This window comes from Lissotriton helveticus, chromosome 1_1 (assembly GCF_964261635.1).
Source record: "Lissotriton helveticus chromosome 1_1, aLisHel1.1, whole genome shotgun sequence".
Taxonomy (NCBI): Eukaryota; Metazoa; Chordata; class Amphibia; order Caudata; family Salamandridae; genus Lissotriton; species Lissotriton helveticus.
In genome coordinates this window covers 1,058,925,722-1,059,069,900 of record NC_136057.1, presented here as the reverse complement: position 1 = coordinate 1,059,069,900, position 144,179 = coordinate 1,058,925,722, and the positions used below count along the sequence as shown (strand labels likewise).

The 144,179-nt window shown below is 45.2% G+C and overlaps 1 protein-coding gene across 1 annotated transcript; it reads left to right on the top strand.

Annotated features, from left to right (window-relative positions):
- The first annotated feature begins 44,727 nt into the window (after positions 1–44,727).
- LOC144772070 (vomeronasal type-2 receptor 26-like) lies at positions 44,728–106,413 on the top strand. Its single transcript, XM_078656258.1, has 4 exons — positions 44,728–44,969; positions 56,755–56,982; positions 75,255–75,378; positions 105,495–106,413. The coding sequence occupies exon 4, from the start codon at positions 105,497–105,499 to the stop codon at positions 106,409–106,411; it is 915 nt and encodes a 304-aa protein (XP_078512384.1). The 5' UTR covers positions 44,728–44,969; positions 56,755–56,982; positions 75,255–75,378; positions 105,495–105,496; the 3' UTR covers positions 106,412–106,413.
- The last annotated feature ends 37,766 nt before the right edge of the window (positions 106,414–144,179 follow it).

Here is a 144,179-nt window from a genome sequence, read left to right as displayed (position 1 = left end):
CCTCAAATGAAGGGGAATCTAGATGTTGGAGCCATCCTTTTCTGTATCCTTATTCTGGAACTGGTTATTCTCTGCATGTTGCACCACCTTAACTTCACTCATAAGTGCACAATGATGGACTTTGGCTGAGACCGACGGAGGTTGATGGTGCAGCAAGAACAGCAGTGAACGGAGGAGTGAGTATCAATAGGGATGCGTCGTGTGTTAGATGGTGGGAGTGTGTTGATTGTATGATGTCTTGCTGAGTTTGTGTGAAAATCAAATGAATGTGGTTTCGGGAAGGCCGTTGTCCAAGTGTTTTCTTTTGAGTTTCAGGCTCCAAGATAGCCTACAATCCCAGGATATATTTTGTGCTGTAGAAAACACTGATTTGTTGTGATTGTCTGACCATTGCTTTGAAGGGTTGTCATGAGATATCATCGGGAACTTTGTGTGGGTGGATGTGTTAGGACAATATGGTAAACCTTGTGTACAGGGGTGGAATATATTGATTCAGGTCACCAGTGCAGGTCGAGGATCGATGTGTATGAATGTTCTTGAGTGATTGAATTCTATTCATTCTTTAGTAAGGCAGACAAATACAGAGTTGTGATTGCATGAGTGAATGGGAACAGTGCAATTGTGAAGGAGGGAGAACCGCTGGAGGAGCAAAGGGTGCCGTGCTGCAATAGGTACCTTGGTGAAATGCCATGCTGAGATTGATTGGTGGTGGTGGTAAATCTAGGGGGTTATACCCAAATAAGTCACTGGGGACCTAGGTGCTATGCGATATAAAAAAGAGGGGGTCCCAGTGAAACATTATATATTTATCAAATTTATTCACAGTACCATTTAACACATAATTTTATCAGAGCACACTGCTATTTAATCACAATGAGCTGGCTTCTCTATACATTGAAGATAATAATAACAACATATTCATCATAGTGCCCCAAAGCGGGTAGGGAAATAGTAGCGTGATATAGTGAAAAAGAGAAAGAAATGTGCAAGAATAAATAGTTAGTGCAATCACAAATTATTTCGAAATTGACATACAAAAATAAATTGGCTTCAGATCCCTGAGCCAAACATTGGAATAATTAATCTCCAAAATGTCAATCAAATATCATGTGTATGATGCCGGTACTCAATATCCAAGATAGGGGTGGCGTCAACTGATGTAGAAGAAAGTAGCCGTCGACGTTTCGACCCCAAGACTACAACTGTAGGCGTAGTTAACACCTTACACAGGGGTCTTCATCTGGACATAAAAGTGTAACCCAGGGGTACACTGGTTCTTCTATAAAAGTGAATTGAATAACAGATTAGTATTCTCACAACTGAATTCGGAGAGAATAATACAACATAACGTCAGTATCGATAAACTCAAAGGGAAATTACCATGGTGGGTGGGATAAACAATTGCCACAGGATAGTGGACCAAAGCATAAGGTCAATCAATCCGACCGCTTCGTTGTCACACAGACACTTCACGGATTATCTGAAAGAATGGAGTCCCAGTCAGGACAAATAAATACCACATCTTTTGACATTGTCAAAATAAGATAGCCAAATATATGAATCTTCAAAAATAGGCTAAACCTTCAAAAATATAGATATTTCTAAAAACAACACAGGACAGTCGGTGAACCAAAATTCTATCAACACAGCGAGATGGAAACATATCACTCCTGGCATAATGGTACATTTCAAAAGTTAACGTACCTCAGTCATTTTGGAATCAAATGTGGCATTTGTAGCGTTCAATTATCATTAGTAGTCTGTCAATAACACCAAAATCTAGTAGTCATAGTAAGAGCACACTTTACAGGGTATGTAAACTGTAGTGGCGCAGTCATACTGCACACAGTGTGTATATTATTACATAAATCCTGATTGTGAGGTCGCATTCCAAAAGTAGGCAAGTCAAGAAACATGTTCGGAATATTGTAACGTTCATACCTTCAGATTGTCAAAGTGTTCTTAAATCAGTTGAGAAAAGTCCCAGTTACCAGTACCACCTCGGGACCTTTGAGAGTAAAAATGAATACGAGTAAGTAATTAATTAACTAAAAAGGCTTATAGTCTATCACGACCTATATATAATCGCATACCATCCCAACACGTACCTAATCCCGAGGAGGTCTTTTAATAAATCAGGCAAAGGTGTGGGCAGCTGTCAATCAGTCCGCAATAATCTCCTATGGAGAAAAGGTCGTATTAGCCAAATGATTACTCAGGGGCCTGAAAAAAACTGGAAAACCTGATAACATTATTTAGTTGGCTGTCCTACCGTAGTCGAGGGATAAGTCTCAGTCCATTCTGTCCACTAGTGCACCAAACGTTTCCGGGTCAATCACCGGAATAGCGCAACGGTAGTTTAGGGCCACTAATATGGAAAGAGGACTAGTCTATGGCTATGGATATCGATGAAAGACTAAGTAAAGGCCGGAGAGTTACTAACATAAAGATAGGCTATATAACGCATCTTGCTTGATAGAGATTATTTTTTTAAATTATTATTTTTAAAAAACAAAAAAAGAAATTATTTTAAACAAATTGTAAACAAAATAGGATGAGGTGGAACAGTGTAAGATGAAACTGTGTCATCATAAACGAGTAATAACGATTTAGCAACAACCAATTAATATCCTGGAAAAGATCTTGTGATATATCATATTCTATTACATTTTTAAGGTCAAACCACATATTCAGCATCAGAAATACAGTGTCTGTAGATTGTCACAGGGAAAGGCATGTTTAGCCCAACTAGACCTAATAGGGGGCAATAAAACGTCATGCCTCCAGGTAAGCCACACACCTCTCACACAGGAGGGTGAAGCAGCATTCCTCACTATGTACAGCGAAATGTCTTAATGATCATATTTTTTCGACCAAGTGAGACGCACCTCTCACACAGGAGGGTGAAAGCCACACAACAGAAAACAGAAAGTTATGACCAAAGGTATTAACGCCCAAACCTAGCCAGTTGCGCATAGCCGGGTCTGGTGGCTCACTGGACTAATGCGTCTACTGCAGGGGCCTGTGTTCGACCTCATGGTCACAGGTTCAAATCCCGGCGGGTCCACTCAGCCTTTCATCCATTTGGGGTCGATATAATGAGTACCATTGAGTTGGGTAACAACAAACATCTGTTATTTCAGCGCCAAGATGCCCGCAGTGGTGAACGTGCGCTTTACAAATACTCATGTTATGTGTTATGTTATAGCTGCTGTCAGCTTCATTTAAACCATTCTGGATGGTATCCAGAATAGCCATCCATTTGGATTCTCAGAGTGTCAGAATGTGTGCAATATCACCACCCTTCGGGCCTGGAACTATTTTCTCTAGCACGAGCCATTCTAGGACATCAGGAGTGTGACCATGTCTGGTACAGTGGTCTACCAAGGGGGCCCCCCGGACGTTACACCTGATTCTGCTGCCGTGTTGTAGGATCAGAGCCTTTACTTTTTGTTGGGTTTGCCCCACATACACTAAATCACACGGACATTTGATCAAATATATTACATTTGCCGTGTTGCAGTTAGTATGTGATCTTAAAATGATGGAACGGCCTCTGTATGAAAACTCTTTCGTCTGAATTGTTGTTACACATGCAGCACATGGCCCACATCTAGTATGACCAGTGATGGGCGGGAGATTCCACAAAGTTAAAATTGTAGGATGTTGCGGTATGCTTAAAAAAGATTAGACTACTTCATCCTTGATATTACGTGCTCTTTTGAAGGAGTGTAAAGGGAGGGCTTTTCGTTCAATGTCATCCGCCACTAAACCCCAATGTTTGTTTATGATTCTTTTGATGTCATTACTCCGGGTTGAAAATGTAGTCACACAAATTAAACGTTCAAGGGTTGCGTCTTGTTTAGCCTCCCGTAACAACAATACCTCACATGGATTATACCACGCCCTCTTTCGTGCACGCTTCACCAAACGTGACGGGTACCCCCGTTCCAGAAGACGATTCGAAAGTTCTTGTGACTCACTCATATAATTCTCTTTGTCAGAACAATTTCTGCGAATTCGCAAAAACTGACCCACAGGTAGGTTATCTTTCAGACCTCTCGGATGATAGCTACTGTATTCTAAAAGAGAAATCCGTTCTGTTGGTTTCCGGAACAGTGTAGTTTGTAAAAGACTTGTTTCTTTATCAACATAGATCATAATGTCTAAAAAAGGGATTTTCTCATTGCTAGATTCCAAAGTAAACTGGATATCAGTGCTGTTGCCATTCAGCCAAGTATGGAATAATGTGAGGTCGGGTTGTGTCCCATTCCAAGATTGATTGGTGGTCATCAGGAAGTTGAAGTGAGGAAATCTTGCCAGTTGAAAGGAAAATTTAGATTTAACCATGCAATGCTTTAAGGTATTACAGGATCTCTGCAGGGGAGACAGGGGAGTGGTAACTCGAGTGGTAGGGAAGCACCACCCGAGGATATCTCAGCGCATTATATGGCAAAGAATATAGGGCTCCATACTATAGTTTGACTTCTAAATTGACACAAAATCACTGAAAAAGAGGGAGATTTGGCTTTTCCATGTTATGGTTCATTTTGATGGGAGGTGTTGTATCAGTTGAGGGGAGTGATGTCTTCACTACGGCCACCACCCAGGCCAATGTAGTATGAAGCATTAGATGCGTAGGTGTGAGCAGTCCAGGCGAAGAATAGGGAAATATTTCAGGGGAAAATGAGAAAGGCAATGAAAGCATATAAGGATGTGTGATGGGTTGCAGAATTAAAGAAATGGAGAGTAGACACCATTGAAGGAGAGAGATTGTACCCATTGCTGGTGAGCGAGGGGGATACTCAGAATAGGAATGGAGGAGGAGATGGAAATGATAGGAGCACCACCGATGATAGCTTGTTAGACAGACTCTCAGCAGAGCGTCCACCACCTTACAATCCCCATTCAAAGGAAGGAAGGAAAGAACTGGCAAATGCATCGAGTAAGGAGAGACTGGTAGCAGCACAGACATGCCCTAGTGCAGGGATACTGGGGAAGATGTCAACAGGAGTGGAAGGAACATGGATACCAGTATTAGGAGGTACAGTGTTGAGTGGAGTTAATGCTGCTATACGGTTACCGGAAGCCCTTACAGTACCGGTCCCCATCAGACCTGTAGTCTCTGTGTATGACCCGAGTTTGGTGAAAAATGCTAGTCAGCAACAGCCAGGGTTGGGAGAAAGGGTCAGCTCATAGGGAAATGTGACAATGAATGGGAACAACCCATTCCTGGTGCCTATGGAAGCTACTACCCCTTTGCCAGCAACTGTAGATCTTCAAGAGGATGTGTTAGGTCTTGTAACATATGATCTATGTCGTTAGCTAACTCAAATTCAGATTTGAGAATTTCGGAAGATCCAGTTAGGGGACTAATGGGAAAGATACCAGAAGTATGTACATATCAGGGAGCTTCTGAAAACCAGCATGTCTTGCAGACCCCAACTTCAGGGAATTAGCAGAGAAGTCGGAGCAGAGATAGAGAATGACAAAGTAGCGTGTCGAGTCAGTGCACAATTAAGCTGCAGTAAAGGTGACATTGCTTGATGTAGTGAAACTAAAAGCTGAGGCGCATGAAATAATCAGTGGGAATTTGCTCTTGGAAATGATAGAGCTGTATAAACAGAATGAACTATTGTTTGTGGCGAAGGATGTCACTCGTAAAGCGAGGTGAGCACATGAGAAATTGATAGAATTGACCCAAAAATATGATGTAAACTTGTCTAAAACAAAAATGTTACAGGTAAATCACAGGTTAAACTACAGTGATCAGGAACTAGAAGAGGAAAGATTCACAGGTTTGAAAACACACATTCAGAAGCTGATCACAGGGATACGCGCATGGAGCATGCTTGAAAAATGGGAGGAAAGATGATCACAGAAAATTAATATTAGGAAAGTGACTGGACATACACCTTCTCCAGGAGGGGGGATACCAGTAGTTGAGGCTTACCCATTGCAAGAGGTACGTGGCGGAAGGTATGTGCCTTGGAGGAGGGGTGATTTGGCAGCGTTCACAAATGGTTTTTCTCGGCTGAGGGAGAAACCTGCTAAATGATATAAGCAAGTCGATCGCTTTATAAAGATTTCAAAGGTGTTGTGGATTGACCTGAACACATTATTTGACATTGTGGTTCCTAGTGATTTATGGTCTGCTTGTAAAATTGCTATTTATTGGCCTTCTACCGAGCCAGAAAGGGATCCTATAACTCATGGTACTTTACCTTTGGTTATGAAAATGTTTGAACAGGTCATTACATGGCTGCAGTCTAAAATAGCTTCACAAGATATCGATTGGTTTAAGATAGATCGAACAAAGCAGGAGCCCTAGGAATCAGAACATGCTTACCATGAACAGCTGCTACAAGCCTTCCTGCAGTTCAGTGGGTTAGATACTCTTGTTCTGAAAGATATGGGACAGTTTTTTCCAAATTTGTGCTAGTACTGAGACCAGAGATTAGTGTCATGATCCAACAACGTTTAATCTGCTGGCAAAACAAAACAGTGGATCAGATCTTACGGTATGCCTGATATTTTAGTGATGAGATGGACTCCAAGCACAGGAGAATCAAGGACAAGCTCCTATTGGTTCAGATTAGGAATGCGAATAGAATGGATCAGGCGCAGATGAATGAGGGAACTTTAGGTCGGAATCAGGGAAACAGCCAAGGAGGGATTCAGAATGTGCCAAACATTGTCGGACAGGGAAAAGGGAAGGATACAGACACCAAGCCAGGGGTAAACATCAATACGCTAAAGAAAAACACTGCTTGTCATTATTGTCACAAAATCGGGCTTTGGAAGTGCAAGTGTTGAGCAACTCCGGCTATTCAGTTGCCGGAAGGAAAGATGGCACAGGTGCCTGATGTTATAAACACTGTGACAAGACCCTGATTCTTTAATGGGGGAGGTCAAAATCAGCTAGTGCAGGTACCTCAACCTCTGAGAATTCCACAGAGTAATCGAGCGTATCACCAAATGCCCTTTATGAAAACTCTGGACTGATTTGATCTGGATCTGTCACAATGACGGTGCCTGAGGGAAAAGGAAGACTGTACCCTTGGAGCAGCCATGGAGGTAGACCAGAGCAGACCGTATGTGAAGGCAGATGTAGATAGTCATCCCATTAAATGTTTTATTATACTGACGCTACCCGTTCTGCTGTGAGATCTTCAGTAGTTCCAAATGTACCCCTCTCAGGACAATAGATCCAAGCTGCAGGAGTTGCCAATAGAAGAATGGCAAACCCATTGATTCTAAGGGTGGGCGTAAAATCCGTTTCGCAGGCGAATTTGCGGATTTTCCGCAATTTCGCGATCCGCGAATCTCGCGAAATCGCGGTAAAATCCGCGAATCAGCGGGGACGAATTTTCAGCCAAGCAAGGGTTACAGCAGCAGGTGCAAAAGTTGAACCTAATTTCTTTGTAACCTTTTACAAAAGGGTTACAAAGAAATTAACTTCAACTTGGGCACCTGCTGCTAAGTGCTTCCTGGCGCCTCGTTGCCTACTTGCAACTATTCTCTGACCCTGCTCTGACCCTTGAAGCAGGGTTAGAGAATAGTTACAAGTAGGCAACAAGGCACCTGTCCCAGTAATTAAACCTCATCAGGAAGCACTTACAGATATAAAAAAAACAGGAAGAAGGGAGAGGATGGCAAATACACCCATTTTGAGTTGTCAGGAGGGGTTAAACTAAAAGAGACCTTTACAGCACAATTTTCATATGCATTTTGCTAAAAATAAAAAGCTGTATGTTCTGTAGGGGCAACTCAGGAATCTGGCCCTTCAGAGATCCGGCCTCTCTTACTTTCTCTCGTTCTCTCTCTCCCTCTCTTTCTCTCTCTTTCTCTCTATCTATCTCTCTCTTCCCCTCCTTTCTTGCTCTATTTATCTCTTTCTCTCTCTCTTTCAAGTTCTTCCTCTTTCTCTGCTTATCTCTTTCTTTCTCCGTTGTTCTCTCTCTCTTTCTCTCTATCTCCCTCTCTTTCTTTCTCTCTCTCACATCCTCTCTTTCTCGCTCTCTCTTTCTCTCTCTTTCTTTCTCTCTCACTCTCCCTCTTTCTTTCTCTCTTTCTCTTTCTCTCTCTCATCCTCTCTCTCTCTCTCCCCCTCTCTGTGTGTCTTTCTCTCTTTCTCTCTCTCTTTCAATGTCTCTCTCTCTCTATCTCTCTCTCTTTTACTTTCTTGCTCTTTCTCTGTCTCTTTCTTTCTTTCTCTCTCGTTCTCTCTTTCTCTCTCCCTCTCTCCTCTTCTCTCTCCCTCTCTTTCTCTCCCTTTCTCTCTCTCACATCCTCTCTTTCTCGCTCTCTGTTTCTCTCTCTTTCTTTCTCTCTCACTCTCCCTCTTTCTCTCTTTCTCTTTCTCTCTCTCATCCTCTCTCTCTCTCTCCCTCTCTGTGTGTCTTTCTCTCTTTCTCTCTCTCTTTCCATGTCTCTCTCTCTTTGTCTCTCTCTTTCACTTTCTTGCTCTTTCGCTGTCTCTCTCTTTCTTTCTCTCTCATTCTCTCTCTCCCTGTTTCTTTCTTTCTTTCTTTCTTTCTTTCTTTCTTTCTTTCTTTCTTTCTTTCTTTCTTTCTTTCTTTCTTTCTTTCTTTCTTTCTCTCTTCTCTCTCTCTTACTCTCTCTTTCTCTTTCTCTCCCTCTCTTTCCCACTCTCCCTTTCACTTTCACTTTCTTGCTCTTTCTCTGTCTGTCTCTGTCTTTCTTTCTTTCTCTCTCTCTTTTCTTTCTTTTTTCTTTCTTTCTTTCGTTCTTTCTTTCTTTCTTTCACTCTCTCTCTCGCTCCCTCTCTCTCTCTATCTCTCTATCTTTCTCTTTTTTGAAACATTGCAAAGATCTCGTAGGTGACAAAGTACAAACAAGCATTTGCAATCAAATAGGTCTCGCATGTTTTGTATTTACGTGACTTAGCTGTATTGATATTACAAATTACAATGGCTTTTAATTTTTAAATAATTAATACTTAAATAAAAGTGATTTTAATGTATAATGGCAATAGCTTAAACTTTTGTAAATAACTTTTGTGAAGATTATGTTCAGTGTATTTTTTTTTTTTGTTCACAAAATTTTTTATTGAGAGAGATAAAGCGAGCAGTACAATAATGAGCATTTATCAGGCATGGTTCAAGTATCAACAAAAACATAGTATAAAGGGAACAGAGGGGGGATAAATTAAATACATACAATAAGGAAAATTAGGCATTGCATCAGTACAATTTCAAGTGTCACAACAACAAGAGGTGCTATATAATCATACATCTTAGTGAGGTCGGTATCTTGGACAAAGAGGCAATACGTACAATGACAAAGTGTAGATCAACAGTTAAGCTGGTAGGTATTGAAAGGGTTCTATCGAGAAAGGTGCATGTGGGCATCAGATAATCATGGCGGTTTGAACAGGTCGAAGTGAGCGTCGAACGTGGACCATAGTTTCCTATGTGGGGGACGCCAAGGTGTAGAGGCAAGCGCTATATTGTCGGCTCCTCTAAGATTCGAAACCCAGTTGAGCCAGTGGGGAAAAGAGGCTTTGCCTGTGTCCTTCCAGTTGTTCAATATGATTTTAACCGCCGCTGTCAAGAGTAGGTCAAGTAGGGCTTTGTCATTTTCATTGAGGGTGACAGCTTTGGTAAAACCCAAGACTAAGGTTGCAAATTCTCTCGGGAGCGAAATATGTAGCACTTTGGTAATGAACTCGAAGATTCTATCCCAGTAGTCGGAGACACAAGGGCATTTGAATATTAGATGTTCAAGGTCCCCACCTTCCGCCATACAGTTCCAGCAGGAGTCATCTTCTTTGATGTTGTGCAAGAAGAGTCTACTGGGAGTCCAGAAGGCTTTATGGAGAAGCCAGAATTTAGTTTGGGATAACGTAGGGCTAATTTTGTGTCGTGTGGTAGACTCCCATATTCTGGCCCACTCTGCTTCCGAAGTAGGTGTGGAAGAGTATGAATCCCAGAAGGACTGTGTGGATGTTGTCAGGTTGGAGCTCTGTGGGCGGATCAATTTGTACATTCTGGACACCTGATGACCAAGTCTATTAAGTGTGTGTAGGTAGCCAGGGAGGGAGGGGGTGATGTCGTTCAGATCTGCTTTGGAGAGTGCCACTTTGAGGTGCAAGAAGAAACAGAAATCTATGTGCTGAAGTTGAAACCTATTTTGTAGCTCGCAGAAAGTGAGTGGGGACGAACCTTCGAATAGTTGATGAGGGAAGTGTATACCCTTCTCTATCCAAGTAAGATTATTCAGTGGTTTCCCTTTGTATAACAATTTGTTATTGTGCCACAGCGATTCCCACTTTGATTTACGGAATTGGTGGGGTAAAAATTTGCTTACATGAAGGAGGGCAGCCTTCGTGTGTCTGAAGATGGTACCTGAGGTTACAGTGGGTTGTGGTTTGGTAGTGAGGAGGGCGGAGGGGTTAAGGCCCCGAAGAAGGGATTTTTCCACCGACAGCCACACCGGGGTGTAGTCTGTGTGTGGAGTTAGCCAGAATGACCCCTGTCTGGCTAAAAATGCAGTTTGATAGAGCTTAAAGTCAGCCAGATTGACGCCTCCTAAGGATTTATCAAGACGTAATTTTTTCAGGCTAATTCTGGCCTTTTTCCCTTGCCAAAGGAAAGAGGAAATCAGTTTATCAAGTTTGGAGAGGAATTCTTTGGAGAAGGTGAGGGGTAGCATAGTGCTCAGGTAGTTGATTAGTGGCGATATCATCATTTTTATAGTTTCAACCCTTCCCCACCAAGTGATAAAGCGTGGGGACCAGCCATCAAGGATTCTTTTAACTTTTGTCAGTGTCATCGTCTCGTTGTGTTTGATTGTGCTCAGTAATTTATCGGTAAATTCTACCCCTAGGTATTTTATAACTTCTGTTTGCCAAGCTAGACCCGAGTTACCAAGAACTTCTTTGGTGGTGAAGATGTTTAGTGGTGTAACTTTGGATTTGTCTTTGTTTAGCTTGTATCCAGACAGGTTCGAGTATTTGCTGATTGAGGTCATAAGTCCCTCGATTGATTTGGCTGGATTTTCTGTCGCAATCAATATATCGTCAGCATATGCTGCTAATTTTATCTGAGTATCTCCAAAGGAGACTCCCTGAATGTCTTTATTCCGTTTGATGTCAGTTAGAAGGGGTTCAAGGGCCAGAAGGAAGAGTGCCGGTGAAAGTGGGCAACCCTGTCTGGTGCCTTGGTAGAGGCGAAATGGGTTGGAAAGGGTGCCATTGAGTGCTATTCGAGCTGATGGGGAGGAGTAAAGGGCCATCACCATTGTAATGAAAGAGTGACCGAGGTTGAATGAACGCATACAGTGTTGAAGAAAAGACCATGAAACCTTATCAAAGGCCTTTTTAGCGTCCAGGGTGATCGCGACCATCGGAGATTGGCAGTTGTTAGCTTTCTCTAGTATATGGGACAGAAGTCTGGTGTTGTCATTTGACATCCTGTGTTTCAGGAAGCCAACTTGCGATGGGCTTATCAGATTGGGAAGAACAGCGTTTAAGCGGTTTGCCAAGATCTTGGCATATATCTTGCAATCAAGATTTATTAGAGAGATGGGGCGGTAGTTTTTGGTGTGGAGAGGGTCTTTCCCCTCTTTAGGGATTACGATTATTGTAGCCTCACTCATTGAAGGTGAGATACATCCATTGGATGCCGTAGAGTTGAGAATAGTGTGGAGCGTAGGTGTAAGTTGTTTTTCAAAGGCTTTATAGAAAGACGCAGTGAAGCCATCTGGGCCGGGGGCTTTGTTGTTTTTTAGAGATTTGATGGCCGCTGAGATCTCTGTTTTACTGATGGTGGATCCTAACCGTAGATTGTCATCTTCTGATAGTTTAGGAAGGTCGAGGGATTCAAGGTAGTCGGTGCAAGCTGCTATGTCCAGCGGCTTGTCATTCTTGTAAAGCTCTTCATAGAAGGTTTTAAATGTATCTAGGATTTTGGTCTGATTGGTGTGGGTATTATTTGCGGAGTCTTTTATTGATGAGATGGTTGACAGCTTTTGTTTATGTTTGAGATATGAAGCTAGCAGTTTACCTGCTTTATTCCCTTCGCACAGCTTTAGGGCTTTGAAACGGTTGATCCAAACGCCCGCTCTTTTACTAGTTATGGTATTGTATTCATATTTCTTTTTAGTGAGGAGGTCGAGGGGTGTGTGATCTTGGGGGTTGGTTCTGTGCTGGGCTTCTAGGGTTCTGATATCTAGTTCCAGTTGTTCCAGGTCTTTGTTTAATGTTTTATTGGTTTTAGCCCTAATATTTATAATGACTCCACGGATTGTGGCCTTAAGAGCATCCCATAGAGTGTTAGGCATGGTATTTGCGGAATTGTTTAGCAGTAAGTATTCCTCAATGGCGTTCGCTATCCTGAGCTTGTGTTCAGGATTGGTTAGAATTTCTTCATTAAAGCGCCATCTTCTAGGTGGGCGGATCGAGCGGGAGCCGGCAAGTTTGGTATGGATACATGCATGGTCAGAAACCAGTTTGGGGGCAATGCCAGTTTCTTCAATCAGGTGTGCGAATGAGGTGGATAACAGGATAAAATCAATACGTGAATAGGAATTATGCGGAGCAGAATAAAAGGTGTAGTCTCTCCCATCGGGGTTCTGGAGCCGCCAAGAATCCTTAAGGCAGTAGCGCTCACAGAGGCGTAGAAGGGCTTCATGCAACCGTGAGGGGTGGAATGAGCATTTGGACTGTCTGTCTAGTATGGGGTCTAGGGGCAGGTTAAAATCGCCCCCCACTATTAGCAGGTCGTCTTGAGGGATATGTTCGATAGACCGAGAGACTGAGTCCCAGAACGCGGGATCATCGGAATTAGGGCCATAGATATTCACTACGTGAATGGGATCATCCTCTCTGCGCAGATGAGTCACTAATAATCTGCCTTCTGTGTCGTGAGTGTGTGATAGCAGTGTCAGATTAGCTTTTTTCGATAACAGTGTGATTACTCCACCCTTCTTGTGTGGTGCAGGAGAGGACAAGACATGGGACGACCAATGGATGTTAAGGAATCGCAAGTCATCTTCAGATAGCTTAGTTTCCTGCAGAAGGACGATGTCCCTTTTTGTTTTTGCCAGATAATCAAACACTTTCCGCCTTTTCACCGGGTGGTTAAGTCCTTTGACATTTAGGGAGATTATGTTAAGATCGTCTTTTATTGAGTTGGTGTTAGCCATTGGTGTTATATTTTACCGCTAGATGGAAAGCTGGCGGCGAGATGTGAGAAAAGCGAGTTGTTGTGACAAATTTGTGCACCTTATTCTGGCAGTATTGGTTAAGTTTCAATGTGACATCTGCTAATAAGACGTAAACGTTGCAGAGTTGAGATGCGTGCCTACAGCAAGGGGTGGTGAAACAATAAGGGATCAAGCGGACTTGGCGTGGTGGGTTGTGCGTGGTGTCTCTGCGAAAATTAAACATCATAAAAAACAGAATACGATACAAAATGAGGTGGAAACTTCTTAAACTCTGACAAGTGTCTGCTCCTATATACTCTCTCTTTTCCCCTTCCCCTAGGTGAACCCCCCCTCACCCCCCCAAATACGTACGTAGGGAGTACGACGACAGTACCATGCTACGCAAAACAGGAGTAACAATAACAGTAGTGAGTACATATTATCAATCCCAAAGATGAACGTAGATGGCTAGTATAACGAACAAGTAAGTGTCTCAGAGTAAACTTTTAGCAAAAATACGAGTAAACAGGTCATAAGTAGGCATTGACCTAGTATAGAACAAGTAGGCAAAGAACTATTTTTAAGATTATGGAGCTACATAGTAAACACGCCCATGGTGTACCAGTTGGGATAACCTACCCCCATCAAGTGTGAAGTTCGTGGAGTATTAGATCCAAGTTTGAAGGCGCTACCTGGAAATGAGTAATTTGTACTAATTGTACTCATTGTACTAATTGTAACAATCTGCGCAATGCAAGAATCATTCAGAAACGCAAGCACTCTTACATTACAAGAAGTCACTGTGTTGGCCTAAGAGGCCAAGGCTATAAACTCACGGTACTGAGGATTCGGTAAGACTGGAAGACAGTATCTAGGGCCGGATGCCAAGAGCCGAATAAAGTTCTACGGTGAAGGAGCATCATGAGGCATCTGCCGCGGTTCCTCTGGGGGAGTAACAAAAAGCAGTGGAAATAACTGGCTATGTCTTGTTGGCTCGGACAAGTGGTCTTCCTTTTGTTGGAAAGGCCAATTGATTGGTCCATTTCTTGAGTTGGGCATTCGTCGAGATGGCGTGCCAGGTCTCTCGGGTCCGTGAAGAATCTTGGACGACCATTTATCATGATTCTGAACTTGGCGGGTCCTGCGAAAGAGAAGGGGATGTTCTTGGATCTAAGTTTGGGTCGGAGGTCCAGGAAGCCCTTGCGTACATCCATCGTATCTTTGGAGAAGTCCTGCGTGAAGATGATCTTGTGGCCTTCCCAGATAATGGAGTGATTTTTCCTTGCAAATTGGAGAATCAATTCAGCGTGTTGAAATCTAAGCGGTTTGCAAATCATTGGCCTGGGACATTTAGCATGATTGCTCGTGAAGGTAGGGATCCAATGCTCCCTGTCCAGTTCGAGGCCATGTTGGAACTCAGTCTTGGTAATCATGGGCATCCATGATTCTAGGAAAGCCACCCAAGAATCAGCATCTTTTTCTGCGTTTTCTGGTATGCCGAAAATTCTAACGTTTCCCCGTCTGTTACGGTCCTCCAACTCCGCATTATGGCGTCTGAGGGCGTCGGTGGTGTTTTCCAGGCGCTGGTTTCTGGATGTCGATTGACGCGACAGATCTTCCACTTCGCTAATCCGTTGCTCTGCGGCTCCCAGGCCTGAGTTTAAAGCGCTCATATCGGCCCTAATCGCAGTCAATTCGAAATGCATTGAGTCAGTGTTAGCTTTGGTTGATTTGGAGATATCCGTAAGGTCTGACAGTTTCTTCAAGATCATTTCCATCGTAGCCGCCATGTCCGCTTTGCTTTTAATGGGTGAGTCGGAAATCAGAGGTTCTGGTTTCACCTTCTTTGGGTTGTTTCTGTCTTCTCTGTTTGCCATTGTGGTAGGGTAGGCTGGCCCTAGTAGCTCCACTGATTATGTAGAAGGAGCTTGATTCAAAAGGCCCAGATGGTGAGCGCGAGTAAACAGTGGTCAGTGTCCAGTGCGTGGGCAAGAGTTGGTGGTCAGGATACCAAGGTCTCAAGGATGCGAGGGTGGTACGTGTCAGTCACCAGAAGCACAGGAACGTGGGCAGATTATCACTTTCGTTTGCGTTGGGTTTGTGTTGGTTAGTGCCCTCAATAGACAAGGATAGAGCTAATATAACTCACTTGTAGGAGACCGCCTCCACGTGGCAATAGTAGCAACACCCCAGCGCACATTCCTCATGTTGGCAGTGATGAAAGCAATTGCTGGTCTGAGGGCATATGCTGGACGAGGTTTCTGCCTCCTGACTTGATTTCCGCCGACTTGGTAAAGGTACAAGGGCTAATGATGGCTCTCTCTCTGATCTCCCTGTTCTTAGTTGTGTGGGATCGTGGTGGGTAGAGATTCCCTCTACTGGTGATAGCAGTGGGACAATAGCCCAGTAGAAATCCTGGCTAAGCGCTGGTTAGAGTGCTTCATATAATGCTAGGAAGAACTGGTTGATGCACTTTTCCTCCGTTTGCTTGGTCTTTAGACGCTTGGAGAAGGCGCTCGCGTAACTGGAGGAGCCGCCATTTTGGGGTCAGGCAGGACGTGCCGATCAGACTAACGTTGCGGGCGATTTAGGTGGAGATCCTCACCTTAAAAGGAGATCTGCAGAGGCTTTGAAGAGGTGCATGTTCCTCCGGTTACTTCGGTCACGATCGGCGGTAGTGGGGCGCGAAACCACTGCGAAGCCGTCATGACAGTGAGGCGCCCTTTTAGCTGACACAGATATCGGCGCGTGGAAGAGTGAAAATCCTGCTTAAATCCACAAATAAGGGTCAGCCGAACCCGTTCATGAATCCGGAGGGTGCCACATATCTTTAGGCAACGAAGTCCACGAACACCAGTTGATGCGCGTCTCGATTACGGTGGGAAAGGGATCGAGGTCGCTCTCCTGTAATGCGGAGCTCCAGGTTAGGCGGCCATTCCCACTGCCGTCCAAGCCACGCCCCCATGTTCAGTGTATTTTATTGTGACAAAAATCCAAGAACAGAAGTGAAATATTAACATCTTTTTGTGACATTTGTAACAAAGTTTGAAACATTGAGAGAACATATTTGAACCAGTTGTTGTTGAATGGTTGCGCAGATTGATGATGGGGTGGTGCTGAGTGGTGCTGTGGTGGTGCTGAGTGGTGCTGTGGTGATGCTGAGTGGTGCTGTGGTGGTGCTGAGTGATACTGGTATGGTGCTGAGTGATGCTGGGGTGGTGCTAAGTGGTGCTGTGGTGGTGTTGAGTGATGCTGTGGTGGTGCTGAGTGATGCTGTGGTGGTGCTGAGCGGTGCTGTGGTGGTGCTGAGTGATAATGTGGTGGTGCTGAGTGATGCTGTGGTGGTGCTGAGTGATTCTGTGGTGGCACTGAGTGGTGCTGTGGTGGTGCTGATTGGTGCTGTGGTGGTGCTGAGTGATGCTGTGGTAGTGCTGAGTGATGCTGTGGTGGTGCTGAGTGGTGCTGTGGTGGTGCTGAGTGATAATGTGGTGGCGCTGAGTGATGCTGTGGTGGCGCTGAGTGATGCTGTGGTGGCGCTGAGTGGTGCTGTGGTGGTGCTGAGCGGTGCTGTGGTGGTGCTGAGTGATGCTGTGGTGGTGCTGAGTGGTGCTGTGGCGGTGCGGTGGTGCTGAGTGATGCTGTGGTGGTGCTGAGTGATGATGTGGTGGTGCTGAGTGATGCTGTGGTGGTGCTGAGTGGTGCTGTGGTGGTGCTGAGTGTTAATGTGGTGGTGCTGAGTGATAATGTGGTGGAGCTGAGTGATGCTGGGGTAGCGCTGAGTGATGTTGTGGTGATGCAGAGGGCAGAAAGGCACAAAAAGCAGTCTAACAAAGGGCAGAAGGGCAGAAAAACAAGGGAAAAACGAGTCTAACAGAGGGCAGAAGGGCACAAATACCCAGCACCATGGCGCATCTTTTGTGCTGCCGCTGCGTCACAAAAGGACTCGGTAGAGGGTGGCAGTGGTGAACCAGAAGGTGGCAGTGATGAACCAGAGGGTGACAGTGATGAACCAGAGGGTGGCAGGTGTAAACCAGAGGGTGACAATGCTGAACCAGAGGTTGCTAGTGCTGAACCAGAGGGTGGCAGGGGTGAACCAGAGGGTGGCAGGGGCGAATTAGAGGGTGACAGTGCTGAACCAGAGGGTGGCAGTGCTGAACCAGAGGATGGCAGGGGTGAACCAGAGGGTGGCAGGGGTGAACCAGAGGGTGGCAGTGATGAGCCAATGGTGGCAGGGGTGAACCAGAGGGTGGCATGGGTGAACCAGAGGGTGGCAGTGGTGAAACAGAGAGTGGCTGTGGTGAACCGGAGGGTGTCAGTTGTGAACCAGAGGGTGGCAGTGGTGAACCAGAGGGTGACAGTGCTGAACCAGAGATTGGCAGAGGTGAACCAGAGAGTGCTGTGATGAACCGGAGGGTAGCAGTGGTGAACCAGAGGGTGGCAGGGGTGAACCAGAGGGTGGCAGGGGTGAACCAGAGGGTGGCAGTGGGGAACCAGAGGGTGGCATGGGTGAACCAGAGGGTGGCAGTGGTGAACCAGAGAATGGCAGTGGTGAACCAGAGGGTGGCAGTGCTGAACCAGAGGGTGGCAGGTGTAAACCAGAGGGTGACAATGCTGAACCAGAGGTTGGTAGTGCTGAACCAGAGGGTGGCAGGGGTGAACCAGAGGGTGGCAGGGGCGAATTAGAGGGTGACAGTGCTGAACCAGAAGGTGGCAGTGCTGAACCAGAGGATGGCAGGGGTGAACCAGAGGGTGGCAGGGGTGAACCAGAGGGTGGCAGTGATGAGCCAATGGTGGCAGGGGTGAACCAGAGGGTGGCATGGGTGAACCAGAGTGTGGCAGTGGTGAACCAGGGGTGCTGTGATGAACCAGAGGGTGGCAGTTGTGAACCAGAGGGTGGCAGTTGTGAACCAGAGGGTGGCAGTGGTGAACCAGAGGGTGACAGTGCTGAACCAGAGATTGGCAGAGGTGAACCAGAGGGTGCTGTGATGAACCAGAGGGTAGCAGTGGTGAACCAGAGGGTGGCAGGGGTGAACCAGAGGGTGGCAGGGGTGAACCAGAGGGTGGCAGTGGGGAACCAGAGGGTGGCATGGGTGAACCAGAGGGTGGCAGTGGTGAACCAGAGAATGGCAGTGGTGAACCAGAGGGTGGCAGTGCTGAACCAGAGGGTGATAGTGGTGAACCAGAGGGTGGCAGTGCTGAACCAGAGGGTGACAGTGGTTAACCAGAGGGTGGCAGTGGTGAACCAGAGGTGTTGTGATGAACCAGAGGGTGGCAGTCGTGAACCAGAGGGTGGCAATGGTGAACCAGAGGGTGACAGTGCTGAACCAGAGGGTGGCTGTGGTGAACCAGAGGATGGCAGGGGTGAATCAGAGAGTGGCAGTGGTGAACCAGAGGGTGGCAGTGCTGAACCAGAGATTGGCAGAGGTGAACCAGAGGGTGCTGTGATGAACCAGAGGGTGGCAGTGGTGAACCAGAGGGTGGCAGGGGTGAACCAGAGGGTGGCAGGGGTGAACCAGAGGGTGGCAGTGGGGAACCAGAGGGTGGCATGGGTGAACCAGAGGGTGGCAGTGGTGAACCAGAGAATGGCAGTGGTGAACCAGAGGGTGGCAGTGCTGAACCAGAGGGTGATAGTGGTGAACCAGAGGGTGGCAGTGCTGAACCAGAGGGTGGCAGGGGTGAACCAGAGGGTGGCATGGGTGAACCAGAGGGTGGCAGTGGTGAAACAGAGAGTGGCTGTGGTGAACCGGAGGGTGTCAGTTGTGAACCAGAGGGTGGCAGTGGTGAACCAGAGGGTGACAGTGCTGAACCAGAGATTGGCAGAGGTGAACCAGAGAGTGCTGTGATGAACCGGAGGGTAGCAGTGGTGAACCAGAGGGTGGCAGGGGTGAACCAGAGGGTGGCAGGGGTGAACCAGAGGGTGGCAGTGGGGAACCAGAGGGTGGCATGGGTGAACCAGAGGGTGGCAGTGGTGAACCAGAGAATGGCAGTGGTGAACCAGAGGGTGGCAGTGCTGAACCAGAGGGTGGCAGGTGTAAACCAGAGGGTGACAATGCTGAACCAGAGGTTGGTAGTGCTGAACCAGAGGGTGGCAGGGGTGAACCAGAGGGTGGCAGGGGCGAATTAGAGGGTGACAGTGCTGAACCAGAAGGTGGCAGTGCTGAACCAGAGGATGGCAGGGGTGAACCAGAGGGTGGCAGGGGTGAACCAGAGGGTGGCAGTGATGAGCCAATGGTGGCAGGGGTGAACCAGAGGGTGGCATGGGTGAACCAGAGTGTGGCAGTGGTGAACCAGGGGTGCTGTGATGAACCAGAGGGTGGCAGTTGTGAACCAGAGGGTGGCAGTGGTGAACCAGAGGGTGACAGTGCTGAACCAGAGATTGGCAGAGGTGAACCAGAGGGTGCTGTGATGAACCAGAGGGTAGCAGTGGTGAACCAGAGGGTGGCAGGGGTGAACCAGAGGGTGGCAGGGGTGAACCAGAGGGTGGCAGTGGGGAACCAGAGGGTGGCATGGGTGAACCAGAGGGTGGCAGTGGTGAACCAGAGAATGGCAGTGGTGAACCAGAGGGTGGCAGTGCTGAACCAGAGGGTGATAGTGGTGAACCAGAGGGTGGCAGTGCTGAACCAGAGGGTGACAGTGGTTAACCAGAGGGTGGCAGTGGTGAACCAGAGGTGTTGTGATGAACCAGAGGGTGGCAGTCGTGAACCAGAGGGTGGCAATGGTGAACCAGAGGGTGACAGTGCTGAACCAGAGGGTGGCTGTGGTGAACCAGAGGATGGCAGGGGTGAATCAGAGAGTGGCAGTGGTGAACCAGAGGGTGGCAGTGCTGAACCAGAGATTGGCAGAGGTGAACCAGAGGGTGCTGTGATGAACCAGAGGGTGGCAGTGGTGAACCAGAGGGTGGCAGGGGTGAACCAGAGGGTGGCAGGGGTGAACCAGAGGGTGGCAGTGGGGAACCAGAGGGTGGCATGGGTGAACCAGAGGGTGGCAGTGGTGAACCAGAGAATGGCAGTGGTGAACCAGAGGGTGGCAGTGCTGAACCAGAGGGTGATAGTGGTGAACCAGAGGGTGGCAGTGCTGAACCAGAGGGTGCCAGTGGTTAACCAGAGGGTGGCAGTGGTGAACCTGAGGTGTTGTGATGAACCAGAGGGTGGCAGTCGTGAACCAGAGGGTGGCAGGGGTGAACCAGAGGGTGCTGTGATGAACCAGAGGGTGGCTGTGGTGAACCAGAGGATGGCAGGGGTGAATCAGAGGGTGGCAGTGGTGAACCAGAGGGTGGCAGTGCTGAACCAGAGGGTGACGGTGGTTAACCAGAGGGTGGCAGTGGTGAACCAGAGGTGCTGTGATGAACCAGAGGGTGACAGTGCTGAACCAGAGGGTGGCAGGGGTGAACCAGAGAGTGGCAGTGCTGAACCAGAGGGTGGCAGTGGTGAACCAGAGGGTGGCAGGGGTGAACCAGAGGGTGGCAGGGGTGAATCAGAGGGTGGCAGTGGTGAACCAGAGGGTGGCAGTGCTGAACCAGAGGGTGGCAGTGGTGAACCAGAGGGTGGCAGGGGTGAACCAGAGGGTGGCAGTGGTGAACCAGAGGGTCGCAGTGCTGAACCAGAGGGTGACAGTGTTGAACCAGAGGGTGGCAGGGTTGAACCAGAGAGTGGCAGTGCTGAACCAGAGGGTGGCAGTGGTGAACCAGAGGGTGGCAGGGGTGAACCAGAGGGTGGCAGGGGTGAACCAGAGGGTGGCAGTGGTGAACCAGAGGGTGGCAGGGATGAACCAGAGGGTGGCAGGGGTGAACCAGAGGGTGGCAGTGGTGAACCAGAGGGTGGCAGTGATGAACCAGAGGGTGGCAGTGGTGAACCAGAGGGTGCTGTGCCCATACACGACTGCATGGGTAACTTTGCCATGCAAACGGCCCGCAAACATGCAAAAAGCCCCGCGAACACGCAAAAAACCCGCGAACGCGGAAAAAAACAAAAATACGCAAATTCGCACGAATTCGCGGATTTTGCGGATTGCAAATTCGTTTTCGCGCGAATTTGCAGAACGCGAATTCGCAAATTTCACCCATACCTAATTGATTCCACTGCAGAGACTTGATGGCCCTGATTCTCATTGACCTATCTGCAGCATTCAACACTGTATCCCACCTCACACTCATCAAGAGACTTCACGAAATCGGGATGTGGGTCGGGCGCAAAACTCAGCTACGCCTGTGGAATTTGCGGAATTTAGGCACTCCTCAGAGTTCCTGATTTCGAGTCGACCTTCCTGGGCGTGAAGCACATTTTTTTTCAGTTCGTGTGCAGGAGATTTGTTGTGGCGCTTGCGAGAAAGCTCCAAAATACTCTTGGGCCGCTAGCGAGCTTCTGCGAGACTTCATGATTGTGTGCACGGCTTCTGGCCATGATGAATGAATTCTTGGTTCCCCTTTCCTTCTTGCACTGTGTTGTTGTTGACCGTGTGGCACTGGCTTGCAGCCATTTTGGGCATCCAGCCAGTATACCTTTGCTATAGGCTTGCATCGAAGGATGAGATATCAGTTAAATTATATGCTTGAGGGCAATTCCACTTATTGTAAAAAAAAAGTTACTTTTCTTGTTTGTTATTATTGTTATTTTATTTTTTCAATTATCATTTTTTTCTTAAATGTACATTTTATTTAATATGACAAAATTACATTTAAATGTACTTTTTTATTGTAAATTATTTGTTCCCATTTTGCCGTTGTCGATCCCTCATCCATCCATCCATCGTAGGTGCAAAGCAGGGTGACAGCATTCAGTTTTTTAGGTATACAATTCAAATTTCTCCTGGACACCCCGGCTATGGTACACTTTAGAGTAGACATTAGCTTCATTCATTTGTATTATGATGATGATGATTATTCCATTTCCCCTGGACCACATTGCCTGACATAGACGCATACTAACGTCTATTTTCTAAAAGATTACAATTCCATTTAGCCATTTTGTTCCCTGAGTGCCACATGGGGTCTCCTTTAGAATATATGAACGTAAATGAAAGAGCTCTATCATTCTGTATATTGTGTGTTATTGTGATGGGGATCACTTACAGTACTGCCAAACAGAAGGCCTGTGCAGTCACACGTCAGTCCTCCAATCACTTCCACTTGTGCAGCTTGGTGCAACTGCCATTTGCGAGCTTTAAGATGGCTCCAAAGAAAGATGCTTCCAAAAAAGTGGCCAGTCAGAAAAAGCAGCTTCCCACCAGTGGCATGTCGCCCCAAACCTTTTCTGGACCACTACATCATGTTCCTGCCACATCGGTATCCAGGGAGCAAGCTGAGAACAGCACTTGTGCATCAATAGCACTACAGCAACCTGAGCCCAGGACCATGTCTGCCAGTGAGGCAGCCTCTGCAATCATCTTGACATTGACAAATAGTGATGTAATATTGGATTTGTCCCTTTCGCAAAGTAGCACACAATCATTTCAGGAAACAGAGCAAAGTGGACAGCAGCTACAGCCAGCAATAGTACATTTCCCTGATGTTGGAGGAGAACAGGAGGTTGAGCTTCCTTGTGAGCAAGAGCCTCATCTTTTATAGTCGTTGGCTCCAGATCTCCAATAAGGAAAAGGAAGGGTACTACTCCACCATCTTCTTCAAGCACCACTTCTGATGATGATGATGATAGGGACATGGAGTGGAGCCCAGCAGAGTCCAGAAGACAATAGGAGAGGCCAGGGAAAATAAAAGTTCCTGAAATACTTAGACTTATGGAAGGGATGATGAGGAGGATGACAATGACGAGTCAGTCATTGTGGAAGGTGACACAGAGGAGTCTGACATTGCTATTCAACCTGGTCCAAGGGATGTGGCACAGGCAGCACTGCCAACTACCATATTTAAAAAGCTCCTGATGGGACCTGCACCAACCCCTACATCAGAATAAGCAGAAAGGCAATTAATGAAACACCCACCTACCTCCAATTCTTCTTTAGGCATTGCCAGTGACACAGTAAAAAAGCACTCCTCTCCAGTTTGGGACTTTTTTACGGTCAGCAAAAAGGGAGAGCACATTGCAATATGCACCATTTCCCACACAAATGTTCATTGAGATAAGCCTGGTACACATTATAGTACTGGAGGCCCAACAACCCATATATAAAAAAATCACACAATCAAGTGGGAGGAGCACCTTAAAAAATTGCTCAATGTGGTTGTGGTGGTGAGGGGAGCAGGAGAACAGCTGCAGCAAGTCCAATCATGGTGGTAGGGGATGATGAGGAAGAAGAGGGTGACATCTTCATAGAAGGCAGCCAATTCCACAGCAGTGTGCCAGCAGAATCACCCACCTCTGTAACTTTACAACAGCAGAAATTTCAGAGTGAGCTTTAGATACCACGGCATGCAGTGACTGCCCCACCAGGAGTTACATTGAGTCCACCACACCATCTACTTCTCAAAAGATGCATGCGTCAGTGGACCCAGAAAATAAGAAATTCCAGGCTACTATTAAGGTCATGTTTAGGCAAGAGAGGCCCTACGTATGGAAACACCCAACTACATGTTTTTACAATGGGAAGCTGGCAAAAAAGTTAGCGCTGAACCATCTCTCTTTTTCTTTTGTTGAAGGAGTGGGATTCTTAGAATTTATGTCTCCATTCTGCCCTAAATGGAAGGTACCAATTTGGACCTAATTTGCCAGGGTTGCTGTTCCAGCGCTGCATCATGATGTGCTGCAGTTGGTTGGACAAGCTTTGCAGCAAGGTATTGTACGCACTAGTCACCTGATGACAGGGGTATGGACCAGTTGTCAAGTGACTGATTACATGTGCAGCACTGCACACTGGATCTCTTTTGTGAGGGTACAGCAAGAGATATTTGCAGGTCTTGGCCCTGGAGAACGTTTTAAGAGCATTCAGCAGCATGCAACAGTGGCCATGTTTGCTATGGAGAAATTACAAACAACTGTAAACATCTTGGGTGAATTTAACCGCAAGGTGTATGAATAGCTTTGAACCAGAGGTCTCAGATTTGGATTTGTTGCCATGGACAATGGCAGTAACATACTTAAGAGCATGTCAGACAGAGGCTATTACAGGATCCTGTGTTCGGCCCAAAGACTTTCTTTTTTAAAAGAAGACATAGTCAGCAACATACTGACCACATGCAGAAAAACCTCCACTCATTTCAGCAATTCTTTTGAAGTTTGGAAGCAGTTTCAAATTATTCCGCGTGCTAATAGACTACCAGTTAAAGCCCTGATACCATGTTGGAACTCAACCTATTACATGTTGCAAAGTCTGTTCGAGCACTACAAACAGATCCATGACTATGTCATTCAAAGAGGTGGGAATGCATTTGGGGGAGCTATGACTTTAGATGCGGACAAATAGGGCCTAGTCAAATGCTTGACACATATGCTACTCGCTTTTGAGATTTTCATACAGGAAGTTAGCAAGGAGGAGAGTATGATGGGCCAAGCTATCCCTTTGTTGCATCTTCTGCAAGACCAGGTAAAGAAGGTGTCTGAAAGGTTTGTCCCCGCAGGTGTGAATGAAAACACAGAAGCGTATGCATTCACTGAGAGCTTAATCCCTAACTTGCCTTGTAATGCAAGGCTGTAACATGACATCATCGTATCCAAAGAATACATCTGTGCCACACTACTTGATGTCTTGTACAAAAAATATTCTAACCACCTTTATTCCTTTTTCAGAGGGATGTTTCAAAACACAAGAGGTGGGTTGTAGAGCAAGCTTGAAGAACAACGGCTATTTTGGAGTGAAATCTTCAACTTCCAGAGAGGGCATTCTTGTCTTATGGCAGCCAACAAAATCATCAACCAGAACACTTTCAAGAAAAAACAACAGAAGGACGGACCCAACCTCTGCCTTGTATTGGTTTTAATCTGCAGGGCTTAAGTCCAGGGCAGAGGCGATGCAAAGTGGTTGAACAAGTGGTAGTACCAATGACCATCCACAGTATGTTCCAGGAGTATCTGGATGATCCAAAAGAGGTCTATGTGGATCAAAGTCCAATGATGCAGTGATATGGGTACATGCGCCAATGGCCAAAGCTCAACAAGCGGGCAATAACGTATCTGGCTTGCCCTGTAGCCAGCGTGTCTGCTCAGCATGTGTTTAGTGCAGCTGATGCAGTTGTCATAGTGAGAAGGAAACAAACCAACATTTAATACCACACAATTACACCATTCCTGAAACAGCACAGGAGGAGGAGGATGATTGGTCAGAATCAAGTATGATAGCTAACCAACTTCTGGGTGAAAGACCTGAGTGTGAGGACAAACTCTACTTCCAAGCCTAAGTATGCCAGTGCCCCCCTTAGAACGTTTTAATTATTTCTCGTTGAACTTCTCTCTTTGCGATAAAAAAAAGTAGCTAGCGAAACATTATTGTTATTGTGTCAGATTTATGGTGCCCTACCATTTTTTAGTAATATAGATTGCCAGGTTGCAGTTGGACCAGTGTGCATTGATGAAGCCTCCACAATTCCTTCATGATTTTGAAGTCAATGCCTGCCCCCCCTCGCATGACTATTGCCTATCCCTTTTGGCATCACTTAGCACTAGATGGTCTGCACCAGAATATTGTTGATTTACAAGTGTGCCAATACCAAATTCCAAAGTGTGGCCTGCATCGAAGATTAATACCTAATACCTAAACTACCTTTGCTTGGGGTGGAAGAGGTAACTACAACTATTACAACAGTGAGGGAGTGATTGTATGAGTGATGATGATTGATGATTCATGTAGTGAAAGACAGTGTGGGAGGGTGTTGAACTGTAATTTGAGAACGTGATTGATTTGCAATGTTTGGGGCCTGAATGATGGGCAATTTTTTCCCCTGAAGGTGATTGGCCATTATAAACTTAGGTTGCGAAAATGAATGAGCCTGTACGGTTCCCTCCTATGATACTTGTTTTTTTTAATCATCTTGGATGGCTTCCGGGTTCCTCAGACAATCATTTGATTGACAAGACTTCCAGACTCCAATCTGTTACCTGCATCAGAGGAGACCTAGCGTACTTACCACCGTGCTTGGATTGGAAAAGGTAACCATTGCACCAATGAGTTATCTGATTATCTGATTGATTCATGTGGTGGCAGACAGTGAGGAAGGGTGTTGAACTGTAATTTGAGAACTTGCCTGAGATGATTGATTTGCAATGTTTGGGCCTAAGTGATGAGCAACCACTTTTCCCAGATGCTGATTACCCCTTTTACACTTAGCCAGATTTACTTGCAGGGTCCTCCTTTTTTCTGGTTCTTCAGAGACCAGAACAGTCACTTTAGTTATCAAACAAAAGCCTATGCAAAATACTGCATTTCTGTTTCTCCAATTGTTCTTCAACAGCAGTGTACTACACACCTTCTTGCTCAGGTCATGATAAATGGTCTGAGATGGAGTTACTCGGATTGAAAAAGGAGGATTGAAGAACTCAGGGTGGGAGCTGCTGCACTACCTCATCAACAGCTAGAAGCAAAACGTTATCAACTTCAGTTCAGAAAGATAAACCAAGAGTCTGGGGTCTAGTACTCAGCTATGTGGAATGGACAGAGGTGCGTTTATTTGTGAAATGTTGCTATGTGTGTGTTGCACTTGTGGAAAATGTAGAACTCTGAGCCTCTTGTTGTTTTTGATCTGCCTCTGTGTCTTCTTGATACACTCCTCATAAAGCTTACCTTCCTCTTGCCCTTCTCTTTTTTTTAGAACTTTATTTGCCATTTTCAAATTGCAAACATAACAGCATACCACGCTTTTTAATATCTACGTGGGTCCCCTGGCAGCACTAATAAGATCGTATGGGCTCCAGCTAACCTCGTATGTGGACGATACACAAATTGTGTTGTCCGTACAGCGAGGCAAGGAATCGGACACTGGCGTAAGATGTTGTGAATGCATGAAAGCCATCGCCGGTTGGATGTCCTCAAACTGCCTCAAACTTAATGCAGGCAAGACAGAGGTCATCATCTTTGGCAATAATCCCAACATCTGGACCCCTGACTGGTGGCTTGAAGAAATGGGAGTTCCCTCAGGAAAACTAAGAAGTTAGGGGTGATTATGGACAACAAACTAACCTTTGGGGAACAGGTTAGTGGAGTTGTCTCAATAAGTTACCTTCTCAAAGTTTTGAGGAAAATAAAATTCTTTCTGCCAAAGGAAGGTTTTAGGACAGCAGTTACTGCGCTTATTTTGTCCCGGCTGGATTGTTGTATTAGTCTGTATGTAAATATTCAGAAGAAGCATCTATACAGACTCCAGCTGGTGCAAAATGCGGCAGCCAGGCTGAATACCAGCACGCCTAGATTTGTCTCTGTTAGGAAGGAAATAAAGCAGCTCCACTGGCTACCCGTGATACAGCACGCTCAATTCAAAGCACTGTGCACGGTGTTTAAATCTCTGACGGGCATGGGCCCTGATTATTTGAGGAAACGTTTTCAATGGTATGTCCCCAGGAGATCACTGCTATCAGCTGAGGCAAAATATGTGGTTGTTCCTCGAGTCTAAAGAGCCACCTGGGGTGGCAGAAGTTTTATTGTGGGTGCTGCTAAAGCATGGAAAAATCTGCCATCATATCTCAGGAACAACACAGAGCTACTTGCTTTCAGGAGGGGGCTCAAAACGTGGTTGTTTTCCCAACAACCGTTGAAGTATAGCTTTTTTTGTTACCACTTAGGCGTCGGTTAGCGACAGGACACCTTTGGGTATAAGTGCGCTTTATAAGCTTTTTAACGTAGCATAACAGTTCCAGGTTCTTAGCAATAAATATTGATAATTGTCGTATACATAAAGCGGCTATTCAACTACATGTGGACTCACTGCAATGTTTACACTTTGAACACACAAAAATACATTTACCACATGCACTGCATCCCTGAGTGCCATCCCAATACCTTACTCAGCGCATCTATCAGTGCCTTATGTCATGAACAGTTATATTCATAATATCACAAAATAAATATTCAAGCTTATCGTGAGGATTGTACATGGTTAGCCTATACCGGCTGGTTTCAGGCCAGCTTCCAGTTGTGTGTCAGGAGCAACCTGCGTTGTTGCTGTGATTGCTTGAATGGGCCCCAGATGGCACGTGGGCGGGATGTTCTGAGCAGTGTGGAGGCATATTAATCATAGTACAAATTACAGTATGCCATGCTACTCAACCAGTTCTTACTTGTCGATGCCACCCTCCTTCCCCACCTCAGTGCTATTTCCCTTTTCGCCAAGAGCAACCCAATAGCGATGAACTTCCAAACTGCTTTCGAGATATTTTTCACATAACCCAATAGGGCCACTTCCGGTATCGGGGATAATACTAAGCCCAACATTTCACCAAGCAAGTGATGTATGTCATTCCAATATGAGCTAATTTTGCTGCAGGTCCATGTTAGGTGAGCAAAGTCTGCCTGTGGGGTTTTGCATTTTAGGCAGCAGTGGGATCTGTCGGGGTCTAGCTTGTGTGCCATCACGTGAGTGATGTAGATGCGGCATAGGAATTTAAAATGAATGAGTTTGTGGTGGCTATTTAGCAATAGCTTCCCATTTTGTAAACAGCATTCAGCCCATTGGTCGTCAGTGATTGGGTGACCTAGATCCGCCTCCCATGCGGCCCGTACTTTGGTATCTCGCACCGGAGCTGCCTCCATACAGGATTTGTATAGTTTAGAAATAAAATGTTCCCCAGTGTCGCTGTCTAGGACTATGGTTAAGGGGGGTAACGTGTCAGGCTCCACCAGGGAACCGGGGAATTTGGCCCTAGCTGCTGCACTCAGTCGCGTAAGTATAAATTTGTCCATAAACAAAGCCCCCACAAATTTGTCTCCGTCAGAGATAGAGAAGGTTTGTCCATCTACATAAAGGTCCCCAATGGTCATTATTTTGAATCGTGTAAGTGTACGCTGCACTATTCTTTCCCCCGTGATGGAAAAACATTGTGGGTTCGGGAGTGGAAGTTTCGGGGAGTATAATGGCGGGGAGCCTAACAGTCAGACCAATTTCAGCCAGACCGTTTGACTGTCGAGTGGGCCCCGCGGAAAGCCTAGGGGCAAGATCATTTGTAGTGTGTCTGGTAGGACTAGATCTGCCTCACGGCATAAATAGGGAATCCGGGCGTCTGGGTGGAACCAAGTGTGAGCATAGCTGCATTGTGCAACCAAATAATACATCTGAAAATTGGAGACACTGAACCCACCCCTGTGTATGGGAGTGTCATGATTTCCCAACAACTCCGGGGTGTTTGCCCCCCCCCCATGTCAGCCTAATAAGATGAGTGCGGATAGTGTCAAAAAAATGGTTAGGCAATGGGAGGGGAATGTTATTAAATAAGCACAAAAATTTAGGGATCACCACCATCTTTATCAGAGCGATTCATCCCGCAATTGAGAGTGGCAATCTGTTCCACCTGTCCACTTGCTTTTCCAGAGTGTGTATTGCTGTACCATAGTTTGATAATATTATTTTGTTGGTGTGTAAATGAATGTTTATGCCCAAATACCTAACAGAGTCCGAGCACCAGGTCAGAGGGTATTCACTGTCCCATTGGGTCGCACCGGAAGTGAGGGGGAACATTACCGACTTGTTCCAATTGATACCCAGGCCAGAAAAGCTGCCAAATCTGATGATTTCCCAAACTAGGGGGTCTAAGTCATCTTGTGGCTTCTGGATGTATAAGATGATATCATCCGCATATAGAGACGGAAGCAGTGGCCCTGTGTTAAACTGGAGACCGCTGTGAAGGTGTCGCTTCTGGAAGTGTCGTATAAGGGGTCAATTGCTAGAATAAAAAGCAGCAGGGGCAGGGGGCAGCCCTGTCTCGTACCACGGGAGAGGGCAAAGGGACGGGAAAGTGTGCCATTTAAGTGCAATCTTGCTGTGGGGGCTGAATATAACAGCATTGTAAGACTGACAAACCCAAATGGCCTGCCCAGTCTGTGCATGAACGTCCATAGTAAAAGCCATTCTAAGGAATCAAACGCCTTTTCAGCATCCTATAACACTGCTGCTGCTGGAGTGGCCGGGTTGAGAGAAGTAGACCTGCGAGGGACAAACATCGACTGAACAGGGGATATCATTTTTTCCAATAATAAGGCAAGGCGCATCGAGATAGTTTTCTCTAATATTTTATAGTCAAAGTTCAGGAGGGATAGTGGTCTGTACGACCCGCAAAGCAAGGGATCTTTGCCAGGTTTGGGAAGCAAGACTATCGCTGCTTCTCGCAGGATGGGCGGAAGTTGTTTTCTTTCCAAAGATTCATGGTATCGTTTTGAAGCTAGGGTATCCTTATATTGCTTATAAAAATCACCAGTGAGGCCATCAAGGCCAGGGGCAGATGTGGCATTTAGCGTGTTAATGGCATCTGTTATTTCATCTTTAAAAATGGTTCTGAGAGAAAATTTCTCCAGGTAGACCAACGCGATTTCTTCAAAGTACTTCTCGCATTCTGAGGAGGTATGTATCGATTCGGAAGTGTACAAGCATTCATAATAGTCTAATAAAGTGTCCCTGATGTCCGATGTATCTGTCAGTACCATCCCATCGTTAGAACAGAGTTCTGGAATGCAGGCCTTGCAATATGGAGGCCATAACAGTTGTGCCAGAGTGTGCCTTGGGCATTTGCCCTCGCCATTTCTTCGGGCCACTGCGTATTTACTGAGGAAGTGTATTTCCCATTCCGCTGCTTCTCAAAAGTCCACCAGAAGGCTCAATCTGCGCCAGTCATCTTCAGCGGAATAGGGAGAACTGCATATAGTGGCTTCAGCAGCTAGGAGCTGCCGCTCGATATTAGCTAATGTCTTCCACAAATCTCTCAGGACGCCAGCATGCTTAGCAATTACCACTCCACGAATATACATAGGCCTTAAGTCATCCCAGAGAGTCGCCCATGTGTCCAACGACCCCGTCTGGGAACCTCCACTGCCATTTATGGCCCTCTGGTCTAGGGAGGCAAAGCTTAAGTACGACCGGGGCATGATCTGAGTAAGTGCGCAGGAGTATAGCCATTGTATTGTACCAAGTAGAAGGAGAGGGGGAAAGCAACCAAAAGTCTAATCTAGTCCAGGTGTTGTGTTGAGCCGAGTAGTGCGTGTACGCTGGGCTCACAGGGTTGTGTGATCTACAGGTATCTGAAAGTAGGAATTCCGCATAGATGTCCAGTAAGACTTGCCGTGCCCATGGTTTGTGGGCTGCAACTGTTGGTGAGCTATCAATAGAGCTGTGTAGGAGCAGATTGGAATTCCCACCCAGAAGCAATCCACCCGTGCTCACCCTGGTCAGCTTAGCATCTAGATCATGAAAAAAATCCAGGATGTCAACATTGGGGGCATAAACACACACCAAAATGACCATGTGGCCCATAGGCCTGCCAACCACAATAGTGTAACGTCCCTCATGGTCAGTCAAGCAGCATGTCAAAGAAAAAGGGAGACGTTTGTGAATGAGGATTGTGGTGCACCTGGCATAATTACAATAATTAGAAAAAAATCGGTGCGCCCCCAACCCCTTGCAAAGTGCTTAGCGCCCATTTGGGCAGGTGTGTCTCCTGTAAAAAGGCTATGTAAAAATTATGTTGCTGCAAATAATGGACGTGTTTACATTTGTTAGGGTGATTTAGCCCACGCACATTCCAGGTGATAAGCGAGAGTATTGAATGATCAGATATTTTAGGGACAATGACCATGTACGTCTATCAGAAAGCAAAAGGAGAGTGTCGTAGTGGCCAATAATGGGATACTGTCAAGTTTGAACCGGAACCATAAGAACTGCGAATGTTGTAGGAAATATCCCCACCCACCACCCCCCACCCAACCTCGTGACCCAATTCACAAGGCAAAGAACCCTACAACCATACATCTAATGCATCCTGTAAACAACCCATGTGTATAGACAAAAACCAACACTGATGCATTCCAATCTATTAGAATAACAATAGGCTACGCACCTAGGCAGGAGGCATCGCTTCGATGGTGCCCAGCTAATTACAGGTTAAGAATGCTACGCTATGTGTGATGCCCCTATTATTGTAGTAGCAGAAGATCGAGCCATAATATAGACTTATTATGCAGCTAATACTGACCCTTATTACCACAGTTACTGTCTGCAAATCATTCCACCGAAAAGAGTTCCACACTGGCTACAGATCCACTGTGTGGGGGTAAAGGGGCATGTACAACCTCCCTACGTGGGCCATCAGATGTCTTATAGGCCTACAGAAAGGTTGCGCAGCAGAAGGATTGTCGAAGATTCTAGAGCGTCCATTGACATCCACCCTCAAGCGGGCCGGATATAGCATTCCGTATCTAAGGCCTAGGTTTTGGAGCATTGCCTAAACTCCAGCGGGCCTCCTGAGCCATGAGGGTGAAGTCTGGGTACAAGGAGATCGATGACCCCTGCCACTGCAGCGTACCCTGCTCCCTGGCAAGCCACAGCGCAGTGTCCCATTCTCGAAAGTTCATTGTACTGGCTATTATAGGCCTGGGGGGACAGCTAGGGTTGTGTCAAGGACCACAAATCCGAGGGTGAACCCTTCCCTCCCAAATAGGTCAACTAGCAAAGGTTCCACAAACACATCCATTCTCCCGGTGTTCGTCGATTCCGAAACACAAGTAATGTAGAGGTTATTGCGACAACTGCGTGCCTCCAAGTCCTCATTCTTGATGGCAATGTCCTTCAGGATTTTCTCCACCCTCTCAAACCTCTTCGTGGACTGCGCAGAGCCGTCCTCTAGATCCGATATCTGTCCCTCCACTGTATGTCGTGAATGTCTATTTTGGCTCCCATAGTGTCTAAGCGACTCTCCAGCTTATCAAACCTATTGTCCAACACCTTGAACCCGTCTGTAAGCTCTGCCAATAGATCGGGATTTGACATCGTTGAGACCATGGGTGCAGTTGAGGCCTGACCGCCCTCAGCCATGTCAGCGATGTGATCCTGCACGAGATCCGCAGCTGTCAGGAACAAGAGAATTCTCTGCTTTGGGTCTTTCTTACCCATAACTATGGGGCCCTGGTGTGGGGAAGATTGAGCCACTCGCAGTGGCAGCTGTTGCATTTCACAACAAGGGTCCAATGTGACAGAGGTGATAGAGAGCTGGTGAGGGAGTCACGGGCAGCCACGTAGTGGGCAAGTTTAGCTGATTGCGGCCAGTAGTTTAGATGTTAGTGTGCAGGGAGTGTTGCGACAGGCCCGGGTCTCAGGAGGCCAATAGTTATTAGTCGCTTCCCTTCGCAGCACCACAGCAGAGATCCCAACGGGGCCAACTCATAGACCAGGAGCCACAAAGAAGTCACTTGAGGAGGGGGCCGGCCCTGATGAAGGGCAAGGCTGTAGACCCAAGGAGGGGATGAGATGTTTGTCCGGGCAGCGTCTTCCAGGAGGAGGAAGCAGTGTCAGGTGTGGCAGTAACCAGGCTGATCAAGTGCTGCTGACCCACTGTGTTTCAAAGGATCTGCACCCCACTCGCTCGTGATTGCGGCTGGGCAGCCGCCTCCCTGGGGCTGTCCAGGCCCCTGCCGCCTATGAGTCCCATGGGAGCGCCGCTGGTGGATTTCGAGGCCTCCCACTATGGACTAGGTGGGGGGCATGCAGCGGATGCTGGAAGCAGGTAGGGAGTGGAGGGGAGGGCACACACTCACCGCCTCAGAAGCCGTGCCCAGGCTGTAGTGCTCTGCCTTAGCGGCTGGGCGAGGGTGCAATGTTGGCACTCGAGCGCCGATGCTGCAGTAGGCCACACTGGAGGACGGCAGCCGCTCCTCCCCTTCAAGGCCCAGAGCACTGGTCAGGCTGGATGCAGATGGCCTGTGGGCCCGAAATAGGTCCACGGGTGCTCCGATGTGGGCAGAGCTAGCGCCAGGCATTTTGGTGGGTCAACGGGTCGCTGGGTTGGAGTCAGTCAGAATCTTACAAGGCGACCGTCAGGAGCTTCAGTGCCGCGCGGCTATCTAGGTCAGCGGCCGGCCACACCCCTCTTGTCCTTCTCCTTAACTCTAAAATACAGTTCATGTTTTACAATCCGCAGGCCTTCTGGTCTCCTGCCTGAGCAAAAGGCAAAAGGTGAACTCAACACTCCTGCATACCTACCGGACCAATCAAGACAGGCACCCAAAAGTGATGGACTTTCCCAAGGAGATGCACCACCTAATTTTGCAATACAGTATAATTTTTTCTTTTCAAAATAATATTTGGAGAACTGGGTGGGTTCACACCAAACCTAGAAGACAGAGCATTTAGGTTTCTGATAACTTGAGTCTCTGGGGCAGAAAGGTTGTTTGCAATGCATTTAAACCATTCCGTGCTCGCGTCAGCCAACGGCAGAATGTCCGCCGTGGTAAACGTGTTAACTGTACTGCGTCATACTCATTCCTTCCACAACAGATTGATGACCAATGATGTGTTGCTCATTGCCCATATGAATGTTTTACTTGTGTAGTGATTGTCTTTGTCAAACCTTTCCCCAACTCCGCTTTCCTATCCATTCATTAAACCCCTAATCCTCTTTCCCCAGGCTGTATGATTTATTGAGATGTGGCTTAATTTACCTCATCAATGGATCACACACTTGGTGGAGCGGATGTCATGAAAGCAACACCACCTCACTGCAGGATCTTCTGAGCAGTAGTCCACACTGGCCCCATTTACCCATCGCATATAAAAAGTGATCCATATTTGAGATATAGAATGAAGAACCTCAGTCATCAATATAAACATTAAGGCCTTGAGTTGGGTAACCATAAACACCTAAGCTTGTCCACTCCAGACTTGAGGTCCAATTTTTATTACTTGAGGATTTTGTAAGTTACTAGTAGCTCCCCATTAACCAACTTACTAAAATTTTTATTTTTCGGTATTTTATCACTATCGGGAATTCTTGTTGTGTCATCATGTAGTAGTCAGGTGTCAATTCTTTGTAAAGCTTTGCTATAGCCCAGTAATTCAGTGTTTTTATTTCTATTTAGTTAACTGCGATGGATAATCCTTTCAATTAATCCTACTGTTGGAGTTCACCTGGATGGAAGTGGAACATTGCTTCTAAAGATATGATGCCTTTCCTGTTATTGCTTTATCTATATTCAGGTCAGACAACTATAGAGTAACGTGAACTAGTTCAGTTTGTAAGTAAGTAACTAACTGCTTCTACAAGTAATCATTTATCTAGGTTGTTGTAGACAATATAGGTCATGGCAGCATACCCCAAAAGATCAAGATAGTTAGAGAGGTATAACTCTATAACTAAGTGGTACACTCTCTTTTACTTTTACAGGCACATACACAGGCTGCATACAAACTAAAGGCAGGAGTACAAAGTAAAATGAAAACAAACTACTTCAGGCATACATTTTGATATAAATATAGTTTCCCTTTTATCTTTACAAATAAATCTACCTTCTCCAACCACACAACCTGCTCACCCCTCTCCCCAAACAAACTAACCCAAGCACAAATGTCCCAAAATCTGAAATGTACAAAGCAATCCAGTTCCAATTTCCTTCCCACCCTCTCCACCCAGCGACAGAAAGTCCCTCCCATCAAAACAAAATAATTTAAAAAGGCTAAAAGAAGGCAGTCTGTATTTGGGGCTGGAGCTGGACCAGACTCTGCTCCAATGTGGTGAGCTGACTCACTATGGAGTTCAGCCACAGCAGGATGTGCTAAAGCAATGGCCTTCTGTTGTCAGTGTGGGAGGGGTTTGCAGCAGTTGCTGTGAGCTATCGGCAGCACTGGCGATGGGATGGCCGGGAGGCTGGAGGCTGAGGTGGACTGGCTGCACTGGAGCCCGACTGAGAGGCATTTATTTCCTTCTCCTCCACTTTCAGCACCACCTGCCTCTGCTGCTGCAGACGGGCCGCTATCTCCTGCCTGTTGGGTCCTATGGGTGGACCAGCAGGAGTAGGTGTATTGAGAAAAACAAAAAAAAAGAAAGATAATTTGTAAATAGTACTATGTGAAAACAATTGTTTCAAATTAGTGGGTGGCACAGTAGCATTACATTGCTGGTCCCCTAGAGGCCATTGGTATTTGATGTAATTATGATTAGGAGAGTCACAAGGCCAATTTTGTTTTACCTTCACATGCCTTGCATAAAAAGCACCGACTGTGTGGCAGAACAGAATTAAGGCAGAATAAAACCGGATTAAAAAAACACAGTGATTTGATTTTTTCTTCTAAAGGCTTTTAAAGTAACTATAAACAGGCACTCTGAGTGGAAAAATAATTTACCTCTCATTAATGAGTACGACATTATGCACTATGGAGTACAAGTTGCATGTTGTGCTAAAATAATGGAGCCATTATCATTGCTAGCCAGCGCGTTGGGTATTTTCCTACTGTCTGCAGCTGACGAAACAGTAGTTGACAATTATCTATTTTTTATTCCAATGGCCCTGCTCTTCTCCAAATGCCTTTCTCGTTCTACCCTGACTCCAAAGAGTCAGATGAATAAGGAATAAGACATGATGTAACACACCTCATGTATGCAATGCGAATATTATCATGTTCGGTTTCCAGTGGGTTGAAAACTTTGTATATGGCGCATTAACTGAAGCAGACGTACATTGTACAACAGCCAACACTGCAGTCATGACAAATTGAACCATACAGCACTTTGGTTACTGATAGCAAAATGCCATGGGTGGGGAAGGAGGGTCATGAGTGGTGGATAGGTTACATCTGGCTCCCTTAACAAATATAGTGAGTCAAGGGTGTAGAACAAAAAATAAACAAGCATTTCCAATGCAATAGGTCTCGCATTTACACGAGTTTGAGCAATTGGCATTGTAAATGACAATGCTTTTTATTTATGTTTTGGTTTTTTTTAAAGTAAGAGGCATTGTCATTTACAATGCCAGTAGCTTAAACTCACTTCTGGGATAAACAGGACTACAAGCAGTTGGAGTAGGGAACATAAATCTACAAAGTACTCAATGAGCTGATTAGCTTTTATTTTCCAAAGCTTCTCATTATGGGTCCATTTAATTTCTTTGCACTGCGCTGTTGTGTTTTTGTACTGACATTTGGCTGCTCTGCCTAACAAAATTGTTTGGTTATGAGAGGGTGGAGGTGAGAAAACACACTGAGCTGCTTACATCACAGGAGGCAATGGGTCGGGTCTGACTTTCTCACAGGCAATAGAAATGTGGGCAATTAGAGACATAAAAACATCGAGCGATGGGTGGGTGGCACTGGGGTGGTACACAGAGGGTGGGTGGTGGTGATGGGGGGCGGAACAATGGTGAGGACGATGACACAGACGTGCATCAAGCACTGCCACAAGCATGAAGCAATGCAATAAACAAAAACAGAGTTCACAAAATAACAGTTATGCTGTCTAAGCGTAACAGACCTGTGTTTGGTTGGTGCTGCATGGGGAAAAAAACTGAAGTGACGTTGGTTTCCTAAACCAATTACACGGTAGCAAAGAAGACCGACACTGCCCTGAACAAATAGTAAGTAGCAGGCGGGAGCTACCTCAATTTACTGTATACTACAGGTCTTGCAGACAGCTCATATGTGCTGCCTAGGCTCGACCTAAAAAAGAAGTTCTAATTCTACCATTCAGGTTTGTATGCAGCTGTTTGATGACAGTTCATAGGTCACTGTCCTATGTTAGGATGGTAACTTCTGAACTGCAAGTAAAAAAAGGCCTTCTGTAACAAAGGCAGTAACCCACTGAGCTATCCACATAAACTACATTTATCTGCATTTCAAAACTACAGACAAAATATTGCTCTCCAGCAGGATCATTAATCACCAGAGTTATCTGGACATTTTAATAGTTGTCTTGCATCAGTGGCAGAGCCAATCATGATAATGATACAAACGATTTAAATTAAATATACACTGCATACATGAAGTATGAGTCTTGCTGGACCCTCAACGATTTAAAAAATATTAACAAATAGCCATTCATTTTCCAAGTATACATGAAGTATGTATCTTGCTGGGCCTTCGCAGATTTAAAAAAAAACAGAACAATATCCACATATTCTCTTACCTGCTCCATTGGAACTCAGTTTGACAGCCCGATCTGATAAGCAGCTGAAGGGGTCAGGAAAGGTAAATCAGGATAATGAAACTCCTTTTCTCCAGCGATGAAAAGAAGGAAATATCCATGCAGCAGGACGGTACACAAATCTAGTGCCAAAGAAAGGATTTGTCCCCTTCGCCATGCCCCTATTGTACCTGCACCAGTGGGTGTGGACACACCCCTCCTTTCTAAAAGGAAATGCTTGATTGATGGTACATGTGAGAAAGAGCCCAGACCCAATCACGCAACTCTGAGAAAAAGAGGAAAAATAATGTTCAGAGTAACGTTTAAAATTGCAGTGGCCTTTTTCTGTTGGCCTTCCTGATGTCACTGAGAGGGCAAGGTTCATGTTTGGATGGGCCAGGCGTATGTTTGAGTGGGCCTGGCCCACCCGGCCCACCAGCTAGAACCGGGCCTGCTCCAGATCCGTACAGGAACGTGTTTACATCGACAACTCTGGTGTGCACAGTGCGAGGAGCTAAAAAAAATCTGTTTCATTGCTCCAGAATCACTTAGACTGTTCATTCTCCAAACCAGGAAATATTTCGGGAAGGGATCGGGCCCAATGGCCAGAGCTGCCAACTTTAAAAGTGAGAAAAGCACATCCGAGTACTGGCGCCAGTACTTCTGCCTGTGATTCTGTGCAAATCACTTCATTTTCTCATGTCTTAAAAAAAGGATATTCTATGCTTGCCTAAAGTAATTTGGTGTCCCTTGGACCAAGTTCATGATATATAGAACTGCAAACATATAATTGTAAAAACATGTTTTATATCGCCGAAAGCAAACGCCTCAACTTACCTACCTGAATCTCGATGGGCATGTTCACTAATTCACAGAGCCGGTCACTGCGTCCTCCCAGGGAATAGTTCTGAATTCATAGAAGAAAACAAAAAACCTCTGTTGTGTACAGCTTACTCGCCCAACCTGCCAGTTGCCTCACACCCAGGGCAGATTCCTGTGTGCCTGGAAACTGCGCAACACCTTTCATTGTCTAGTACAGCTCATGGGCTCACTGAGCCTTTTCACTACGGAAGGCTCGCCAAGCATGTCACGGTCTCCAACCCAGTGGATAACACTGTATACCGGGAACAATCGGGCACTTGTTCTCTAAAATAATGCCCTAAAGGTACTCACATGACACTGCCTCGCACCTAGTCAATCTTTATTCAACTGACACAAACTGGGTCTCCTTCACATCTTGTGACTCAGTGAGCCTGCTCACTGCCTAAAACCGAGTTTATACCCTTCACACATTCCCTGAAAATAGCCGCCAAGTTGAGTTCAGGGTGTAAAACTGTGAGATTCGCTCTTTGAATTTCACTGGGTGTAAGGTACTGCTTGAATCCTATTCAATTGTATTCACTGTCAGGATGTCACTTATCAGCCCCAGTGACTCAGAGTCACTCAGTCATTCTTAGTCCCAGGAACTGACTAACTCAATTTTACTGCAAAAAACACGGACGCCTATGCCACTGCATGAAACTCGATATGTCTCCTATTATCACACTGAATCTGCCTAACTGGATGAAACTCGCTGAATAGGCACATTATTTCTCCGAATCTCAATGGGCGTATTTGAACGCCCAGAAATCGACAAATCTCTTTAATTGATTTGAACTCACTAAATTGGTTTCACTGTTCTAAATTCACCGGGAGCCTCTCCTTGACAGTAGCGCCCTTAATGCTTCTGAAGTCGCTGTGATATTTCTGATGGGGGGGCATGAACTTTAATTTGGTTACTGCTCAAGGCTGATTAAACTATTCTCTGTATGTTTTGCTAAAAGTACAGCTGTGTGACCGCCTATCTAAAGGCTACTGTGACACACCAAAGAACAGCCCTCTCCAGGTACCAGTGTGCACTGCACTAACCTACCTTCACCAGGAAAATCAGGAAAACCTGCAAAGGGAATATCAACTCCTGGAGCATAGGTGTGGGGGCATTGTGGACGGGGGGTATTGAATGCGAGGGGGTAAGCAAAGGAGCCAAGCAGATAGCGTTATCGGATGAGGTGAGGTCTGGGTTCATCAGCAAGATTTATTGTATGGGTTTTCTCTGAGGGGAGGGGAGTAGCAATTTTTTCACGGTACATACATGAGAGGGCATCGCAGAAGATTCGTTAGTACATCAGATAGGTGTATGGTGGCTTTAGTGGGTATGTGACTTCGTACTCTGCACTGAGGCAAGGTGACCAAGGTAGATGCCACATCTATCACACAGTGTCTCTCCTGTCTCTTCTGCCACCCTCAGAACCCTCACACCTCTCTCCACAGTGGCACACACATTGACGCGTCCACTTGCAGAATGTTAAGACTCCCCCTTCCCTCGAGTCTCCCATACCTCACATACATGCATTGGTCTTGGGCTGAATGGGATCCCTCTGAAGGGTTGAGAACTTGCATTACGCCCCAGTCTATCAATGTATCCCTGTCTGGCCACATCGCTTTAAGTCACTGTCCCGCTACCAGCCCCTCCTATACTCTCTCTCGCTCTTTCAACTGCACTCTGACGTTCTCTCTTCACCCCCTCATTTTCTTTCCTCTTCCCGCTCTCTGCACAGCTCACCCGTCCGTCCTCTAATCTCTCCTCTCACTCTCCACTACCCACAAAAGCTTAATTTTGGAATTTCCCCTTAGCGAGGATCCATATGGCCACAAGCACAGGGCCAAGAGAATACAGCCTGCCATTACATCTCCAGAGGGGTCAACTACACCTCTTAATATCCATCGAAAATATTATAAACAAGCAATAAACGTCCTTGATAAATTGAATTCGAGACATCAGAATTCACTTTCTGCTCTTTAAAAGTGATTGAATCTGCTGGCAGCCTGTTATTAGCTCCGGCTGCTGCTTTTTCAATGTATGTTCACTCTAGCAAGCATGCAGTGAGAGAAGTCACGAACTGCGGGAGGGGGCGGGGGGAGACAGGAAAGAAAATAGTGTTTGGAGTAAAGGGGCCAGTAGCCATGGAAGGATACAAATGACGACACGGCCATCATGAGCAGGGACTAACAAGTCTAAAACCGGAAGGCAGCATTTAGGACATAAGCCAATGAAAAAGGTGGGCAGAGCTTCCACGAAGCTTCCACGCTATACTGAATATTGCATGACTCGCAAAGCGGGGAGCGCATGAGCTGCAATGCTAGGCTCGACCTAAATATGACCACCACTTTGAACCATAGCTTTCATAACCCTATATAAACAAAGTAAGTGAAGTAGGCGAGTATCATGCCCCTCTTAATGATAAGAGCTGCCTTCCTTAGTCATCCCATCATTCCAAATATTCATTCACCTTTCCATTCTAATTCATCCATAGCCACCATGATTAAGCTTTACTTTCTCTCATCCAGTTGTTCATCAAAAGTTCCAATCCATTATCCATCCATTCAATATCTACCCTTTCGCCATCTATCCCTTTGACCCACCCACGCACCCTTCCACCCACTGACCTTTTTCATTCATATACCATATCCTTTCCTTTATCCCTCCATTCTTTCACGTTTCCCTCTGGCGATCAATGCTCATTATGTGTGCTTTTGGTGGGTTGCAGATAAAAGGCCATAATAACTTAACCACCACTGCAGCTGGTAAAGCTGAGGGTTCATGGTCGCGAGATGATGATGCCAATAAGCAAGTGATAATGTTACTTACCAGTGGTGAGCACTGCTGTATCTTCTAAAATAAATATTGCTCTGGACATTTGGTTTGTTCACAATGTTAGACAAGTCAGGGTGTAATAATGGTCAATGAAAGACATATGTTGTTGGCTGGCAAATGCACTTGGGAGTGGGACCTCATTACTCTTTCAAGCCATGCTGCACTGTCATGGAAAACTGCTGACATACTTTATACATGAATGACACAGCACACAAAAGTGGCGGGGTGTCCGTGAACTCCATTGTTAGAGCATGAACAGCAAAAAGAAAGTCTTCTCAACAGACATAAATAGTGAATACTGTTTATAATACTAGCTTAATTGGGCCTGCAATCTTCAAAGTAGACAGTAGAGTTTCAAAACATGTTAATCTTAGTCTTACTCTTATAGTACCATAACAAGATATACAGGAAAGAGGGAAAGATTACCAACAAAGCAGAAGATAAGTGAACTAGAGACTAGCGACCAGAAAAAGTCAGCTACCAAAAAAGAAAACCATGTCATATAAGGGAAAATAAAGGTAATGTAGGGATAACAGGAATGAAACAACAATTGAACCCATTGTGCTTTGCACAAATGAGTTTGTATCCCATCCTCATTGCCACGTGGAAGGAAGATAGCAGGTAAGGGTGTCAGAGAAACTTTCTTTCTCAACAGCAACACTAGCATCCAGACAGCAACTCCCATCCTGGAAACCAGCACCAACATTTCAATACCCCAAGATTCTACCCCAAGCCTTCAACAATCATAAAATCCACCATTAGGGAAATAATAATAATAACCCTCTACAACGTCCCTCTTCTTGTCCTTGGATGTTGATGTAAGCAAATGAAGAAGATAAAAACAAACAGATTAATGATTCAATTAATCTCTACAAAATGATTATGACAGGCAAAAGCAGTCACATAATTTAACTTCTCATATTTTAACCTTCTTGACGGACAAACTCATTCTCACTTTTTTGCAGTGCATCGATCCATAATACACATCGCTGTGAAATAGCTTGTAACTGTACGAGCTATATAAACAAAGTGATAGAGAAATGTGCTACTCACTAATATCACTGATTCACTATTTTGACAGGCGGACAGTCTGCAATGGCTTCTTAACTAATCAGCTAAAGTGAGCATCAAAGATCACTGGCCCTTTCCAGTGCTGGCTCATGGAGTGGTATATAGGATCGGAACCACTTACTTTTTCCTTGTTCTGTGGGCTTGCCCCTAGGGCATTTTTCGGCACTGAGAATGGTTTTAGTTTTGCCTTTGGTTTTGGCAGGATGCTCGGTTTTCCTGGCTCACTGTCCTCTTTCCTTCTAAGTGGGTGTGGGTACCCTGGTTATAGATATTTTTCACAAGTATGCCCCCAAGCTAGGCAGTGGTTACTTTCACTTTGCACCTTGTCCGCCATGTCTGGTGTGCTCCAGATGACGTTTGTGGAGTCTCTCAGTTGCCCATGGTTTATGTTTACAAATTTAACATTTTGATGTTGGCAGCGGTTACCCCGGCTGGATCTGGAATCTGTCTTAGCAGCCTTAAGATGTTGCCTCGAATGAGGATATTGTTGTTTTCTGATGAGCAGTAAAGTGGGTGAGCACTATGATCCCTTGTATCAGCGATCTTACAGGGTATGCTATTGGGCGGCAGTTGGGTATTAGTATGGACAGTGAGTCCTTTGTGCTTTTGTGCTGCCAAGAGTCCCACTGATTTCAATGGTTCTCTACAGGCCCAAGCTGTTTTTTTCAGGGTTTCAGGGGTAGATTTGAGAAGACTGTATGTCTATGGGGGGCAGTCCAATGGTCATTTCAACCTGAATTTATTTATCTAAGTTTACTGGCATGTTTAATGGGTGGAATTTAACCCATTTATTGGACTGGAGTGCCACTCTGCATTGTGATTGGAGTTAACAGCTCATGAGTATTATCGTTTACATTTTCTTCAACTTGGTTGACTGGCAGGAGATTGGTAAGTGGGAAGAGGCCCTTTTCTTGTACCTTGGGCCCCAGACAGGGGCCAGCCTTCAGCTGTCAAACTTCTTGCGTTGAAGGAGATTTGTCCTCAGTTGTGTCAGCTGTTCTCCCCCTTTCCTCATTAGAAGAATTGGCCACATTCTTTTCTGTCATCGGAGCTACTTTTACAAGGATGGCATAATTCCTCAACCAGTTGGTTTAAGGGAAGTTTTTATTCCTTTGCTTCCTTCTTTGTCATATTTTTTCTGTCCTTCGCCTCCAAATGCTTCGATTGGGATTGTCAGTGATGTGTTTTGGGGCAAACTACTAGGGCCAGGCTGGCTTGGGTCTACCCTACTGCTGGGTTGGGTAATCATGGCGGCAGCGAGGGAGCTGCTGTAGCGCTCCCGTGACCAGGTGCCTTCTCCGAGTGTCTGCCAGTGGTAGAGATATCGCTGTAATGTATTTTTTCCCCTAAACGTCGTGGGAAAACGGTTACTTACCCCCGTGGTCTTTCTGTTGGATTTTGCTCTTCGGTGGCGGTTTTGGCCGGGCCTGCGGATTCTGCTGGACTCTGCCGGCGCTGGGTTTCGGGGCTTCGGGGGAGCAGTTGAGGGGGGGGCCTTGACCCTCGGGTCACGGTGTTGCTGGGTGCTGTCTTGCAGCCTGCCGCCTGCCGTCTGCTGAGGGCTTCGTGAGCGGCGGACCTCTGGCGAGCAGACGCGGGGGCTTTGTTGCTGTAGGGTACGCATATGAGTCGTATGAGGCACTGTTCGAGCATTCCTGGTCGGCATAGCGGAGCCCAGGGAACCCGGGGGGACTTTGGACTGGGGACTGTGTGTTGTGTGCTGTTGGAGCTGAGCAGGCTGGGAGGAGTCACAAGACGCAGCGAGGCTGCAATACACCTTAGAAGAGGTTTTTTTCCCTTTCTCTCGGCAATCGGCTGCTGTCCTAGGCATTCATGTGCTGGTCGGAGGATTCACAGCTGGATTTGGCGGACTTGGCAGTTTTTCTTAGACCTCTGCTTGTCCTTCCAATACCGCAGCACGGTCTCTTGCACTGGTATTCAGCCGCCCTGGAGCTGAGAAGAGGGCGCAAGATCTGGAGTCTTCTCCGTGAACTACGAGGGTGTTCTTCTGTGGGTGAGGTTAGCGCAGCAACAACTAGGAGGCGGAAAGAGGTGGGGGACCCACGGCCAAGGTGAGTGGGGATCCTTACCAGCCGTTAGAGCTGCGGGAGCTGGTTAAAGGGCAGGAACAGCGGGAGCTTAGCCCTCTTAGACCCCGTGCCTGCGGGTACGGAGGTAAAAGTAAAGGGGAAACAAAGGGCCAAACGAAAGAGCAATTTAACTTTGCTTTGACGGCACCACAAGGTGTTAAGGGTCTTGGAGGTATTGAGAGTAGGGGCGAACCTCAAGTTGATACTGCCGATATTGTATGCAGTGTCAAGGCTCCTTTTTTTCCACAGACACCTAAGGGCTCCAGCGCTACTAGTGCCATCTGGTCGCAGGGTTTGAGTCCTGAGGTCAGCGGTAGTACCAATCAGGCATCTTCTTTTCTGTGTGTAGAGGTTAAAGCCAAACGTTCTAAGGGGGGTAAGCTAGTAAAAGCTCCCAAGGCCTCCAGTGGTGCTAAGGCTGCTACTCTTGCTCTGAGACAGGGTTAAAAGATAACACCCTCTCTTCGATCATATTTCAAGGCAGTTCCCCAGGTTTTGGATCTAGCTAAAGAGATTCAGGTTGCTTCCTCCCTGGCCTCACCCTTTTCTACTCCTTTTTCTCCGCTTGTTTCTGCCGCTGTTTGTTTGTCTGGGATAGACTCGGAGATTTCTATGGAGGGAGCCCTTTTAGACATGAGCAACATCGCTGCGAGTAGCACGTTACAACCAGCAGCAATAAAGGGAATGCCGATCGATAAAAACCTTGATGAGCAGGCTGAGCTGGGAGAACTGGTATTAGAATCAGAATTTGATTTGCTAGGGCAGTCTTCCGAGCAAGTTAGTGACCCACAGCCAAAACAACAACAACTGAAGCTGAGAATAGAGGAAAATGCATCAGTAGAGATTCCACTGCAAGTAGCGGTGGCAGCGAACTCTGAGCAATCAAATTCATTAGAGTCTCTACTGGGGAAACAGACCGCAGATGCGGATTGTGTTGATTCTATACAGGAGGGAAGTATCGGGGATTCCTCGGACAATATGTTAAAATCAATGTTCTTATCCTTGACTTCGGATATAAAAAAAGGGTTTGAGGTCTCCGCTGCTAATTAGGCGGAAAGTCGCTAGACAACAAAATTGAAGGTCTCAACTCTAGAACTGCAGCCCTTAAAGAAACAGTGGCCGGACTCTCACTCTACTTGGATCAGGCCAAGGTTGACATTGCCACAATTAGAAAAGAAGAGATCGATCTCTCTGAGCGGATGGAGACGTTAGAAAATAATGCTCGACGTAGTAATTTGCGAATTCTGAATGTACCGGAGGGAAGTGAGGGCTCAGACATTAAGCAATTTGTCATCAAGCTATTAAGGGAGTCCTTGAAGCTTGAGCAATCAGAAGAACTCTTGAGTGCGGATATCCAAAGGATCCATAGAGACCCTTTTAGAAAAAGTCCTCAAAGAACTAAACCAAGGAAGATTCTTGTTAACTTTCACACCTATAGCCTCAAGGAGTCGATTCTTACACAAGCCCTGAAACTCAAGTCCTTAAAGTATGAGGGTTTTACTTTCGAGGTTAGATCTGATCTTTTTAGGGTTACATTAGACAAGCAATGGGAATTGGGGAGGAGACTAGAGGCCTTCAGACAGCTAGGTGCTTCAGCCCAACATAAGTTTCCAGCTGCATTAAAGATCATGCACCAAATAAAATTTATAATGTAAGATTGATACAAGCGCCAGATGATCTGTTGTTGACCTTGGGCGGCAAAGGTGGGTCGTCGGGCTAACTAGGCTCTGACACAGTTCGACTCAACACTTCAATCTGACTCCACTTATTTTTTTTATATTCTATATTTTGGGCATTTTGTGATGGTTTTTCCCGTCTATTTCCTCTTGTTTTGAAGTATTTGAAGTATTTAAAAAGCAGGAGGAGGAAGAGGGAAGAAAAAAAAAGTGGGAAAAGAAGAAAAAGGGAAAGGGAAAAGAAAAGGAAAGGAAACAAGAGAAAGAAAGAAAAGAGAAAAAAAACCCTTGTAGGATCTATATAGATGCACAATAAGGAGGTTAACTTTTTTTTTTTTCTAATAATATCCACTACACTAAGGGCCAGATGTAGGTCGCCAATTACCGGTCGGTAACGGCGATTTCGGCCGTCACCGACCGGTAATTGGTTTTCAAGATGTAGGGGCAAATATTTTACAGATTCTGTAAATTTACCAAAACGGTAAATTTACCGAATCTGTAAAATACCGAATCGGTAATTTTACCGATTCGGTAAAACCCAGATGTAGGTAGCACTGTTGACAGTGCTACAGGCCTTCAGAATTCGGTATTTTACCACCCAACCCAATTGGGTGGTAAAATACCGAATACAGGTGTGCATGCACATCTGTGCATGCACACCTGTGCCATGTGACACACAGACATGCCCTGTACTTGGGGGTGCTAGAGGGTGTCAAAGTGACACCCCCTGCACCCTTGCTGAAATCGGTATTTACCGAATCTGTAAATACCGATTCGGTAATGCCCATTGATTCCTATGGGCTTCAATGCCCATAGGAATCAATGGGCATTACCGAATCGGTATTTACAGAATCGGTAAATACCGAATCTTAACGATTCGGTATTTACCGATTCAGAAATACCTACATCTCCCCCCCTCTATTTTACCACCTCTTAAATACCGATTCGGTATGAATCGGTATTTAAGAGGTGGTAAATTTAAATTACCTACATCTGGCCCTTTGAGAGTAAAATCCTTGTCTATGTTTACCCATCGGTCCTAGAGGCTTTCTTCTCTTTCTCTAGGGAATATCAGGGGGGGGGGGAAGGGGGGGGGGGGGGAGAAAGTAGAAAAAAAAATAAAGAAAAGGGGAATCCAAAATTTAAAAAATTTAAAATAAAAAAATTAAAAATTTAAATACGATTAATACACTCGGCGGGGCACTTGGAGGGAGGGGCACTATCTCTGGACATGTTCCGGATTGATAGGGCAAGGGTTTCCCAGGATGGGCTGTGGGGTGGGGCTGGGCACGGGGTTAGTGGGTGGGGTTTGTTGGGTAGGAAAGCAAAAAAGTTCCTCATTTTTCTACTGGTCACTCTTGATTCTCTGTTTGGTTTTGAAGTGGTCTTTGGCATGATCTCTTTGCATCGGGTTGATAATTTTTTTCTTTTGGCAGGCTCCAGTAGTATTGTGGGTGACATGCAACCTAGCATGAATAACTGGCAATTGCTCTCCTGGAACATCAATGGCCATCGTACCAGTCCCCGCAGGGACAGGATTTTACAGTATCTACGTGATTGTGAGGCGAGGGTTATTGTTCTCCAGGAGACACATGTGACTGAGACAGAATTTCATGTGTTAGCTACAAAAAAATCCATGGGTCGATTTTTTCATTTCTACAGCGCTAGCTACCCATAATAGGGGAGTTGTGATTTTTTTCAAAAAATAGTTGAAAGCTTGTTTAATATCCAAGCTAGTAGATCCCTCTGGCAGATGGGTTATCGCTACAGTTATCATTTCAGGGGGGCAATTTACTATTGTTGGTTATTACTGCCCGAATCTCGATGACCCCTCTGTCCTGGAATCTCTATTTCTTCACTTACTTTCCTTTCCAGAGCCTGTCATTTTTGCTGGGGATTTTAATTTAGTTCTAGACCCTTTGTTAGATAAATCATCAAGCAGTCGAGCCTTGATTCACTCAAAGTCTAGAACTCTCCTGTTGGCCAATATGAAATTATATGGTTATCTAGATATATGGAGAGTTAGGTCGGGGAGGCGAATGGGAGTCTCTTTTCGAAATTACAAGTACCGCCATCAATCCAGGATTGACTATGTTTTAATCAGTCGGTCACTTGAAAAGGTAGTGAAGAGTATCACGTATTATCCCCTACATCTATCCGATCATTCAGCCGTTTTGATGACATTGGCTATGACTGATTCGCTTACGGTTGTTCCTAGAAGCTGGTCCTTTGATCATTCTTTGCTTGTGATTCCAGATGAGATTTCATTCTTGATAAAGGAAAGTGAGAGTTTTATGAACATTAACATCGGTTCGGCTAACTCTGTAATAGTTTGGGACTCATTCAAGGCCTTTCTACTGGGTCAAATAACTAGTAGGGCCTCTCATAGGAACAAGGTATATAAAATGGAAATATCCTCTTGTGAAGACGAGATAGCTAGACTCCAAGGTGAAATAGATATTCACTCAGTTGCCTCCCCTTTTCTTTTGCAAGATCTAAAGAATAAACTGGTCCGTGCAAGGGGGGAGTTAGATTCAAAACTTAATTCCCGTATCCTACAGAGGTGGGAAGTTAGTAAAATTGCCCATTTTCAGTACGGTGAGGGTGCAGGGAAGCTTTTATCATGGAAAGCAAAGACCGATCGGGTCCAGAACAACACTAGCCTAATTAAGATGAATAACGCTTCTTATTCTTCAGACGAGGACATCAGGTCAATCTTTCAATCTTTTTTCGAAGATATTTATACTGAAGATAAAAGTATTAACCAAGCCTCTGTTAATGAATGGCTGAATGGGATCTCTTTGCCATCACTGACCCCACAACAATCTATCGTATTAGAGAAAGAGATCACCCAAGAAGAAGTTAAAAAGGCTATTCAGAGCACCAGGTCTGGGAAGGCGGCTGGACCAGATGGCCTCCCTGCCGAGCTTTATAGGGCCCTTGAACACGTGGTTGTATCTTTTCTAACCATCTTATTTAATCACATTTTTCAGCAAGGGTCGGCACCACCAAAATCCTGGGATAATGCCTCCATTACCTTTAAAACCAGGTAAATCACCATCATCTTGTGGGTCATACCGACCAATTTCGATCCTAAATGCTGATTATAAGCTTTTTTCTTCCATCTTGGCTAATAGGTTGGGTTTAGTTGCGGGGGGTATCTTACATCAGGACCAGAGAGGCTTTGTTAAGGGGCGGCATCTTTCAGAATTGACCTACGATCTTATAGGAGCCATTGACATCGCTTCTCATGCCTGTGTACCATTGGCTGTTCGCACTCTCGATGCCACCAAGGCCTTCAACAGGGTGAATTGGTCATACCTGTCGGGGGTCTAGGCTAAGTTCAATATTGGTGAAGGCTTCCGTCAGGCAGTGAGACTGCTTTATAGGTTGGTGAACGGAGCATTGACTGACACCTTTAACATTTCGCGTGGAACACGGCAGGGCTGCCCTCTCTCCCTCCTTTTGTTCGATTTATACATCGAGCCCTTCGCACAGCAATTGAGAGACAATACCACCATTAAGTCTTTCAGTTAAAGTGGTTGGGATAAGAGGGTGGCCTTATACGCGGACGATATTTTGATTTTCTCTTATGACCTTAGCTCCGCTTTGCCGACTGTCATCAAGTTAGCTCAGAACTTTGGCAGAATCTCCGGATATGAGGTTAATGCCTCTAAAACGGAGATTATGACTTGGAACCATGAGCACCTACCAGCTGCGGTTCAACCCAGTGTACGAATGCGATATCTGGGGTTGGAAATAGTCCAGGACATTAATAAAATTATCGACACTAACTTTTCTCTTATCGCTAGGGAGTGTAGGCAACTTATGAGATCCTGGACCTCGTTGCCATTATCAGTCATAGGAAGGGTTAATTTAATAAAAATGACGGTCTTGCCAAAGATTACTTTTTTGTTTAACACCATCCCCCTTTATTTTGAACCTTCATTGTTTCTTAAATTACAGAGTGATATCAATTCTTTTATTTGGACACAAAAAGCATCGAGAATTAGCTGGAAAAAGTTGAGGCACCGTAGAGAGAAGGGAGGATTGGCAGCCCAAGACCTTCAAATATACGCTTGGGCATTTCAACAAAGTCATTCTCGAATGTTGCTTAAAGTACCCACTTGCGGTGGGATTGGGGATTTGTTCAAGGCAATGCTCAGCGGGGATGGCTTTGCACAGGATGGGTTTCTTTTTAAGTTCGGGAACCCGAAATTTTTTAAAAATATTAAACTGAAGGTTCTGCAGGGGCTTGCTAAAACTTGGACAAAGGATAATGCCATCACAAAGACAGGTTATTTCTCAAGTAGGGCGACCCTATGGGATTCACCCGGCAGCCCTAGTTGGCTCATGGACAGTCTTGCGTTGCCCTTAAGGGAGGCCGGGTTGTCAGTTTGGGGTGATCTATTTGTTGATGGAGAATTATTACCATGGGAAGCTTTAAGTACTACAGTTGGCCCTAATTTTTCCAGATTTAAATACATTCAAATAGCTAGCTGGACATGCTCCCATGCCACCCCTAGGTCTAAACATCAACTGAGGGGTGGCACCTTGATAGAATCCCAACTTGTCGATAAACACCCAGCTAAAAAGGAAGTATCATTGTGGTATCATCTAATCCTGGAGGAGATGGAGGGTGATTTCCAATTGCCAGAAAAGCTTTGGGCAACATCTTTTCCAGATTTAGAGGTGGGAAGGCTTTGGCCCACTTCATTTAAATTGTTATGGGACATCGTCAAGCCAGCCTGACTTCGAAGAAATCATCTCTTTGTTCTACATAAGGCCTACTATTTGCCCCAAAGGCTTTCTAAATTTTCGACAGACCATCAAGCCTCCTGTGCAATAGCAGCCTCTGATTTACATATGTTTTATGAATGTCCACTTCTAACTTCTTTTTGGCATTCTATTAGTACTTTTCTTACAGCCAGTTTGGGTTGCCCGGTCACGTTAAATCCTGCGTTAATTATTTTTGGAGTCACGGAGGGGGTAGAGGGTCCTTCAAAAAGTTTGCTCTTTTATTCCATTCTTCTGGCCAGGAGGGAGATCGGCATGAAGTGGAAGGATTTGCTCCCCCTCCTTCTTCGATTGGCAGCCTCAATATTGCAGGTATCGAAACTTGATTTACTAAGATCAGGCAACCCGAAGAAAAGAGCATTCTGGTATCTTTTAAAGTGGGCACAGTTCTAAGACCAAATACGTTTTTTTTGGGGGGGTTTTTCCCGTTTGGTCCAATGATTACGCTGCTTTTGGTTATCCCCGATTTTTTCTGCGAGCAGAACCCCGACCTGTAAAACTTTATTTAGGTTGTGGCTGCTCAGGTGCAACAAACTATTACCCCGAAGGTGCCTGAGTGAAGGCCGCAGGGAGTTGGACCTCACTAATTGGTAGGCTGGTCTATATCATGCCCTCCAAACCAGATTTCTGAGGTAGAGAGCTACTCTTGACTGACTCTCACAACGGACCAGGGTAGATAATGAGGACCAAAAAAAAAACATTGAACCCATTGTGCTTTGCACAAATGAGTTTGTATCCCATCCTCATTGCCACATGGAAGGAAGATAGCAGGTAAGGGTGTCAGAGAAACTTTCTTTCTCAACAGCAACACTAGCATCCAGACTGCAACTCCCATCCTGGAAACCAGCACCAACATTTCAATACCCCAAGATTCTACCCCAAGCCTTCAACAATCATAAATCCCACCATTAGGGAAATAATAATAATAACCCTCTACAACGTCCCTCTTCTTGTCCTTGGATGTTGATGTAAGCAAATGAAGAAGATAAAAACAAACAGATTAATGATTCAATTAATCTCTACAAAATGATTATGACAGGCAAAAGCAGTCACATAATTTAACTTCTCATATTTTAACCTTCTTGACGGACCAATTCATTCTCACCTTTTTGCAGTGCATCGATCCGTAATACACATCGCTGTGAAATAGCTTGTAACTGTACGAGCTATATAAACAAAGTGATAGAGAAATGTGCTACTCACTAATATCACTGATTCACTATTTTGACAGGCGGACAGTCTGCAATGGCTTCTTAACTAATCAGCTAAAGTGAGCATCAAATATCACTGGCCCTTTCCAGGGCTGGCTCATGGAGTGGTATATAGGATCGGAACCACTTACTTTTTCCTTGCTCTGTGGGCTTGCCCCCTGGGCATTTTTCAGCACTGAGAATGGTTTTAGTTTTACCTTTGGTTTTGGCAGGATGCTCGGTTTTCCTGGCTCACTGTCTTCTTTCCTTCTAAGTGGGTTTGGGTACCCTGGTTATAGGTATTTTTCACAAGTGTGCCCCCAAGCTAGGCAGTGGTTACTTTCACGTTGCACCTTGTCTGCCATGTCTGGTGTGCTCCAGATGACGTTTTCTGTTGAGTAGTAAAGTGGGTAAGCACTATGATCCCTTGTATCAGCGATCTTACAGGGTATGCTATTGGGCGGCAGCTTGGTATTAGTACAGACAGTGAGTCCTTTGTGCTTTTGTGCTGCCAAGAGTCTCACTGATTTCAATGGTTCTCTTCAGGACCAAGCTGTTTTTTTTCAGGGTTTCAGGGGTAGATTTGAGAAGTCTTTATGTCTATGGGGGGCACTCCAATGGTCATTTCAACCTGAATTTATTTAGCTAAATTTACTGGCATGTTTTATGGGTGGAATTTAACCCATTTATTGGACTGGAGTGCCACTCTGCATTGTGATTGGAGTTAACAGCTCATGATTATTATCGTTTACATTTTCTTCAACTTGGTTGACTGGCAGGAGATTGGTAAGTGGGAAGAGGCCCTTTTCTTGTACTTTGGGCCCCAGACAGGGGCCAGCCTTTAGCTGCCGAACTTCTTCCGTTGAAGGAGATTTGTCCTCAGTTGTGTCAGCTGTTCTCCCCCTTTCCTCATCAGAAGAATTGGCCACATTCTTTTCTGGCATCGGAGATACTTTTGCAAGTATGGCATAATTCCTCAACCAGTTGGTGTAAGGGAAGTTTTTATTCCTTTGCTTCCTTCTTTGTCATATTTTTTCTGTCCTATGCCTCCAAATGCTTCGATTGGGATTGTCAGTGATGTGTTTTGGGGCACTACTAGGGCCAGGCTGGCTTGGGTCTACCCTACTGCTGGGTTGGGGAATCATGGCAGCAGCGAGGGAGCTGCCGTAGCGCTCCCGTGACCAGGTGCCTTCTCCGAGTGTCTGCTAGTGGTAGAGATATCGCTGTAATGTATTTTTTCCCCTAAACGTCGTGGGAAAACGGTTACTTACCCCCGTGGTCTTTCTGTTGGATTTTGCTCTTTGGTGGCGTCTTGCAGAGCGGTTTTGGCCGGGCCCCGCGGGTTATCTCGTGTCATTTTGGGCCCTTTTGATGAGATTGTTTAAGTCAGAGATCTTACCATCAATCCCAGCCACATGGATAGCTACAGTGTTCAATATCTCTATTTGAATATCCATTTTTGCTGAATGATAATCCATGGCATTGACCATAGATTGTATGGTCTTCAACACGGAAGGCCAGACTCCTTCATCTGGGGGAGGGTTATTACTTTTTGCAGCGGTCTCAGATTTAGGGGTCCCTACTGTTGGATTCACCTTATCTAGATTAGCCTCCTGCTCAAGGTCAGTGGCCTAGGAGGATTGCATCTAATCCCACTCTTCCTGTGTCAGGTAGGAGGTCTCCACACACTCTGTGTGCAACTATGATGCCATGTGTAATGTTCCTTTTTGTTCTGGGTTTTATCCACGTGTTTCTGTTGCTATTTGATTGCTGGCTCAGTATCGACTAGCGGGGAAGTAAGATAGAAGTTGTAGCTTTGGATTCCTTTAGGGCAGCTGGCTTCACTGAGCTGAGAGGGAACAGTGCACTGTCATTCTCCAATTCTGAAGTTCTTGCTGCCAGGAAGGCAGAGGTTGAATTTGTTTGACCAGAGTGGTCTGCGCCCTGGCTGGTCATACTGGTGGTATAATCATCAGAAACCCCCAGGCCTGTTGCCCTGCTTACTATGCTTGCTTGCCTTACTGCACTTGCAGGACATCCTCCTTTTGCATTTTCTCATTCACTGTGCTGGCCCAAGGTTAAAAGTTGGGTGGGCCTGCTGTTATCAATGCAAGTGGGAGTGGAAATGTTTGGTCGTTCTGGTGATTAAATCAATGACCTCATCTGGATCTGGAGTCCTGCTCACTAGCCTTGTTGGGCATTCTGGGTGTCCTCCGTTGACTTTGTCAGGAGCACCTTGGTCCGCCCGGGTGATGACTAGGGAATTAGGAATGTCCGTGGAAGTCAGAAGGGATTGGTATTAAGAGGGCTGGCAGGTCCTTGCTATCAGATGTGTCAGAGAGGATGGGCAGGTTTGCATCTCTCCGAAGTTGAAGTTTAGAGGTGATTTTCAGTTAGTTGTCAAGGCAGTCTACCTGGCCCTGAGTTATAGTGGGTCATTGGGTAAGTTTCCTCCGCCTGCGTCCTTGCTGCAGTGAACTTCTAGCCTTCCCTGACCTCCTCCTAATGAGCTGTGTAGCAATTCAGACACTCTGTGTTGCCAATTACTGCCAAATGCTGGGCAACCTTGGGTCACAGGGGCGTATTTTAGGCTTGCTAGTTGTGCTGTAGTGATCTGTGATGTGACTTGAGTCAGTCAACTTTCAAAGTTTTTTCCTAGTGCCACCACACCCCTCTCTTGAAATGATTGTCTTGCCTAGTGGAGATGCTGTAGAGGCAGGGCGAGAAAAGAGCAAGGAAGAGAATGCCCTGAGATGCTCAGCCCTCCCCAGAGGTTGGATTACTAGGCCCTGAGGTGGCTGGCTTGTCCAATGGTGGCCCAGTTGTAGCCCAGTAGTTCTCCTGAGACTCCTCTGAGATTTTTGGCTCTGGCTCGGTTTGCAAATGCAGAGGGTAGCAACCTTCTATCTTGACCCCTTGGCCGATCAGTGCCTGGGCCAGGACTTCAAGGAGATTCTGGGTGGGGAATAGGCACAAATCACTCTGCTGGTGATGGTGGAGATGATAGCTAGGCACAGGAGCACACCCAGCCCACAAGCCGCACTAGTACCAAGTCGGACTGCTTCTATGGGCCGGGGCTCAACCTGAATTTGGCCGAGGCTTACCCCACCATAGCTTTGCCAAAAGCACCCTCTCCTTCCCCGCTCTTACCAGGCTGCTGCGATTGTGTGCATCCTCCTTTAGAATCCACTGTACTTCAGCTGTTGGGAGTGAAGGTGGGGTTGGAGCTGGGTTGAGAAGTTGTGGCAGCCTCTGGCCTTCTATGTGCCTACTGCCTTCTGTGCCGGTAGGAGCCAGTCTCAAGAATACGATAATCAGAGAGAACAGTATCTCTCAAAGTCTAGAGGGATCTGTCATAAACCCTAACAGTGCATACATTACTTAAAACATACAGATATACTCTCCTAGTGTGATCTTCACACCACCCTTCCAGAAACCGATAGGATTGCATTTCATGTGCCCATTGGCAAACGTTCCCTTTTCCATTTCACAAAACCTTGACATTCACACAACCTTGGATAGAAAGCTGTTGCTGATATACTGTGAATAGACACCTTTCCCAATTCCTCAGCTCTTCACGTCTCTGCCCTGATTTTCTTCCCAGGCCTCCCTATCACTAATACATTAAACTCCTTTCTATAGCCAATGAAGCCTTGGAACCACATCTGCAGAGGAGAGAACATTCAAAACAACCAAATGCATTTCAAATTCAGGCCTCGTTAAATTAGCATGGTTAAACACTAACATGTGTGCATCTATTACATGAATAAATGTGCACAAATAACTTTAAAAAGTGCAGCAATATAAATATAACTTAGGTAAATGATGCACTGCACTTTCAAATAAACACAAGTAAACATTAATGTGCACTAATTTATGAATCTCTAATTCCTACTACAGTGAATGCAATTTAGTAATATAGTTGAATACTTCACTTGCCATTAATAAAGTAAGACACACAGAATATTTGGTAATAGGTGCACGTAGATATTGCACTTCTGTGACGTGTAAGGGTCGAGCTAAAATGGTGCTGCTCCACAGGGTTAACTATCTGAACTGTCTCACTTTGGTTTATCATATTCTCTTCATGTCTCGCATATCTAGCTGCTGCATTTTGTGAAGAATATACATTTCAGGAATCCACTGGGTGAAGATGTGTACTTTGATGAAAATGGAGATCCTCCTCTTGTCGCCGACTTCCTGAACTGGCAGGTGACTCCTGACGGCAATACCAGCTATGTCTACATTGGAAAATATGACTCTCGGCTGCCAGAAGACCAAAGACTTGCAATTCATGATGACCATGTAATCTGGGGTGCTGGATATTTTCAGGTAAAACACATTTAGCACTACAGATTATGAGAATACACCATTTTAGTTTCCTCCTAAATGTCCAAGGTGTGCAAGTTTACTTTGCCAATTTACCACCTCTTCTCCCGGGAACATTACCTTTCCCATAATAAAATACACTCTCTTCCTGAACTTTACTAAACCCTTTCTCTCTTTAACCCCATAAATGCAAGTATAGAGTCAACTTAGTCCTATCTACTAGTCCAGTTGAAAAATAAAAACTGAGAAAAGTCATAGTCAAGGAAGGCTGAGATGACAGAATGTCATTTTAGTAATTAATTAATTCACAAAAATTAAGCAGATCTGTTTTCAAATCACAGTTATGGATTCAAAAATAAAGTGAAGAAAAAAAACAAGAAAAGGTCATATCATTTCCTGAAATTAATAGCTTTCAAGTAACACCATATTAAGGGTATATGTTAGTGAGTATCGATTTCAGTCAACATATCCAAGTATATTTCGAAGTGAAAGTACAAGTCCTGGGATGTTTACTGCCATTGACTAAAATACTACTTGCTGAAAGGTACCAATGTGAGTTAGTAAACAGCCATGCATGAGATGTTTGTAGCACACGCACCGTCCGGTACCTGAATTCTGTGACTGCACTTCTTCGCTCTAAGCCATTGCAGAACTTTGCTGCAGTAAATGGACTCCAAGACCAGAGCATCCTTGCCATCTGGTGTGCTCCTCTGTAGATCATGGCAGGCAGTATTGATACCTATGCCTCTGCACTTACAGGCCTGACCATCACCACAACAAAAGTTCATACACTGCCTAAACTAACCTGTGATGGCTGTTGTGGCTCAGTTCTCCTGTGCTCCCCAGTATATGTTATTTCTGGAAACTAATCTAGTTTAAGTCTGGGAGGCTGATAAATAATTGACTTGAGTTAAGCCCAGGCGGGCCTGACTACCACGAGACAGTGTGGCAGGCACCGTCCTGGAGAGGAATAAGCCATGGAGGCAGTAGCACCATCTGAGCAGCAGCGGGGCCCTTTCACTTAAGCCTTGCTTGGCAGCGAAAGGTGAGCACTTGTCTTAGAGCATAGTATCTCCCAGGAGCCCACAACCGCTATGACATCTGGTCTAGTGAGAGATGCTGCAAAACACATTCTGCTCTGGCAGGTGGCGTGTCATCTGCCCCATAGGTGAATAACTTCAGACACGTTCGAAGCCGGTCCAACATCAGAATCAGGCTGAGAATGCACCGAAGTTAGACTGGACGGATTGTCAGCTTTTGACAAATCCAGTGGTGCTGATGGGGTGCGGAGGGGTCAAACTTTCATCCTCAGCAACTGAAACAAGAAAGACAGAAATTAGTAATAAACAATGGAGCATATTATCCAGCCCCTATCACCACCAGAGCGTCACTTTTTTGACGCTCCGGTGGCGTAGCACCATTTTCAATATCTACAAAGTGGAGCTAAGCCACTTAGCATGGCTTTCCGCCATCTTGTAAATATGCCCCTTTCCGCCATAGTCCTCTGCGGCAAATGGGCGTGCAATGGGTGTTGCTGTTGGTGTTCCATCGCAACACCCATTGCTTTTTGATGCTGCTTCAGATTTACAAGGAGGTGTTAATCTGTGGCAGCGCCAAAAAGTAACGAAATGCAAGAGCAGGAGTTAGAATGGCGCACAAGAAGCAGAGTTTTTATTTCTCCTTTTTTTGCTTTTTCTATGTGTGTTCTTCAGCACGCATAGAAAGAGCAAATAGCCATTAATGGTTCTTTAAGTTCAGGAAGGTGTGGCTTCCTGCACATAAACAATAATTAAATAATTACGATGTGCTACTTCTGTGTGTGCTTCAGAATGCAGCACACATAGAAGTAGCAAATCAACATCATGGATTGTTTATGTGCAGGAAGGGACACTGTCATGCACATTAACAATCATGCCCTGCAATGCGAATGGGCCTGCGTTGGCGCTAGGCAGCTAATTTTAGATACAGCGCTAGGGAAAACACAAGGGTGTAACGTATTGTGGTAAATGCGCACATCCCTTCATTTTGAAAATGTCGAAGCACTGCGCTGACAGATTTGGTGGAGCTCCACAATCCAACATTTTATTGTAAATTTGCCCCACGGTATTACCTGACACCACCTGAATAGCGTGGCTAATGTCTGACACAGAGGTAAAGCGGGGATTAAAATGAGTTAGTTTAACCCGCAGTGCTAGGCACAGGGCAGGACAGATCACAAGAAGGGCCTTCTACACAATACAAGCACTCTGACACACCCTTCCACATCTAGGATATCTGCAAAAGCTACAGGCCATTAGCTCCTTCTAAATGTGGCATGTAGAAAATGCAAATGGTTTTACCTAGGGCATACCTATTCATACTTTTGAAACGGCAAATGCTTCATAACACTGCAGCAAGATGGAAACTCATGAAACTCATTTTTCAAGAGCTTCACAGAGCTATCCAAAGGGACATCGCTCCTAAAAACGAAATTCTGAAATTACTCTCAGTATAGAATACTTCATTGAGAAATATCAACTTCTGCGTCCTTTCCCCCTTCAAGTAGAAGTGCATTGGCGGAATTACATTTTCAGTACAGGTGGCAAAACCTCAAAGTTTTCTATTATATAATATTTTTTTTAAAACATACAAGGCTATCTGAAGTTTGTGAAGGAAGTACACAAAAAATGCACAGGCTTTGAGATGAGTCCCAAGAAAGACAATCGTAGCCAGTGCATGGCATGGGTAGCGCATGTGTTTTTCCAGGGTTGTCCAATAAGGCCCAGCTGTCAGTGTCCATAGCTGGACACGGTTTGCTCCTATGTTTCTCCTGTGTGGGGTTTTCAGAGCAATATATCCTTGCAACTAGTGATCGGCACATGTCATTGGAAGGATCAATCCAAATACTCCCTTCACCACTATTGAACGAATTCTGTGTCACTGAGAAGCTAACACACAGTCAATGCACGAAAGGGACTGCCGCCTGTCACCTTGAGTGGATGCAGTCAAACATGTACAGACTCTTCATAGAACGTATACAGTAACTGCATGTACAAAGTGCACAGCATGGAATGAACTCTGTGGGATATTTAGACTGGCTGCCTGTAATCAGTACATTCCATTGTTTTCTACCCTGGCTTTTGGAGTAACCATATTCAGTTACCACTAGAGTGGTGATTTTTCACCTTCACCTCAGGAATTCCTTTATCGAGCTCCTACATTAGCTACCTGTTGTCGGTGCAACTCTGGACAAACTAGAGTAAAGGCATGGAATTATTTTCTCACGAGCACAACACTAATCCAATAACCACATTAAACTACTGGGAAAAGAATTAACCTTAGGTTCTGGAGCAGCATGCAGCCTGGCATAAAGGGCTTTGATGCTCCATTAAGGCTTGTTAAGTGCTTTATAAAGGCAAGTACAATATAATAAATGTATAACCCTCCTGGCCCATACTAATATTAATGCCATAACACTCAGTGGTCGGGCAGTCCATTGTAGTTCATATAGGCTGCATAGTAATTCCCTTAAAGAATGTATGCAAGGCAGGGAGGAATGTTTGGACAAGTACTTTTCAACACATCCTCTGAATGCACTAACAGTCCAAAGCTTTAGGTGCTAACTCAGCTAAAGCTATACACCCCACTCAAATCATCAACTCACCTTTTGAAATCGGTCACAACTGGCCCTGCGGTTCCCAGCCTTATTCTATCATACCTCTACATCTACTCAGTCAGTCAGTCATAATAGCTTTATTTGACAAATAGTCATGAAAGCTGAATCCAGTACAACATTTATGACCAAAATATACAAAACTGTTAAAAGGGAAGTTTCCCACAGATATTAAAAGCCATAAAAATATAAAAACAGCAGGTAAAATTCATATGCTCCTCTCAAAAATATGTACATACATACAAAAATAGAGAATACAGCATAAAATATACATTGGTTATAATGCCACAATCACTTTTGATCTTATAATCCATGCCCATCCTAGAAATTTAGCTAAAGATATGACAAGTGGTAACCATGTTTCGGTACACATTAGTCTAAGTACTACCTCCCATTTTCGAGTACCCAAAACTCTACAAATTGGGGCCAACAATATACGCCGTAGGACTGTGTAAGCATGACACACAAATAACAAATGGGCCAGAGACTCCAAGTTTGCATGACAAATTGGGCAAGAAGTGTCATCTGCTGTGCCCCAACTTGCAGTGAAAGACTTAACAGGTAATGTGCCCACTCTCAGTTGAAAAAAAGAGCTTTCTATCATGAGGCTTTGTAATGGTGTCCCAGTAAGATTCTAGCTTTAGTGTTGGTTTAACCATAAGGAATTGGCCCGTTAATGTCGAGGGATCACCATTCCTGAAAAGGTTGTGTTGTAATCTTTCTCTCCTTCTCTCCCTCCCCGTCCACCCCTCCTCTCCCTGACTTCTTGGTATGAACCGCGCTCCATCCTGGAGTGTGGGTTAGAATGTTCGTGATTAAGCTGTTGCCGCCAAGCTGGAAGCACCTGTTGTATTTATGACAATAAACCTAACGTTGGAACTTATTAATTGGTAGAGATTTATTACGACATTTATGGCGACGAGGACGGGATACTGAGCCAGGGTCAGTGCGGTGTTTTCCCCTGGATATATCTGACGCTTGAGCGGAGCAAAGCAACAAGGAAGTCTCACCCAATTTATGAAAAGTAATAATTCGGTCTACCTCGAGGCCGGTTGTGAGTGGAGACAAGGAGTTAAACCGTTGATGTGGAGGTGAAGCGGATCACTCAAGGCAGCGGTGCTCCGATCCAGGCTGTGAAGAGACGTTAATAGGCACCAGGCTCAGTCCCCTCCGTGGTTTGTGAGGACTGTTATGCTGTGGGCGAGAAGCAGGGAACTCTCGTGAGGAGAAGACGGAGCAGGTCTTGCTCCGATCTCGCGCAGAGTCGTCGACGGGAAGTTCCGGCCCGGAAAAGGGGCAGTAGAAGGAGGACTTCGTTTGCCTAACTCTTCCTGTGTGAAGTTAGGAGGGAATAAAGCAAAAGGAAAGTACTTCAGGTGGTCGGAGCGAGCCGCACATTTCAGCGAGCTGAGCACATGAAGAGCGTGAGGAAGGGAGTGGAGGAACGAAGTCACTCTCAGGAAAACGTCAAAGAAACAGTTTAGAGGTGAGCGCAAATTCAGCGAGGCACTAGTGAGTGACAGCGTAGGGGAGCTACTAACCCCTCTACTTCCAGTAATAAGGGAGGCGTGTAACTAAAGCCTCAGAGTATTCTAAAAGTATTTGATCAGGAATTTGGAGGAAGTTTAGCCGTGGGGGACCAAGCTGCATTTCACAATTACTTTAAGCCATCGGAAAGCTGTGAGGAGCACGTAATGGAGAAATATTTTGTTGAAAGCTTAGGAAACTGAGTAAAACGGTACCAGTGACAGCAGTTGTCGCATAGCTGGGGTGAGTTCACTTATATATATATCAAAGAAGAAAGAAATGAAGATAAATGTAGGGGGCAAATGAGGCGAAGAGAGAGAAGAAGTGTCTACTTATTAATTGTGAAAGTGGAGAACTAAACGCCTCTAGCGGAATATTGGAGCGCAGGATCCATGTTATCATTCTCGTTGTAAAGACATAACGTAATCTGGCAGGGAAAATAGAAACTGATTTCGGGTGTCGTGTCGGGCACCTCGCTTCCGACCTGCCTTTAAGTGTTCGAAGAGAGTTGATATCCGACTATAAGGATTGGTGTTTCTGACCAGATCAGGTGTCTAATCGGGCACAGGAGGCGCTGAGGTGAAGAGCGCGAAAGTGAGGACGACAGTTGGGAGGCGATCGTCCGTGTGTCTGACTGGGCACAGGTGGCGCTGAGGTGAAGAGCGCGAAGGTGAGGACGACGGTTAGGAGGCTACCGTCCGAGTATCTGACTGGCACTGTTGGCGCATTGGTGAAGAGCGCGAAGGCGAGGATGATGGGTGGAAGGAAAGCGCCTTAAGGGCAGACAGCTGAGTGGGTGCGACACCAGAGCGTAGGCTGTGCATCGCTTGTCCACCGCACACATCTAATGAACTGGAGGTACGGTGTGGAAAACGTATGAAGTAGCACAGTGGCAGTGTATGGTAGCTGTATTGAGAAAATATTTCAGGAACATAAAGTTTAGCGAGCTTGGGTTCCAGTGATCGAAAATTAACTTGGGTAATACCTTGAGTGACGAAATTGTCAGTGATTATTGAGGAGGAGAGAAAAGGAAAACTGTACAAGGGACAGTGGGGGTCGTCTCCCCGAGGTGAATTCATTGAAGTCAAATAAATAATAGGAAATTAATATTATGGGAGCAAAGGATGTGAGGTGATATAATAAGTGACCGCCTATCAGTGGTAGCACCCCATTAGAGTTCAGACGCAGGATCCCTGTCATTATCCTAGTGCATCTGCAACAGGGAAAATCTGTCAAGGAGTAGGAATTGAATTTCGGGTGTCGAGCCGGGCACCTAGCGTCCGACCAGTCCTCAGTTGTTAAAGGTTTAGTCGTTCTATTTTAAGGAGGTGTGTGTCATTCCAAGTCGCGGGTCTGACAGGGCAGTTTGGTGCGAAGGTGGAGAGTGTGAAAGCGAGGACGACGTTTGGAGGCGACCGCCTTAAGGACAGGCGGTTGATTTATTAAAGCACCAGGACTCAGCTTGCGCAACGATAATTTAAGGAACGTGGGGTTTGCAGTGGGTAAGTGAGAGAAGTACCCAGCACCCTGCGAGTTCTCATTGCGAGGCAGTGTGATTTACAGTCACGTCTCTTTTCATTTCTCAAGCCTCTTGTCAATACGCACATAGTCTAAACAGTCTAGTATTTGCCATCAAGATTCACCCTTCTGTGTTTAGTTGTCCAGAACCTGACCACCCCATCTTGGTATCCAGTCAGAGTTTATTTGTTCCTTGCCATTTTTTGGAAGGGTCACCTGAGCAGTCCTCCAACGCAAGTGCATGATATCCTTAAGGGCCCCTGGGGCAACGTGGCCAATAGATAACAGTGCTCAGTAGTGATCAGTGTGGGTACTGTAGTGCTGTATTTGTGTAGTGGTGGCACATTCCGAGGAAGAGAAGAGGTATTGCAGCACACCCAACATGGAGTGGGGCCGAAAGTACAATCTCCCTCCACCTGAGCCGTTCATGGAGGAGGGTAATAAAAACATTGCAGAGTGGAGTGAGTGGAAAGTGTATTTTGAAAACTATTTGTCTGTTTTGGAAGAAGAAGTAGCATCCTTGTCACCGGAAGCCAAAGCGGAAATTCTACTCCACAGCTTAGGTAAGGGTGGAAGGAAAATGTATCACAACATGGAGAAGGTTTTAATGTCAGGTACTGATAGAAACATGTATGAGAATATTCTGAACGTGTGGGACGAACATTATATACTAGCCACTAGTGGAATGGCACATATGGATGAAAGTTTCAAGGAAAGAATGGAGGGCAAAGAGGATGTCAGTGCCAGCAAGATAGCTCTGAGATGCACTGTTTTAATAGAAGAAGTTGAGACAGAAATGATTACTGACACTGGTTCGAGATATAGCATGGTAAGCAAAAAAGATTGGGACAGAAAATTTGCAAAAAAATTTGGCAGTGAACTAAAAGAGGCCAACACAGTCCTGCAAACATATGCAGGGGAGGATATACAGATTATTGGTTACAAAGTCATGGATGTAGTTTATAAAGATAACAATACGAGGAGTACTATATACATAACGAGAAGTAGTATCAACACGCTAGGGTGGAGAGATCAACAGAAGTTGAGGATATCATGGGGAAAAAGAATAAAAGGACACAGGAATGAGCTGGCAGGGTATCAAAGCAAACAGAATACCAGAGGAGAAACTGTTAACGTTCGCATGCAACCACCTAAGATTACGGCAGCATTTGAAAATACTGCAAAGGAAAAGAAGTGGGAAAGTGAAGCTATTAGGGATGAACACAACAAGAAAAAAAACACATATCAAAGCCAGGTGGAGAAAAGAGAAATACGTAAGAAACCAGAGAGAATGGACAGTAGTAAACAAAAAGTGAAGACGGTTGGAAAATTGGGGAGAATGGTGGTGAGTGCGGATACCACAACCAAAGAAAGAGGTGGGCAGATGAATAAAACCAACCAGTCCGTTTGCAAAGTGATGCAGCACAGAATGAAGCCGGATGGGTTCCAACCCAAGTGGTCAGAGGAGCATATGGACAATTGTGATCTAGAAAGAGTGAGAGGTGCAAGACACATCGAGCCTAAAAGAGGAAAAAAAAATGAATACATACAAAGGATCGAGTATGGAATGATGGAAAGGGAGTGCAACATAAAGCCGAGAGACCTAAAAGGATCCCCACTTAAAGTTAAGGAAGGGAAGAGGGGTCCAGTATATGGTATGTGGAAGAAGCCGAAGTGCAATGGCTCAGAAGACACGTATGATTTTGTGTATGGCAAACCCAAGAGGGAACAGGAGGACACACTCAAGCCTGAGGAGACTCATGCAAATGATCGGGGGCTGTCTAAAACCAAATGTGACAAAGATGGCAATAATAGTCATGACCAAGGAAGTGGGAGCAGAAGAAGGCCCGGTCCTGGTATTGATAAGTACATGGAAACGGAAGTTGGTTTTATCAGTGGTTGCCTTAGGGGTGCGTCCTGGCACAAGCTACTGCCCAGAGAAAAGGACTGTACAGCCATTCCAAATCTTCCGGTAAGGGATGGTAATTCCATCAGTAGGAGTTCGGAATCCCAGGGAGAAATAGACGGAGTAGTAAGCTTGGACAGGAGAGAGCTAAATGGGAAAAGGTGGTGATGCCTTGTTTTCACCAACATGAGGATGCCCGTAGTGTTACACAATGCATACATTGATCAGCTTCATCCATCGTTACGAGTGACACTCCCTGTTGGTTCCAGACTGTTCTAGTTGCTTAACGTTTGACAATGTAACCGCATAGCCTTCTTACTCCTTTTCTGAATTTTTAAAGGCACCAGACTTTTACAGTTGTTTAACGCAGTAAATGCAACCTCGTAACTATTTCAAATGCACATTACAGTTATAGTTGATTAACATTGTAAATGCAACCTTTCAACCTTTCTTATTTCTTTATTAATGTTTTAAAGAGCCTTACCACATCCCTGCAAATGTATATGAGAATAGGGCCACCCACCCCATCGATACAGAACTTGCCTTGGGACTACATACGCATTCCCCCCCCTTCCCAGTCTTCCCTGCGCATATTCACCCCGCTCACTCTCTCTCTCTCCATCTTTTCTTAGGGAGGGAGGTGTGTTGTAATCTTTCTCTCCTTCTCTCCCTCCCCGTCCACCCCTCCTCTCCCTGACTTCTTGGTATGAACCGCGCTCCATCCTGGAGTGTGGGTTAGAATGTTCGTGATTAAGCTGTTGCCGCCAAGCTGGAAGCACCTGTTGTATTTATGACAATAAACCTAACGTTGGAACTTATTAATTGGTAGAGATTTATTACGACAGGTTGCCATCCACCCATCCCCGGTAGCTTCCCTTCAGTTGTGCTTTCGAGGGGAACAGGGTGTTTTCAGGATTCTCCCAAAGGGCAACCATGTTAATGTTTATTAGTATAGATCTAACATTCTGTAGCCATTGGATTTTCTTTTAATGGTCTGCTCTTATTAGATCTTTTAGGCCCTCCACATAGGGTATCAATTCAGGGGTTGACCAAATTCTCCGCCAGTACAGCAGGGGGCGTAGTCTGGCACTGTCAACCACTGCATTCCTACCTAGATCACAAAGTAATGGCTGTGCTTGAGTGTTTTATGGAAGGTTAATGATTTTCCGTACAAAGCTATTTTCAGCTACAGTCAGTTTAGAAAGGTCTTTAAATCCCCAGAGCTCTGCCCCATATAATACTGCACTAACAATTTTCATATTATAAATGGTCAAGACAGGACTAACTGGTTTTGTGAACGATGCATTAAACTCAGCCAGTAAGGTACCTGCCAACTGTTTTCAAATGTGTTTAACCTGTTTGTGATTCATTTGAATAGGGAGTGCGCTTCCAACCTTCCTCATTTGATGTTTCAGTGTGGCCATGTACAGTTGCTTACCCCACCTCATGTCGCCCTACATAATGTTATATGTTATATGTTATGTTATGTTATGTTATAGGGAAATTTATATTGTGCACTAATACTCAAGAGTGTTCTGGCGCGTGAGTAGGCCGTGGCAGGGAGGAGTAGAAATATTAAGGCAGCTGTTTAAACAGGAACGTTTTAAGATGTTTTTTGTAGATATGGAAATCCTGAGTATCTTGGAGATCAACCGGTAGAGAATTCCACATCACAGCTGCTTTGACCGATAAAGACTGACCACCAATCCGTGACCGACGGAACCTTGGGACCACCAGCCGATGTTGGTGGGATAAACGCAGAGGTCGCCTAGGTGTGTAGAACGCAAAACTCGTTCTGATGTAGGCCGGGCCAAAGCCATGAAGTGCCTTGTGCGTCATGGTCAATGCTTTGAAGTGCACTCGCTGGGCCACGGGTAGCCAATGAAGGTCGCGTAGATGTTGCCGAATGGTAGATCTCCTCGAGATATTAAACGAGAGTCTAGCCACGGCATTCTGTATGACCTGAGTTTTTTTTAAAAGATAGCCAGGTATACCAATGTAAAGAGCACTGGCATAATGCAGGCGGGAGAGAATAAGAGCCCGGGCAACCATTTCCTTAGCGGTGCGCGGAAACTGAGGGAAGAATCATCTCAAGGCTTTAAGAAAGCCAAAGCAGACTCCTGTGAGTTTTTTTTATTTGGTCATGGAAACAAAGATCTTCCCCCTACCATATCCCTAGATTCTTTGCGGGCCCACCCTTTGAGTTAGGGCACGGAAAGTCAGGGGGCTATAGAGTCTCCCTAAAAGCAGGAGGAAACTGGCCGTAGAGGAGCACCTCTGACTTGTCTTGGTTGCACTTGAGACGAGCATGTGCCTGCCAGGAGAATACCGATGAGAGGCACTTATGAGCAATATCAGTTTGTAGATCGGAGTCCTTCCAAGTGAAAAGGAGCTGAGTGTCATTGGCATAAGCCATTATTTTAGCGCCCAGCTCCTCAGCTAAGAAAATCAGAGGTGTAAAATAAATATTGAAAAGCAAGGGGCTAAGTGTGGAGCCCTGCGGGACCTCCGTGGACAGTTTCCTTATGGATGATGAAAAAGGTGGCATCCACATCTGCTGAGAGCGATCTTCAAGAATAGACTTAACCCAATCCCATGCTAGGCCCGCAATGCCAATGGCAGACAATTGGGCGAGAAGTTGCTGGTGGGGCACTGTGTCGAAGGCGGCAGAGAGGTCAAATAAAATCAGAGCCGCCCTACCGCCCGTGTCCAAGCACTCCCTGATAGCCTCGGTCATCTCCCCCATGACCCCTCGATATGTAAAATCATTTACCTGCTCCAAATGACGCTTATTCAGAACCATCGCTCCTCTAAAAGATCTATGGGGGTTAAATGTCCTATACTTTGTTTAGGAAACATTTATCCCCAAACCCCGCAGGTGGCGAAATTCCTCGAAGAGCGCTAGGGCTCGCTGTAGGCCGCTCGGTGTTTTGGCGATTAACAGCGTATCGTCGGCAAACATGAGGATTGGAATTTTTACACCTGCCAGTATAGGAGCGTCCGTTGGATTAGCTTCCAAGAATTTTACAATCCCATTAATAAAAATGGAAAACAATGTTGGGGCCATCACACAGCCTTGTCTCACCCCCCTTTCCACTCTGAAGGCGGGGTGACCTGGCCCTGGCTACCCCACCAGATTTTTGCATTGGTGTCCTCATGGAGTCTAGGTATAAGGGTTAATAATTCTTGGGGCATCTTCAGGTATTGCAATACTCTCCACCGTCTATTACAGGATACGAGGTCAAAAGCTGACTTTAAATCTACAAAGGTAGCATACAAGCTGCCTTTTTCCAAAACCAGCGTTTTCCAGTAAAGTAGAGTGAAGCGAAAGGTTTGATCAATGGTACTTGTGCATGACCGGAAACCTGCCTTGAAAGGTAATAATATATCCTGCTCACTAATCCAATCCTGGATTCCCATGATCTTTTGTAATGAATCAATTAAACTTATGGGTCTGCAATTCCCAGGCAAAGACTTATCCCCCTTTTTGAATATTGGGATTATCCCCACTCCTTTCCATGACTCTGGTACCGGCATACCTTTAGCAATATCATTCATTAAAATCAGGATGTATAGGTTCGAGTTGGATTTATTGGAAAGGAATATATCGGCTGGGATACCATCAGGGCCTGATGCTTTACCTCCCATCCCAGTACCCAAAGCAATATCAACATCAACTTCATTAAAAGCCGAACCATCATAGTAAGTGTGTGAGAGCTCAAACATATCCCTATCATCTATACTGCAAATATATTGGGTTTGAAAATGCATTGCCCATTGATCTTGGCGTACATGATTTATCGGCTCTAAAGGTCGGCCTTCTGTGCCCCATTTTACTACATCCAAAAATAGTTTATGGTTTTTGTTTTCGCACGCACATTTGAGATCCTGCCATCTATTGTCGTCCCAAAGTTTCTTTGCCGTCTCCTGGACTTTCTTATATTTCTGCCTAGCAGACCTAACCTTAATCATGTCGCCTTCCTTAATTGCTTTCCCCAAGGAGTTACGAGCCTCCTTACAATCCTTGTTAAACCATTTACTTCCCTTTTTATTGTGAGTACCTCTATTTTTAGTGGTTTTATAGAAATAGGTACAAAGCTGTTTAAAGAACTCAGCATGAAATCCGATAACCATCTCAGGTGGTACCATGTTAGAGCAATAATAGATCTGGAAGATCTTTTGGCTATCAACATCTAGTGAGATCCTATCAAGGACTTCAGGCTTTGCTATTAAATTTACCCATTTCAATCGCCTCATGTCATCTGTAGGAACTGAATCTAGAGTTATCAATTCCCTGCTAGAATAAAAGGCATCTTCCTCTACCACTATCTCAAAAACTGCAGATAATGGATTATAGTCACTCTCTATCTGCTCAATTACCTTCATGTCCTTTAATACATGCCAAAACTGGGAATTAATTAATAAGTAATCAATGCGGCTGTGACTGGAACCATTGCTAAAAGTACTTACGCCATCTCTGTCTGAGTGTGTTCTACCATTTACAGCCCTTAGTCCTTTCTCCATACAGAGGGAATTCATCTGTACTACCACATCAGTCCATTTTTTTTACTGGGATTAGATGTAGTTTAGGGATTCTCCGAAGATCACCTTCCTCATCAGTAAAATTCGCGTTTAAAAGGGGTTCAAAAGTCATGTTGAAATCACCCGCTATTATTACATCTCTGCTCCTGGAAGGTTGGTCAAGAAGTGTTTCCAGAGCTACTAGCACCCCCGATTTCCTACCCTTACTGCCCCTTGCATAGATGTTATAGACATCAAGCTTTTCGCCGACTCCCCACATCAACCTATGCGCTAATATATCCTTATTGAGGGACTCAAAGACCTGCACCACGAAGCCAATTTCTTGGCGCACCAAAATTGTTAAGCCTCCTGAGGGTCGACCTTTTCCGCCAGCGATTGCAGGGACATAATAATTTAGATAGCCTTCACAATGAGTTGGATCCATTGCCCGGGTTCCCTGAAAAAGGCAGACATCATGTTGTGCAACAAATGACTGCCAGTATGGAGATGAAATCTTGGAGTTTAGTCCAGCTACATTCCATGATAACACGGATAAGCCTGTCATTAGATTTTTGCTTGGACACAAAGGTGTCACATTGTTCGGCAAATTACCTTGATGTTTAGTTAACTCAATGACTCCCTTAGTTATCAATATGCTAATGTCAGGGGGTATGGTGCTCTTTATACATTCCACCTCAATGGAGCGGTGGATAGTATTACTAGGTTATCTACTAGGAGGTATGGCCTTCTGAAACGCATTCAACAGTCAGTCATTAGAGCCTAGATTTGAAGATCCATCTACTGGGAGGCCACCTAGCCCCGTAGAGCAAACCTGTCCAGTTACGAAAAGGAAACGTCTAAACTGAATTAAGGAATGGTCTGGAGAAGATGTATGAAACTCCAGGGCTAGCAAGTTTTCAACTAGTTCATGATCTTCTAGTAGTAGCTCAATGCAATCTAGAGGGTTTGTCCAGGAAGAAAGTCTGCGGGCTCGAAAAATATCTTCTCTGATAACCGAGCGACATCCCCTGACATGGCAAATCCAATGGATTGCCTAATTTGTGAGGGAATCTGCGTTTTCTCTACTATTCCTGCTGTCATATTTAGGGACATTGACCATGTACATTTTGGGCGCCTGATGCGAATTTGTACCTGATGGTATAATACTTTGTTGCCTATAGTTATTTAGAGGGATCCCTAGACCTAATATGGCAGGACGCCAAGTTTGCATCTGAAATAAATCAGAATTTGAGATAGATACATGAGCAGGACCCCCCAGTGATAAAGGCTCTGTGTTGGATCTATTTTCTCCCCCGTGTTGTAACAATGTGGAGTGTTAACCTTGCTCTGAGCGGAGGAGGAGCCAAGACGTGATCCAAGATGGCAGCTTAGAAGTCCGGCTCCGTCGCTCGACCTCTCCCTCCCTAATATCCTGTCATCCATCCTGGTTCGGTACCTTACCCCCACACGGCAGAGATGGTGCGCTGCCCATCCATGTAACTCCGGGCTCGCTAGCGATCCGGATGGCTGAGTAACGTCGTCGCAAACAGGGCGGCCTGCGCCGGCGGTGAGCCGGGGCTTTGCGTGATCCCGTGGCCGAGATGGAAGTGATCAACAGCGGACGCGGCCAACAGTGATGGCCGGCTGAACCCGCGGAGGTCGTAATTTGGGGTTTTGTCTGCAGGCGCAGGCGGAGAGCGGCACTGGTGCCCGGACCACCCGGAGCGCGTCTGACTTATTTCCCTGTACTGGAGCGATCGAGACCAGAAGCTGTTCCGGCCGCCCGCATCGCGGATTGTGCCGTGCTGCCCGGGGTGCTCCTGCCCCTAGTGGGATCGCTGGCCGGTCGCGGCATGCATCTGGCTGTGTATCTCTCCTGGGCACGGTGGGTGAGAGGCTTGTGAAGCTGCTCGTCTGTGGTTCTTCCTTTGCTCTGCTCTGGCCCCCATATGTCCTAGCTGATGGTGATGAGTCTCCGACAACCTGCTGAGCTATCTCCTATCCTGGCTGTGGAGCTCCCGGGGGTGATGAGCGCTGCCGCCATTGGTATTGAAGCGAGGGAGTACACATTGAGAGATGTTTTCCTGGCTGTTCGGGACTTTCAATCCTCCCTGACCTGTATACTGTTGGCTCTACATGATTCACTGGCGTCTATTGCTCCTGAATGGGGACCTGGGAGCGTTGATGGGACCGTCATGGATCGACCGCCTGCTTCTACTGAGTCAATTGTCATCGTGGATTTCTTGGGGCATGAGATCCTGGATTCCGGCTACAGTGAACCTATCGACGTGCTTTGTGCGACCGCCTTTCCTTCTGGTGCTCCGGCATATATACATGCCGTCATACAGTATCACTGGGCCCCTTTACCATCGGACTGTGACTATTGGCGACCGAGACTTGCTATTGTAAAACTGCTTTTGTTTAGTACTGAGGTGGCTCCTGTGACGCTGATTTGGTCGCCGAGATGGCTTGCTTATGGGACTTCTGAGTCGGAGTTTTCGTTTGCCTTTACTCGGACTGGCCAGGGATGAGCGGCGCATGATTGTTTCTCTGATTTGATGCCATTGTAGATGACGCTATACTGGGCTTGTTACTGTGCATTGTGGGGATGTGTTACGGACACATGATGTTTACTACCCCCCCCTCTTGGGGAGCTTCTACTCTCTTCTGGGAGGTGGTGGGGGAGGGGGAGAGGGGAGACGGGGGGCGGGTGCAGGGCTCCTCCTCCACTTTCTTGTAATGGGGTTTTCGTGCTAGGGGCGACAGGCATGCCTATAGGGGGGGGTGGGCCGTAGCCTTCTGCTGGTATGCGGGGTGGGGGATGGGTCTTGTTTTTTGTTCTCTTTGTTTCTATGGCCCTTGTTTTTCTCTTTGTTTGTCTCTTGTTGTCTTTCTAGGTTTAGTTTCGTGGGGGGGTCCATGTTTGTTTTTTCGGGGTTGAACTCTGATGGGATGTCTTTGCATTTCTCTTATACCGTCTTTTGATCCTGAGGGGTGGGGCGTGGGGCCGGCTCATAGTTTTCGGGCACTGACATATTCTGATTTACGTGTGGCCAAGATGACTTTCCTTCAGTTGATACACAGTTCGAAAGTCCTATCTCATGACTTGATTCATAATTGACTTGCTTTATTGTATATTCTCGGATCCTTCCTCCTTTATTATAAAATGGAAGCTCTTTATATTCTGATATTTGCGGCCGTGTTTACGTGTACCTCCCGTTCTTCCGATTTGCTATGATCTCAGTGCTGGCATTGTTGAAATGTGTACCCTTATCCTGTATTGATTTTGTTTCTACATTGTGGCCAGCCTGGAGGTTGTAGGCCCATAGCTGTATTGATTGTTCTGTTCTGCTGCTTCCGAATAAAATTTTTCAAAAAAAAAAAAAAAAACCTTGCTCTGAGCAACCTTATATGTAATGGCCGGGCAACATTCCTGACTGTTTGTCTGCTTGGATTGTTCGGGCTCCTTTACCCTACGATTGGAAGTTTCTGTGTAAGCAGGGATCCTTTGTGTCAGAAAATCAACCATCGAAGTCAGTTCTACCAACTTTATTCGCATAAGTGCTACCTCTGCTTTTAATTCACTAATAAGAGAAGGTAATCCCTGAAAATCAATGATGTTATATGAATTAGATATAGGAGGAGGGCTACGTGGCGGCGACAGGGGATTATTCAGTAAGTCATTCACCCTCCCTTGCAAATCTATGAGGGGTGCAAAGCTATTTGTACAAACAACCAATGTTTCCCCAGCCTCCGTGGTGCCAGCCTTTCCCTCCACTGGAACTGCACTTTTAGCTGCGGATCCCTCTGTTTGGGGTTCTGTGATGTGTCCCCTCTTTGTTTTATGAAGCATGGCGGGAATTGTTATATGTTGACCTGCGATTAGTTTATCCAGATGGGAAGAGCCTGTAGCTGATTCAATGCTAGGGGCTTGAATGGATGTATCACTACCTAAGATGTCCTCGCATTCGCTGATCAACATGTCTATTCTATCTATGGTACAATTATTAACTAGTACCTTCTACCTCAGCGATTTCCTAACCCTTTTCCCCTTGCGTTCTCTGCCGCTATCCCCCCCTTCCGGGGCTCCACTATTACCATCCATTGTTTTCCTTTTCCCCATGCTCAATTTTCTGAGATGTGTATCTTCAGAGTCTCGTAATACTGTAATTTACTCCTTCTTAATCTCTGTCCCAATATAAAGTAGAGTCTTATCAGACAGTTTCTGAGTCTGTTAGATGACTGCTCAGCAGGACGCCCTTCACTACGGCTACCAGTGAAGAGTGTTTCAGCACAGATACAGTTACAGGGCGAGATTAATCAAACGACTCACCCAGGCGGCAGAACTACTGATGATACTTGGTTGATCACAATCTCCCATCAGGCACATCTAGATGTGGAACCAAGAGCCCTGGCCCAGTCCAACCTCTCCCAGGCGATGATGGGCAAGGATGGGCCTGCCCTTGGCCCGGGCTTCGCCCGGGTGCGGCCCGTGCGTGTCCGGCGCCACGTTGGTGAATTGCGCTTTTTAGCACTTTGCTGCAGGCAAGCTCCTCCCTCCTGGGGGGAGCACTGGAGGCGCTGGATTCTGGGACAAGCAGGCAGTCCCCAACAGATGCAGGCAGTAAGGGCATCTACATCTACTCATTCAATGATCCATATCCTTACCCCAGCATGGTGATGCCTTTTTAGGTTGAATATACCTTACCGTGTCTTGGTTTAGAGCCAGTGTTGGAACGTTCTTGTTTTACATCTTTTCATTATACCATGACTTATTTACTGTGACCATGCTTTGTTGAGGAGCTAGCTTTTTTGTCACTAGATCCTGAAAGGCATTTGTATATCACCGATGCCGTTCTGGTAATGTATTTTTCTCGAGCCATCACACTTGTTGAGTTAGCAGCATTGCTTGAGTGTTAGTTATGCCTCCAGCCGGGTCTGTTTTGGAAGTTCCAGGAGATGTCAGCAGGACAAATCATGATACAAAGACCTCTGGTAAAAGTCATCCCATTCACTGTGATGTACAAGGATCAATTGTCACATTATTTCGTTGGTGTAGTTGTTGGTCCTTTCTGGGAAATATTGAGGCTTTTAATATAGAAAGAATGCGATAAGGAATCAACACAATTTTCACTTTCATTTTGTCTACAGGTGCCCGAGTCTGCGTGCAGTGAAAATTGCCCTCTGGGTTATAGAGAAGCTGCTCAGGAGGGGAAGCCTGTCTGCTGCTTTGACTGCATCCTCTGTCCAGAGGGAGAAATTTCAAACACTACTGGTGAGCAACAAAGGTGAACACGTCACGTGGTTTGAGCTTTAGAGAATGCAGACAGAATGGGAGGTTTTTGGAAGGAGATGATAATTCCTGAGTCAGGAGGTATTGGTAAAAGGTAGTAATCAGTAACTGACACCGTTGAATAAATGTCAATTCGTAGGAAAAACAATCATGCAGTTATTAAAGAAAACACAGGTTGCCAACAAATGGCAGCAGCTTAAATACCAACAGACTTCTAGGCATAGAAAGTGCTTAAAACTGGAAGCAAGCCCTTCTTTAATTATTGTCTCACAATACCAGGTAGGTGAAGGGTAAATCAGTGCCAGTGCAAACATTGATAGTCATGCATTATTTTGGCCCGCTTTATGGACAGCCTCTTACTTTTGATCAGCACTTAACAGTAGTCAACATCCAAAATGAAAATATGAGAGTTGGTCGGCTCCACCTACAGCTTGATTTCAGCTGCTAAAATCTACTGGTGCCACTCATGAAAAATACGTAATTATGGGGGAAACCAAACCTGGGATCACTGATATCCCCTGGAAATTCCTCATTTCCTAAAGTAGCCTCAGAGTTCCACCTATTATCCCATTCAATCTTCTCCCAGAATTGCCTAGCATTATTTATTCCGGGGTAGGGCGCAATTACAAGGCTAATTTCAGGCTACTCATAATGAGGGTCTTAATGAGCTTTTGGTGGTGCAAAAATTGAGTGAGTAATAAGTAGTGATCCAGAAATTCGCATTTGTGTAAAGAGTGCAAAGCAGTCATGATTAAATTACTGTCTGTATGATACTTCTGTGCCACTGCGTCCCTCCAGGACAGATAACCTGGAACAGCGTAGCATCTTCACTCAGGCTGCTAAAGGTATGCTCCGGAGAATAGATGAGCACATTTGCTAGCAGCGCCTACAGTGATTGTAAATGAATGAACTGCACACTTGCCAAGTCATACTGCAAGGTCTGAGGGGACGCTTCGAAAACTGAAAATTCAGCACAACAAATATGCCGATGGTGTGTAATGTACGTCACATGTACATTTACTCTTTCCAAAGACTTGCAGGAGTTGCATCTTCCGTCTCATAACAACAATTCACCTTCAGAGGATGTGCTTTCTGGGTCGATCCTAAAGAGCATGCGCTAGTGCATGTTCTTTCACTTGCAAGACTCGTGTTCAATAATGGGCTTACAATCCGCCCACTGCTTACCATTTGTTGGCATCATTCTCACTCATCTTTGCTGCCTGATCATTGGGCAGCTCTTGGTACTCGTCACTTCCTTTTTGGTTCCGTGGCACACGTACTAAGTGCAGATTAGATAGGATTTGATTAATAGGCTTGATTAGTGTCCGCTAGGCGCTAGCCATCCACTGCTCGCACTGTGATTCAGGTACTATTCCTCCATAATGATGCTGTCAACGCTGGGTGTGTCTAAACTCTTTTTTTTTTAACTCATATCCACCCCCTCCCTGTTTCTTCTTCCCTCCCTCCCTCCTATCCCTGTTTCTTCTGCTCCACTCGACAGATGGAAAAAAAGCAATATGAAGCAGTCAGCTCTGTCCGCTTTATAGCACTTTCTTTTAATCATCACATTATACACCTACACCCACCCATTACCCAAACCCACATAATTGCCAAAACCAAGCTCTCCCATAGACGAGACCTATTGGCTTTGCCAATCCATGTCAATAGAGGCAACAATTACAAGGATGTCTATATAGCAAGACTAAATGAAAACACACAAGTGGGAGTCCTGCACAAGCTACTAGGCATATCCACACACAGGCAGATACAGGCACGCACATACATACACACATAGGCCACGCAGCTGTAAAATACCAGTCGCTGACACAGATTTATCCATCAATGTTAAAAGTTGCTCTTCCATTAACTTTTAGTTTCTTATGAAGGAGGTCTAAAAGGGGTGACCTTTCATAACTGTGACACCACTATCCTTCAGAGTGCCTTGAATGACAGTGGAAAGACGTCAGTTAAACGTACAAATAGAGAAGTCTTGCTCAAAAGATGAAGAATCTGACAAGATGTACTGGTATCCTAAAGAGGAGAAAAAGTAGCAACACATTAAAAACTGTTTTGGAAATTGGGGGAACAAGTCAAACAGAAGACTTTAGGACAGATTTACAAGCCCCTTGCAACATCTTTACAACAGTGTTACATCACTTCTGTGACGCAGTGGCGTCGTAAACAATGCGCCACTATGCGTCATATTTACAACTTGACGCATCTAGTTCAATGCGTCACGTTGTAAAGCCCTGCCCTACATTATACCTGCGTCAGGTATAATGTATGCAGGGTGGGGGTTCCGACATAGGAAAGCCTCGTAAAAGTGACGCAATGAAATCTACAGGATTTTACAGAATCACTTTTACAACGCCACTGTGTCAAAACCCTATGCCTGCTTGAAGCAGGCGTAAGGAGTGACGCATTATGTTAGAAATAGGCATTCCTAACCATTGCTGGAGTTGTGTGGTGCGTGCGCCACAATTCCAGCAATGCACTGCCTTTACGTCAGAGGATGCCTTCATGCATCTGTTCTGCGACGCAGAATAACTGGCGCAGCTCTGCTAATAAATATACAGAGAAGCACCAGTTATTGTATATCTGCCCCTAAGTGTGTAAAAACATCAAAGTACAAAAACAAACGAGAGGCAGGGAGAAACAAGAGAGGAGCCTCACAATACTTGATGGACAGAATGCAGAACAATGTCATACATTCACCCCAGTACAGAAATCTGGGCCTAAATCCATCCTTTTGTTGCTCACCATGCCATTCCAATTTAGACCCAGCCATATGCGAATCAGTCTTGACCCGGCACTCAATGGGAACAACCCAGCCCGAACTGCCAGGCCAGGTCCTCCCTGGATTGGAAAGAAGGATCTTGGGACCGGTTTCGGGCTTTCAGCCCTCATCAGCCAGGATAGCTTGACTCCAGGGGCATGGAGAGCATGGGACCCACGTCTGGGCATACCCGTCCTACTCGGGGTGACAAATGCAAAGAGAACAATTGATGGAAAGAATGCAGAACAATGTCATACATTCACCCCAGTACAGAGATCTGGTCCTAAATTCATCCTTTTTTTGCTCACCATGCCATTCCAGTTTGGACCCAGCCATATGCAAATCAGTCTTGACCCTGCCCTCAATGGGAACAAACCAGCCCGAACTGCCAGGCCAGGTCCTCCCTGGACTGGAAAGAAGCATCTTGGGACCGGTTTCGGGGTTTCAGCCCTCATCAGCCAGGATAGCTTGACTCCAAGGGCATGGAGAGCCTGGGACACACGTCTGGGCATACCGGTCCCACTCGGGGTGACAAATGCAAAAAGAACAATTGATGGACCGAATGCAGAACAATGTCATACATTCACCCCAGTACAGAGATCTGGGCCTAAATCCATTGATTTTTTGCTCACCATTCCATTCCAGTTTGGACCCAGCCATATGCAAATCAGTCCTGACCATGCACCCAATGGGAACAGTCCTGTCGGAACTGCCAGGCCAGGTCCTCCCTGGGCTGGAAACAAGCATCCTGGGATTGGTTTCGGGCTTTCAGCCCTCATCAGCCAGGATAGCTTGACTCCAGTGGCATGGAGTGCACGAGACCCACATCAGGGCATACCGGTCCCACTCGGGGTGACAAATGCAAAAAGACCAATTGATGGACAGAATGCAGAACAATGTCATACATTCACCCCAGTAAAGAGATCTGGGCATAAATCCATTGTTTATTTGCTCACCATGCCATTCCAGTTTGGACCCAGCCATATGCAAATAAGTCTTAACCCTGCGCCCAATGGGAACAGTCCAGCCAGAACTGCCAGGCTAATTCCTCCCTGGACTGGGAACAAGCATCCTGGGATTGGTTTCGTGCTTTCAGCCCTCATTAGCCAGGATAGCTTAGCTCCAGTGGCATGGAGAGAATGGGACCCACGTCGGGGCATAAACAATTGTGTGTCTTTTGCTTTCTCTCCCTAAGTGCACCAGGTATGCCCAGATGTGGGTCCTGGGCTCACTGTGTCTCTGCAATCAAGCTATCCTGGCTGAAGAGGGGTGAAACCCCGAAATGGGTCCTAGGCTGCTTGTTTCCAGTCCAGGGAGGACCTGGCTTGGCAGTTTGGGATGGACTGTTCGAGACACAGGGTCAAGACTTACTTGCATATGGCCAGGTCTAAACTGGGGTGGCATGATGAGCACAAGAATGATGGATTTCATTTAACCCAGATCTCTTGACTGGGGGGTAAATGCTTTGACTTGTTCTGCATTCCGTCCATTAATTGCGTGTCAAAATACTGGGACACAAGAGTGAAGTAACAACCCCATTTGCATAGCGTCTAGTGCTGATCATACCACAAAAAAACTCCCAAAGTACCCATCCCTCCATTTAGTATAACAATTTCCATGCAGTTCAACTGCATTGTTGGCTCTTGTTCTTGTAGCGCTAGACATCACCAACATGGCATCCCACTCTCACAATTCTTAGATTGTCTCAATCTCTTCTGTTTATTCCCTTATTACCATCTACAACAAATTAACAAATTCAAAAGCTTTATTCGACAGCATTGTCATAAAAGCATTGACGCCCTAACCTATACATCAGTAAATACTATTCTAGAATACAATCACATTTTTAAAACACACATTAAATTCAAAACGCTGACGAATCATGACTAAAATGAACGCATTTACTGCTAAAAACTCAAGTTCACTACACATGATTAATTATAATCTACATAAAATCACGTTACATTTCCTCTGACTCCACTGGCAAAAGTGCGAGTGCGAATGATCCATGCCCATCCCAGGTATTTTGCTACTGCAATTGCTAAAGGAGGGGAGCTGTTTGATTCCAAAATTCTAAGTGCTTCCTGGCACCTACGTGTCCCTAAATTCTGACACGCTGGTTTTATCCACCTCCTTCTTGGAGAAGCATAAAGAGGACAGACAAACAGAAAGTGCGAGATGTCCTCAACCAAGTCTTTGCAATGGTTGCATATATTAACATTGCTAGGCGACCACTTTTGTGTGAAAGCGTTAAGGGGCAAACTACCAGCTCTAAATTGGAAGTACAACTTTCTATCCATAGGTTTTGTAATAAAATCCCAGTATAGTTCACAAAATGGAGTAAATTTGATTTCCAAATACCGGGATGTTAACATGGAATGTGGGTTAGAGGTCAAAACAGATTGCAAAGTCATATCCCAGTACATTTTTTTCACAATATCCTTTGATGGAAATGCAGTTGGGTCAGTGTTAGTCCATAAATGGTCTAGATGGAGTTTTGTTAATAGGTTCCGGATCTCGTTGAGCCATGTTACTGTATGGAACCGGTCCTTCTTAATAATGTCCATGAGGGCGGAGGCATAATGACCTAGCTCCGGCGTTGACATTATTCGTCTCCAGAATAGTAATGGGCGCAGTCGAGCCAGGTCCTCAATCTTTTTCCTCCCCAGGTCATACAACAGGGGGATTGTTGGTGTGCTCTGTGGAACGCCAACCAGACGTCGCAAAAACTTGTTCTCAGCAGTAGACAAAATGTTCAAGTTGGCAAAACCCCACAACTCTGAGCTATACAAACAGGCACTTAGCACCTTCATACTATAAATCTCTAACACAGGATGGATAGGTTTGGTTAATGAAGATTTATGTTTAAGTGCTAGGGCCCCTGCTAGTTGATGGAACTTTAAAACTGCTAAGTCAATATGGGACTTCCATTTCATATTGCCCTGTAGGGAGATACCAAGATAAGTAAAAGCCTCTACCTGTTCTAAGGCAGCCCCATTAAAAGTTATTGTGCCCCTAAATGGCTTTGCTGGGTTCATACTCATAAACTTAGTCTTTGAAGTGTTTAACTCCAAGCCCCGAATCTGGCAGAAATCCCCGAAAGCATTAATTGCCTTCTGGAGGCCACTAGGAGTTCGTGATACCAGCAACGTGTCATCAGCAAACATTAATACTGGTACACAAACCCCGTCCAGTATTGGGGCATCAGTAGGGGATTTCTTCAGGTAGTCCACCATGCCATTTATATATAATGAAAATAAGGTGGGAGCCAGGACACATCCCTGTCTAACCCCACGCTCTACAGGGAAAGAATCAGTTACCTCGCCCTGGGCCCCCCACCTGATCCTAGCGTAGTTATTTTCATGCATGCGGACTAGCAATGTCAATAGTTCGGGGCTGATACCAATTTCCGCGAGGACACTCCACAGTTTTTGTCGCGGGACTAAGTCGAATGCTGACTTTAAGTCAACAAATACGGCATACAATGGACCATTGATCAAGGTCACGTTTCTCCAGTATAAAGTTAGAAAATAAAAGACCTGGTCAATAGAACTTGATAGGGGGCGGAATCCGGCTTGGAAGGGGGAGAGAACATCCTTCTCATCTATCCAAGCTTGTAGTTTGTTTTGTATCAGTCGACCCATCAATTTTTGTGCAGAATCGATAAGACTGATGGGTCTGTAGTTGCTTGTGAGTGTCTTATCACCTTTTTTGAAAACTGGGATGATCTCCGCACCCTTCCATGAATTTGGTATGGAAGCTCCATGGGCGATGGAATTTGCTTGCTAGACAAAGTATTGGCACCATGAAGCCCGGTCGCTTAAGAATACATCGGCCGGTATTCCGTCCATTCCTGGCGCTCTCCCCACAGACACCCCATCCAACGCTATATTTACATCACCCAGGGTAAACACTTCGCCTTTAAAGGAGACCATCGGGGGAGGTAGGTAATGGCCTGGGTCCAGATTACATGCATATTGTGGCTTAAAGAAGTCTATCCATAAGTTCTTTGCAACGTTGTTTTGTGGACGCTCTGCTACCCCCCCCCCTGTCCCATTTTACGATTACCCAAAACTCTTTTTGCTTCTTAGCTGCACATGCTGATTTGAGGTCAAGCCAGTGATTTTCGTCCCAGAGCTTTTTCGCTTTGGTTTGTGCTTTTCTGTAGACATCCCTGGCCTTCCTCACTCCTTCTCTGTTTTGACTCCTTAACTCAAGACTAAGTTTCTGACGTGCTCTTCTGCATGTTTGATCATACCACCCCTGTTTAGTGGGTGATTTTACCACCTTTTTTTGGCCTACTGGTTTTAGAAAGAAGCCCTGAATTTTAGAAAAAAACTCAGAGTGTGCCTCCTCCATAAATCTGGAGAAGTTGGGTTCGGTACAATGTTCTTTCATAATGTTAATCTCAGAGACAACTAACTTCCTTAGATCTTCTAACATCTCTGGCTTCTCTATCAGTCTGCCCCACCTTACATGGCGTTGGTTATTTGTAGAGATAATATCCAAAGTCACTGTGCCCCTTCCCTGGCTTGAAGCTCGCACCTCCTGGTTAAATTGTATGCTCAAGCATAGTGGGTTGTGGTCACTCTCTAATCTGGATGCGATGCTCATATCTACCAGCCTGTGCCAATCCCTCACATCCAATAGGATATAATCTATTCGGCTTTTTGCCCTTCCATTATCAAATGTGTGGACACCCTGTCGGTCAGACGGGGTGCGCCCATTAGCTGCTCTTAAGCCCCTTGCTAAGCACAAGCTCTTGATTTGAATTGCTACCTCAGACCATCTCTTGACAGATGGCAGGTCCAACTGGGGGATTCCCCATTTATTATCCTCTTCTAAGGTCATTTCACCGTCCTCCGAGCCCAAAGGTTCGAAGGTCGTATTCATGTCTCCACCCACCAAGATAGAAAGATGAGATGGAAGGAGGTCAAGATCATTATCAAGTGCTATTATTACCTCTGAAGTTTTTCCCCCTGCAACTCCCCTAGCATATATGTTATAAATGGCCATCTCTTGGCCATTGGCCCAGGTGATCGTAATTGACAGTATGTCACTATTATTGAGGGATCTTTCCTGGATATTACAATGCGAAGATTGGCGCACCCAAATAATCAATCCCCCTGATGGCCGCCCTTTGGGGTTCTTTTTTGCTGGGACATAAAAATTTAGGAAACCATGCCGATAGACTGGGTTCACTGCCCAGGTTTCCTGAAACATAATGTCATGGTGCTCTATGAATTCACACCATTCTGGGGAAATCATTTTGTTAGAAATACCAGCAAGGTTCCATGATAGGAGGTTTAGACTTCTATTATCTGGTATAGCTATAGCCTGAGATGGCACTACATTTTGCCTGCTGGATACTAGGCCAAAATTAGATAATAAACTGCGTGTCTTGTTGCTACTGGGATTATTAGAAGTAGATTCGAGGATCCCATCAACGTTTTCCGGAACTCTATGCACAGAATGTACATCCGCGTGACGTTTCTCTTTGCTACCAAGCAAGACAGGCTCATTGGCCCTTTTCTCGACACTACTTGACCTAGTATTTGTGAGGCTGACTGAATTATAATGAGCTGCAGCTTCTGTCCCATGAAGTCAGTCGCACTCATTGAGGTCTGATAGAGCTGAGAATCTGTTTTCAAGGGACACACCCCAACTATTTTTTGGACCAATAGTGTTTCCTTTTTTTACCACAGTGTTCCATTTGGTTCTTAGGATTGTAGGATTCAAGATATTACCTCGCCTGGCATAGAAAAATCTAATGTTAAAGGGATGATCTCAGCGGTTCGGCATTGGGGAGGATATATATTCGACAGAATGTTTGGCAGGACTTCCGGATCTGTAAAGTGCACCACCAAGCAATCCCCCCTGAATTTTTTATGGCCGCCCCCAATCCATTCCACTATCCTTGCCTTCACTATCTCTTCTGCCAACTGATGCATACCCCCGGATGAGAATGCCATGTTTTGAGATAGCCAGTGCAGGGCCTTACTCATTAGGGAGGGTGTATTTTCTATTTGCCCAGGTTTCAAATGGGGGACATAGGCCAAGACCAACACCAAGGGGGAGGCCTCCACAATTAGCTCTACTGGGCCCTTCTCTGCCCTGGAATCTCCATTCTTATCCCTTGGGCCTGGTCTTGGGGGTACCCCATTGTCTAAATCCTGACCCCCTCCCCCTGAATGAGTAGTCATAGTTGGAAGGGGAGATACATTCTCAGTTGACCCCGGGCAGGAAACTGTTGGGATCTTTTCGGTCTCTACTCTAGATGCTACTTGAGTGGGGATATTTGCCACCTCTTCTAATGTCTTCTGTAAGAGCCCCCCTAATCTATGCACCTCCTCTGTTAGATGGTCAATTTTTGCCAGAAGTGGTTTTGTAATGGTCTTAATCTTAGTATCTAGGATATTTACTAATTTCTTGAGCTGGTCATCATCCAGGAGTATTTTTCCCCCATTTAGACCCCTTTCATCTTCTACATCCCTATTGGGGGGTAGGGTATCTAGTCTTTTCTTGCTTGAGCGTAACCCACCACGTTTGGGGAGGCCCATGTCCCCCCCTCTAGCGCCTCTAGGAGCTGGGACCGGCACCGGGGGCTCGACCTCTAATAGCACTAACTCTTCTTCATGTGTATTCTCTGAGTCCGACTCTGCTAAGGTCACTAATAACTGTGTTAATGTATTATTATCTTGCTGATCCTGCAAGAAAACCTCATTGCTATCATCTGGCTCGGGTGTTTCAACAGGCAATGAAGGGGATGAGCTCAAGCCCAGTGAAGATCTTCTATCATTGTTAATTTTGGCAACCACCTGAACTAGATAGTTGTCGAGGGTATTTACTGCTAGGGGGGTTTTTGACTTTGACTTGCTACACAAACACAGTAGGTGACCTTTTCCCCACGAGACACACTAGATAGTAAGCAAAAGAGAAAATGGGACAATGTGTCGCGCTAATGTTAGAGAGCAATACTCCAAGGGTTCCACAATAATAACTAATAACAACAACGACAACTCACGGCTAGTATTTTGGGCAGCGTTCTTGGCCCAGTCCAGTCTCTGCCTGTCTCGGACTGTCGCAGACTGTCCCGCCCTTGTCCCGGGCTTCTCCCGCGCGCTCCCGCGCAGCGGGGTACAGCAGTTCCTATTAACGGAAGGAGGTGGTTGGGGGGCGGGGCAAACAAGGAGGGCGTCCAGGTGCAGGTGATGAGCACGCAGGGACTCCTGGGAAATGGAGTCCCTGTCCTGGCGCTCGCAGCCCTGCTGCTCTATTCTATGCCCTTAGTCGCCTGGTGATGTAGCCTCGGTCCAATGATCAATGCCCCAGCAAGATGAGCGATGCGGGACCCGTGCAGCGGGTACCACGAGGTTCTGAGGTTCTGAGGTTGTGGAAACGGAAAAGCAGCAGCCAAATGGAACTCTCCACAGCGTCTTTCAGCACAAACGGTAAGGTGTCTCCCAGCAATGCAAGAGCAGGCAAGCACTTTTCACTCGGCGGTCGGGGGGCGGGGCAAACAGGGAGAGCGTCCAGGTGCAGCTGATGAGCACGCAGGGACTCCGGGGAAATGGAGTCCCTGTCCTGGCGCTCGCAGCCCTGCTGCTCTATTCTATGCCCTTAGTCGCCTGGTGATGTAGCCTTGGTCCAATGATCAATGCCCCAGCAAGATGAGCGATGCGGGACCTGTGCAGCGGGTACCGCGAGGTTCTGAGGTTCTGAGGTTGTGGAAACGGAAAAGCAGCAGCCAAATGGAACTCTCCACAGCGTCTTTCAGCACAAACGGTAAGGCATCTACAAAAACAATTGAACAGAGAAAGTTTGGGCTCAGCTGTCTATGGTAGCGTGTAGTAAGTGGGTAACACATGGGGACATGCAGTCCATGGGCACATGTGTCACTGTGGGAGAGGACTAGGCTACCAATGAGAGACAATGAGTCACAGTCAAAGTGTAGGAATTAACCATAGTGGTATGCCAGAGCAGTATAATGGGCATCACTTTAGCCATGGGCCTATGAAGGTTTGCTGAAATTCTTCTAACCAGTGTGATTGTGCTCTCTCCTTTAAACTTGGTCAAATTTGCTTAAACTCAATAGGCAAATTTAATTTACGTATAAGTCTCTAGTAAAGTGGAACTATATGTAGTACCCTGTAAACTAAACGCTAACAGTGAGTCTGCAGCAGTTATTGCGTCACCCATTTAAGAAGCGCTTTGAAGCATGTCTCGGGTTTACCATTGCGGTCTGCGTGCCGTTTTAAGCTGCCATTTTGACCAGGCAAAATAAACATTTTTCCAAACCCAAACCTTCCTTTTTAAAACATACGCCACCCCTAGAGCAGGCCCTAAGCCGCCCATAGGGCAGAGTGCATTGTAATTTAAAAGTAGGACATGTGTTTTTAATTTTTCAATGACCTGGTAAGTGAAAAGCTCTTAAATTAGTGGTCACTACTACAATGACTATCTCTACCATTGTATAGAATTGGGGTTCCTTATTACATTTAATTTAATAAGTGATATATTGTGATTAGGAGAAGGTAGAAATATAATGCTTACGCTCAAATAAATTGTAATTCAAAACCCTCTTTTACGGTAAAGTTGGATTTTAAGTTGCAATTCTAAAAATGCTACGTTTAGAAAGTTGCCATTTTCTTGTCCCAACCATTTAGTGCCTGAAGACTATATCCTGCGTCACATGCCTGGGTGTAGGTGGCCTTTATGTATTCCTCCCAGACAGAGAGCCAAAGGGGGACTAGGTGATGGCAGGATAGGCCATCCTGCCAGGATGGGAGGGGCAGAGCTGTTCCGTGCCCCAATTATATTTCAAAGAGGCCGTCCTAGCATACTCACAAATAACTTGACAACATCCTATTGTCACCCTAAACCCATTGGAGCCTAGGCAAGGGAGGGAAGGAAATACAAGAACCATATGTGACAAGAAGTCTTGAAGTTTCTCCACTTCAAATCTGCCACCAGGTATAAATATGGAAGATGAGACCTGATCCCTTCAACCCAGGCTACCTGAGTTGCACCAAGGGTCAGCTGGCTGACCTCCCGTTCTGAGTTATAGGGACATAACAAGCTCTAGAGGCCTCCCCAAAGCTGCCCAGTTGGCCTAAAGAACCTTGCATGACTGGACCTGCATATGGACCTGCCTGAGTTTTGCTGGCCTCCACTGAAGTGAGTTCCTGATCCCCACGTTGAGCCTTTCCCGGTCCTAGATCCTTGGCTGGCATTGGAGAAAACTCTTCCTGGCTTAACTGAAGGTTCCATCAAACCTGGTGCCAAGCAGTGTTATGCCCCTCAAAGCCTTGCCACACAGTGGCAACCTTTATCAGAACCAACGTCAAGCAACACAAAGCACCTCAAAGCCTCGCTGCTCATTTACCAGCTAAATTGGAACTGACACCAAGTGGCATGAAGTCCCAAAAAGCCTTGCCTCGCGGCTTCATAGGAGGCAACGCCTGGCAGCACAATGCCTCATAAAACAATGCAGTGGAGACTGCACACTAAGGACATAAGGTACAATCCTCAGCAGGCCAAACTTGGTACTGTGAGCAGTATGTGCCCCTCTGCGGTCAGCCTGAACTCTAGCATGACCAGATACCCTCCATTTGTTCTTTGCCCTGATCTTTTGACTGGGTATGAGTGTTCTGTTTAATTCAGATGCTCTGTCCATCGCCACCCCCCTTTTCTGAATCGTTTTGGCCACTATAGGAGTGGCAATGTATGCTCAGACATGAGTCCCTTGCTCACTGCACCATCAGGATTCAAGCAAGCCGGGCCGAAGACGGCTGCAAGGCCAGAAACCGGTCCCCGGAAGCTTGTTTCCTTTCCAGTAAAGAATTGGCTTGGTAGTTTGGTCTGCCCTGTTCCCATGATGCACTGGGCCAGGGTCAGACTAATTTGCATATAGCCAGGTTCTGAACTGGGATGGTGTAGTGAGCTAAAAAACGGTGATGGATCAAGCCCTGATCTTTTGACTGGGTATAAGTGTTCTGTTTAATTCAGATGCTCTGTCCATCGCCACCCCCCTTTTCTGAACCTGAGCAGTTCTTAGCCATGTTATCCAATGGTAGGTGGATAACATGACTAAGAGCATTAGCTCGGTAATGCATGAACATCGCTGACTTTTCAGCGATATTCATGCATTTCGGCCGATTTTTATCGCTTAGGAGATAAACCTTGATAATAGCAAGGTTCCTAAGCGATAAAAATCGCCGCAGCACGGTGATAAAAATATTGCCGCTAAGACAACATAGCGATAATAATCGCTAGTTGTTGGTAATATGCCCCCTGGTCTCTGTATCCGACTGCCGACCCTTCGTGGTTGGCCTTAACCTTTGAATTTGACCTGGTGTAGCTCAACCAGATACGCATATTTGGCACTTTGTGCTTTTTGGTGCTAACTTTGATTGAAACTATAAAAATTCTCATCTCCAGTACTACACATTTGATTTTTTTGTCATTTTGACCCCATTTTATTTCTTAAAATATTCTCAAATTTTCTCAATTGGTTTGGGAATTTTCTTGTGTTGTGTTTTTACTTTATTACTGTTTGAGTACTGCATAAATACTTTACACCCTGCCTCTTAAGTTAAGCTCAACTGCTCTCTGGCACAGCTACCAATATATTCAGTAGGGGTTTATGTAGTAACGTTTGGGAATCACCCCAAAAAGGACTGTCAATATTATTTGAAGTGGGTTCTCACCTCGTTTAACCTGTACGACAATTTAGAACACATATGAATATGGAGCAAGTATGTAGTACATATAGAAATATACGGCCTAAGGGGTACATTTTGGAATTATATTGACATACCAAATGAAGAAAGCATATGATGCAGTAGCACTTTTCTAAGAACAATTAGCATTGCATCAAATGCACAAAGTGACTCAAATTCATGGTTCGCAAACCTGACGAGTAGTGGGAAAGGCACTCAAGTATGCCAAGGAAGCACAGGGAATGTTTGTGCTTCTGACAAAGGCTATGCACAAATACTTCAGACCTAGTACACCTCTGGACACCAATGGTGCCACCAATGCTCTCAGTACTCTTAGTGTTCATATCTGTCAGGACCTTCATACATTCCATGGAAGCTGCCTCACAGATTCTGGCTGACTGTCTTCTAGGAAGATAAAGATTTGCTTTTTGAGAGGGATCTGCAGTTAATTAGAAACATGTGCAATAGATGTTATGACTTTCTTTGTGGGATTTGGTATAAGGTTGGATCTACTAACGCCTGTGGTTCAGGAGATCTAAGAGATGGTTTGCAATCTTGGCTCTTATCAGTGTATCTCTGTAGGGTCCATGGAGTGGTGACAAATTTCCATTGCTGATAATTTGAGGCGTTTTATAGTAGCCGAGGAATAATTTATTCTATCTATGGTTAAAAGGACTGAGGTACTAGTCCCTGGCCACGACCAGGTGTGAACAGCTGCAGCTGGGCATGCCTTTGGCGCACCTTTTTCATGCCAGTATTTCATCTGTTCACTGGCCCTCGTTAAATAATGAGGTGGGGTAGAGAGAATAGACTACTAATCAGTTTGAATCTGTTTACACATTTATACTAAAATAGTGACAATTCCCCATAGTTTTATAAAGCAAAGTTGTGTGTGAGAAAACAGGGCTTTTTGAAGTGTGTCCCCTCTTTTTGCCCCCATTCTGACATCTAGATTCTGTTTTTTTGACTCCGATCATGCCCTGTGCTTTGCTTACCAGGCCCAGGGTCTGTGCTCTGATTAGAAGTACATGGTAATTAGGTATAATTATAATTGGTACTGTCTGTATGGTAGGGCATATAGGTTTAGAGACCCAGCAGATGTAATGCACTTGAGTGTGCACTGCTGTGTTTCTTGCTTTTTTTAAAAAAAGTCAGCCCTGATTTGCAGGCTGCTTTTAAATCAAAATTATATGCAGATTCGACCTTGGAATTAAAGGTACTTCCAAAATCTTAAACTACCCTCAATTTTACATATGGCACCCCTAAATTCTGCCCTAGGTGTCCCAAGGGTAGGGTGCAATGTTAAAATAGCAGGGACATTAGAAAACATGTTTTATATGCCAGAGTGAAAGAAAAACTGCCAATATAGTTTTTTTTTCCATTGTTGCACATTGGCTCCATAGGCTATCATACTTTAATATGTGGAATTTGCCGAGGAATAGGGTGGGAAATAATTGAATTATAATTAATTAATAATTCATTTGTAATTATTGTTAGTTATTTACTTGATAAATAATTCAGAAAATGTTTTAAATATTATTTTTTCAGTTAAGTGTGAGGTGTGGGTTGTAGGGTTTGTGGGGCTATAGGATGGGAAATAATTTAAATATAATTAATTTATAATTACATTTAAATTATTTAATTGATAATTAATTATGTTAATTGTGTAATTCATTTATTTTTAAAATATGTTTTTGGTGGGCGTTGTGGGGTTTGTAAGAGTACAGAATGGGAAGCAAATTAATTTAAATGAATTAATAATTTAGTTTTTTTGCAATTGCATAATTGATAAATAATTATTTACATTATGTAATTAATGTATTTTTTAGGTTATGTTTACCGTGCAGGTTGTGGGGTTTATAGGGTTCCAGGGTGGAAAGTAAATTAATTATAATTAATTAAGAATTAATTGAAATTATTATTAATTATATAATTGATAATTAATTTTGTACATGTAATTAAGATATGTTGTACATTATATGTTATATGCTGGTTGTTTTGTTTCTAGTGTTACAGGGTGGTAAGTTATTAAAGAAGTAATTTATTGATAATAAATGAGTACTTTATTATTAATTATTTAATTGTTAATTGTGAACATATATTTGTTAAGTTATATTTTATGACTGTATTGCTTAGCTTGTAGAGGAATTAGGGCTATGTTATTGCACTGATTGGAGTGGAAATAGTCAATTCTACCCCTCCTGAGTCCAATGCTTTCCCTACTGTTGCACAGATTGGAGTGGGAATGGTAGATTTTATCCCTTCTGAGTCCCATGCTTTCTCTACTGTTGCACATACCGGAGTGGTAATAGTACATTTTACCCCTTCTGAGCTTAATGCTTTCCCTACTGTTGCACAAACTGGAGTAGGAATAGTAAATGTTACCCCTCTGGAGTCCCACGCTTTCTCTACTGTTGCACATACCTGAGTGTGAATAGTAAATTGTAACCTTGCTGAGTCTAACACTTTCCCTACTGTTGCACAGATTGGAGTGGATAGTAAATGTTACCACACCTGAGGCCAACGCTCTCCCTACTGTAGCACTAAGTGAAGTGGGAAAAGTACATTTTACCCCTCCTGAGGCCAACGCCCTCCCTACTGTAGCACTAAGTGTAGTGGGAATAGTAAATTTGACCCCTACTGAGTCCAACACTTTCCCTACTGTTCCACAGACTGGAGTGGGAATAGTAAATGTAACTTCTCTTGAGTTTAATGCTATCTCTACTGTTGCACAGACTGGAGTGGGATTAGTAAATGTTATCCCTCCTGAATTCATTGCTTTTCCTACTGTTGCACAGACTGGAGTGGTAATAGTAAATGTTACCACTACTGAGTCCAACTCCTTACCTGTGGTTGCACAGTCTGGAGTGGGAATAGTACATTTCACCCCTACTTAGTCTACTGCTTTCCCTGCTGTTGCACTGACTGGAGTGAGAATAGTAAATCGTACCCTCTTCTGAGTCCAACGCTTTCCCGACAGTTGCACCGACTGAAGTAGGAAAAGTAAATTTTACCCCTTTGAAGTCCAACTCTTTCCCTACTGTTGCACATACAGAAGTGGCATTAGTAAATGTTATTCCTCCTGAGTCCAACGGTTTCCCGTCTGTTGCACAGTCTTGAGTGGCAATAGTAAGTTTCATGGTAAACATTGTTTACAAAGCATGCGATACATCGCCTGCCATCACAACGCGGTCATTACAACGATCGCGTTATTACATCGCAAACCATTACAGCGCAAGTTGTTACAACGACTTTCTGTAGAGGGCAGAAGGTGTTGGATTTAAAATCCAACACCTTCCCTACTGTTGCACAGACTGGAGTTGGGATAGTAAATTATACTATTCCAAAATCCACTTGTAATGGTAAGTATTATAACAACGCCTTGTAATGACCACGTTGTAATGGCATGCAGTGTATTCACATGCGTTGTAACATGGCCTATTCAAGTTTCACCCCTACTTAGTCCAATGATTTCCCTACTGTTGCACTGACTGCAGTGGGAATAGTACATTTTACCCCTTCAAAATCCAACGCTTTCTCTACTGTTGCACAGACTGAAGTGTGAATAGAATATGTATCATTCTTAGAAAATTGTGCGGTATGAGACCGGGCATAGCCTATCTTGTCATGGTTTCTTCCATTGTGACTTGCTGTAAACAAGTAATGTTTCTACCTGCCTGTACAGGTAAAGATGCAATGCTTTGGCCTTCAATAAAGCTTTCAAATGTGCAATTTGAACAGTGGTGGCCAGAATGGATCGCAGGTGGGGGTGTTCGCAGGGGAGGGCATGTTTTGTTGTGGGGGCGCAATGTCAAAAAAAGAAATAAACAAAATAAACACTTACCTTGCCACTGGGTCCCGCGTCTCTGCTCCTGCTCTCCTCTTAGGACTCGAGGAACAAGAAGCACAGGCAGGCTCCCTTGAACAATCACAACGCTGCAATGCAGCATTGTGATTGGTAAGCACGCAGCCTGCCCTGACCAATCACAACGCTGTAATTCGGCGTTGTGATTGGTCTGAGCGCCCTGGTTTGACGCTCAACCAGGGAACAGGGGACTGGGCATGTTATCCATGCAGGCTCTAATGCAGCCTATATGGAGAACAGGGAAAGGGTGCATGACTGTTTTGGGCTGCCTGAAAGGCAAACCATTCCTCCCCTGCCATGCTCCGAGAGCAAAGCAGCCCGCCAGCCCGCCCGCCTGCAAAGCAGCACAGAAACCAGTACTGACGGAAACAGAAAAAGATTATAACTCAAGGTTAATGTCATTTTATGTTTGTTTACTTTACACTGCTTAAAAGCAGTGGGGTGATGCTCCACTGCCATAGCGGAGGAGCCACCACTGACTTTGATGCCGTGAGCAGACTGAAAGCCTTACTGTTTTAGAAAGCGGTGGCCTTAATATGTGCAAAGGAGAATTTTGATCTTCAAGTTGCAAGGAACTCCTTGGAAATACAGTCGCTTTTTGCACTAATTTCCCACTGCATTTAGGAGAACTGGTTCACCACATTTTAACATGTCTAACACTGCAAGGGTAGCACACTTTTGCAAGAGCATAGGCTCTGGTTTACTTATCCCCTTCCAGACAGTCTTTGGAGCCATTTCAACATTCATACACTCAGTGCTTGAAATCATCTTTGGAAGACTTCCACTGGTCCTGCTCATTATATTTGTTCTGCTCCGCAATGGATGTCCCTTATCAAGATCACATGCAGCTGGCAATACCACATGTGCTCTTGTTCCATGAATGCTTGGAACAATACATTGGCACACTCGTGTTTCAGGAACTGAAAAAGCACTGGTTCTTGTCCTTTCTGCCTGTGTGGCTACACTGCATGCAGGCTGTATTCCACTGTCTGCTGTGCACTTTTTAGTATGCCTTGGACTTGCGTTTAGGAGCGCAGCCTGTTCAGACTCTGGACATAGAAGTACTGGTGGACCTCCTAAAGGACCATTTGTATCTCTGTCCCTTGCATTTGCCGTTGCTTCTGAAAGCAATCTACAAGCCTTCCTGGGATGCTTCTGCTCCTGGAGAACTGGATCCTGACTGTGGCCTTGCAGATTCCCTCCTGGCTGTGGTTACTCCTTCAGTGGTTGCTGTGGGGGTAGGATGGGAACAAGTTTGCTCTATAAATCTGCCCCGAGGTGTTGCTCTGGGATCATCATCTATGGTTTCTGGGAACAAAAATGTTTTTCCTACCTCTCAAAACACATAAACAATTTGGTAGTTTCGATTGGTGGGAACTTTTTAAATCGGCCTATTTGTTTTACATTCGAAATTCCTTTTAAATTGCATTCCTTTTAAGTCTGATGTATAATCGCTTTATATTTTTAATTATGACTTTCTGAATGCATTGGTTTTCACACACTGTGATTGCCTTTTAAAACTTTTAACGACTTTTATATAGATATATGTATCACGTAGAATTGCTCTGGACTACTTTTTATTAGGGTTGGATAGCATTAGCCAACTTACATCCAAGGAGTGGGTGTTCCATGGCTGGATTAGGCCACAGAAGAAATACTGCCATTTTACATGCACACATTTCTTAAGATGCCTTCTGTTCTACACAATGACTTTTGACACACATTTGCCTGCATGACAGTGCCGGATTAGTTTCTCTGAAACTACATTGCTTACATTTCCACATAAAAGTACACTTTCATTATACCTTGAACATTTAGTGCAAGGCCTGAACAAACATTGTGCAAATGTTGTTGTTTGTTATTTGCCTGTCAATCAATCAATCAATCATAGCATTTGTAAAGCGCACTACTCACCCGCGAGGGTCTCAAGGCGCTGGGGGTGTCACAGGAGGATAAACAATGACAACCTGGCTGAGGCCTCGACACGGAAGCATGGAATATATATACACAGGCATTTCCGTGTTCAAATCAGAGGAGCACTCGGCAATCACTGCAAGGTTGCTGTTGTCGGAGTCTCAGCCCAGCTGATTCCTATTTTCCCTCTGCAAGGAGGGATGCGCAACTTGTGACCAAGACACGGACATGAACACATACATCCACAGGTAATGAGGAGATAGATCATCCAGTAGGGGATTTTGGCAGATCACCCACCCCAGGCAACTAGTTTAGGGAGTACCCTATATACAGTACTTATATGCCAGCATATATACACTGCCTTAGCACAATGGTGGAAGTGTTTATCCTTTTCACTGTTCTCATATTGCTAATCACTTTTATATGCTTCTGTATATTAATCATTGCAGTGCATACATTACACAAGAGTCACAATGGTTCAATAAATATTGAAATGCCCCTTTCTGTATTTCTCGTGTATCTCTCTTGGTATGCACAGGTGACTAGGTGAAAAAGTTCTAGATCTGTTACTACGATTACTACAGGAGTCAGGGTGGTCATTTTCTGAGGTTGCCCAGTCCATTTGTTACCCTCTTAAGTTTAAAAGTGCTTATGTTGGCACTGTTCGCTAGCAGGATTGTAGTTCAACATATCCTGAGGGTGTGCATGAAATTAGTTTGGCACCATCCCAATGTTTATGTTGTTCAACAAATGCACAGTTCCTACTGAGAAAGTTGAAGCCGTACAACAACTTTCTTTCTACTGCTAGTGTCAACTGAGAATTCTCCAACCTGGATCAGGCTCTACAATTATGGAATTATTTCAGAGAATGCCAAGAGAACAGAAATGGAAATCGCAGGGGCAGTAAAGGCACTTATGTGCTATATAGAGGACTAACCTGTTACTTTTCACTCTCTTGGCTTCTGCTTCAAAGATGAGATCCACAAGAGGAGGGTTATTGGACAACCATTACGCTTAAACCTATATAAGTACTCCGAGACACAGGGGCAGATGTACGACTTTTATGAATTCATAAACATTAACTGTAGTGTGTCCAGGTGGCTATGCCAGTTGCAGATTTCCATGCTTACAATTGGGAATCGACTCTCCCTCAGTGTGGAATTGTTCCTACGTTACTTATGGGGAAGCCATAACTGAAGTCCAATTGCACATTTTCGTGTTTTCCATTTTGGTCTCCAAAATCGAAAATAATTTTCTTATAGAAAAAAGCATAGCTCGTGAATAAGGTAGCAAAGAAAAGAAATATGTCATCTGTGTAAGTAAGAAAAACGTGTCTCCCAAGTGTATTTACTTGCTTTGACTTGACTCGCACAAGCATCAAGTCTTTGAGTTATCTTTTAGACCTCTGGTACGGTGGCCAGAAAAAGTCGAAATACCTTTAGTCAACTATCAAATCACATCCTCTTCTAAACAAATGTTAAGATCATTATTGTTTTTTCAATTAAATGTCAATAAACACTTTCACTTTAAATTTTACATGATGTGAGATATGGAAGTGCAGAGAGAAATGTGGGAATCAACAGTGCTTAAAATGTATAAAACTGCAGATTACAAATTTTGAGGTAAATTCTCCAGTTTATTATAAAAGCAATCAGGAATAATTTATACAATTTGAACTTTTCTCTTTGTTGTATGACTTTTGTGGATATGTAACTAGGAAGATGGGAAAAGCTTATTGTTCAAACTAATGCAACAAGGAGGCAAGTCAAACAGGCTGCATATTGGAACAAGAAGTCCTTGGTAGGAATCTTAGGGGCATAGTCTCAAGAAAGTGTGATAACTACCGCAAAATTAGCTTAACGCAACTCTTCACATCGCAGTCTATCGCAGGAAAATAACACCGTGTTAACGTGGTATTCCCAACACGTCGGTACCGTGCAATAGTCTCACGACAAGGCGTCAAATAAACACATTAAAATCAACGTGATGCCGTAATAACGCAAAGCTCAAACGCAGAAATAGTAGCGATGATGCCAATCGCGATACAAAAATCATCGAAAACCAGCCACAGGCCTGCAATTCCCACTGGTCATGCGGGAAAATTCACTATAAAAGTAGAAAAAAAATATACAAACAAAAGCCAAACAACAGCGAAGCACAATGGAGGTAGCCAGAGCAAGTACAGAGGACAACCAGAACCCCACAAGCCTCCCGGAGGACCAGTCTGGGACCTTGGGTCAGGGAAGGGCAAGGAGAAGAAGAGTAGGAAGAAGCAGTTCAGTCCGCAGGACAACAAGATCCTGATAACGGCGGTGGTGGACCACCATCAACTACTGTTCGTCACCTCCACTGCGTCACTGGCAATGAAAAATGGAATATGGCAGACCATCGTGGACAAGGCGAATGCAGTCGGAGTGCTGAAGAGGTCAATGGAAGAGGTCAAGAGTTTCTGGAATGATGTGCGGTGCAAAACCAAGCAGAAACTCGCAAACAATCGGAAGGCAGCAATGCAGACTGGAGGTGAGAGTCCAACGCCACAGGAGGAGCTGGATGAGATGCAGGAAATGGTGTCCACAGTCATCAGTAAGGAGACGGTGGCAGGAGTTGGGGACCCGGACACTGCTCAACATGTCCAGACACAACAGCAACAGGGTGAGTAATGGCCAGGGACTGGGGGGACGGGGGAAAATGGGCACAATGGCACACATGCACAATTAAGCACATCTGCAGACAAACCATGCCCCAGACCCCAAACTCCCACCAAGAGACCAATGCATACAAGTATGCAACATCTCAGCACTGCATAAGCACAGACGCCAGATGCACACCACATGTAAGGGATAAGGGGCAGCTAAATCAGAGCTGCAGGGGCGACTCCCACAAACCTGCGGCACACACAGATTACATGCAGAGCACATCAACATTGACAACGATGTGGTACAAACCGCAACACATCCACAACAGAACAGAGGACACAACTGGTGCCGCATGTGCGTTGAAATTGGCCAATCACATGTAGCATTGCAGGGAAATGTGAGTTGACAATGTACAAATACAAACATCCATCCGTGATGTTGTCGGAATGTCCACTGTCCCGCATCAAATAGGCAGCTCTCCCCAAACAGTCACAATGTACACTGTCAAGCAGTCTGAATGTAAACATGTACAATGTGTCAACATACATGTGAACGCAATCTTAAAATGTATCTCCCCTTCACATTGCAGGGAGAAATCCAACACCTCCTGCAGAGCAGGCCGAACCTCTCTTCTCTGATGATGAAGAGGACCACTACACCTTTGACTCTGACGCCCTCCAACAGCTCGTGGAGAGCCTCTGCAGCCCACTTCCAGGAACAGGGCAGCTCAGCTGCAACGAGGAGAACCCACCCCCTGCACAGAACACATAGTAGGCAGCACCCACCACCACAGCTGCCTCCGAGGACCCCCACGACGAACACATGGCCTTCCAACGCTGTGTATTGGGGTGCCAGGAGAAGCTGGCTGAACAGATGCAGGTGGGGTTTGACTGCATGGCAGGCAAAGTACACACCATACGTGGGTGTCTAAGTCCCATCAGGGACCACTCACAGTCCCTAACAGACACCCACAGTTTGCTCCATGCTCTCCAACGAACCATGGCTGACATCGCTAGAGTCCTGACTCTGCGACAAGAATGACTGTCTAGTCAGAGTGCCTCCAGCGAACTCACCTCAGAGTTGGGACACATGCGGAGGATCATGGAGAACATGGAGTGGACGCAGGTGGAAAGAGTGGCTGCCATGGCTGAACACCAGCGAGAGGTAGCTGGGTCCCTCAATGCCTTAAAGACCCTCCTCATGGCATTGCGGACACAAGGCCTGCCGCTGATGCAACTGTATTGACTTTGGCATTCATGTCTCTGGAAACTGTTTCAGATAAGTGACCTGGGGGACTGCAGTGTATACCGGCACGTGGTTGGAGACACATCGGTGGCAGCAGGTGAGCAGTGAGGCCTGGGTCTGCAGTGTCGGCACTCTCTCTCCCTCTCTTTCTCTCTTTCTTTATCCCTCTCTCTCACTCTCTCCCTCTCTTTCTCTCACTCTCCCTCTCTCTCTCTTTCTCACTCTCTCTTTCTCTCTCTGTCTCTCCCTCTCTTTCCCATCTTATCTATATCTCTCTTTCGCTCTCTCTCTCTGTACTTTGACAAGCGCATGACTCACCTTCTTATCTAGATTTCTGTCTTGCAGGCTGTGACTTACAGAATGTCCTGAGAAGACCCGCCATGACGCATCAGAATTGTTGTTTTGTGTTTATCCTGTAATAAACATATTATTTGGATATTATGAGATGAATGTATGATGTCCCTTCTTCTGACCACACATGTACGTTAGGTGTTGTGATTGTGCAACTTCAGGCGAATTATTTGGATCTTGATTTCGTAGAGTTGATGTGCAATATCTTTGTCCGAAGGGGGGGGGGGGTGCCCGGGGAAGTACCCTCGGTGGGAGGGGTGTCCTGGGGGTGGTGGCGATGGGTGTTGTTTCCCTATTGGGGCGCCGGCTGCATGTTCAGTTGCTCCAGGGCTTCTGTTGTTCTTCCTGTGTGGCTATGAGCTGTGCTCCCTTGTCTGGTGACGGTTGTCGTCCGACTTTACACCAGGTAAGAGCAGGTGTTTAAATCCTGCTGCTGACACGCCTTATCAAATGTTTTGTGATCTTATCGCCGATCTGGCTGGTCATTGAGAATGTTGTGGAGTGGTGTTGTCGCGGCTTTTTGCCCGGGAATGCCTACTCTGCATATCATTAGTGTTAGTTGCCGGGGTCATCTGTCATTTTTGAAAATAAAACTTTGAAAATTTGTAGACAGCAACATTATCAAGGGAATGTTCAAACAGTAAAGTGCAGTGAAATCATAAAACAGTGTAAATGAGTGGAGGTTGTAGATTTGTATGACAGAGTAATACATGCTACACTCCCCATGTATTGGCAGAGGGCTGGGCAGGGGCCTGGAACTAGGGCCGAGATCCATTTCCCAAGATGATTTTACTGGCCCAATTTGTGGCCCCTGCTTGTAGATTAGTGGAACAGAATTACAAACAGGAATTGGAATCTGCCCAGTGCTTAATTTGTGCCGGTGCTTGCCGGTGCTTAGCACCGGCACCTAATTATCAGGGCCGGGTCTACAGTGAGTCATGCACTAAGTGTACGTCAGTTACAGTAATTGTTTACAATGAGTTATTATGGGCCTCGTGGCACTGGCACAGCACAGAGCGTGTGTGCTGTTGGCTGCTCTAAGTGCTGCTCAGGGTCACTTAGTTACCCGTACTGCCGGTTGTGTTTGAGATCATGATGACTGATGTAAAACTTACTGTCTTAATGGTGACGACACACCGATTCTCAATTTCCATCTCTCTCCTCACACTCTAGTTTACTGACAAGACTTCCGGGCCGGCTGGGCTGGTCTTCTTCTGCGGGGGTTGGGTTTGGGCGGTGCACGACAGAGGCAGCAACGCGTGCGCAGATTTTGCAAATGAATGCGCGCGCATTCACTGCTTAAATTTCGCCACGGCACGCCCCAGCATACCCGCACGGCCGCACCTCGTCCTGCTCACCAACGAGTAGCTGGTGGTTGAGCTTAAACGCCGCCATTCAAAGTAGCGGGAGTTGGACCAGGAGGACTTTGAGGTTGGCTGACTGACTCGGTGGAGTAGACTACTGCTGCAGTACGCTCACCAGGTGAGGGCCGGCGAGGCATGCCCTGGGGTAGGCCAGCGGCCTAATCATCATAATTTAAATACCTAAATAAAGCTGGGCAGGTCAGGTGGCAGGCAGGCCGCAGGCGCCGTGATTACTGGTTTACTTTTCTTTTTATCACTATGTTTCAGGGCTTAATTTGTGCCAGTGCTTGAGGATCTGATGATCATGAGTGGCCGCGGGCCAAAGTTTGATCATCATGATTATGTTGCCAGTAGTGCAGTGGCTTGTGGCTATTGTTGCGCAGTTGCCTGGATGGATCAGTACTGGGCTGGCCCTGGAATGGATCTCAGTTTCGGTTCAGACTCAGCAAATCTACGGGGGATGGGGATGTGCGCGGCAAGCAGTGTGCGCAAATCTTTTCACCCTGCAATATGCGCGCATTTGCTGCTTTGCCATACCCCAGCATGCCCGCACTGTCTCACGCTCTGAGGCTCACACCAGTCACCACCATCTACCGACCCATTGTAGCCAGCCAGCCGCCGAGATTTTGTTATGTCACTTGTTGTGCAAGGTTCACAATATGTTAAAAGAAGGGTCCCCCATGCCTTCTCCCCTCCACACTCCCCAATGCCACCCTTCCTGCCACCTGCCTTCTAATCCAGTGCCAGCTGCACCAGGCCGTGCCCCATTATTTCTCACTCCAACAGGGCCCAGTGGAAAATGCGGCCTACTTTTATGGTAAATCGGTAATGACACACTCAGGGTCCAGCCACATGTAACTGCGCACAATCTCGGGGAGCAGTCACTGGTGGGCGTGGCGCGGCTTCACAAGAGTTGTGGTAAATACATTCATCCCCGAGGGACTCTGAAAACAGATTATCAGGACTTTCCTGAACATAAAGGAAGGTAGTTATTATGCGCACATATTTCTGGGTAAGAAATCCAATGTCCGGTCCGGGGCAAAAATAAATATGTATTTGTAATTTTTGCTTGTTGAGGTATTTCTGATATGAGGCGGGCAAGGGGGGACACCCACCTTCACTGGTGAATTATTTGAGTAGGCAGCTCGTCTGGGTTGCTTTTTTTGCTTTGTAGGTTATACAACCATGAACCATCATTTCACTTGCTGCTACCCGGCCTCAACTCACCATTCGTGCTACTCTCATGCTAATGAATGATTGAAGTGCGCCAGCGGTGCCTGGACCCGTGTGCACTTGTCCAAGTCCAGCCTGAGTCACGTGTGCCCTCTTCGCACCATGGCCCATCTGTCCAACCTCACCCCCGCACATGCTCCGGGTCTGCAGGTGAGCACTGGCCAATCAGGGACCCCCGTTCTACTTAAAACATCCATACAACCCAAATATGCGCTTAAAAAAAATGGGTTGTATTTATCTACATAGACATTCGTTCGCTTTCATATCCACTTTAACCTTGTCAAACACATTATAAATACAATCTTGCTAAATCAACATTATTCTCATGAAGAAATGTATTTACATCTGACTAAAACAGATGAGGCCAGCGCTGCCCCCACTCAGAGGGCTCCGTGGTTATCTGTATGGCAATCATAAGTGCAGGTGTAACGCACGCGCACGACCCTTAAAATGATCGGGTAAGATTCCAATCCTGCTTCGTGCTTGAGGGCCAAGACTTGAAGTGAACATCCTCACTCTGGGGATCGACCACAGGCGACAGTCAGTAGACGCTCACCCTGGACCCAATCCCGCTTTTTGGCCGGTGGGTTCTCGGTTTGGGGACACAGGGGTCAGCACTCAGCAGACTCCCGTGGAGTGCCACGGAAACTGCCAACTCCCCCCTCAGGGGGCCGCACTGGGAGGCACCACTGCATGCAGGGACTTCAGGTCTCGAGCTCCGGGATGTGACGTTCCCAAGACCCAGTAGCACTGATTAATTGACAGCTGGAGCAGAACTGACTATTGACCCTGCAGTCTCTACAACCATGAAGGACATGTCCACATTCATAGCATACATGAATTATTAATTACAAAATTCATAAAAACACTTCGAGAACGCCGCTATCCAAGAGCAAATGTAAAGGAAAGTGGCCAGGGTGGGCAGGTTGATTACAGCGGCCCAGTCATGGAGGTAAAGAGGGTGAACGCCAAACACCCCAGAGGGCTTCACAAACCTCCGACCGCAGCCCGGGTTATGAAAAAGGGTTATTACTGCTCTGGCTCTGACCCGTTCCTGCTTTCCTTCCTAGTTTCACAAACACCTTGCCATCTGTAGGACTGCAAAGAAGCACCACCCTGGAGTGTGATGTGAAAAGTGAGAGTATTGTGCTGCAACCATTCAAAGCTGCACCTTTGTATGTTTGTGGTATTTCTGTAGTGCGTGTGTTGCCAAGACAGTGGACGAAGCTGTGACTGCTTGAAAGGTAGTACAGGGTTATATATCTGCTGCAAAGATCTTTACCATGCAGATCAAAAAGTGCATATAATGTAAAATAGGTCAGTGTGTTACTGCTTCTGTTGGAGAGATCCTTTTGTTGATGTTATTCAGTTTATCTGTTTAGAGTGTTTTCACAACATTTTGGTTTCTTTTGACACATAAGCTATGTAAAAGTTGTACCTTAGAACTCATAGACTCTGTTAAAAATGACATACCGTACCCCAGTATTGTCATTTCCCAAAATCAGCACACACAGCACTGAAATTGTCCCTTTTCAATGCATTAGTGATTTTAGCTCATTTATTCCAAAATTGTGCTTTAAATGCAATTTTGAGTTCATCTTTTTCAAAGTGGATGAGGGGGGGGAACCTCCCATCAAAACCTTACTATGAGGAAGGCTCCCTTACTGAAACTCGGACCAGGTTAGGTGTATATTACATCTGACTTTTAGCAGTGCCAGTTGAAGATATGGGTGGAGCTAATATAGTAAGTGGGTGGAGCCAGTGGAGGAAGTGGGTGGGGCCAGAGAAAAATAGGTGTGGCCTCCGACAAGCATTTGAGCACCTGCACTTCATATTTTACAAATTAAGCACTGAATCTGCCTAACTCGTAATCAGAACACAGATACCCAGGTAGGCCATCAATAGATTGCTTGGAAGGTCGCCAATATAAATTCAGATGTCAGTTGTGATCACACAAACATGGTCTAGCCTTTAATAATCACTTTTTGTTATGCTAGCTCTGTATTGAGATTACTAGATTACACACTGTAACATTGTTAGCCTTGGTTATGAATGTTATTTTTCCCAGAACTAGGTATCCAAAAGAATTTGAAATTAAACTTTTTTCATACATATTTTATGGATATATGTTGCTGTCTACAAATTTTCAAGGTTTTATTAACAAAAATGACTAAGTGTAAAAACTAAGATTCCTACCAAAGACTTCTTGTTCCAATATGCAGCCTGTTTGACTTATGTTGCCTCCTTGTTGCATTAGTTTGACCAATAAGCTTTTTCTCACCTTCCTAGTTACATATCCACAAAAGTCTTACGACAAAGAGGAACGTTTAAATTGCATAAATTATTCATGTTTGCTTTCATAATAAGCTGGGGAATTTACCTCAAAATTCGTAATTTGACATTTTATAAATTTTAAGCACTGTTGATTCTCACATCTCTCTCTCCACTTCCATGTCTCCCATTGTGTAAAATTGAAAGTGAAAGTGTTGATCAACATTGAATTGGAAAAATAATAATGATCTTAAACCGTACTTGCATACCATTTTTTTGATAAATACATTTCTTAAATCAAAAGGAATTATTTGTACATGGTCTTTGGGTGCGTTACTATTGTTCTAGCACCCTTTCTTTCTTACCTCTCTGTTATTTAGGAACCCCCAAACCCAAACTCACCCTGAACCCTAAAATTGCCCTGGGCACCCCAAAACCCAAACAAACCCTGAACCCTAAAAATAACCCTGCACCCCAAAAGCCAAACACACCCTGAACCCTAAAAATACCCCTGCACCCTAAAACCGAATCTCACCCTGAACCCTAAAATTACCCTTGGCACCCCAACACCCAAACAAACCCTGAACCCTAAAAATGTCCCGTTACCCCAAAACCCAAACTCACCCTGAACCCTAAAAATACCCCTGCACCCCAAAACCCAATATCACCCTGAACCCTAAAATTGCACTGGGCACCCCAAACCCCTAGCCCATCCTGAACCCTAACATTATCCCTGCACCCCAAAACCTAAACCCACTCTGAACCTTAAAATTACACTAGGCACCCCAAAACCCTAACCCACCCTGAACCCTAAAATTCCCCTGCACCCCAAAACCTAATCCCACCCTGAACCTAAAATCACACTGGGCACCCCAAAACCAAAACCCACCCTGAACCCTAAAATTATGTTGTGAAACCCAAGACCCAAACCCACCCTGAACTTTAAAAATACCCCTACACCCCAAAACGCACACTATATATTGAAACTACCCTGGGCACCCCAGAACCCAACCCCCCTCTGAACCCTAAAAATACCCCTACACCCCAAAACCCTAATTCACCACAAAACCTAAACCCACACTTTACCTCAAAATTACCCAGGGCACCCCAAAACCCATTCAAACCTTGAACTCTAAAATGTGCCCATTCACCCCAAAATCCAAACGTACCCTAAACCCTAAAATTGCCCCTGCAACATAAAACGCAAACCCACCCTAAACCCTAAAATTACCCTAGGCACCCCAAAACAAAAACAAAGCCTGAACCTTAAAATTAACCTTCGCACCCTAAAACATATACCCCTACAACCAAAAACCAAAACCCTATAGTTACCTTTTACTTACATATAACATACATATGCATTTGCCATTTATGCCTTTACAACGAAATTTGTTGTAAAATCATGCATGGTAAATGCATATAGATTGTAAAATGCCATCCGTTGTAAAGGCATTGCGGAGTAATGGTAGTTGCGTTGTTATGGTATGCGTTGTGATGGTATGCGGGGTGATGGTAGTCGTTGTAAAACATTTGTTGTAATGGGTATTTACCATATTTTATTATTATATTGAGGTAGAGAAAAGTTTGCAGGAAAGTGTGTGTGCGTGTATCATCAATATGTGGACTGGTATTTTTTATGTATTGTAAAAATGCAATTCGTGAAACTCAGCAAATACTTATTTGGATGTGTTTAATGTGATCATTGTGTCTTTCTGAATTAAGGTATGAAGAATTGCTTGAAGTGCCCAGAAGATGAATGGTCCAGTCTTCAAAGGGATACATGCAATAAAAAACCCACAGAGTTTCTCAGTTACGATGAGGCCCTTGGTGCACTATTAGCTGTCATTGCCATCATCTTAGTTCTAACAACAGCCTTAGTGCTCATTATATTTCTCAGGCACAGGGAGACTCCAACAGTCCGAGCCAATAACCGAACCCTCAGCTACCTCATCCTCATTTCCCTCATCCTCTGCTTCCTCTGCCCCCTACTATTCATTGGGAGGCCTGAGAACAGGAGCTGCATTTTCCGTCAGATGGTCTTTGGCGTTGTTTTCTCACTTTGTGAAGCTTGTATCTTGGCTAAAACGTTGATAGTTGTTCTCGCCTTTAAAGCTAGGGAGCCAAACTGTAAATACAAGAGCTGGCTGCCAGTCAAGATTCCTTCATTAGTGATTGTACTGTGTCTATCCGCACAGTTGATACTGTGTGTGACATGGTTACTGTCATCACCACCTTTCCTGGAATTCAATAGCACGGATTCTGTAGAGAAGATCTTCCTGGAATGTAACGAAAACTCAAAGACTGCTTTCTACTGTATGCTGGGGTTCTTGAGTTTCCTGGCCTGTCTCAGCTTTTTTGTGGCTTTTAAGGCAAGAAATCTACCTGATCGTTTCAATGAAACCAAATGGATCACTTTCAGCATGATGATCTTCCTCAGTGTCTGGCTATCCTTCCTTCCTGCCTACCTCAACACAAAGGGAAAGTACATGGTGTCTGTGGAAATATTTGCTATTCTCTCTTCTAGTGCTGCAGTTCTTGTTTGTATGTTTTTGCCCAAGTGTTGCACTGTACTTTTAAAACGTGAAATAAATACTAAAAAATATCTGACTGTAAAAAAAGAAACATCAAAGCTAAAATAAATAATTATCAGTGGCGTCACTGGGGTTGGTGTCACCCGGTGCGGGTAACTCATGGTGTCACCCCCTCACGACTTACCGCATGGACCACCTCTGTCGGAAATGTACGGCGCTAGGTACTGACTTACTCCCTCTAGCTCCCTCTCTCTGTCTAGTTCACTCTACCTCCCTCTCTCCGTCTTACTCCTTCTAGCTCCCTCTGGTTCCCTCTCTCTCTGTCTTACTCCCTCTAGCTCCCTCTCTCTGTCTTGCTCCCTCTAGCTCCCTCTCTTACTCCTTCTAGCTCCATCTCTCTGTCTTACTCCCTCTAGCTCCCTCTCCCTCTGTCTTACTCCCTCTAGCTCCCTCTCTCTGTCTTACTCCCTCTAGCTCCTGCTCTCTCTCCCTTACTCCCTCTAGCTCCCACTCTCTCTCTTACTCCCTCTAGCTCCCTCTCTCTCTCTTACTCCCTCTAGCTCCCTCTCTCTCTTGCTCCCTCTAGCTCCCTCTCTCTGTTTTACTCCCTCTAGCTCCCTCTCTCTCTCTGTCTTGCTCCCTCTAGCTCCTTCTCTCTGTCTTACTCCCTCTAGCTTCCTCTCTCTCTGTCTTACTCCCTCTAGCCCCCTCTCTCTTACTCCCTCTAGCTCCCTCTCTCTCTCTTACTCCCTCTAGCCCCCTCTCTCTCTGCCTTGCTCCCTCTAGCTCTCTCTCTCTGTCTTACTCCCTCTAGCTCCCTCTCACTCTGTCTTGCTCCCTATAGCTCCCTCTCTCTCTCTCTTACTCCCTCTAGCTCCCTCTCTCTGTCTAGCGCCCTCTAGCTCACTCTCTCTGTCTTACTCCCTCTAGCTCCCTCTCTCTGTCTAGCTCCCTCTCTCTCTGTCTAGCTCCCTCTCTCTCTGTCTTTCTCACTCTAGCTCCCTCTCTCTGTCTTACTCCCTCTAGCTCCCACTCTCTCTGTCTTACTCTCTCTAGCTCCCTCTCTCTGTCTTACTCTCTCTAGCTCCCTCTCTCTGTCTTACTCCCTCTAGCTCCCTCTCTCTCTCTGTCTTGCTCCCTCTAGCTCCCTCTCTCGTATTCCCTCTAGCTCCCTCTCTCTCTGTCTTGATCCCTCTAGCTCCCTCTCTATCTTACTTCCTCTAGATTTACTCCAGCAAGACAATCATGCCCTCCCACCGAACACATGTAGCTCCTTCCACCGGCGCCCTGACATCCAGCACACAATGCTGAGGCCTACTTCCCCCTGTTGAAGTAACCCCCAACGACCCTATTCTCCCCATTATAAAGAGCAGCCAGGGGCATGACGCACAATTCAAGTCTGTGACCCCCGTCTACCCACCATTTCTCAGTCGAGACAGTTGCCCAGACAGACTGCCAAATAAAAGTGCAGTGGAGCTCTTAGAGAAGCCCCTAACAAGCCAGGAGCGCTAGCGGCCCCCTGTCCTGAGCCCTATGCCACAGCCGTAAAACAATCTGTCACAATAAATATACTCGTATCTCATTCCCTGCCAGATATTGCTATGAATCTGTCTTGGTCCCAGCGCAGGACTTTTGTTCTCCCCGCCCGTGACTTTGACCTCATTTAAATTATGAATTTAAATCCGATAGACTGCCCCACTTACCCTGCTGCTCTCCCTGGCTGGATGATTAATTAGCGTGGGCCAGAGCTCCCCCAGTACCACCTTAAGGATGAAGAGCTGGCACAGACGTGGAGACAACTGCGCGCCGTGCACCATTTAATTTAAAAAGAGACTGTGTGAGGTGCAACGACGGCGAGCGTAACCACGTAAGTGACGTAACCCGTCACATCCAAGCAAAACTGATGTATTGTGTGTTCTGGCTGCGGAGGGGGGCCCTGGAGCGCTGGGGGCCCCCCGCAACTCGTGGGCTGCGGGGGCCTGTGTTATGCCGGTGGCGACAGTAAAGGTGAGAGCAGACTCGAGGCTGCAGTGCAGATTGGTGTCACCCCTAGTGTTGGTGTCACCCGGTGCGGGCCGCACCCCCCGCACCCCCCTAGTGACGCCACTGATAATTATGAAATGATTGCTATCAAATACATATTTTTATCAGGGGCGTATCACAGGGCCCCACAGCCACCGCGGTGCGGGTGGGCCCCCAACCTCCAGGGGGCCCCGTCAGCCGAGCACTCTGGCCAGAGTGCCAGGCAGGCTTGCACAGTTGATGACCACCTGCAGGTCAGGCAAGCACACGAGCCTTCCGCAAAGCGCTTTATCCTCCTGTTATTACAGGACAGAGACCCACTCGACCTTGACCCCGGAGGGCAGGAAGCACGATATGTTATTTTTGATGGAGAGAACACACAACGAGACCCCTGCGCACTCAGGATGGGTTTGTCGCATGTAAAACATTCTTACCTTCTTTATCAGAAAGGTAAGCGTCAGTGGCGTAACGAAACTTGAGGGGCCCCCCTGTAGGATACGTGGAAGGGGCCCCTTTGGTTGACCTCTTCATGTAGGACTTCCATATGGTACATGTCTGGGGGGGTAGGCAAAAGTTCTGCCTACTCCACTGTCCGCAGATCTGCTTCCGAGGCTGTTGGTGCTTCTTCAAGGGTTGTGGTCTGTGGGTTCAGGTGACAGATTATGCCCTTCGAGTCTCTCTCCATCACTTCCTCTCAATCACTCACTCTTTTCTGTTTGTGTCTCCATCACACAATATCCTGTCTCTTTCCATCGCTCATTCTCTATCACTCACGGTCCTCTGTGTGCATCTCAATCATATATTGTTGTTGTCTCTATTCATAACTCCCTCTCCCCCTGCATCTCAATCATATAATGTCCTCTGTCTCCTTCATCACTAATTCTCTATCACTCACTCTACTCCCTGTGTGTCTCAATCACACAATAACATGTCTCTCTCCCTCCTTCACTCTGCATGTCTCCATCGGACAATGTCATCTGTGTGTATCTCTAACTCTTCCTCTCTATCGCTCACTCTCTTCACTCACCTCCCTGTGTCTTCATCATATAATATCCACTTTGTATTTCTCATCTCTCATTCTCTATCACTCACTCTCCTCTTTGTGTGTCTCCATCATACAATTTCCTTGTGGCCTCTCTCCCCATCACTCTCTATCACTCACTCTCCTCCCTGTGTGTCTCCATCAGATTATCTTCTTCAAGTCTCTCACCATCTCTTCCTCTCTATCACTCACTCTCTGTGTGTCTCCATCACACAATATTGTCGTTGTCTCTCTAATCATCACACAGAGAGGAGAGTGAGTGATAGAGAATGAGTGATGAGGGAGACAAAAAGGATATAATATGATTGAGGCGCGTGGGGAGAGGGTGTTATGAATAGAGACAACAACAATATTATATGATTGAGATGCACACAGAGGAGAGTGAGTGATAGAGAATGAGTGATGGAGAGAGACAGGATATTGTGTGATGGAGACACAAAGAGAGTGAGTGATAGAGAGGAAGTGATGCAGAGAGACTCGAAAGGCATTATCTGTCCCCTGAACCCAGAGACCACAACCCTTGAAGAAGCAACGACAGCCTCGGAAGCAGGCCTGCGGACAGTGGAGTAGGCAGACCTTTTGCCCACCTCCCCCCAAGACATGTACCCTGTGGATGTCCTACATGAAGAGGTCAACCGAAGGGGCCCCTTCCACGTATCCTGCAGGGGGGCCCCCTCAAGTTTCGTTATGCCACTTATTATTATAGACATGTTACTCTCTGATGTTAGTGAACATACTGCTAATAGAGAGGCACTTGCATCAAAGCTTTTTGCGGTCGAAATGGTGCAACTCGCAATAATCAGCCGTTTGCCATCTCAAAAATAGCTTTTGAGATGCATGAAACAACCTGCCACTCGGAATTTAAGAAATCACAATTTTTTGCGATTTCTTAAATTGCTATTGCATTTAAGGAATCTCAAATTGCGATTCCTTAAATGCAATGCAAGATGCCATCTAAAATAGCAATTTCGCTATTTGGGCCCGCTATTTACGACGAAATGATACCAGATGGAAAATAGCAAAAACATGTAAAAATGCACTTTAGTGCATTTTTCAAAGTTTCATGTTGCGCACACACATGCCCTTGGGGCATGTGTGTGCACAACATCGGTGCACGTCACTATTTCAGGGATGCAACAGGGTGTCATTTTGACATCCATGTACCCTTGAAATTGCATACGCAATTTGCTAGTTCCTATTTGGTACTCGTAAATTGAGAATGGCTTCCCATTCATTCCTATGGGCCTCTAGTCCCATAGGAATGAATAGGGTGGCATTCCTTAATTGTGAATCGTAATTTGCAAGTCGCAATGAAGGAATTTTAAGGAATTACATTTATTTTTTAAATCCTTAATACATTGCATTTTGCGATTTCTAATTAGCAAATCGGTAAAATTTGCTATTTAGAAATTGCAAAATGAGGGCTTGATGCTTGTGCCCCAGAATGTACTAAATGCTAATGTGACAAAAGTGCCCCACACATCGTTGCAGGGTTTTATCTTTTAGGTCAAGCTGGTCCCACGGTGTGCTCTTTTATGATGTTTTTGGAGGTGAAGCCCCCACTTTTTATGAGATTTTGATAGCAGCAAAGGGTTGACCATAGAAGGGTAAGAATGCATGTGTAATTCAGAGGATACATGGTAGTAACAAGCACTGGTATAGCTAGTAGGTCTCTCCTTTGGGATCTTATAAGCGTTTAACTATGCAACAGTTAATGTTGTTGCACCAAGGATGTTATGCTGCATAACTAAATACTTATAAGGTCCCAAAAGAGAGACCATTGGCTATTTATTTATTTATTTATTTAATTTAAAACATTTATATAGCGCAGCTATCACCTTACAGGTATCCTGGCGCTGAGATAACTCCTAAGAAAAGATACACTGGGAGACAACAGTAGAATAATCAGCAATTAGCATTTTGAAAACAGCCAAGTTTTGACCCGTTTCCTAAAAGGGAGAAGTTCACTTGTTTGACGGACATCCAAAGGCAAGCTATTCCAAAGTTTAGCTGCTGCAACCTTGAAAGATCTTCCTCCTGTCCTGACCTTTTTAAATCCCGGTATTTTGACAAGACAGGCCGTTGTAGATCGGAGGGCTCTGGTTGGAATGTACCAGTCAAACATAGATTGCAGGGGGCCGGGCCCGACTCCATGCAAAGCTTTAAAAACAAGACAGAGAGATTTAAAAGCAACTCGCTGTTTCATAGGGACACAATGGAGCTCAGCCATTGCCGCAGTGGCCGAGGATCTCCTAGGCCAGCCCAGGGCCAGTTTGGCAGCGGCTGTTTGAACTCTTTGGAGTCTGTCTAGCAGCACAGACGGGGCCTCGAGCAACAGCGCATTGCAATAGTCAAGGCGACTAAGAATGGTGCACCTGACTATTAAGGCCCGGGCCCGTCAGGGAAGGAGTGGCAAGATCTTACGAAGAGAGCGAATAAGGGCCGAGCAGGTGGACACTGTTTTCGCAACCTGGGCTTCCATGCTGAGTTTGTTGTCCATCATAACACCCAGATTGCGAACAGTGGTGACCGGCTGTGGCTTTTCCAGGGTTTCAGGGGGCCAAAACTCCGCCGGGAACGGGCGAGGAATCCGACTTCTGGCACAGAACAGAACCTCGGTTTTGGAGGCGTTGAACTGTAGGGAATTATTGTGTAGCCAGCCAGCCGTGTCTCGCAGACAGTCATGAAACGACTCCAAAGGAATCGATTCCTCACCCTCCCAAGAGAGGATGAGCTGAGTGTCGTCGGCATAGTTAATTGCTTTTAGCCTGTGATATTTTATTAACGTAATCAGTGGTTTTAGGTAGACGTTAAATAAAATCGGGCTGATGGACGAGCCTTGAGGCACCCCATGGGTCACCGGGGAGAAGGCCGATTGAAACGGGGGGAGGGACACAGCCTGCTTCCTATCCCGCAGGAAGGAGTGAAACCAATGCAGGGCAGCGCCGCCCACCCCGGCCTCTCTTAGTCTCTCCAATAGAATCACGTGATTGACCGTATCGAATGCGGCAGACAGGTCCAACAGGATCAAGGCTACTGCCTGGCCCCTGTCTGCACGCATACGAAGGTCCTCCATGGCAGTAAGTAGAGCTGTTTCAGTGTCATGGGCTGGATGAAAGCCGAATTGTATTTCGTCCAGGAAATGATTCTGTTCCAGATGTTTGGAGAGGCACGAGCTCACCCAGCGCTCTGCAATTTTTGCCGGGAATGGTAGCAGGGAGATGGGTCTATGCCAATGCTTGTTGTTTAAAAGAGGTTGGTGCATTCTCGAAATTGCCGTTTTTTCACTTTGAAATTAAACGAATGGAGCAAAACACATAATCGCAATTAATTCTAAAGGGAAAACAAGAGACAAGGCATTTAACATCCTAGGAACACAGAACAGTATGACAATTGTACAGAGGGCAAGAAATACTGGGGAGACTTGTGCATGAAAGTCAATGAAACAGGTCCGTCAAGATTAATTAACAAAAGCTTCCTCTAGATCTTGAACGAGAGCCCCTTTCTTTGGGCGAACTCCGATTCAAGTCATTGAGACAGTTGGGCATCTCAGTGGTTCTCTGCTTCGCCTTCGCCTCTAACAAGTAGTCTGTTGCTTGCCTGCTTATCCCTCCTCAACCGTTTATCTCCAACTGCTTTGGCCCAACCTAGATGCAATTCACATAACTTGTCCTTTTCGAGAGCGTAATAAAGGGGCACCGGTCAATGCTAGGATTGGGTAAACTAAGTACTTATGTTAAAGAAGCTGCGGGACATACAAGGGGGGGCCAATCGGCCCCCACGCAAGCATGGCGGGGCCCGGTCCCTCCCACAACCCGTCCCCTTCGGGGCCGCGTTCCCCGCCCCCTCGCCCCGGAGGTACTGGTGTGCTTCCGGGGCGAGGGGGCGGGGTCGCGGCGGCGAAGGGGTTAAGAGCCTGGGGAGCGCGGGAAGCGGCCTCTTTGTGCCCGCGCTCCCCAGGCTCGCTCCTCGCCCCACCGTGGGGCCGTTTAATTTTCCCCACCCTCCATCCCTTATTAGCAGACCTTGGGGCTTGGCAAATGGTGAGTATCAGGTTTTGTCAATGTGCCGGAACATAGATGTAAGGGGGACTTGATCCAGTAGGCCTTGAATTTCCTGTTTACTGGAAGGAAGTACAGAATTTAAACGTTGGTGCAGTGCCGTGATTTTAACCAATTCTTTCCTTAGGCCCCTTTTTCCCGCTTACAGGAGTAATTATATATGTAGATGTTTATGCTTTGCTGTGTGTTAACAATTTTATCCTTAGGCCTTTTTTCCTTTTAGAATAGCATTGTCGTATTTATTATGTGTGTCTGGCGGTAAGGTCATTAATCGGTGAGCAGCATTTTAAGGTCCTTACGGGGGGGGCGGACCCATTCACGAAAGGGGCCGCCCGCGGGAGGGGCCATTTGGTCTCTCTCAGAACTTCAGGGGCAGGAGATGATCTCCATTAATTTAAAGGGTGCGGGGGAGGGAGTCTACGCTTTCCTCAGGCTGGTAGCCACCCCTCACAACACTATGACGTCACTAAGGTGCGCGAGTGTCTGGGCCCTCCTGTTATGGTTAAATGGAGTTCGGGGAGCGCACGTGGGTGTAACGTGCCCTGGGTTGCGCATGCGCATCTTCAACGTGAGAGCGCAGCTGTAAAAGGATCTGACACCGGTTGGCGACCTTGCCATAGGCCTTTATTAAAGTTATTAAAAAGTTATTAAAAAGTATTGGAAATATTAGAATGCAGTTTAATTTTCAGGATGATTAGATTACGTTAGGAGACACGCTGTATTAGCTATTTGTTAAGGTTAGCCCATCATACCATGTCGAAACGGATGTCAATCTAATATTCTGAAAAGTGTGCATTTTAATAATTGTCAGAAATGTTTATTTGATTAAAATTTTTGATTTGTTTTATATTTTAATAAATACGGCCAGGGGGGGGGGCCCGTACCCCCCCTTGACTTCCAAAGACCCCCATGTGTTGACTGGTTGAATTGGGTAATTCAGTCGGTGTTCAAGGGGGGAGGTGGCCGGCAGTCCAAGACCATGCTAGAGGACAACTGTTAGGGCCGGAGATTTGAGGACAGTTGTCAAGAGAACTGAGCAACCTAAGCGCATCTCTGCCCTCAGAGTGTAAACGGACCTGGTGAAAGCTAGCAAAGCAGCTTGTAAGTAAGAACAGAGATTAGAGATCCATACAGAAGAAAAAAACATCTTACCAGGGCTAGATATGCTGTACAACGATTCGCTGTGCTGTACTTCTAGTGTTCTCCCGTCATGATGTCTAAGTGGAAAGGAAAGCAAAATTATAATGGCTGCCAAAGGAAAGACAATAATAACATTAAAAAGAATACAAAGTTACAAGCATTTAAGTGCAGCAAGTCACTTAACGAAAATACTCAATGTATTAGCCCGTTCCAAAGAAAAGCTAAGACTACCACTAATGAGCCTATTGGGAGAAAAAAAAAACCTGAACGAAGATGACGTTTGCTTAATGCATCAAAGACCGTAACTGTGGAGCCTGTGACAGTGAAACAATTTCTCTTCTTGTCGGCTGCTGATGCGCGGCACCTCAATATGCTCAGTTGCTCCCATCACTCGCTAGTCTGTGCGGGCCGTGTTATCGCAGCAACATGTCCCTGTTTCGGAGAACCACGCAGTGCCCAGCCAAGTCAGTTACTGTCCCACTTAATGCAGACAAGGAGCCAGGCGGCTGTCCTACTATAAACAGCAGTGCAGGGTGAAAGGCAGGACCGCTGGAATGATGCTATTCTGTTGCCACTCTGTTTACCACGGTTGTAGAATTACCACACAACCCATGTGCGCCATAACATGCGTATTCACATCAAAATGCTAACCAAAACGGCTCAAGTGTCTAAAACACGGAAACATGTACTTGGGCAGCCGAAGGTCATTCTCAAAGATGGGGCATTTTTCCTAGCAGCTTACTACTGTATCTGGGTGTTAACCCCCCCACCCCAACTCTCGTGTGTGAAAATAAATACTAGGAGGCAAGAAATTGATCTCGGCTTAATGCAGCTAAAGATACTGAACTTGTATAATGCTGGACAGGTTCCACGCCGCAGCTATATTTCATTTACAAGGCTTACACGGGCCACCTAGAATAACAGACACCCAATCTGTGAGGATAAGGAGGTAGTTGGAAAACGCGACCAGTTAACAGTTTAGTCTGGGTGGGCTTTTACTGGCCAAAAGTGCAGTTTTGCACAAATACTTCTTGAAATAGCTTTTCGGTAAGAACACACTAGGAATATTACAAGTAAAACAGCACCATAGTTTTACGACGCGCATTTGGGACTTCTAATATTAAACAAATGTACTTAAATCTTAATGGGGGAGTTGTCCTCAATTGTAAATTGCTTTGCGCAATGCTCCTCTTGCACCGGGGTCGCATCATCTCTTCTAGCTAGTTCATCTATTTCTACCATAAGGAAAAAGATACTGCCCTCATTACGCTGAGACGAGACAAAGAGGGAGACTGAAATGGCGGAAAGTCCCTTGACTGTGGCTCGTGCCGCCTGTTTGTGAGAAAATACTAATCTATCCCATCGTTGCTCCTACCTGCTCGACTGAAAATCACAATGGTATGGCGAAGGCACGCCGGTCCCAAGACTAGACACTACTGTAATACATAGTTTTATAATGCGTCACAATTGAAGCATAGTCATTGAGCGGATTTCAAAGCCATGCATCGCTGCAATGCAGCACCTTTAGTCTCAGTAGGTTAAAACAGCCACTAACAACTTAAGTGAGATGCACACAAATGTTACCGTGATCGGCCATTTACAGCACTTGAACACCTGCAAACTGTGTCTGGTGATGTCAGGCTCCTTGGTGAGTTAGAGGGTGAGCTGGGTGTCATCGGCATAGGATACTAAGCTGAGTTTGCATTTTCTGATGATGGTAGTGAGGGAGGCCATGTAGATGTTGAAGAGCATTGATCTGACTGAGGATCCTTGGGGTACTCCGCAGCTGATCTCTGTGGGTTCATATAGGAAGGGCATGAGTCGGATTCTTTGAGTTCAGTCAGTGAGGAAGGAGCGGATCCAGTCTAGGGCTGTTCCCTGTATGCCGGCGTAGTGGAGTATGTCGGCTAGTGTGCAGTAGGAGACTGTGTCGAAGGCTGCTGAGAGAGGTAGTACAATTCCTAACTTGTAGAGCCACTCATGGCAAAAAACTCCAAACTACTGGCAGTGGCATACTGGAGGAATTCTTGACATAATGGGCACCCATTTTTCAATACTGGTACAGGCATACTAGAGGTAATTCTGGGCAAATGAAGCATCTGTGGAAAAATGCTATATACTTGATAAAGTTCCTGGCATGGGGGCACCAGTGGAAAATGTTGCTAATAGCACATTCAAAGTAATTAATGGCATAAAAGGGACAACCTTGCAAATAGGAGAGTGGCAATCATAACAATTTGCTTGACCTGACAAACGTAAGTAATTTTTAATGTAAGGGCCACCTATGGTTTATGGCCCTATTAATGGCAATACTCTGGCACTAATATCAAAAGTAGGTGGAATGAGAGGAATGGGAGATCGGTAGTGTACCCTTCAAGTAGCTTATCTGAATCAAGAAACCCTACCAGAGATTGAGGATCTTAACTTGTATTTTTTAGAGGTTAGTACCTGACCTGTCAAAGGAGTCATGAGGTGTCCTCGGAAAAAGGACACAAGTCTTCACTCATCAACCTAGGTAGTATGCTTATTCATTCACGTTTCATGCATGGTTGTTTGAATAGACTTATACTAATTTCAGAACCACTTTCCGAAATCTTTTTGTTGCGCAGGGGTATGCTATGTATATTAAATAGCCGTATAATACTAATTTTATCATTTCTGGTGGTCCCCTATGGCAAGATTGAATGTAGGATCTGTTGATGGTTCCCCATTCTTCTGGTCAACATGTTTTAATCGGACCTTGGTGAGCCCTATGAATGGTTGCTGGTTTTCTTCAGGACCTACTGTTACCTCTATCAGTTGTAGTCAATCCCTGATCGACACCTAATTTTTTAATAAAAGGTGGCCCTGTACCTAACTAATTCATTACACTCATGCAAACAGTCCTGTAGGATGCATGAAGAGGCACTTGTGTTCTTTTGGAGCTCCTCAACCTGGTGGCTATAAAAACGTTTAATGACAACGACAGGACTAATACACCATGATCATGAAACACATAAGATTGGTCAATTTGCTAATTAATGTGCCCTCAGTGACAACTCAACTGCAAACATATGCTATTTAAAATTGTACACACCCTACTGATGATGTCAATAAGGTTTATTTTCACACCTAATCATCTACTAGAAACACATTACCCTACGCCAGGAAAGGTAGACCGCAAAGTAGAACTCTGTAGTCAAACTCTGAATAAATAATTTTTAGAGGTAAAATGTGGAGAGTTAAAATGTATGAAGGCCAACACTGAGGTCAACTAGGATCTATTTTTAGTGATGCCAGGCTTACTTCATCAAGAGGATCTCAAGTTATTGCTACTTACTGCACCTCAATGCACCACCTGAACACGCATTCCATTCTAATGCAGGTGTATTTATGGACATATATATGCACTTATTTTGATATTGGTATTCATGCACTGCAGATTAGCCATGATAGTTTACACAGGGATAACACATTGATTACGATTACTGCTATGGGTTACATACTCGTGAGCATGATATGAATTGGACATAGTTAATGCATTTTTCAGTCATATTATTATTTCATCCTTACTCTTATAAAAAAACACAGAACCAAAATGCTGAACAATATTAATCACCCTACCATCTAGACTGGATTGGATTGGATCACTACGCAACAAGCCTTGGTAACTAAAACCTGCAGTAACATCCAGAACTCAGCAGCCAGCTCATCCTAAACCTCCCATTCAGAACTCACAAAACACAACACCTCCGGGAGCTCCGCTGGCTCCAGATCCACAAACATGCTCAATTCAAACTCCTTACATACACATTCAAGGCACTAATCAACTTATGCCCCACCTACCCAAACAGTTACATCAGCTTCAACAAATCCCCCTGACACATCCGCTCTGCAGGAGTCTTACTCACATACATACTAATCATACATAGAACCAGATCAGGAGGATGGGAGTTCTCTTACATCAGTCCTAGAGTGTGTAAAGGCCTTTGCTCTACATCAGAATTTCCTCCTCTCTTTTTGAATTCCACAAAAAACTTAAGACCTGACTTTTCAATTAACAACCTACAATAGGCAGGCCAAGGCACACACACATGCACAGCACAAGGATACCCTCACAGGTGATAGTGTGCTTTACAGATACACATAAAACAAATGTAGCTGTCCATTGCACAATGCGCACAGCTTTTTATCAGGATTGAGTCATTTCCATCAAAGTGATTCTTCTCAGTGAGATCAGTGATCACATTCACCTCAATTCCTTGACTTCAATAGAGACCACAGTGATTCAGGATCAAAAATGGTGCAGTCCTCAACAAATGCACCCTATATCTAGTGAGCGGGTAGCCAACATGTAATTTTACCAGATTAATATCTGCTGTACACAAAAGGTTCAGCGGTATGTGATGTTTGAGTAAACTCAAACTTCTTGATCTATTAAACTGGAATCTTCCATCTCCCAGTGATCAACCAACTCTTTCAGTGATGCTATGATATTTTCCTCCAATGGGGACAGTTTAGGCGAAATTTCTGGTTGAAAAGCAACCCCCTGGCTGAAGGATTCTGTACAAAGTGGAGAATTTGTTACCACTGAAAGTGCGTGGAGTGCACAAGATTCTGTGGATAATGGGTTCAGCCACAGCCCAACTGGATGATCATTTGCTATGGACACAATGAGATTGGACTCAAATAGTCAATTTTACCCAGATTATTCTGAGAATGGGTAGATTCACCAGAATCAAAATTTTCAGTCACATGAAATCAAAAACTAAGGCAGTTGGATCACATTTTAGTAATTATGTGCCTCTTAACTTTCTCCTCCTGTTGCTTTTCCTTTTCTTTGGGATCTCACATGAATCAAAGGAGGATATCTTTGGTACCTGCTTCACAGAGGACGTATTCAATAGGATTGATTGGATTTTCCTGAAATAATTTACATAGCAAGAAAACTGGATTGATCAATTTCTTTTCACCCAGTTATTCCCTCTCTGGGTACCTTATTCCTTATGATTGGTTGACCTGCTTGAATCGCTATATCTGTCATGTTCCTGCTCATTCTTCAATATGTAGAAGGAAAAAGAGAAGTGTGGGACAGGAGGGATTCTGGTTACAATTTGCTTAGCCTGTACATACAAAACAGGGGAAGAAAGCTAAAACTTTGCCCCCACCATCCAACCTCATAAGAAACCCTCGACAGAAGATAAAACCCCAAAATGAAGTCCGAATTGAGAATACATTTCTCTGGCAACATTGAAGCACAGAATCCTCTGTAACATTTGCAAAACCTCTAAAAACATAACATATTCGTTAGACATAGGACAGAAACACTAGCAGAACTGTTGTGTCGAAGCAACAATTTATCACTTGTAGGACTATTAAAAAGAGTTTCTTTGAACATGATGTTAGTTGATGGTGATGAAAGTGTTGCTCACATTCCTGTATATGATAGAGTACACTCCAACGAAAGGAGACTTGGTGATCTACAGCTTGGAGTATCGACATCCTTGGGGGAAGGAATGAAAGTACCATGCCCTTCAGATTTCTTTTTTGTGTTGCATTAGTCTCCTTAATCATAGTCTCAATAAATGGATTTAAAGACTCATAAAAGAAGTGACAAGAGGGTTTGTGACCTCCTACAGGAACTCAGCAAAAAATATTGCAATTGGTAAAAGACCATTACAGACCCATAAGTTGTCTGCTTTTGATCTCATAAACATTATTGGGCACTTTAGGATAAGTTTTCCAGAGTGCAATTGTCTCAAAGTCATCAAGGAGTCTTAAAGACCAGGGGCCAGAGGTAGGCCATCCCAGATTACCGATTCTTAAATTTTTTGTTGTAAAGCCTGGCTGCATCTATGACTAAGTGTCTCCACCCTGTTTTTAACTCAGATTTTAATTGTATGTTTATATGTTTGTTTTATGGCAACCCTGAAGAAGTCCCTTGTGGACGAAACGCGTCGGCTGCAAAAACCCGTATTTTTTTAATGTACACCATTTTGGAATAAAGAAAATCACAACCAAGAAATCCTACGTCTGTGATTATTAGAACTGTAGCTTAAGAACTGTGTTGTGCACCTTTGCTCTTATGTATGAACCACCAAACTTAACCGAAGCCATAATTTCCAACTACAAAACATAATTAGAGATCCAGTTGACACCATGCCTCACTGACATCAGAGTATCCAGGGCCCTTATATTAATCTACTCATACAACTCTCCACCAATTGCTGGTTCGCCTGAGTGCCCCATCCGTGGTACAGAGGCTCAAATTGCATGCTGCAGTGCTAATCACCCCTCCTCCATTCGTAATAACATCACAATTTCACCATTCCACAGTTCGAGCAAAAGTTTGGGTATTTCATCGGCAAATAGCCCTCATCAGCAATTACCTGAGACGTTCCCTGTATATATATATATATATATATATATTGACCATAGCGAGTCTTCCAAATAAATTGGTAGGGGTTTTCTTCCAACATCTGGCCGTGTTTGATCAGTATCTCAAGTGATTCAATGAGGTGCATTTTAAAAAAGGGATTGTAAATCTAGGTCACTTTTGAAGATATTCTGGAGATTCAATTTCAAGGTGACCTCTTACAGTTTTGTAAGAATATGGCAAACTCATTCTCACAAATGGAGAGGCACAATTTTTGCACTTCCTGAGTCAATGCAGACCAGTTCCATCAGCACAGAGGAATACACATTTATATCTTTACTTTTTAAAGGATTAAGGAACATTTGCGTAAGAACCAGTGTTTACTTGCTGATCTATATATGCAGATTTAGAGAAAAGGAGGGTTGCCCCACAAAACTTTATTGCTGAAGACAGAGGTGGTTGAGGATGAGTTCCATAAGGTCAGGATGAAGATAGAGAGTTGAGATAGCAAACAGAGGAACTGGTAGGAGGGCAGAAAGGAGAAAAGGTTAAGGGTGGGATAAACTGCCATAATTCTCTCTAGTGTAATGTTTTGTAATTACCACAAAATCATTCACAAATATGCGTAATTATGTGGGAAGAGTAAGCTGGCACTGAGCTCTATTTTCTTAGTGCAAAATGCATGTGGTATGGAGTGGAATAAACAAGTATAGAGTGGAGAAGCATTGAGTAGAGTGGCAAGGAGTTGTATGGAACCGCACAGACTGGAGTAGCTTGGCTTAGAGTGGAGTGGAGTGGCGTAGAGTGGGGTAGAACGAAGTGGTGTAAAGTAGAATGACATATCTTGAAGAGGCATAGAGTGGAGTGACATAGAGCAGAGTAACATGGAGTGGCACAGAGTGAAGCGGCAAAGAGTCGCTTATATTAAATTGGTATCGAGTGCAGTGGCATAGATGAGAGTGGCATAGAAGGGCGTAATGTAATGCAAAGGGGAATGGAGTTGCATAGAGTAGCGTGACATGGTGTACAGTGGAGTGGTTTTGAGTGTAGTGTAATGGCATAGAGAGAGTGGGGTAGAGTATAGTAGCATTGAATGAGGTGGAGTATAGTCAAATTGTGGGAGGTGTCCTAGAATAGACTGGCATTGAGTAGATTAGCATATTGTTGATTTGCATTGAGTGGTGTATACTATAGTGGCATAGAGTGGAGTGGCATTGTATAGAGGGTAGTAGAGTGGACTGTTGTAGAGTACAGTGGGTTGGCGTAGAGTGGCATTGAGTGGAGTGGCGTAGAGTGGAGTAGAGTGTCAATAATGGAAATTAATTATAATTATGAATATCAAACTAATTGAGAGTATTAGTGCTGTGTTTGTAAATGCAGGAGTAATATTGTGCATTTCATTATCTCAAATAGTTTGTATCTAGTAGAATTTATCTAGAACAAGAAAGGGGATGGTTGGGTATCAATTGCGCAAAGTTGTGATATAATCAATTCAATATATCTGATTGCCCTAAGGATAAGGTAATGGCCACCCACCAATTACCAGAAATGTAGACCAAGTCTTCACCATTATACACAAAAAAGGGGATATATCCGGAGCATAATCCACAATAATTAAATACAGTGCTTAATGAATCATGCAACGTTCCAAAGTGTGCTAGACGCCGTCCTACAGGAGTACCTTTGGAGCACGCTGTTTTTCTATAACGGTGGATATACTTCAACATTGTCTGTTAGATCGGGACACTAATAGTACTTTTAGAATGTGATATATGAATACTATTTTAACATCTGATATTTGCCATTGCAATACTCTTTGGAATGTTACGTGATTTTTTCCCTGAGGAATTCTGTGGCTTACACCACACAGAGACGAAACACGTGTTGGTGGCTAGGACTGTTTTGAAGGACTATAATGAAATAAAGAAGACAAAGAAGATCATCTGTGTCTACACTCATTAAGAACTGAATTTGATTATTGTGGTTTATGCTCAGGATATATCCCCTTTTTTATTTTATCTAGATGCAATGTGTTTGTACATTTGGAAAAGCACACATAAAATGTTATTTTATTTCTTGTAGAGACAGTGTTCTGTAAATTTTCTGATGTGTTTCCGGGAGCTGGCAATGGAGAAACAGATGTGCTTGTGTTGGGTCCCTAACCATTACACCCTGCCTGGTCCTGGGGCGGTGATGCTTTGCTGCCTGCAGGAGGGAGGACAAGCATGCTGCCGGTGTTCTGCTAGGAAGGCCAGTTTCAGCAGAAGTATCCAGAAGAGCATAGCCTACAAGAAGGTCAAGATAGAGTTGGACAAGTGTGTGAGCACACAGCGCCCTCAAGTAGTGTACAGGATCACAATGCAGCCAGAAGCTGACAGTGCAAGCATTGATTATACCAATTATATCAACTTTCTACTACAAAAGAATAAAGGAATTAGTTGCACCCAGCTGTAGATTAAAAAAAAGTTCAGGCTACCAGTAGTTAGCATGCCTTTGTGTATTGTCTTCTATTTATTTCCGTTGTTGTTGGTATTTGCATAGGAAAGTGCCTAAATCAAAAGCAAATGCACTTGTATTACATAGACTTTGCATTACAATAGGTGTATAGTGTTCCCAACTGAGCTCTTTTTTTTATCTTAGGTGCAATTGTGTCTAAACATTGATTGATTGATGTTTCAATGTAAAACAAAATCCCCCCATTTAATTTTCTATACTTAACAATCAAACTGAAGCAAGCATATGGTCTTAAATGTCAAAATAGCACATGGAAGAAATATTACCCAATGAGATGATGTGAGAAATAAATGAGGCAATGTTTGAACGAGGTAAACATCAAAATCATTTGGAAAAACAACACTAGTAACTTACAGCTTTCTGTTAGTACGGAAATATAGCAAGTGCTTATTTGAAGGAATTACACTGCATTTTGTTGCTGTTCTGCTAGTTCACATGTCCTAGTGCTGAAAGCAACATGGTTCCAAATTGTATTTATCTGACCTTGTTGAGAAGTAAGCATGCTTCAACAAGATGTAAAGGACAAGGCAGAACGTGAAAAAGCAAGGCAGAGATGTACCACAGCCGGCGCCATGGCAGAGAGACACCTTCCTTGCGGGCGGCGCTACCTTTAGTGAGGAGGAGGTAGCAGCACTGTTTTTTGTGTGCAATGCCACCTTCCCTCCATGCTGGTAGCAGGGGGCAAGCCTGGTAGCTAATATCCGCTACTGGAGCATTGGTTGAACTGAGGGAGGGTGCCCCCGTGGGTGCTGCGCACAAGCCAGGTTAGGTGCACCATGCAGCAGCTGACGCACCACTGGGTGGATATCTTGAATCACAAACAGAACCTCTCGACCTGCTAGGTGTCGAGATACCTGGACTCGTGAGTATTCATTATTTGTTGTGTTCTACAATGCTAACATTTCTTTTCCAAATAGCATGCTGCTCACACTCAGAGGTAAGTTATGTTTAGTTTATTATGTTATCCATTTTTAGTTTCTGCTAGGCAGGTGCTCAGCAGCACAACTTAATTGCACTCATCATTGGTGCCTGCTTTGGCTGATCAATTAGGAATCCATTGGTCTCTTGTCACCATAGTGAATCAGTGAAAGCAGTCAGTTAGTGTTATCTCAGTGACTTTGGGTATGCAGCTTGTACAGTCCCAAGCTAACAACGATGTTTAGTATGCATCTATGCATTGCAATAAGGGAGACTAAGTTGGTCCATCAAGGGGATTGAATTTGAGATTGAGAAATGAGAATAAAATCAAAGATCATTCACTGCAATGTATTAATTAAAAATGTAGCTTTTGTTAATGGAATTTTAAATAAGGATTTTAGGATTAGTATGGGCAAATCAACGATAGTTGACAGACTCGAAACTACTACTTTAGGCGTCCTGTTTTAGAGAGGTACAATTATGTGACTACATTTGCCTGTTATAATGTTTTGTGGAGATTAACTGAATTACTCATTTGTTTTTTTTATCTTATTCATTTCTTACATCAAAATCCAAGGGGGAGAAGAGGGACGTTGTCAAGGGTCCGGGAGAAGCTGGTCAGGATGCTCTGATCACCAGCACTGCTGCTGAGGGCTCTGCTAACCCCAGTAAGTCCTTGGGATACATTTTAGAATGTTGTTGCTGGGTTCCCCCTCAACCCCTCCATTTCTAATGGTTCCAGACACCCCACCCACGAGTGGGCACTATTGCACGAGACATTTTAAACTTATTTAGAAGCTTATTCAGAATTCATTGACGGGGATATATTTTCTTCAAAGTAAAAGAAAGCTCTATTAATATATAACCTAAGCATTGAAGGCAGGAGCGTTCTGAGAACACTACCCTTACAAACTGCCATGGTATGTGTCAGGTCTGGTGAAGATGGCAATGCTGAAGTAGTTGATGAATATTCCACCGCAGTACATACTTTGAATAACAGGTTCAATCTCAAGATACTGAGCACCCCACCATTATATAAAGGAGATGAGTGGAAGTGTGTCCATGCATGTCAAACACATGTGAGCAATGCCCAGGTACATGTCAAAACATCCATTGAACATGGTGATGTGTTGTGTTTCAGATGTGGAAGCAGAATGCATGTAAGTAATGCTAAGCATTTTCCAACTGCAAATGTAATGTGTTTTAAGTGCAGAAAACGAGGCCATTTTGCAAGAGTGTGTACTCATTCAAAGGTCAAAAGGGGCGGGTGACACTATTGTTAAATCCATTGAAGATGGTGCATCTCATAAGGATGATATTATGACATTAATGCTGTCTTTATCACTCCATGATGAATGTGTAGTTTCAGCCATGCATAATGTGGATTTAATGAAGCCTCGCATCTGTGATATCACTATAAACAACGTCAAAGTAACAGTGATGGCTGATTCGAGTTCGCCATTTACATTGATTGGGGAGACTGACTTCGCCAGATTGAGTATTTCGTGTCTATGTAAGTCACATGTCAAAAGTTGTGTGTATGGTGATAAAAAGGTGAACCTTTTTGGCCAATTTGAAGCTACTTTAGGGTTTGACAACAAAATGTCCAGTGGCACAGCATTTGTGCCCATAGGCGGTTCAAATTTGTTGGGATGGAATGAGCAGGGAAATTTGGATATAATTCTGAAACCCAATCATCCAGAACCAGTGCCGTCCCAAAGTTTGTTGGAAATGTGCAGCAATGTGGATGAGTGTAGGTGGGTGGTTAAGTATCCTGGTGTTTTTACACATACCCTTGAAAAACGTAAAGGATTCAAGCACCACATTGTTCTAAAGTACATAAGGAGAGGCGCATTCCACTCAGTCTTAGGCATGTACTCAAGTCTGAATTAGAGTGGTTGACCCCGGTCGTTTTAGCACACAAATCTGATATGACCTGTTATATGTGTGACTTGGATTCCAATAGCTGGGTCAATCGACAACTGCTCCCGAATATCAATTTTTGACGATACTAAAGTGTGTCTCATGAAGTGTTGTGCTTCCAAGACAATATTTTAGTCTATGGAAGAAATAATAATAATAATGAGCACAATGAAATACTGGATAAAGTGTTGGCAATTTTGAATGTGTCTGGTTTGACTTTAAAGAAAGACAAGAGCAGCTTTTGTTATGATGGTGTGGGTTATCTGGGATATCATGTTCGAGTAAGGGAATTGAGCCAAAGATAAAACTTTTAAAGACAATTGAGAGTGCACACGCACCTAGGGACAAGGATCAGCTTAGATTATTCCTAGGTTTAATTGAATACTATGCCAAATTTGTCAGTAATTTTGCTAGCAAGACTGTGTTTGCGTGAAATGTTGAGAATAAGACTAAAAAATGAATGGAGTGATGAGCGTCAGAGTGTTTTTGATCTCATAAAAAAGCCTTTTGGCACCTATTATATTTGTATCAACACTACTAATGCCAGTAACCATGGGTTGGGTGTGGTCTTGATGCAGAAAAGAAGTGACGGCAACGAAGAAATTATAGCTTTCACATCTTGGGTATGTTGTGGTGCTGAATCTTCTTATTCCACCATTGAAAAAGAAGCCTTGGGTTTGTGGTGGGGGGGGGTTCATTACTTTAGAAATGTTGTATTAGGCAATCAATTAATTCTCCACACTGATTAAAATCCTCTCGTGGAGCTATTCAAAACTGGCAATGGCAGTAGAGCAGCTCCCTGTATTGTGAAGTGGCAGTACCATATGCAGGAGTATCATTAAAAATTGCATTTTGTTCCAGGAGTCCTCTATTTTGCAGCTGATTGTTTGTCGCGCCCGTCGGTAAAGTAGGAGGCTGATAAGGACATGGACAATGAGGATGATGTGGAGATTGTGTGTTATGTGAGTACCATCACTGAAGGAGTGGCGCACTGCTGCTAGTGATAATGAGGTGTTGCAGAAAGTAGTCAAGTGTGTGATGGGTAGGTGGCCATATGCACATGACTTGGAGGAGGCAATGATTCAATTTTGTAGGTCTGTTAATGAGTTGACACGTTGAGGGAGTTTTATTGAGATGTGAGTGGTTGGTAGTGCTCAAAGGCATGAGATCCAAAATTCTGGAATTTGCTCATGAAGGGCACATTGGCATGCAATCAATGAAGCGTAGAATCTGAGAGGTTTTTTATGTGGCCGGGTGTAGACACTGCTGTGGAACACTGTGTGAGGAAATGCAATGCATGTGTTTTAAATGACAAGTTACAAGTTACCGTGCCGTTACCAGTTTTGGCTGTAGTCAGTAACGGTATGGTAAACAAAATAGAATCCACTCAAAAGTTAACAGTGGTCCCTACTGTGGTGGGGAGCACTTAGTGTTTTTAAAATACCCCTCACACACCACCAGGCCCCTTGGTGTCATGCTTCATCATTGGGGTCTTCGCACCCCTCTACGGGATGCGGCGTGCTAAGACGGACGGATGCGTGGGAGCACTAATATTGGACTATGTGTGGTATGTGTAGGGTAATAGTTGTCCGTGAGTAGTGAGGTTTGAAAAAGTGATAAGTGATAGTTAAAAAATACCTGGCTCGTGGGGTGAAAAAAAAAATTATTTAGCCCCCGGGCTGGTATTGTTAAAAATGGTGCAGTGGGAGGTTATTAGTGTATAATTATGTACATTAACCTCATGTGTGCGTCTACATGACTATGTTTCGGAGTCTAAAACTCCTTCTTCAGGACAGGGTAGCACAAATCCCCACCTTACTCACCTGAATGTAAAAGTGTATAATACAAAAAAGGGGTTGAACTATAGGAAATATGTACCTAATTCACAGTATAAAGTAGTCCTTAGTCTTTTCACCCAATTGGCGTTAATTCAGAAAGACCTAAAGAGGAGAGAAATCATGCATTGTAAACACTATTTACAAGGATATACGAGTATCATCCAGGTTGCAGTGACCCTAGAAAAAGTGATGGGTTGCCGATGTCTAGATATTATAGTCATTCTATAAGTGATCGTGCACCCTGAAAAAGAAATGACAGAGACAAGACAGACAGTACATTAAACAGAAAACACACACTTCTATATTCTTTTTGTTCCATAAGTTCCTGTGATAAGGGTAAAATCAAATGATGTGATATCTTACTCAGTACTTTAGGTTAATAGACTCCATGAGCCTCATGACGTTTTTGGGGGTTCCCATCTTGCCAAATTTGCAACCTGTAAAGATGCGAGGAAAAAACTTGCTCATATTTCTTACTCACAATGTCTTGTTGTTACCATCCTTGTTTCAAGTCTACTTACTCACGATTACTCTGGGCTCGGTAAGTCTCCCTCCCCTCAACGCAGCTCCGCTGGAAGTGCCGGTCTGAGTCGGCAGGGCCTTTTTATACTGGATTCGGCCCTCTTAATTGCTAAATTGGTGGTTAATTGAGGTCTGAAGTGTGCCTAAACATGGGCAAAGCAGGAGTTTTGCGCGTAGGTCGGAATTATTTTCAAACGCGAGGTGGGAGAGCTTCCTTGTAGGGCCATGCGCATGCGCGGAGTCCGTCCGAAGTTGTGCGCACGTGCGGGTGAGAAAGGCTTTGCTCTTTGGGACGCGCATGCGCGGAAGTAATATACTTCTCAACGCGCATGTGTATTGGTTAGAAAGCAGATTCGAGGGCCTAAGAGTCCCTTTTTTGCCTAATTTAACATATCGTTCGTTAAATATGGGAATGATAGAGAATGCAAAGTGTTCGGAAAAAGATATATACAATATTATAGGTACTCAGAAGGTGCCCACTGACCTACAGGGCTTTGTTGGTGATCAGAGCACTGGTCGCTCACATGATGGTTTGCAAGCACATTGTGCCTTGTATGGTAGGTCCACATGAATAAAAATGAGTGGGTGTGTCAACAGCATCCTAAGCTATCACAATACTTTAACAGAGACATTGACTTAGGTGGGTGTCTATAAACCCTAGTTACATCGTGGTATTTCTGATATCTTAATGCTTGTTGATATGATTTGTACGCCCTTCCTTTGTAGGACTGGGTACTGTTACTCAGCGGAATTGACCCCAAGGTATGTCGTCATTGAGGCCCATTATGTTGTTTCCCAGACGGAACACCCATCTCTGTTTTTTTTCAAACAGACCCTTTTCTGATGGTAACTGCTCGATTATTGTCCAGTTGAGGTCGTTGACACAGTGTTGTTCCTGTAGGAAATGGGCTGCCATTTTAGTTGTATTCTTTTTACACCTTATGTTGCTTTTATGTTCGTTCATTCTTACCTTGGCAGCCCGGGTGGTCATTCCCACATACTCCAAACTGCACAGGCAGGTGATCAGGTATACTATGTCCCTGCTATTGCAATTAGTGAATTTGCGTTGCTCCCATTCACTTCCATTCCTGAAGGTCAAGTTGTGACTCTTTTTTGTAAGGTGGCAACTGCTACAATTGCTGCATGGATGGTGGCCTTGTATCCCTTGCAACCTTGGTTGTTGTTGAAATGTGGTCTGTGGTCTGGTATGTACTAGAATGTCCTTCAGATTTTTTCCGTGTTTTTGGGCAAAAAGGGGTTTGTCCAGATTGAGTTCTCCACTAGTCAGAATTCGCCAATTTTTATTGATCATCTTCGACACCTGATTGGAGTGTGTACTGTACGTGGTTACACATACAGGTCTGTTCTTGTTTGTTTCCTTTTGCACCTTGTCTTCCAAGAGGGCTTCGCGATTATTGTTGCGTGCCCTCTTCATTGCAGTGTTTATAACCCTTTCCGGGTACTTCCTCTGTTTTAGTTTCTTTTTTATATCCAGTGCTTGTGACTTGTACTGGCCTATGTCACTGCAATTGCGACGTAGGCGCAGGAACTGGCCATAGGGAAGATTCTCTCTAAGGTGGCGAGGGTGGAAACTATCAAAACGTAGCAGACAGTTCCTTGCTGTAGGTTTAAAGTATGTCTCAGTTTTAAGGGAACCAGCTTCACAGTAGATGTTAAGGTCCAGGAAGACCATTGACTTATTGGACACTGAATGGGTGAACTTCAAGTAGTCATTTTGGTTGGTCAGCCATGCTAGAAAGTCAGTGACCGACTGTATGTCCCCTTTCCAGATAACCATCTATATACCGTTTCCATGTCTGGATTCTGTCTCTGTAGGGGTTGTTTTGATGAAGAATCTTGGTGGATTCAAGGTGATGGACGTATAGTCCGGCCACGCTCGGCGCAAAGGTGCTGCCCATGCTGGTCCCGTGGCATTGGAGGTACAGAGTAACGGTGTGCTAGCTTTTTACATTTCTGGACCTTTTGGGGTTCTGGGGAGTTCGCCCAAGTATGTTGTTGTATTGGTGGACTATATGCACAAATGAACTGATGTGAAATGTGTTATTTGTGTCAATTCAAGTGTTATTGGTAACTTCTTTCAGGAGGTGTTTATCAGAGAAGGGTGTCCTGTGAATTAGTGACAGACAATGCCGTCCAAAGAAATTACTGATTTCCTCAGGTCTAATGGCATCAAGCACATGAAAACATCTTTATATTACCCCCACAGTATTGGCCTTGTGGACGGGGTGAATTGTGTAATCAAGGATCAGCTTCAGCTAGCTTTAATCACAGATTGGAAAAAGGTTATCCATGATATGTTGTGGAGCATAAGAACGACTCAGCATATCAGTACAGGGATGGCTCAGTTTTCTTTACCTAGTATCCGGTTGAACAGAGACTGGATTGGGAAAAAGACCATTGACAGCATGCTCGGGAAAAGTATAGCGCTAAGAGGGATGTCAGTCACAATATAAAGACTGAAGTGCGTTTTGCTGATCTGCTGAGAGTTCTTATTCCTCTGCAGGTGAGGAAAGACCTTGCTAAGTTTTCATCTCCCATGTTAGTGAGCGAGGTAAAGGATCATGTGGTGGTGTGGGAGAATGGCAAGTTTTGGAGAAAGTCATCTCGCCTCTGTGAGAAGAAAATATGTACCTAAAAGATTTACTGACTTTGTTATGTATATGTAGGTACCCCGTTTACATTTTACATGCTAGAGATGGTCTCTATGCATTTACTGGGACCTTACATATTGAATATACTGTATTGTATAACTTCTTAGTTTGTTTCCATTAGGCATATTGTATACCAAACATTAAGTTTCTGTTTGTTCTGTCTCTTTTACTTTCGCAGGTTTTCCTTTGTCGTATTTGTCATTTATATTAACAGTGTCAGTTGTAGTTGGTTATTGCTTTATCATTTTGCATTGTAAGGAAGGGGGATATGTGGGGTTCGTATTATGCACTTCAGCGCTTGTCTTCAATGCTGGAATGCAGAGATTGTGGAATTTAAGGGTCGATTCTGAAGCCAGCAGTTGCTGCCTGCCACTCGGGGTTTCCGGATGATTAAATGTACTTCTGGTACCAACTTCAGTGTGCTGCTTATCCTTTCAGCTACCCAACTAATCCCTCTACCCTACCCTGCAGTACAGTAAGCCAAGTTTACTTTCCTTACTTAATGCCCAGTGAATGAATTTGTTGTAAATAAAATGTGATGATGGGTGAGGCTAGTGAGGAAAGTGTGAGTAAGTGCATGATTTGATGTCAAGTTTGGTGCGTGAGATGCACTGTGATAAAAGTGGCAAATACAATATACATATAGCCCATTCCTTTCCCTGTAGGGCAGTCAATCATTTTCCACAACATCTATTACGGAAGACAGGATAATATCTGCATTTGATACATGAGGTGTGTGACTTAGTATCTTATTTATTATTCCTCTGCCTTTTTGGAGTCAGGGTAGAAAAGGAAATGCCTTTGAGCAGGGCCATTGGAATTAAAAATAGATAAATGTTAACTACAGCTCCCCCAGCCGCGGATAGTAGCAAAATACCCGATACACTGGCTAGCAATGAGCATGGCTCCATTATTTCAGCACAAAACACAACTTGTCCTCTAAAAGTGCATAATGCCGTACTCCTTCATGAGAGCCATTTATTTTTCCACTCAAAGTGTCAGTTTATAGTTACTTGGAAAACCTTTAGAAAAATCAAATCACTGTTTTTTTTGATCCAGTGTTATTCTGCCCTAATACTTTTCTGCCACAGTGCTATTTATGAAAGGCACGTTTGGGTAAAACAAAATTGGCTTTGTGACTCTACTAATCATAATCCGTCAAATTCCAATGGCCCTGGGGGACCAGCAATGTACTGCTATTGTGCAACCCACTAATTTAAAACAATTGTTTCTACAGAGCATTATTTACACTGTTGTCCTTTTTCTTTTTGTTCTTCCCAATATAGCTATTCCTACTGGTCCACCCATAGGGCCCAACAGGCAGGAGGCAGCAGACCGTCTGCGGCAGCAGAGGCTGGAGAATATCCAGCAAGAACACCGGTGGCTGGTGGTTCTGGAAGAGGAGGAGGAGGAAATAAGAGCCCCTCTGCTGGGCCCTAGTTCAGCCGATCTTCCTCAGCATCCAGCCTCTTTTAATTATAGGATCACTGGCTCAAGCCAACTGCTGCCACCCCCTTGCACACTGACAACAGGCCATTGCTACACCTCATCCTGCAGTGGCTGGACACCATCAAGAGCCGGCTTACCACGAAGGAGAGGAGCCTGGACCAGCTCCAGACTGCCATCCAGAATGCCCTCTTCTAGTTTTTGTAGGAGGGACATGTTGTGGCTGGTTGGAGAGGGTGGGAAGGGAGTTGGGACTGTGTTTGACTTTCTTGGGACATTTGGGACATTGGGGATTGGGTCAGTTCAGGTTGTTTGGGGAGAGAGATGGGGTTCTTGTTTGGGTGGAGAGAGTATCTTTGGAAGAAAAATAAAGGGGAATATAAAGTTTATCTAAATATAAGCCTGAAGTCGTTTGTTTTACTTTTACTTTCAACTGCTTCCTTCAGTTTACACGCAGCTTGTTTATTTAAATGTAAGGGTGAGTGTACTGCTTAGTTATAGAGTTATACCTCTCTGACTATCTTGACCATTAGGGGGATGATGGCATGACCAATATTTTCTATAACAACCTAGATAAATGATAGTAGCAGTTGGTTACTTACTTACTAAGTTAACTAGTTCACTTCACTCCATAGTAGTCTTACCTGAATATAGATGAAGCAATAACAGATACGACATCACAACTTTACAACAAAGGCCTCACTTTCAGTTCCACCCAAGTGAGCTCCAACTCTAGGATTAGTCAGAATGATTATCCATCGTAGGCAAGTAAATGGAAATAAAAACACTGAGTTAGTGGGTTATATCAAAGCTTTACAAAGAATTGACACCAGAGTACAACACATATATGACACAACAAGAATTCCTGATAGTGATAAAATAACAAAACATAATTTGGCTAATGCTAGTTGTAATTTTGTTTCAAAATCCTAGAGTCATAAAAAATTGACTCAAAGTTTGTAGTAGATAAGCGTAGGTTAGGCATTGTTATGCAACACAGACCCTGGGAGCGGTGTTCATGCTGGAGGCAATGACGGATAGAGCGGGCCTCTTTGACACACGCTGGTGCCCAGAGAGGTGAGGCCTAGTCCTCGTGGTGCATTGATGTCAGATACATCATGTCCACATGGAGGATTTGAAAAAAGATCACTCAATTTGTGAATTTAACAAAATTTATGTAATACGTACTATTTGGTGACAGTGACAAAGCTTCTCCGAAGCATCAAGGTCCCGAAGAAAGCTAGGGAGTTTCTGCCCCATTAGCTGAAACATGTCGACCATAAGAGCAGTGCCATATTTTAACTGCTCTTGATTTATTCCTTTCAGTGTTTTTAGATAGGAAGACATCTGTGAGTCCACATTTTTCAGAGTTAGCGACACTTGTGTCTCCGATGTGTATCCCTTTTCAATTCACATTCTGTTCTTCTTTTTTTGCACTGCACTATTCACTCAAGGGAGTCTTGTCCTCCTATACTATTCTCTTGTATAAAAACTCTCCAAAGAGGATATAACTATTTTCTTCTATCCTCCACCAGGCTGGAGGTAGGGTGAAGTATAGTTATTTGGTAGCCCAGATGATGACACTGGACACACAATGTGTAATGATGGGGCACCAATGATCCCTGGCAGAGTTTTTTCCTGTTTTCTTTCTCTTTGAGGCCATCCAAGTGTTGGCCGTTCTTTCTGAATCTCTAATCTGAATTCTATCTAAACCTATTCTGTTTATCTGTTGTACTCTAGCTTCGAGTACTTGAGATTTGGAGTGTTCAGACATTGAGGAACGCTCATTTTGAGCATAATCAATCTTTCCAAGTTTTCAGTTGAGAAACTGGTCCTTCTCATTGTGACAATTGCACCAGCTACACTAAACGTGCACTCAGCAGACACACTGGCAGTGGAAGAGGTGTGGCGCCGCGGCCAGGGCGACTGACGCTGGAATCTGGGGACCTCGGTTCGATCCCCGGCTCCGGCGGCAGGTCAGCCCAGCACCATGTGACTCTGGGCAATAGCTCGCTTAATCTTCCCGACGGCCCCCCAGCGCCTAGAGACCCTTACGGGTGATTGTGCGCTTTACAAATGTGGACTTTACTTTACTTTACTTTACTGGCTACATGACAAGACAAATACGTTATTGCCAGCCTGCTGAGCTCTGGCCACTTGTGCTTCTTCCCATACCAGTACATCAATAGACTTTGATACACATAGAACTTTTGAATCATCCAGATACTCGTTAAATGTCCTTTGGATGGTCATTGGTGCTGCCATTTGCTCAATCTGTTTTGCCATCGCCTCTGCACTGGACTTAAGCTCTGGTTATTGAAACCAATTTAATGTAGAGGTTGGGTCCATTCCTTCTGTTGCTGTTGTTGCCGGTGTTTTTGGTTCATGGTGTTGTTGGCAGCTGTGAGACAAGACTGCCCTCTTTGGAATTTGAAGGTCTCACCACAGAACTGCGGTTGGGACTCTAAGTTCCAGCCATTCTTCTTCTAGGTCTCCTACTTGCTCTGCAATCCACCTCTTGTGTTTTGAATCACCTCTTCAAAAAAAGGAATGAAAGTAGATAGGATGTATTTGTACTGTAAGAACAAGTAGTGTGGCATAGATGTACTCTTTGGACACAATGATATCATGTTGCAGCCTTGCATTACAAGCCAAGTGAAGGATTAAGCTCTCAACCAAGGCACATGGTTTTGTGTTTTTATTCACACCTGCGGGGGCGAACCTTTCAGACACCTTCTTTACCTGCTCCTGTAGGAGACTCAAAAACGGGATAGCTTTGCCCATCATACTGTCCTACTTGCTAACTTCCCATGTGAAAACCTCAAAAGGGATTAGCATCCGTTTTAGGCATGGAGGGGCCCCATTTGTCCCCATTTATGGTCATAGCTTTCCCAATTGCATCACATCCTCTTTGAAGGGCATATTCATTGATCTGTTTGTACTGCACAAAAGGACATTGCGACATGTAATAGGCCGAGCTCCAATGTGTTGACAACTCCTGTATCTTTATCTGGTGCTCTATTATGACGCAGAATAATCTGCAACTGCTTTTAGACTTTAAAAGAATTGCTGAAATGAGTACACATTCTTCTGCAGGTGGTCAGTATGCTGCTGCCTATGGTTTCTTTTTTGAGGAAGTCACCAGGTTGATGCAATGGGACAAACACAGGACCCAGAAAAAGCCTCTGTCTGACATGACCTTGACTATGTTATTGCCATTGTCCATGGCAACAAAGTCCAATTCTGAGACTTCTGGGTACCATCCATTCAGCCACCTTGCAGTTAAATTCTTCCAATATCTCTACAGTTGTATGTGATTTCTTCATAGAGAACATGGCCACTGTTGCATGCCGCCCAACTCTCTTAAATCTTTCTTCAGGACCCAGACCTGCAGATATCTTTTCCTTTAACCCCGCAAAAGAGATCCAAGGTGAAGTGATGCAAATTTAGTTAGTTGCCTGGCAAGTGGTCCACATGTCTGTCGTCAGGTGGATGGTGTGAACAACACTTTGCTGAATAGCTTTTCCGACCAACTGAAGCACATCATAATGCAGCACTGGAACAGCAACTCTGGCAAAATATATCCAACTTGTTAAGTTCCATTTCGAGCAGATGGCTGCCACAACTTCTAAAAATCTCACTCGTTCAATAAAACAAAAAGGGAGGAGGCCCAGTGCTAACATTTTGCCAGATTCCCATTGTACAAAAATATGGTTGGGTGGTTCCGCTTGTAGGGTCCCTCCTGCCTAAACATGCCCGTAATAGTAGCCTGGATTTTATTTTTGTTTCTGGGGCCAATGACACAGGAGTCTTTTGAGAAGTAGATGGTGATGGCAGACTTAATGTGCGTCATGGTGGGGCAGTCATTGTATGCCACGGTGTCTCTATCACACTCAGTCTTGTGCCATTTTTAAGTCAGTGAGGTGGGTGATTCTGCTGCTGCACTGCTGGGGACATGGCTGTTTTGTGTGAAGATGTCACCCTCTTCTTCCTCATCATCACCTTCCACCATGATTGGACTTGTAGCTGATGTTCCCCAGCTTTCTTCACCACCATAATCACGTTAAGCAACGTTTTTAAGGTGCTCTTCCCACTTGATTGTGTGGTGTTTTTTCATATGGGTTGTTCGTTTGGCTTTCAGTACCATAATGTGTACCAGGCTTACCTCGATGAACATTCTTGTTGCAAATGCTTCATACTGCAATGTGCTCCCCCTCTGAAGAAGAACTGGAGGTAGGTGGGTGTGTCATCAATTGCCTTTCTATTTCTCCTGAGGTAGGGGTTAATGCATGTCACAGCTGGGGCTTTGCAAATATGGGAGCTAGTGGCGGTGCTACCTGAGCCACATGCCTCAGAGCAGGTTAAAAAGCAATGTCCTACTCCTCTATGCCACCTTCCATAATGACTGCCTCATCGTTGTCATCCTCCTCGTCGTCCCCTTCCATACGTCAAAGTCTTTCAGGAATTTTTCTTTTTTATTTCCTCTTCTGTTGTCCCCTGGGTCCACTCATGTTCCTATCATTATCATCAGTGCTTGGAGAAGGTGGTGGAGTAGTATCCTTCCTTTTCCTTGCTGGAAATCTGGGAGCCAATGATTCTAAAAGAGGAGATTCTTTCTCTGATGGATGCTCAACCTCTTGATCTGCACCAACATCAGGAAAATGTACTAATGCTGGCTGTGGATGCTGCCTACTTTGCTCTGTTTCCTTAAGCAATTGTGTACTACTTTGCGAAAGGGACAAATCCAAAGGCTGACTCGGAAAGGTTGTTGGAAACCGACATCGTAATCGCTCGGTCGGGAATGCTGTCCATAGAGCTGTAATGCGGCTCCAACTGACACGGTTACTCTGAGAGCTGCTCTGAACGGATTTGGATAGACCGTGCGGTTTCCAATCCCACTGCGAACATCATAATCAGCCGGGTGGATTTGAATCTGACCGAGTCGGGAGGATGGGTTCCGACACGGTCTAGGAGAATCCAACTGTCGGGAGGAGGCTTCCCACCCAACATCAGAATCGGCCCCCTAATGCGAAATGTGGCATTGTTTGCAGTTTGAATTAGTACAGACAAAGGCAATATTAGTGTCGTTGTTTTGTTAACTTAGATAACCAGTTTAAAGTCAAACAAGATCACCATACCAATATTCCTCATCAAAATACAACACAAAATATGCAGAATGATAGAGCTCTTTACTTTATCTTCAATATATTCAAAAGGAGACATATGTACACTCAGGGAGCTAAATGGATAAACCGAATAGTAATCTTTTAAAAAATGGAGATTAGTGTGCGCATGTGGCAGGCAATGTGGTCCAGGGGGAATGGAATAATATTCATCCTCATTACACAAATTAATGATGCTAATATTTACTTTAAAGTGTGCTGCAGCCAGGGTGTCCAGGAGGAAACTGAATTTATACATAATTAAAAAACTGAATGCTGTTGCTCGGCTTTGTACCTATGGTGGATGGATGATGTATCGACCAAGGCAAAACAGGAAACAAATTATTTACAATTAAAAACGAATACATTCAAATTCTTTTTTAAACAAACTTTTAGAATATTACAATTAACATTTTTTTAAATAAAAAATTAAAACAAATTAAAATTGGATTTTATTTTTAAAAAAGCATTTGACAGAAATAAATAACAATAAGTCAAATTAACCTCAAGCATATTATTAAATTGATATCTCATCCTTCTGTGCAAGCCTATGGCAAAGGCACACTGGCTGGACACACAAAATGGCTGCCAGACATTGTCACATGGTCAACAACAACACTGAGCAGGAGGGCATGGGAATGGGGAACTAAGAAGATATGCAGTCCTATGGCAAAGCACACTAACTAGCTGGCTAAAAAAATGGGCACCAGCCACATGGTCAAAATAACCAGTAAGGAGGCATGGCCACAACAAAGAAGACATGCAGGCCTATGGCGAAAGCACACTGGCTGCCTGCAGAAAATGGCTGCCAGCCCCATGGTCACAACAATAACCAGCAAGAAGGCATGGCTACAACAAATAACCCATGCAGGCCTATGCCAAAAGCACACTGTCTGCCTACACAAAATGACCACTAGGCACATGGTCAAACAGCAAGCAGGAGGCATGGAAACAACAAAACACATGTGGACATTGACTATACAAAACAAGCATTTGTAACGGAATAGGTCTCGCAATTGCAAGATTTCAAGCTATTGGCATTGTAAATGACAATGCCTTTTATTCATGTGTTTATAAAACCTGCACTAATGAAAGGCATTGTCATTTACAATACCAATAGGTCAAAGTTTCTAAAATGCAAGACCTATTGCATTGCAATTGCTTGTTGTTTATAAGCACCCCCCTATGTTGCACTTTCACATTAATAGAGGCCATGCCACTTTCTTTAGACGAGCAATATCTTAAGAAATGTCCGCAGCCACTATTAAAGTGAAAGTGCGGTATGGAGCGATTTCACCATAAAAGCATTTGTTTATCAAGTTTACAAACACATGTTTTTTTCTGTAAAAGCACCCCATGAAATCACGCATGGTGTGCTGAATGTTGCAGGAAATCATGTTGTTCGAACAGTAGGAGAAACTCATTAAAGAAAATAGTACTTACAGATTAAATAAGATGTACCGTGTAACAAACAAAGTAAAAGGGCCAGTCCTCATGGGAGGGTACAAATGAAGACAAGGCAGTACTAAGGACGGACTAACAAGCCTATTAAGGAATCAGAAGCCAAATTTTCAAAGGACAATGACACAAGCCAATGACAAAAATGGGTGGAGGGTGGTCGGGCTTCAAGTCCATACTCCAGTACAACATGCCTGGCAGAGCAGCGCATTCGCTTCCCAGGCTCGACCTAAATATGGCCCCTGCCCCCATGGCATGGGGAACAAAGACAAATGGTGGCCTATGGGAAACACACTGGCCAGACAAAGGGGACATGGGGGTAACACAGAGAAAACAGCATACATTCAGCAATGCCAAAAACAAAAATTAACTGGGCTAAACATTTTTTTCAATAGCATACATACTCCTAAGGCTTTAGTATTAAATCTTTTTTATTGAGAAAAGAAAGACATCAAAGGCGGTACAGCGGCTCACATTCGAAGTGGCATGGGCCCATCGGTGATAATACAGGCATGTAGGCAGTTCTGGAACAAGCTCCACTTAGTTGCATTTATACACAGCAAGCCGCCTACAACCCAGCTGGGCCGGCCGCGTAGTAAAGGATCAGGAGACATCTTTAGTTGCGTTATGACATAGAACAAAGGAAGAACAACCCCAATGAACCCCCCCGCCCAACAACACCCGCCCCACCCCCCTCCCTGGCCATCGAGCAAGTAAACAGCAGAAGCCTAACAGCACTTCAAGGGTTTCACGGAGAATGTCTCATTTCAGAGATTTCGTCTTATGTGATTGTTTTGCGGGGTCTGCAAGAGGGGTATCTGCCAGTCGCAGCAATCGCAGGTAGCGGGGGCAGCTCAATTCCCTGAATTCCTCTGTGAGCAGGGTCAAGAATCGTCGCCAGAGTTCCGCGAACTTAGCACCCTTCCCTGCTTTTGCCAGCGACAACTTCTCCATACCCAGTACCATCCATAGCCTATGCAGCCATCCAAGCTGCAGCGGGGGTTGAGTGTCCCTCCAGTGCGCCACAATGTTCTGTATCGCTGCCCCCAGTGCGATCGCTATAAGTCTCCCCCTCATGGACTTCAGGGGGTACATCAAGGGGTTGGGAAGGCCAAGCAGCACATAGACGGGGAATCGGGGAAGTTGCGTGTCTAGGTGCATGTCTATTAGATCTAAAATGGAGGTCCAGTAAGGTCGTAAGCGGTCACAACTCCATAGCAGGTGTTCTAGTGTGCCGAGGCCCCCGCATTCTCTCCAGCAGCGGTCACTGGCTCGGGGGTCCCAGCGGTGCAGGCGCTCGGGCGTGTGGTACCAATAGGTGGCGACTTTGGTCAGTGTTTCAGTTAGGCCCATGTGGTAGGCTGAGTGTCTGGCTCCGTGGTATACGCCCTCCCACTCCTTCCATGTGAGCTCTCTCCCCAGATCTCTCTCCCACCGGGTTCTCCCAGCATTGTATGAATGGATGTTGGTGAGGAGTAAGTGTTGGTACAAATCAGAAAGCAGCTTTTTGTCAGAAGTGCGTGTCAGCAGCCATTTTTCGTACGGCGTGAGGAGTCGCTGCGCTCCAGGCATAATGGACGGGTGTAGGACCCAGTGACGGACCTGCAGATAGGGCAGGAGGTCCGTCTCCGGTATGCCGTAGTCCTCCTTCACCTTCTGGAAGGGAAGGATGCCGTTGAGGTCAAACATGTGTCCCACTGCTCTGCAAGGTGTCTTCCTCCAAGTCTCAAACGCCTGCGGGTCGAGACCCAGGGAAAAATCTGGGTTGCCGAAGATCGGTGTCATTGGGGAGACCCCGCCGCACTGCCGCGTTGTCCCATGTGGTCAGGACCGTGCTTGTGATCTGCGACGCATAGAGGTTGGGTGGTCTGTGGCGGCGTGGTAAGAACGGGACGCCCTGGAGCGGTCGGCCCGCCACCTCCTGGTCCTGGAAGAGCCAGTGTTTGCTGGATTCCAGTTGGTGCCATTCTACCAGCGTGCGTAACTGGGCAGCCTGAAAATATAAAGTGAGATCGGGTATTCCTACTCCGCCATGCACAGGGGGAAGCGTAGCGATCAGATGCTTAAAGCGTGGACGGCGGCCATTCCAGATATAGTGAGCTAAGTCTGATTGTGTCTTTTGGAGCCAACCAGCTGGTGGGCGGAGGGGAAGGGTCTGGAAGATATAGAGAATCTGCGGCAGCAGGGTCATTTTAGTGGCCGCTATGTGTCCCAGCCAGGAGAGTGTGAGGTGTTTCCATCTCCTAAGTTCCTCACCAAGGCGCGAGCTGAGCCTCTCGTAGTTGGCATTTGCCGTTTCCCGCACAGTCGGCGCCAATAGGACTCCCAAGTACGAGATGGGAGAGTCCGGCCATTGTAAGTCAAATTCAGCCTTAGCTTCCGTCAGTACATCCGTCGGTAAGGATATGTTAAGGGCCACCGACTTCCCTACATTGACTTTGAAGCCCGAGGCCAGCGCAAATGTATGGAGCTCCACAAAGAGCGACCGCAGGGACTGCATCGGATTCATCAGAGAGAGTAGAACGTCGTCAGCGTAGAGGCTGACTTTATGCGTGTCACCGCCAAACGGGATTCCCTCAATTAGGTCGTGCTGTCGTATACGTTGCGCCAGTGGCTCCATGTATAACGCGAACAGCAGGGGGGAGAGCGGGCAGCCCTGCCTGGTACCATGTTCGATTGGGAATCGTGGGGAGGTGTGGCCATTGACTCTAACCGTTGCGGTCGGTCGCCGATAACAATTAAGAATTCGGTTGCGGAGAGTCTCGCCCAGGCCGAACTTCTGCAGTGTCAAGTCTAAGTACGGCCAGTGCACCCGGTCGAATGCTTTCTCAGCGTCAATGGTAAGCAACATGCAACCCGGTTTCGTTCGGGACCCCGTCTCTATTAAATGAAGGGCACGACTAGTATTATCACTGGTTTGCCGTTGCGGAATAAACCCGGCTTGGTCGGGTTCCACCAGTTGCGTCATATATGGGCAAGTCTGCTCGCGATGATTCCCGTATAGAGCTTGAGGTCAATATTTAACAGGGAGATCGGTCTGTAGGAGCCACACCGGGTGGGATCCCGGCCTGCTTTGGGGATCACTGAGATCGCGGCTTCTAGGAGGTCTGGAGGGATAGCACCGGGCCGATCGAAGGTGTTAAAGAGGTCGTGCAGCAATGGGGCTAATTGCGGGCAGAACGCCTTGTAGAAGGCCGCAGAGTAGCCGTCTGGCCCCGGGGATTTACCCAGTTTGAGGCGGGATATCGCCGATATCACCTCTTCCAAGCCTATTGGGCGGTCGAGGAATTCCGCCTGTGCCTCATTCAAGGAGGGGAGGGTTGCGCCCCTCAAGTAGTCGCTGCCCGCCTGCAGGTCCAGCCGGTCCGCTGCATGGAGGTCAGCGTAGAAGTCCCCAAAGGGAGCGGCAATGGCCGTATCCTCTGTGATTGGGTCACCGCTGCCGTGCTGGAGAGTCCAAACGTGCTGCCTCTGTTGCTGCTCCCGTAGCCGGCTCGCCAGCAGTCTGCCGCAGCGGTCCCCACCTGTGTAATATGCATGGCGTAGCTGCAGGGCGGCATATTCAGCCACATCTTGGTCCAGGGCTGCAAGCATCTTCCGTTCTGCACATAGCTGACGCCACGCTCGTGCCGCCCCCGAACGCTGATGCATTTGTTCCAGCTCCGCCACACGTTGGGTGATCTCGGCCCGCTTTCGTGCACGTTCCTTGTTGTTGGCCGTAGCCAGTGAAATGAATTCGCCCCGGAGGACTGCCTTGAGAGCCGCCCACTGGGTGACCTTCGTGGTATCCCCATTAGCATTATGGACTAGAAACTGACCGAGGGCCGTCTTGATTCGCTCAAGCACCACCAGGCTCTGCAATAGGTTATCGCGCAGGCACCAATGCCATCGGGGTCCGGGCGTGGTTGGCATCGAGAAGGATGCCACCACCGGGGAATGGTCCGACAGGGAAGCGGGCTGTATCTCTACGTTACGCGCGCGAGATGCTAATTGAGAGGAGCACAAAAAGTAGTCGAGCCTTGCGTATGTTTTGTGAGCTGCTGAGTAGTAAGTGTACGCTGTGGTCTGTGGGTGTGCATGCCGCCACAGGTCAATGAGACCTAGGTCCGCCAGGCGAGTGTGACCCGCTGCTGAGAGCGCCCCCACCTGGCCAGAGCCTTGGCCCGATTGGTCCCCTGTATTGTGAAACACTAGGTTAAGGTCACCCCCTGTAATAAGTGTGAATGCGTGTTGGCCGTTACCGTCTCCAGGGCCCTGTGGAAAAATGCCTCTTGTCCCTCGTTAGGTGCGTATATGGATCCTATCAGGAGGGACTGTCTGGCGACGAGGGAACAGTTTGCCAGTAGTCTGCCTTTGATCTCTGCCTATTTTTGTAGAACCCGACCCCCAAAGGATTTGGCCACCAGGATCGCCACACCAGCCACTTTCTTGTGTGCAGAGGAGAAAAATTGCCATGGGAAGGAGCGGGATTTAAGTCTATGATGGTCTTTGGGAAGTAAGTATGTTTCCTGTAAGAGGCAGATGTCCGCCCCTGAATGTTCAAGGAGAGAGAGGATCGCTTTGCGTTTGACCGGATTATTCAGACCTCTCACGTTGAGAGATAGAATGGTCAGTGGGCGAGCCATGTTGAGGCTTCAGGTGGAGCACCTGCTTTGTGCACTCGTATCTCGTAGGCGAGAAAGGAAGAAGAACCCCGCTCAGAACTCGTGGACAGGGAGGACCCCCCACCCGCTCTCCCCACCCGCCCACTCCGTTCCCCCACACCCCCCCAACTCCCTCGACACCTCCCCCAGCCCCACCCGG

Excerpts from the sequence above, each read along its gene's own strand:
- LOC144772070 (XM_078656258.1), top strand. The coding sequence starts at position 105,497 with ATGAAGAATTGCTTGAAGTGCCCAGAAGATGAATGGTCCAGTCTTCAA.